The 104,756-nt window shown below is 41.2% G+C and overlaps 5 protein-coding genes across 5 annotated transcripts; 2 read left to right on the top strand and 3 right to left on the bottom strand.

Annotated features, from left to right (window-relative positions):
* Window positions 1–9,534: 9,534 nt before the first annotated feature.
* Window positions 9,535–10,683, top strand: LOC124143632 (acetylcholine receptor subunit beta-type unc-29-like). The gene has a single exon (XM_046512658.2). It carries the CDS (start codon window positions 9,535–9,537, stop codon window positions 10,681–10,683), a length of 1,149 nt encoding a protein of 382 aa, XP_046368614.2.
* A 3,060-nt stretch (window positions 10,684–13,743) lies between these two features.
* On the top strand, window positions 13,744–15,256 carry LOC124143631 (acetylcholine receptor subunit alpha-1-B-like). The gene has a single exon (XM_046512657.2). The coding sequence runs from the start codon at window positions 13,744–13,746 to the stop codon at window positions 14,923–14,925; it is 1,182 nt and encodes a 393-aa protein (XP_046368613.2). The 3' UTR covers window positions 14,926–15,256.
* A 4,672-nt stretch (window positions 15,257–19,928) lies between these two features.
* LOC124143582 (hemicentin-2-like) lies at window positions 19,929–39,997 on the bottom strand. The gene is made up of 15 exons (XM_046512607.2): window positions 39,850–39,997; window positions 37,701–37,845; window positions 37,153–37,319; window positions 36,570–36,732; window positions 31,534–31,706; window positions 30,072–30,344; window positions 27,904–28,179; window positions 26,939–27,223; window positions 25,114–25,590; window positions 24,242–24,520; window positions 23,118–23,396; window positions 21,910–22,074; window positions 21,678–21,696; window positions 21,466–21,497; window positions 19,929–20,522 (listed from the first exon to the last, which is right to left on the bottom strand). Exons 1-15 carry the CDS (start codon window positions 39,896–39,898, stop codon window positions 20,494–20,496), a joined length of 2,811 nt encoding a protein of 936 aa, XP_046368563.2. The 5' UTR covers window positions 39,899–39,997; the 3' UTR covers window positions 19,929–20,493.
* Window positions 39,998–47,763: 7,766 nt separating this feature from the next.
* LOC124143584 (leucine-rich repeats and immunoglobulin-like domains protein 2) lies at window positions 47,764–58,661 on the bottom strand. The gene is made up of 6 exons (XM_046512609.2): window positions 58,593–58,661; window positions 55,574–55,837; window positions 53,755–54,033; window positions 50,699–50,977; window positions 49,017–49,166; window positions 47,764–48,523 (listed from the first exon to the last, which is right to left on the bottom strand). The coding sequence occupies exons 1-6, from the start codon at window positions 58,651–58,653 to the stop codon at window positions 48,204–48,206; spliced, it is 1,353 nt and encodes a 450-aa protein (XP_046368565.1). The 5' UTR covers window positions 58,654–58,661; the 3' UTR covers window positions 47,764–48,203.
* Window positions 58,662–63,304: 4,643 nt separating this feature from the next.
* LOC124143583 lies at window positions 63,305–74,657 on the bottom strand. Its single transcript, XM_046512608.2, has 8 exons — window positions 74,379–74,657; window positions 71,907–72,060; window positions 70,922–71,085; window positions 69,691–69,951; window positions 68,542–68,820; window positions 67,626–67,904; window positions 66,899–67,063; window positions 63,305–65,598 (listed from the first exon to the last, which is right to left on the bottom strand). The coding sequence occupies exons 1-8, from the start codon at window positions 74,437–74,439 to the stop codon at window positions 65,312–65,314; spliced, it is 1,650 nt and encodes a 549-aa protein (XP_046368564.1). The 5' UTR covers window positions 74,440–74,657; the 3' UTR covers window positions 63,305–65,311.
* Window positions 74,658–104,756: the final 30,099 nt, after the last annotated feature.

Here is a 104,756-nt window from a genome sequence, read left to right as displayed (position 1 = left end):
AGTAATTATAAACTCCTTGCGTCCCTGGTCTCCACTGGTGTGACAAAAGCTCTGCAGTTCTTTGCGAAATGTCCTCTCAAGGCCACTAATAGCAGTGTCCCATTTGCTCACAGAGGGTGTGTTTGACCTTGTGGTGATTCCAGTAAGTCGTCCCATACCGGTAGAAGTATTGGTAAGGCATAACCTCTCACCCCTTTCAATTGAACCTGGAGTGTGTCTATGTGGAGATCTGATATCCAACTTACTTTCTTCTCCAGTTCAAAAGGTCTTTCAAGTGAGGGCCCAGTCTCTGATTGCACTGGTTGAAAACCTTGCGATTTAAGAGCCATTCGTTAAAATCTGCAAAATGGCGACTCTCTCCTCGTCTGCACTGAAGGTACTGTGCTTCCAGAGTTGCATTTCTCTGGCGACAACAGTCCCATATTTCTTTTGCTATAATGATTAGAACATGAGGCTGTGTCTCCCTCTGACGATTCACATGACTGCTGTGGGTGTGTTGCTGAAATGGGTTTGCCATTGAAGGCCGACAGATTGTCAACCAACCAGTAAATTTCTGGAACACACTTCCTGGAAAGTTTGATCCCGTGTTCATAGCACTGATGTTCCAATAGTTCCTGTGATGATTAGTAGGAACCTGCAGTGTAACTGGGCTGGAACAATTGCTCTCACTGAGCAGTATTCGAATCTTTACCAGAGGTTGCTTGAGTATATATTGAAAGATATCTGTCACTTTCTTCTGGAGAAGTGTTAGAGTACGATGCTGAGAATCTATCTCAAAATCCAGAAAGCTGAGATTCTGACTAGTAGCAATAACTGATTTTGCTTTGTTGATAACGAAACCTAGGTTCCCCAAAAGATACAAGAGACTCTCTCGGCAACGGATAAGATTTTTCTGGACTGCGGGCAAACCAAATCATATTGTCTAGGTATATGAATATCCGAGTTCCTGCTCTTCGTGCAATGCTTACCACAGGTTTCAGCAATTTGGTAAACGCTCGTGGAGCCGGTGCTAAGTAAAGACACTGAAATAGTCGCCCCTTCCATTGAAAATGGAGGAATTGTCTCTGTTGCCTGGCAGTTGGGACGCTGAAGTACATTTATGCATCCTTCAGGTCCACTTTACACACAAAAAAATTGCAGAACGACATCCTTCAGGAGTGAAAAACCTGTTATCTTAAAAGTGTGTATGTTTGTATGGCATGAAAGCATTCAGGATTTGGGGAACTATGAAAATGGGACTCCAAAACTAAGATTGAGAATCCTCCATATTCACTCCCAGAAGAATATCTTCTGTCGCCCCTTTAATCATAATGTTGCCAATCTCCTTGTCCAGTACAACCTGGTCCACCTAAGAAAGAGTTAGTGGTGGTGTGGAGGTGGTTTTCTCTGGGTAGGATTTTGAATGAATTCTATTTAAGAGCCTGAACAGTCTGAAGAATCCGTGGGTCCAGAGTAATCTTTGGACAATTGGTGTAGAAGGTGCTATCCTGCCCGCCAAAATAATTTCTGGGAAAGAGATGTTTTCTAAATTTGGATCTTCTATTTCTGGTAACATACTGTCTGAATGTTCTGGACCTTTGGCATTCAGATTCACATGACTTGCATAATGACAAGCTTCATGACATCGGTATTTGTTGAAAGAGTGATACAAACCTGGCCTGAGGGCTCACCATGAAAAGGCTGCTGCGAGAAAAATGGGCTGATTTCTGAAGAAATCAATCGCCAACCAAGAATAATCCCTTGCCTATTGCTTACGCTTCATCTCGGCGAATCTGTTTTTTCTCTCAAATGACCTGTCCCGTGCTTCAAAAAGATCATTTAAAAACCTCTCTAGTTGGGGAGCAATGCTTCTCAAATAAAGGAATATCATCACGATTTTTTTTCATTCTGAACATTATCTTTTTAGAAGGTAGAAAACGTTTTGAGTTGTGAGATGATTAGACAGGTTGGTTGGCACGGACCAAGAATCTGATTCTGCCTTGGTGATCAAAAATGGGACTCATCAACTGGTTCAGCTGAACAGGCCACAGTAGCATAACCATTTTCAGAGCGGGATTTATCAAGCTTATTGACATGAACGGAGGAAAATCGACCTCTTGTTTGTGAGGGTTTAATGTAGTCATCCACAGCCAGCCTGAAAACGTGCGAGAACGATGGTAACTATCAGCTGAACTAATGTGATTTATGTGGTGAAATTGCTTATTTGACAGTTATTGCACGATCTATCTGAAGTTTAAGTGATTGCAAATTTAATATGTCAGCCATGTGAAGCCACTTATAATTGATATTGACATTGCTCATATATCGTCCGGGCACTCATGAAGAGCAACCTCCCCATGGTGAAAGCTGGGTAACGCTGGGTAATAGCTCTTCCCCCGTGTGGACCCACGGTAGAATGTGTCCTCAGCACCCCATTGCTTGTCGTATGAGGCGACTAAATTGAGAAACCGTGGGTTGCGCCCCCGTGTCAATGGAGGACGGGATTCTGGTGGTTGAGGGCACTGGAGCCAGGAACCCTTGTTCCTTTTGCCCAACTCACTATCAAAGCTGACTACATGAATATTGGAGTGGAGGTGTATGTCCCCTCTCCACTCCGATGCTTCAAATGCCAAACATTTGGCCACCTCCTTGGCAACTAGTTGACAAACCAATTGGTCTATCAACAAGAATATGCCCAATTGCTGTCAAAATGTGATACCTATCGCTCTATTTTTACCGATGGCTCCAAGGATGGTGGCAAAGTTTCAAGTGCCACTGTCACTGGATCTAAAAGGGTGTCTTCGAGAGTCCCAGGTAATAGTTCTATTTTTACAGCTGATGCCAATGCTATTCTTATAGCATTGGACTACATTCAAAACCAATCATATCAACAGTTCATTATCTTTTCTGATTCCTTGTCATGCCTTCAGGCAATACATAATTGTCCGACCACCCGCTGATTCTTGGTATTTTAGAAATGAATAATGTTCTCGCCACTTCCCAATACGACATCGTCTTTTGCTGGTTGCCCAGCCATGTTGGAATTGCTGGTAACACTATGGCTGGTACTGCTGCAAAAGCAACACTCAACAAATCAGTATGCCACTTCTTTTAACACACAGTGACTACAAGCCAATAATTAGATGCTACATAAAATATCTAATGCAAAAGGAGTGGAACACTCAAGTAGATATAAACAAACTTCATGCTATAAAACCAACCATAGGGTATGCCTGCTTGGGTTGCCATTTGAGTCGTGACGCAGTTGTTTTGCGACGATGCCGTATTGGACACAGTCGATAGGGAATCACAGACATGCATGTTCTGCTTGATTGTGTTGATTTGTCTCTCATAAGGGATTACTATTATCATTCAACAGCTTTAAAGGATCTTTTTTATAATATCAGTGCTCATTTAATTCTCGTTAGTTTTAAAAGAAATACTATTATTTGATAAATTTTGAATTGTTTTAGAATAGTTTGATATTTTTGTCAACTGAGATGTATGAAGGCCCTGCCACTGAGAGGGTTAAAGTAGTGTAAAATTATTGTCCCCCTGACTGGCACGTGAGTCCATCTATATTGAAGTATTAAATACCAACTAGTGTTTGAATTCCTTGATTGTGCTTTGATTTTGTGATATTGGTTAACATTTCGTACGACCACTCGTGACCAAAGCGATGGCATAAATCCTGCTAGGAATCCTGCAGGAAGCAAAAGTCCCCATGGTCCCCAGTAAGGTGGTCTAGCTTTGGTTGCCAGTGGTCTATAGCCTGGTTTTACTTTCTAATAACTAACTGACTGAAAAAGTCTTTGTTTAAATATTGTTCAGGTACGTTTTATGTCTACACTGTGATATTTAAATAACTGTTTTACTGACCTTTGTCGACAGGAACGTTATTATAATAAACTTGTTCTCATCGCGATATGGCTGCAATATTGCCGATGCGATGTAAAATTATAACTCACTCACTCACTCACATATTATTGTGGTAGAAAAAAGAGATTTTGAGGTTTATAAGTAATTTAAGTCATGAAAATATCTTCAATATCGGTTTGTGACGCTTTTACTTTATTCCCTTTTTTCATCTTAACAGAAATCTGTAAAAAACATCTGTTATTTCGACAATCCACCATTAATTTTTTTTAAAACAAACCAAAATAATTGAAAGAAGACGCATGACGTCCATGTGCACACTTTGATTACACATATAAGAAACAAAATACCAGATGTTTAGGAACACAAGTATTATATAAGAATATAATAGAATTGAAAGTGCCCTGATGTTTTGTCAGTGGAACATACACCAGAGACCTCTCTGGTGTTGAATCAGTTACAATGCATGAATTAAAAGTGCTTGAAATTCCAGATGTAGCTAATTTAATCGCATTAACTTTTATTTTATTTCGTTTTATGTTTTATACTATTGTAATATGACCAAATATGTTATATAAAAACTACATAATTTGTCAAATACGATATCTGGCCCCTCGATATTTAATCTAAAGTTTGAGGATGTGCGGGGGACCCCAAGGTATGGCCTTCCGGTATCTGAACCTTTACGATCATAGATAGATATAAATGTTATTAACGGGAGAATGTAACCAAGGTAATGCACAACATTTAGGAAACATGACTTTGTCTGACCCTTACCCATCTGACATAGAGAGTGCACACTGATTCATTGATAGGGGTAGTAATGGTGTGTACGCTTTGAGCATGCGTCAACGGATGGCCAAAAGCACATGACAAATATCCATTTGTTACTGGTCCTTGTTTTAATGCCGATTGCAAGCAAGGTAACAACACGTACTACCGTGAATTCTGTTGGCTATGACGCGGCCGGGGATCGAATACTCGACCTTTCTTTCTTCGGACAGACGCTCTATCCACTAGACCATGGATGCTGTCACCAGTGTTTATATTATTCTAAAGCAACTTAGACCGATGGTGAAATATACTTTCAAACGTTTCCTATTCATGACCTTCCAATAACGCACATCATGTTCAGTAGGTACATATTCAACCACGCCTCTGTGCCCATTGTGCTCACAACCATGGAGGCGTAAATTGTAACAGAAGAGGCTGTTAAAAAGAGAATTTTTTTGTCTGCCACAAAAATACATTGTTGCAAGATGTTTCTTTTTAAAATGGTTTGTACCTTATAGTTTTACCATTACAGTCACGTGCACTGGATTTAAAAGTACTGCTTTAAGCTGAATGTGTAATTCCCCGATGTTTAACACACACTTAATTTACCCTGGACTATAAATATAGTGGTCATTACATGGCTTGGTCTTGATTTTGCCGCTCACTCTTTCACGTATTATTATTGCAACTGCTCCTAAGCCCTACCATGCTCTTCCTTATGTCCACTTGTTAAAGTGCACGGACACTCTCCCCAATACATTTGGACTTTACATGGTTGGGTCTGTCATGCTAGAGTTTGTTATGCTGACAGAACAGAAATACTTAAGGCAAAACAAATACAATTAAAGAACATTCTTGTCAGGTTAATGTGATTCTTTTTGTGTATCTAATTGGCCACACCCGTGTGATAAGTACACACCATTACAGTTGAAGAGCGTGAACGCACACACGGACACATACACCCACCATTGATTGTCCTGCCACAGGATCAACACTCCACGCAGGTTGCTTAAAAAAAAATACTGCATGAAATGTCGTCTGCTGACTAAGCATATTTTCATACATTTATATTCCATTCACTACAGCAGTGGCATTTGGATCATAACTGATGAACACAGTGTAAACTGTTAACAAATATGATATAAATGTTCATCATATTTACCTGACTATCTCGAGTAGGAAGAACGTCATCTCGTCATCAAGGTTCTCTCCTGATATCATGTCACTGTCGCCATTACAGCCGTTGTCGTGGAGACAAGCAATAAATTATAACTTTCCTACTTACTTTTTCCGTATAGAAGTGAAATCTCGTCAGTTCGAAGCCTTGCAGACTGTCGAAAATATAGTTAGGTTGTTGATTTACGCCAGTCAGCGGCCTGTAAATAATCGTGCTTGCACGTGACAAACCCTGAAAACATCAGCAACGGTCCACACCATCGGCACACGATAACTGACCACCCTATCCTCTTAAGTTGGTACTGGGGACATCTCCTCCAGAATTGTTGGGCTTGTTTTATGTTAGACGTCGCACTCAGCAATATTCCAGCTATATGACAGCCGTCTTTAAATAATCGACATGCAGCAACAAAGTTAGCGACCCAGACCACACGATCCTCCAAGCACGGGTTGCTAAATTCTAATCCGGATCTTCACGGGTCCAAAAGTAAGTATGACAGGAACAGGAACTAACCCACTGGAAAATGAGCAGTAATGGTCAGCTACCAGAGGAAAATTGGTCTGAAACAATGATTACGATCATTAAAAAGGTTTTGTCGCTTCTTCATCGACATATACAGCTACTGTCAAGGTTGGTTGCTCAGCTTGGCGAAATCTCCTGGCTCTAGTTGTCTCCCCCTTCCGTCCATGACAGGCGAACTCTCACTACTTCCGGCTGATGCTGATGCTCGTCACGTGACAGGTTTACTGCTGCATATAGATAACAATTCAGATGTAATTAATACGTCCGTGATGAAATGTATGCTGCACTGTCCGCCGTCAATATAGCTGAAATATTGCTCACTGGAGTATAAAACAACAAACAAACATGCAAGGTAGATTATCTTTCAAAAAGAGTTGGTCGTTGACGACAAACAATGTAAAGGAATTGTTAATTTCTGACGTCGGTCAAGCAGGTTCCACGAGTACAGGTGGAATATTGCCGAGGGCTGGGTTAAACATGAAACAAACAAGTACAGGTGCAACATCAAGCGTGTGCCAATTCATACTTCATGGTGCCTACCATGGCCAACTTTTGAGAATCGTATGGTCACAATGTTTGACTTTGGTCTGGACCAATCACGAAAACTTTCTTTTAATATACTTAACAAAGATCATTGGTTCATATCATGAGCACAAATATTTCAGTAATAATTCCTATACATACCTGTTTGTGTGCAAGGGACAAATAACTAATATGTCATGGCCTTTCTACTTAGGATATAAACGACGAGTGGGAGTTGTTTATCGTACAATAAAACCCTGTAGAGAGAATAAACCATGATGGGCGCAGTCAATATTATGTACAGCCGCTTTAAGGGTGTTGCTAAATTTACAAGCTTTAAAAATAATTACCCGTGTTTTAAATAATGAAGGCACTCTGAATAGAATCCAGGGCGCGTTGCTATCCCCGGGTCTGCAACAGCTCGTGGCGCTTACGCACTCTTCCAAAGTGGTGGAGCAACTACCGCTTGTTTGCCTTGCCTTAATGAAGAATGTATGAAAAGAAGCTCGATGACGAACTGTTGAAATTTATTACAACTTTAAAGATGTGGAACAGACTGAGGATGATGGGGCGTTCGCTGCCCTTTTGGTCATTTCCTAGTAGATCCAGTCAAGGATTTCTTGTTCGAACTCAGCCGCTGTTTTCATTTGAGAACGATCGCGAGGCGTCCTGAGTCAGCGAATGGTACATTGCAAGCGGCTGAACGTTAGCGACACGTTGTAAGGGGAATCGCTGTACATCGCTTGCAAGCGATTGGCGCTCGGAACGCACCCCCGACCTCGGCAATGTCGGCCAAGTCCATTTGATGAACAGGTTGGTTACATTTGGTCTTTCCCGGAAATTTTCACAGTCATCGCATCGATTATCTGAAACCTTTTGTCCCAATACCGACTGTCATATCTCGCCCACTTTTGAATGCCACCGTTCAGTCATTGCCATTGCTGGAGAACAACTCACGAGACACTTCCCTCTCAAAGAAGTTGATATCAATATTATGTACAGCCTCTTTAAGGGTGATGCTTAAATTTACAAGCTTTAAAAATAATTACCTGTGTTTAAAAAATGATGGCTCCCTGAATAGAATCCGGGGTGCGTTGCAGGCCACGAATCGCTAAGAGTAAGCAAATTAATCGGTTATCCCGGTGTCTGTAACAGTTCGAAGCACTTGCGCACTCTTCCAAAATGGCGGGGCAAATACCGCTTGGTTGCCTTGCCCTTATGAAGTGCGTTATAGAAGAACAACTCACGAGACACTTCCCTCTAAAAAATAACGACGTCTAATTTACGACATCATGAAGTTGCGAATGCATTTTCGAATCTCCAGAAATGACGTCATGATAGAACAATGTTATATCGTGAAATACACCACGCTTCGGGAGGCGGGAGGTTAGTAGTATTCTCTAACAGCCTAAACGTGTGACGATGTCGGTGTAGGTGACGTTCAAGACTGCTGTCACTGCTGCTACTTCCTCCAGCTTTGTCCTCGAGATTCGTCTCAATTTCTTTCACCGGTGGAAGTCAAGTGTTATTGATGCTCAACATCAGAACACACTTTCTCCTTTCACTCAACAGATATGTTAGACAGATTAGGTGTTAACAACAAGAAAACAAATATTGTTCCTAGTAACTTAAAGTAGGAAAATACCCAAGTCAATAAAAGGATATTTTCACAGCTGATCTTTCAAACACTAATATATACATGGACGGTACATCGCATAGTAAATGTTATATTGATAAATAAAACGGTCATTTTCTGAAACAATAAATCCTCAAAAAGTTGCTGTAAACACCTTTGATCCATAGCGAGATGGGCTTCGTCGTGATTTTGCCGCTCACTCTTTTACTCCTTATTTTTGCAACTACTTCTTACCATGCTCTTCCTATTGTCATCATGTAAAGTGCATGGACACTCTACCCAATACCTTTGCACTTTACATCGTTGGTATCATCATGCTGGAATTTGCTATGCTGTCAGAACAGAAATATCTAAGACAATACAAATACAATTAGAGAACATCCCTGACAGTCAGGTCAATGTGATCCTGTTTGTGTATGTAATTGGCAATGCCCGTGTGATCAGTACACACCATTAAAGTTGTCATCCTCTGTTCCGAGGGTTCGAATGTAGCACAACCGTATGAAGAACGTGAACGTACACACGGACGCATACGCCCACCATTGATTGTCCTACCAAAGGATCAACACTCCACGCAGGTTGCTTGAACAAATGTAATGCAGCAGCTATTGGCATGTTTCTTTTGATCCATTCTCTCAGATGAATATCCCTGTGTGATCCTGTCATCGCCACCACAGTTGAAGGACGTGTAAATCACATGAAGAGAGGCTGTGGTTCTCTTGCCAATATACAGCGGTAGCATTGTTGGATCCAATTCATTTAGTTATATACAGCCCTAAACCTGGGTGTGATTCAAGCGCTGTAAGCCTATCGTGTCGGACAGTGACGTGAAATATTCAATTCGGGAATCCGTTCATCGGTTTTAAAACGTGTTCACTGGGACGTCTTCGATCTCATCCTGTGTTATCCATCTGTGATCTGAACATATGACCTGGATCTGCCACTTGTACTTGTGATATGGACCTGTGATCTGAATCTGTAACCACTGTTACAATTTATTATAAAGCAGCATAACTATAAACAAGAAGTTGACGTCACGACATAAATGATGCACTGTCTTGAATTACTGTGCTTGTTACTGAACATCTCGACGTGCGATGGCCAAAGAGAGTTGTACGATCATTTGTTTAGCAACCACAGCGCCCTTGTCCGACCAGTAGCCAACGTCGTAACCCCAGTGCACGTGGCAGTGGGGTTTGGTCTGATCACTCTTGATAACCATGACGAGATACGACAAGTATTCATCAGCCAAGGCGTTCTGACCGTCACGTGGAGAGATGAAACTCTCGTGTGGTCGCTTTTTGACTTCAACGTGACCAGGATAATCGTTCCAGCTAGTGCATTATGGGTACCAGATCTGATCATCTTAAATGACGTCACTAACAACGGCCACGTTCCCACAGATGTGGTCAATGTCGTGGTACACTACACGGGCGACGTCATGTTGAGCATAGGAGGTAGACGCGAAACATACTGTCGTGTTGACGTCACCAAGTTTCCCTTTGACACTCAAGTGTGTCAGATCCGAGTCCGACAATGGGCGTCTATCGATTCCGAAGTACGAGTCACTCCAAAGTCCAGCAACATAGATCTGAGCGAATACAATGGAAACAATGGCGAGTATACCATAGTGCACACGAACATAACGACTGTGACCCATGAGAAAAACCATCAAACAGAACTGCGGTTTTCCGTGACATTTACCCGAAAGAGTCTGTATTACATTCAACTATGTGTTCTGCCTGTTATCCTCCTGTCGATTCTCAATCTCGCAGTGTTTCTCGTCCCGAGCGAGAGTGGCGAGAAGATGACCCTGGGCATTTCAGTCTTTCTCTCCTACGCAGTATTCCTCACCATCATCCACGGCTTTCTCCCTGAAATCTCAGACACGATCTCCATATTTGGCATCTATCTCAGCGTCATGGTCTGCCTAAAGGTCCTGACCTTGTTACTCTCAGTCGCCGTCCTCAACATACACCACAACAAAAGCCAACAGCCTCCGCCATCTTGGACTTGCAGAACAATGTCTTGGTACCCGACGCCAGAAACAGTAAATAATCCGTTTGTCAATGACACCGCCGTCCACTGTGAGTCCTGGCATGACGCTGCCCGCAATGTGGATCGAATGCTTTTTTTCACATTTTCTATTGTGACATTGACTGTCACAACTGGTTTCTTCTGCAGTTTCACCACATAAAGTTCCACTGTGCTTGATTGTTTTACGCTGCACTCAGCAATGCTCCAACTGTGTCATAGCGGCCTGAAAATGATTGAATGTCGGTTAGATAACCCAAGGGTTGATATTATATGACGTAGTTGGGGTCCGATGATATAAAACCAACGCGGACACCTAGCCCACCACCGATCCATCTTTAATGCAGTTTTGCGGTAAGACATAACATAGCCCGGCTTTATCCAATGTTGTTTTCCCTCAAAGTTGCACTTTGTTCACTGGCAATTATCTTGCCTAAAGAATTCATGTGTTTTTTTAAAATGATTTATGTCTTATTGTTTTTACGACAATCAATTAATAAAGTATCGTGTGGAGACTTATTCTTGCCCGGCTTTATCCAATGTTGTCAAATGATTTGTCTCATTTTTTAAGTTAACGAACTGTCAAGGAGTTGGGGTGGTTGTATGATATTGATGTTACCTTGACATTTGACACACGCAAGACTTACCCGTAAATAAGAGCGACAAAGCGTTTTCACATAATCATGAGATAGTTACTGTTTATGCATGTTTTAATTACTTATAAATGTCAGGGCATATTTGTTGTTCGACTGAGTGATTGAACGTTATGTTACGCCGAGAGCCTTCATAGAGTGAGGGCCAGACTGTATGAACGTCAGAGCTTCAAAACAAACATGGTTATCCTTGAAGTGAGTGAGTGAGTGGGTATGGTTTTACGCCGCTTTTAGCAATATTCCAGCAATATCACGGCCGGGCACACCAGAAATGGGCTTCACACAGGTTATCCTTGAAACCAAAGCATTATGTTTTAGAACACAGCACGTCCAGGGAACGATTTTTTGTGGATAAATGATATTTTCCATAATTTTCGGATTTATCATCGGATGCCGCTTTCATCGTGGTATTAAGAGTATGCGTGTATTTATTTATTTACCCCAATTGCTTGGATCGATGCTCATGATGTCAATCACTGGATTGTCTGGTCCAGACTCGATTATTTAGAGATCGACGTCACATGGATGGAATAGTGTTGAGTGCGGCGTTAAACAACAAACAAAACAAAAAGCATAAACATGAATGCCCTTGTTTAGTCGCCTTTTACGAATAGCATTGGACAATGAAGACCGAAACTCACATGGATCTTCACTGAGGGGCACAATTGGAATCCATGGGACTACATTTTTCCAAACACCTGGTAAGAACACCAGTGCCAACCCTCTCAATAGCACGACCCAATCAACCAGTTATACTTAGCAAGTCATATCAATATAGGGATGAAATGTTTGGATTTAAGGGACCGACCATTTGATATCGAGATTAGATATTTTTCAGCGAATAGAAGTTTTCTTAAAACTATGAGCTTGATTTTTTAAAGAAACACACCTTGTAACAATGGAACTTTTGTGGCAGACAATTCATTTTTTGTGATAAAATCCCACAAAATTAAGGCTAAATATGACTTAGCCTAACCCTTATCTGTCTGACATGTCTGAGTGCACAGATCCATTGATAATAATAATGGCGTTCGCGCTTTGAGCATTCCTCAACGGATGGCCAATAGCGCATGTCAAATATCCATATATTATTTTTTCTTGTTTTATCCCTCGATGCTGAATGCCCAGCAAGGTAACAACACGTACCACCTTTAATTCTATAGGCATGACGCGGCCGTAGATCAAACCACCGACCTTTGGCGCTCCGGGCAGGCGCTCGATCCACTAGGCGATGGATGCGGTCACCTGTCTTTATATTAGACTAAAGCCACTCAGGTACGACCGATGATGGTACTATACTTTCAAGCGTTTTCTGTTCATGAGGTTCCAGGTAAAAACATCGTGTTCAGTAGGTAAATATTCACCCCCGCCTCCGTGGCCGTTGTGATCATTACCAAGAGGTGGCCTCCTGTTTAATGTTTCCTGGGGGTCATCCTGATCTTTCCCCAGCGGAAGTCTAGAGTAAATGATGCTCAACATCAAAACACATTTGCTACATCATCATTTTTACCAAACGGGCGTTAACCACATATACATTGATTCTCCTGAATTTGTAATATGTGAGATAATAACAATTCAAAACGGTTAATTTCCCCCATTTTCTGAAACAATAAATCCTCAAACAGTTGCTGTTAACACGTTCGATCCATAGCGAGGTGGGCTTCGTCGTGATTTGTCCGCTCACTCTTTTACTCACTATTTTTGCAACTACTCTTTACCATGCTCTTCCTATTGTCATCATGTAAAGTGCATGGACACTCTACCCAATGCCTTTGTACTTTACATCGTTGGTTCTGTCATGCTGACATGTACTATGCTGTCAGAACAGAAATATCTAAGACAATACAAATACAATTAGAGAACATCCCTGACAGTCAGGTTAATGTGATCCTGTTTGTGCATCTAATTGGCCATGCCAGTGTGATCAGTACCCACCATTAATGTTGTCATCCTCTGTTCCGAGGGTTCTAACGTACACACGGACGCATACGCCCACCATTGATTGTCCTGCCACAGGATCAACACTCCACGTAGGTTGCTTGAACAAATGGGATGCAGCTGCAATTTGCACGTTTCTTTTTATCCCTTCTCTCAGATGAATATCCCCTTGTGATCCTGTCAACGCCACCACAGTTAAAGGACGTGTAAACCACATGAAGAGAGTCTGTGATTCTATTGCCAATATACAGCGGTAGCATTGTTGGATCCCATTCGTTTCGTTATATACAGCCCTTAACCTGAGTGTGATTCAAGCGCTGTATGCCAATCGTGTGGGACAGTGACGTGTGAAATATTCAATTCGGGAATTCGTTCATCGGTTTCAACACATGTTCGCTAGGCCATCTTCGATCTCATCCTGTGTTATCCATCTGTGATCTGAACAAATGACCTGGATCTGCCACCCGTACTAGTGATATCAACCTGTGATCTGAATCTGTGATACCAATATTTGATTACAATCCGATAACGCGTTACTTGTGATATGGACCTGTGATTTGAACCTGTGCTGAAAACCACTGTTACAATTTATTATAATGCAGTATAAACAAGAAGTTGACGTCACGACAAAAATGATGAACTGTCTTGTATTACTGTGCTTGTTACTGAAAATCTCGACGTGCGATGGCCAAAGAGAGTTGTACGATCATTTGTTTAGCAACCACAGCGCCCTTGTCCGACCAGTGGCCAACGTCTTAACGCCAGTGCACGTGGCTGTGGGGTTTGGTCTGATCACACTTAAAAACCATGACGAGATACGACAAGTATTCATCAGCCAAGGAGTTCTGACCGTCACGTGGAGAGATGAAACTCTCATGTGGTCACTGTTTGACTTCAACGTGACCAGGATAATCGTTCCAGCTAGTGCATTATGGGTACCAGATCTGATCATCTTAAATGACGTCAATAACAACGGCCACGTTTCCGCAGATGTGGTCAGTGTCGTGGTTCACTACACGGGCGACGTCATGTTGAGTGTAGGGGGCAGACGCGAAACATACTGTCGTGTTGACGTCACCAAGTTTCCTTTTGACACTCAAGTGTGTCAGATCCGAGTCCGACAATGGGCGTCTATCGATTCCGAAGTACGAGTCACTCCAAAGTCCAGCAACATAGATCTGAGCGAATACAATGGAAACAATGGCGAGTATACCATAGTGCACACGAACATAACGACTGTGACCCATGAAAAAAGCCATCAAACAGAACTGCGGTTTTCCGTGACATTTACCCGAAAGAGTTTGTATTACATTCAACTTTGTGTTCTGCCTGTTATCCTCCTGTCGATTCTCAATCTCGCAGTGTTTCTCGTTCCGAGCGAGAGTGGCGAGAAGATGACCCTGGGTATTTCAGTCTTTCTCTCCTACGCAGTATTCCTCACCATCATCCACGGCTTTCTCCCTGAAATCTCAGACACGATATCCATATATGGCATCTATCTCAGCGTCATGGTCTGCCTAAAGGTCCTGACCTTGTTACTCTCAGTCGCCGTCCTCAACATACACCACAACAAAAGCCAACAGCCTCCGCCATCTTGGATTTTGAAATCTGGGTTGATCTTCCGGTGCAGAACAATATCTTGGTACCCGACACCAGAAACAGTAAATAATTCAGATGACGACGTCAATGCCACTGCTGTCCACCGCGAGTCCTGGGCTGACACTGCACGCATTGTGGATCGAATGCTGTTCGTCACATTTTCTATTGTGACATGTGTTGTCACCACTGTTTTCTTCTGCAGTTTCACCACGTAACTGTCCACTGTGCTCGTTTGTTTTACGCTACACTCAGCAATGCTCCAACTGTACCATGTCGGTCAAATAAGCCAATGGTGGATATTATGAGCACTGTTTCACATAGTCTGGGTCCGATGACACGAAACCAAAGAGGATATCTAGCCTACCATCGATCCACGTAGTCGCCTCTTACAACAATCATTTAATGCCGAATTGGTTCGTTGACAATTGTCTTAGCTAAAGAATACATGTTGTTTTATCAAATGATTTGTGTTTTATTGTTTTACGACAATCAATTAATGCAGTATCGTGTTGAGACATATTCTAGCCCGACTTTATCCAATGTTGTTTTCCCTCTAAGTTGCTATGAACTTGAAATTGCTTCACTGACAATTGTCTTAGCTGAAGAATACATGTTGTTTTATCAAATTATTTGTGCCTTGTTGTCTTTCCGACAATCAATTAATGCAGTATCGTGTGAAGTCTTATTCTTGCCGAGTTTTATCCAATGTTATCAAATGAGTTGTGTCTTTTGTTTTTCAAGTTGACCAACTGTCAAGGAGTTTGGGTGGTTTGTGATAATGATGTGACCTTGACATACCTGTTTATATGAGCGACAAAGCACTTTTATATATTCGTGAGATTGTTCCTTTTTATGCATGTTTTAATTATTTAAAAATGTCAGGGCATATTTGTTGTACGAGTGAGTGATTGAATATTATTTTTTGCCGTAAAAGTACAGTTATATAACGGCTGTCTGTGAAGAATAGAAAAGGGAGTGGTTGCTGGTGACATTACAATAAGACTCTTTTTAAAACAATAATCATTTTACGATTTCGACTCCGCAAACAGGTGAGCGTACCCTGTCCCACCGTTGGCCTCCAACACACACACATGCAAAGGCAAATCAACCCTCCACCTGAAAAAAAACACGGGAACGTATAGTGCAACTCCAAATAGGGAATTGCACTGAATTGCATTTTTGCCACTGATGCGTTAAATGTAGAAATGTCCTCCAATAGTCTGCCATGAAGCCTTTTGAACGTGCGTGAGTTCAACACGCTTTTAACGTTTGTCTCACATACATGTCGTAGCGGATCCTTGCACGACTTACCCATGCAGATACGGGTTAGAATTGATCACAGCAACCCATGCTTGTCGTAAGAAACGACTAACGGGATCGGGTGGTCAGGGTAGCTGACTCGGTTGATGCATGTCATCGTATCCCAATAGCGTAGATCGATGCCCACGGTGCTTGTCACTGGATTGTCTGGTCCAGACTAGATTATTTTCAGACCGCCATCAAATAGCCGGAGCGTCAAACAACATACAAAATACCCAAAAAAACAAACACTGCACGACTAAGCACCTACTGGACCAAACTGCCCCCAGAACAATGTGACTGAAAGTCACATGATCATTCCATGGGAGTAACTTCTTTAACTTATTGGGTTTCGCGGAGAATATTAACTCACAAAACGATCCGAAACAGAATGGACTGTCAAAATGTAGGAATCCGTTTTAATACTAGAAGATGCTTGTCTTTCCTTTACATTATATTTGCGAAGTATGCAATTCACTCAGTTATGTCTTTCCTAGTGTCAACACAGTAGGGTTGTAGTGCGCATATGCACCGACATGCGTCTTGATTTAATCTATCTGCGTTTTTCAGATATCGGAGGGCGTTTTATCCAATTAGGCACAAAATGTTTAGACCACATGCTTGTGCACTGTTCACTGTTTGTTTAACGGAACGCGCTTATGAATACTGGTACAGCGATATTATGTCCACAATGTCACTGATTGTGACAGATCAGGATGTCTCATTGAATAACAACAATAAAAGCGCGTGTTTGCAAAACGCCGATTCCACCAACTACAGCACGATCACATCCCCTAAATAGTGTTTATGCCAGTGTAATGTAAACTTATTATGTGGTTTGAAGTGAATAAGTTATCAATAGTTTAGTGTATTATAGTTCACAGCGTTTGTTTGTTTGTTTATTTGTTGTTGCACACGACACAGGTCGACACAGGTCAACACAGGTCAACACAGGTCAAAACGTACTGACGGTGCAGCACACGACCCAGGTCAACACGTGTCAAGGTGCAGCACACGACACAGGTCAACTTGGTTAGCCTCAGTTGTTACCAAGAAAACTAATTATAAAATCTGGTATAAAACGTGTGGAACTAAAAATAATGCTGCATTAAATGTAGTCGGCTGACTAAGCAGTTTTTCGTACAGTTATATTCTCATCACTACAACAATGGCATTTTGATCCTAGCTGATGAACACAGTGCAAACTGTTAACAAATAAAATAGTAATATTTTTCATATCTACCTGACTATCTCGAGTTTGAAAAACGTCATCTCGTCAAGTTCCTTTCTGACTACCTGTCACCACAGCAACTGATGGTATGCCCATCACCTGTTGTCATGGAGACAAGGATTAAATGATCATTTTCCGACTTACGTGAGATAACAGTTTCCGTATAGTCAATTTCAGTGAAATCTCGTCAGCTCAAAGCCCTGAGGACCATAATATAGTTAGGTTGCTAATTTACGCCACAGTCAGCGATTCCAGGCTACGTCACAGCGGCCTGTGGATAATCGTGCTTGCACAAAAGAGACCCAGAAAGCATCAGCAACGGTGACACGATGACTGATCATCCGATCCCCTTTTAGGTTTACAGCCCCTTTACTGGTGTTACTAAAATGTACACGCTTTCAAAATATTTACCCTTATTTAAATAATGATGACTCCCTGAAATATCGACCCAAGTCCATTTTATGAACAGGGGGGTAAATTTGGTATTTCCCTGACATCCTCACAATTTTCACCTCGATGATCTCTATCTGTTCGGCTATCTCAATGATCTCGCAGGCTCGGGCTTAGTTAGTGAAGTTTCGTAAAATCCTCCTGCCTTCAATCGGCAACCAAATATTCACAAATGAGAGAAATATGATTGTACATTTGTGTGTTCTTTCCTCAAGCCCACATTTCGTGAGGTGTTATTTTTATCTAAAAAATATGTTGATATTTGTACTACTTTTTCAACCATTCAGAACGCACGACATAGGACGAAGCGAAACGTTTTTTACCTAAATATTTTATCTCTTTTGGGGGAGGGGGATGAGGGCATTTCTGGTGATATTTCCTTTATTCAGAGATTTGAGGAAACTACACATGCAGAATTTGTTGAGGTTTATTCTAAAATGATGTCGAAAAGTTTAAAACGTAAACTTTAATTGTGTTGTTAATGGGGGAGTTTTAACATTAAACAAGCAAATAACTACAGTAACTACTACTACCACCAATGGCGATTCAGGTGGTGGGGCAGGCGGGTGCTTTGTTTGATGGTTAACGCCGTACACAACCATATTCAAGATACATGACGGCGGCCTGTACATAATCGAATCTGGACCAGACAAACCAGAGATTGATATTATGAGCGTCCCAACCGGCCGGGTTCGTGGTGCGATATCGATGGCACGCAGTGAATTTCAGCGTTCGGTTGACACGCTAAAGGCCCGCGTTCGACTTACCAGGGTACCCAAGGGTACAGTCTGTGAAGCCCACTCGGGTGTCACTCAATTACAATTGCGTAAACTGAACATACTTACTCACTACTAGTGAATCAACGATACGTTCATTTGAGTATGTGTTTTACGCTCATAGTTGACGTAAAGGTACATCAGCTCTTACTTATTGAAATGTGATTTCTATTACCGATTGTCCTGCACCATGACTGAGGAATACCTACACATAATTTGATCAAAACCAATGTTAGATTGCATAAACAGGCAAATTGAGCTGTCCGTATTCCACATTAGCCCTAACTTATTGAAATAGTGAGTGAGTGAGTGAGTTGGGTTTAACGCCGCTTTAAACAGCATTACAGTTATATCGCGGCGTGTCAGCTTTATGTGGGAGGGAAGCCCCAAGTGATGCAGGTTTCAGACGTTTACCACTTCGGTTAACCCACGAGCAGGGGCATGGTGCTGACAAGAAGCCACTGTAGTTGAAATGTTTTCGTCATGACGATTGTATTTTCATGCTTGGTTGCTATCTTTTGGAAAAATAACATCCATTGTCTTATGTATTCTACCGATTATCCGATGGCGGAGTTGCCGTGTATCGAATCCGAGAATGTCAGCGCTATACCTAAACACGTGGATTTCAGCCACGTGACTCTGGGTTTGCCTCTCTTAATAATTTGATACATAGGGATGTAGCTGTATAAATTTCAGAGTGAATTTAAGCCCAACTCATGATCACCCATTTATCGACATGTTTGTCGTAGTACTATAAATATTTCAAGTATGGTCAAGAGAGTGACAACGTCGGAAACTTGCATGTATTTAAATGGAATGTACTATATTGGAATGGGAGTACTCAAAATCATTACAAAGTTGACTACTTGATTCAATTGTCACACTCAAGTGTTACACAGCCTACAAAGTAATAAACAGCGTGTTTGCCTGTTTCACTAAGGTTAACAATACATCAGATCTGTTCTATTTCCGTTTCTACGTCATTTGATAAGCTGCTACACTTTGAGCCAGGAAGATGTAAGTGTCACTGTGTATCATCAAACACGTCATTTAACAATGCACGTTCCGGTAAAGCACTTAGAATCTCACATTGTATGAGTATTAACATCAAATTCCTTTAACCCTTCGTGACGCAAATAAAATGAAGCCCAGGACACCGAATTTATGACAATGGTCTGGATTCGTTTGATTAGATGTTCTCGTACAGTGGATCAGCTCCAACCGTAACTTTGGCCAATGTTCTTTAACCCTTTGAAAGCTACCATGGCCGAACCTGAAAGCTAAACCGAATTTCTGATGTCAGACAGTTGTAAGGAAAAGGTTATGATTTTATTTCTCACTGTTTATTCCTCACTGTGGCAGCTATGTATGATGGTCTGGGTAGTAGCAGGTGACAACAAACAGGTTATAGTGGGAATATATAAGTACATATTTATATTTTTATATATACACTAGAACAAAATGACACACAAATGTTTATTTGCTTGATAATCATTAACACAAGATACATTTCTGCATCTACTTCATACATATGAACGCTTCCGGATGCGATTTAGCTAAATATGCAATTGTACACCCAATTTTATTGAGTATGACGTAAATGATTTTAAGGAAAATCATCTAGTCATCTTGTATGTCAGGATTCATTACATTGAATTACAGTACACTACGGTTATAACGAACTCAAAGGGACTACTATTTTTAGTTCGTTATAACCGTAGTTCGTTATACGCATATATACAGCATAACTGCAGCAAATAGTCGGGACTAAAAAGTTAGTTCGTTATATCCGTCACTTCGTTATAAGCGTGTTCGTTATAACCGTAGTTTACTGTATCATCATTTGAAACACAGCATCATGATTCTACAACAGTGTAGTCAGTAGCTCATGACCAAACAAGGAGTCCAGTTGAGTGTTGTCTATCATGGAACTACAGTTGCATGGCACCAAGTGAATAGTGTATGGCACCATAGCCATTTGTAAATGTTGTCAGAAGCTGGATATATAATAGCGATGTCCCAAGCGATCACATCTGTTTGTCGATATGCGTTGACACTGTTGAGAGAAAGAGTGATACTTGTGACAACAATTACCTTTCATTCTCTTCTGTCAATAAATATTAATCAAAAGTTTTAAAAACCTGAGTTTTTTCAAATTACTACAGTTAACCTGTAACGGCATATCAACCATAGTAATATTCGGTGAAAAAAATGAACTACTTTTGAGCAGTGTGTATGATTGATTGACTGACTTTATGACATTATGCTGGAGAGCCTAATCAAAGGCTGATAGTGAAAGAATAGCTTAAACACCATTGTTTGTTGTCAGATCTGAATAAAGTGTGGTCCGCTGACTCCACTGTCATTGTACGCATACGGCACGGGTCGTTGTTGGTTCTGGGAACTACAAGTTTGCCGGGGATAACAGGCTACCGTGACACACTGGAATGTTGCTGACTATATTCTTAATGGCATCAAATAGTGTATTAATCATTCAAAATCTATCCGTATTCATTTACAAAGCAATGAAACTACGTCTTGTGTAAATCACCTACAATTTACCTTTGTATTGTTATGTTTCTCTCTCACTGTGTACTCTGTAATGTATAATGGGCCTGTGGCTTACAATACATAATGAATAAAGATTACACTGACTATATTCTACTAGAGTATGGTTGGACGCCCCTTAACCGTATGTCAGCTTGTTGTAGGACTTAAGGCTGAAGGTCTTAGGTGTTTCCCAACTCTGCACAGCGAAATGACGCCTGGGCCCTCCATGACCCCATTGTCCCGGAAGCTAACCCTAAGTATCTAAGGTATTACAGTATAGACTCACAAACATTTCCATAATGAGTGAGAGAGTATAGACTAACGACGCTTTTAGCAATATTCCAACCAAATCAGGGGTCACCAGAAATGGGCTTCACACATTGTACCTACATTTCAATGCTGTGATTCTATATCTTATATAATATTTAAAGGAAGACACTTATATTTACCTCCCGGAAGTTCCGACAGTGGTATGTCTGTGCTGTAATCATGGAAATAAGTTTGGTCAGTAGGTTAATTTGTGCTATCCGCGTATTTACTGGTTATTGACATTTATGATAAATAGATCGCAATCCCAGATAGAACAAGATTCACAATTATTTATATATCTTGTTACATATTAAAAGATATGTTTCTTGTATGCAATATCTTTCATACTTACTTCTCCTCTACTTTCTCATCTGAAATAAAACAAGATGTTTTGTATGATGTGAAATACCAGAGCTGAGTTTATGTTTGTGATTGCCATTACAATCAGTATACGTTCGACACAGTAAGAAAATGGGCATTTTATTTTATCTGTTTCAACATCAAAATTGCAGTTATTCTTATGAACTGACACTGAATCTATATTTTTAAAACAGATATAAAACGAAATATATTTCTATACAGACCATTGCGGATGCTTCCTTTAAGTTTCCTCCTGAGACGGATGACTAATAACACAAGGATGATGATGGCGACCACAAGAACACCACCGACGATGAAGATGAGGAAGTGCGGTGGTTGAGAGTGATAAGATTCTGGTGCAGGACCTGGATTTCCCGTCGTCACACGTGCTATTTAGAATGTGTAAAGAAAATGGACATCTGTATTTTTCTTCAAAACACGCTCTCGTTCCTATCTGTAACTATCGGTAATGGCGGTGCAAGGTCTATGCCAATTCTAGTTTGTCGTGTTGTATCAATCACCTGCACAAACACCCCACTACTACTCGTGGTAAAGCATTGAAAATGCATTGAGCCGTTTAGATCATGCCCCTGCCGCCAAGTAAGGTGAGATGATGAACAGTATTTCAGTCTCCACAAGGCGTGTCAGCTTGGTGTGGGCGGAAGCCCGGAGTGATTCAGGTCTCGGACGTTTGCCACTTTGACGAAAGCCATGAGCACGGGTATGGTGCTGAGAAACCAAGAAACATAATCAGGCGAAGCACGATTCGAACCCACTGTCGAAGGTTTCTTGCACGCCTTGGCGGCGCAACACTGCACAGCGAACTGCAACGCCTCAGATGACTGGGCCACCCGTGCCCCCACACCACGTAAGGAGACCGGGCCGAGTATCCATACCATAGGCATTAGCCATAGTTTCATTCTACAACTATATATAATTTACTGGTCAGTATTTGTGTTGTATTGAGCATAACTAGCTAGATATTCTAGGCCAGCCAATATCAAGGTGAGAATTATCAGATCATCAATCTTAACATATATACAGGGGCACGGGTGGCCCAGTCGTCTAAGGCGCCGCGATTCGCTGTGCAGAGTGCGTCCCTTGGGCACGCTAGAAACATATGATTGTGGGTTGGATTCCCAGTTCGCCCCGATTATGTTTCTAGGTTTGTCAGCACCATACCCGTGCGCGTGGGTTTCACCGAAGTGGTAAACATCTGAGACCTGCATCACTTCGGGCTTTCCTCCCACAATAAGCTGACACGCCGTGATATAACTGGAATAATGTTAAAAGCGGCGTTAAACCCAACTCACTCACTAACATAAAAACACTATCGAGGGCAGTCGTCTCTCACTAGCTCTCCTTCCCCCACACCAATCACCAACCCATTCACTTACTTTATTCGCTAGTAATGATTAATCATAGTACTTACACACAACTTTAACCCTGACTGTGCATGACCCAGTCCCTTCTCGCATCTGACCATTAGTATCTGTCATGCTGTTCGTAGCCGTGCATATATATACACCACCGTCTATCATTTGGACATCGTCAATAGTGAACTTGTCTCCGGTCATTACAATCTTATTTGATGCTTGCTGTAACCACCGTATGGCACCGGGACCTGGGAAGGCGTCTACAGAACACATGAGGCTGACAGATGAGTTCTGGACGACAACGTACTCTTTCCGGCAAGACACCACAGGAGAATCTGCAGATATTGTAGTGAAGGATTAGTGTTTATGAATAAGTGAACCACACACAATGTTATCAAAACATGGATATGTTTTACAATGAATAGTAAGAAGTTCTCCCCCTTAAAATATGCTTTTTGAAAGGGCGAGTAAAATTAATACGGAGTTCAGGCACGGTTCATTGTATTGGGCTTTGTCCATAGTATCAAGTACAGGGCCCACTTGCACAAAGCGATCTTAGCGCTAAGATGATCGTAACTCCCATACTTTAACACAGGCTTACGACAATCATAGCACTAAGATCGCTTTGTTGAACGGGACCCTGGTCTGGTCCAGGGTCGATTATTTAGAGTCTGTCTTGGTAAATCACGTGTAGTAGTGACCCGTGGCCTTATACACGTGGCATTCACTCACTGCAGTGGGACCCGTGAAGATCCGGGGTAGAATAGGTCTTCAGCAACCCATGCTTGCCGTAAAAGACGACTATGCTTGTCGTAAAAGGCGACTAATGGGATCGGGTGGTCAGGCTCGCTGACTTGGTTGATACATGTCATCGGTCCCAATTGCGTGGATATTAATCACTGGATTGTCTGGTCCAGACTCGATTATTTACAGACCGCCGTCATATAGCTGGAATATTGCTGAGTGCGGCGTAAAACAACAAACCAACCAACCATTCATTGCAGTGGATATCTATATTTTTCATCTAAACTTAGGAACTTACTGGAATGAATCAACATAGACATTGTCTGAATGATGATAAAACTATTTTCTGGAGGATGGGTAAAATAATATACCCACATCAACCTGCATATGTTACAGTCATACACCAGACATCGACCATCACGGGTTACAGACATACATAAAACATTGATGTGCACCAGCTGATTCCCGTGTCCCTCAATCAGGCCACCGTAAGTGAGGTTCATCAAGTTGGTAAGTCTGACGATATACATTCCAGCATCAGATGTCCTGATGTTCGATATCACAGGTGGAGTGTTTGAAGACACCTCCAGCTCATTCCCTTCCCTCTTCCATGTGTAGACGTGTGGTCGGGGGTTGGAACGTTGAGGCAAACTCAGGATGACACTGCCGCCCTCGAACACGTCCTTCGTACCGCTGTTCAAAGGAGACGGGGGATCTAAATGTAAAAGGTAACTCATTGGAAGAATGGAAAATATTCAGCACTAATTCATTTCAAACGCATAAGGTTATCACAACGTTGAAGGAATGCAAGGACGTTGTCCGAAAAACCCTGTTGCATACGATGTTGTTCACAATGGTCACTGACCGCCTCCGTGGTCTAGTGGTAGAGCGTCCGCCCGGAGAGCGGAAGGTACGGGGTTCGATCAAACCAAAAGACGTTAAAAGATGGTACTTGTTGTTACCCTGCCTGGCGCTCGGCATTAAGGGGCTAAAACAAGGACTGGTCGGCTCGGAGTCAGTGTACTGTGTCTGAGTGGGATATTCATGTTAAACTGCGGCATGGTATCTCAGTGTGCTAGCACTATAAATCGGCATCAGTCCGGACTAGTACAAGCAGCTACACACACACACACACACACACACACACACACACACACACACACGTGCATGCACGTCGCTATATAAGTGCAATAATCTTGGGCGCGACGTTAAGCCCCATTTCACCTCACCTCACAATGGTCACTGTCACACGATACCACTAAAACAACGGATGTCTGTATTATATCAGGGTGTACACTCAATACTCACAGAGAACATTTACGCTTGTTAAACATGATCCTGTTCCATTTTCTTTCTTTCCTGTGTGGTCTAACATCGTGTTCACAGCAGTACATTGATAAACCCCAGCATCATTCGTGGAAGAACGTGGGATATGGTATGTTCCAATTTTGCCGTTCATGGTATTCAATCCATATCTCATTTCACACGTAGATTCTGTGATGCCATCCAACCGAGTTCTCAGCCTGGAGGCACGTCCGTCTAGGTCAGACCCTGAACCATCATCTTCTTCTTCAGCATTGCCAATATCAATAATCTCTTTTTCACCAGATCCAAAGAGGGGGGGATATGTGTCTGTAGGTGGAGGAGGGATAGTGGAGGCTGGAATGGATAGCCTTGCCCATGTCACATCATCTGGGAGTGGAGATGCACACGCTTTGCATCTCAGGTCAAAAGATGATTTGAGAAGTACACTTACATCTTCTTGACAGACTACTTCAGGGGGATCTGAAACATGATTATGCAGCTGTAGATTTCTAGATTCCCCATGAAATCTATGAAAACCATGTACCATTTGATCGTCTGTTGGATGGAATATTAATCAATTCTATGTCTTGGATGAGGAAATGCTCCCTCTGACAGGATACATCGAGTGGATCTGTGAAAAACATCTCCATACCTAATTATGCATAGTGTGACTTCTCGTTACAAGTCATAAATCATAATTTGAAACCGAAAGGTTTAACACTTAAAATAGTTTTAAAGGCATAAAGAGCATACCAGCTCGTGTGCTCATGGCGCTTAGATTATTACACAAGTTAATTGATCAGTGAGCACTCGATTTTCATTCTAAGCTCCCTGGGGAGTATACAACTCAAGCTGCCTGTGAGGCGCTAGAAGGTTAACAGCCACATTACCATCTCATCCTACCGGGTACCCACTCACTACTGGGTGAGCATTTCGAACAAAGTCACTTGCCAAAGGAGACACCACGTGTGGGGCAGGGCCGAAGCCCTAGCAACTCTCAGGAGTCAAGCTGCTGAACGTGGTCACCCAACTACTCTCCGAGACCGACGTTGCTTAACCTGATTAGTGATCTGTGCGCTGTGCTTAGGACTACGTGCCACCACGTGAACAGAGCGCCAGATTTTGAAAATCAACCCTTCCCTGTTACATTATTTAATACCACTACCAGATGAGCGAGCGAGTAAGTGACTATGTTTTAACGTTTTCAGCAATATTCCAGCACTATCCAGGCGGGGACCCCCGAAATGAGCTTCACATATTGTACACATGTGGCAATGCAAGATGAATGATAATACCAGACCAAACTGTATAATGGTTAACTGAGGTGTACAACTCATGAAGAGTGAATCTGATGTCTAATCTGATGTCTAAATATGTATATGATAACGTCACGGAGGTAGAGATGATTTCCTAAAGATGTAACCTTTAGAACTTTCAATAGTCATGTTGACAACTGATTATCCTCAGTACAGTTTAAGACCCGTGAAGATCCGGGGTAGAATAGGTCTTCAGCATCCCTTGCCTGCCGTAAAAGGCGACTATGCTTGTCGTAAAAGGCGACTGACGGGATCGGGTGGTCAGGCTCAATGACTTGGTTGATGCATGTCATTGATCCCAATTGCGTGGATCGATGCTCATGATATCGATCACTGGATTGTCTGGTCCAGACTCGATTATGTACAGACCGCCGCCATAGCTGGAATATTGCTGAGTGCGGAGTTAAAGAACAAACAAACAAACAGTACAGTTTAAAGCCAATTTGTTCCGGAGGTGTTACATTATTCACACTCTGCAAAAGAGTGAGTTGTTCAATATGACCAGGACTTACATAACACATCAACATGAACAAACTGCGCCCCCTGGCCGCTGACATGCGTCGATGACTCGTTGCTTCCGATGATGTTGGTCACCTCAATGACATAGTCTCCCGCATCAGCTCTACTGATGTTGTGCAGTCTTGGTGGGGCGGTGGATGCTGTGCTCCACGGGGACCCAACTTTCCTCCACTTGAATGAGGATGGTGGAGGTGAGGCAGCGGAAGGGAGAGAGAGGTCAGCACCATAATCTCCTTCAAATACTGCCACGCTCCCCGACTGGGTGGTTGGAGGGGGTTCTGGACAATAAAACAGTTATGAAAAAGATTTTCAAAGGTGAAGATCGAACTCAAACTGCCATTGGACGTATGACTGATGAGACTGACGCGCTACCTACTGCGCTACCGTGCCCTCGACGGCGGAATTAAGGTTTATATATTTCAAAATCACCAGTGTGCGTCAATAAACGGGCCCCTTGTTCTTTCATGCTTATTATCAGATTAATTCCAACAGTTTTTCTCAAAGGAAAATAGCAATGTTACCGCGTATTTTAAGAATTCGCCATTTTTTCATTTTGATTCTGTTGACAAACTTTCATCTTCTGGCAATATTTTTCAGTATAAATAACCCTAAAATATGTATATCATTGATTAATAAGCGGCCCGTCGAATTATCTCATACGTGGCCGAAGTCGTATAAATCACCCGCATTTTGCTGTAAGGGTTGCTTCCCTTATGCGTGTCAGAATCCTAGGTCAGTAGGTCCGCATCCCAGCTATGTCCTTATTACGATTCGTGTTTTTTCCAGCACTAAATCTGTGCTCGTGGGATCCATTTTATACACCGTGATATGACTATCTCACACCTTTGCCATATCAATATGCTAGATTACTACTAGAACATAACTTACCACAAATGGTATTGACTTATGCAAACCATAATATAAGACATGTACTCAGTAATCACAAGATAATGCTCACTCAAAACTTTGATGGCCATGTGACAGGAACTGTTTCCTGTTTTTGTGACACCATTAGAATCTCTCATTGTGTTGTCGGCAGTGCATGTCAATGTCTGTGACTCGGTGACGTGTTCGAGGATGTATGATGCTGAAGCACCAGAGGACAGCAGCCTGCCTGTAGATGAGGACCAGGAGATGCTGCTGTAGCCTGGGGAGGCATCCACTTCGCAAGACAGTTGCACAGATGCATTGTACAGGATGAAATACTCGGACTGACAGCTGACCACTGGAGCATCTGAATGTGAGCACAGACATGTGACCAGTGTGGTGCCATTAGATAACGAATCCTGTATCAAGTCTTTGAAAGGCATTTAGAAGTGATACATATAAGGAAGAGTGAGTGAGTGAGTATGGTTTTACGCCGCTTTTAGCAATATTCCAGCAATATCACGGCGGGGGACACCAGAAATCGGCTTCACACATTGCACCTATGTCTGGAATCGAACCCGGGTCTTCGGCGTGACGAGCGAACGCTTTAACCACTAGGCTACCCGACCGCCCCACATAAGGCAGAGAATTTATGGATGTCAACTTCTTTGTTAGGAGGAACACAACGTTTCGGAGTATATGCTTACTCCTTCATCAGCTGAAGGAGTGAGCATATACTCCGAAACTTTGTGTTCCTCATAATAAAGAAGTTGACATCCATATATTCTCTTTCCGAATCCTGTATCATCTTGTGGATAAATTGCTGGATGAAAACTTTGTATAATGTTCTGGTCACTTAAGATTCATCTCTCTAGTAATGGCAGTATAGTTAATGTTTGTTTTGTTTGTTTGTTGTTTAACGCCGCACTCAGCAATATTCCAGCTTAAGGATGGCGGTCTGTAAGTGATCAAGTCTGGACCAGACAATCCAGTGATTGACATTATTAGCATCGATCCACGCATTTGGGATACGATGACATGCATCAACCAAGTCAGCGAGCCTGACCACCCGATCCCGTTAGTCGCCTCTAGCGACAAGCATAGTCGCTTTTTACGGCAAGCATTGGTTACTGAAGATCTATTCTACTCCGGATCTTCACGGGTCGTAGAGTAAATGGGACTACGCAGGCTATGATTTAACTACGTGCAATACATATTTATAAATCCTGCGTGAAGTATCCCCCCAGGAGGGACGGAAGAAATAACTCAGATATGATTGTTGAGCACTGGGGACATGAGCACATGTTGTTTAGACATTATTACCTATGAACTATCATGCGTCATCTGTTTCCTTGGGGAAATGAAAGCATTTATCATAAACTGTTGGGAAAAAGAAAGCATACACCCACGTTTGATGATGGCTACGGTTGACACAAACAAGAAATGGTTGTTCGATGATGATGCGTTTGACATGGATATCATAGTTGTGTTTTGGACCTTAAATTTGCTGTTTTCCCAGAAACCTATGATTGTGGTTCCGAATCCCGATTCGCCCTGATTATGTTTCTAGGTTTGTCAGCACCATACCCGTGCTCGTGGGTTTCACCGAAGTGGTAAACGTCTGAGACCTGCATCACTTCGGGCTTTCCTCCCACATTAAGCTGACACGCCGCGATATAACTGGAATACTGTAAAAAGCGGCGTTAAACCCAACTCACTCACTCACTCACTGTTTTCAGCCCAGTAACGTTTTTGTTACGTTTGTGATGTTTTTAGTCAAATCCAGTTTTCAAGGTAAAACTTTCTTCCCCCATGCTGTTTATATAATTTGATGGTAATTCGGACAGGACATAAAATTATACATTCATTTTGATATTATTTATTACTAATACAATACGTGTTCACCTCTCAAACATTAAATTGCACCTCATTAACAACACATCTTAAGGTCCTTACATGCAGGGACATTTAATGGAATGAAAGTAGTATAACCGATAAAATTTCAACAAATGAAGATCCATGACAGTCACGAACGACTTCATCTAAATGAGGGACGAAGGGTGGCCTTATAATTAAAACGCTGGCCCGTCGAACCCAGTGTCCGGGGTTCGATTCCCCACATTCGTCAACGTGTTGTCATTGGTGGTTTCATCCTTTGTGGTGTGTCTGGAATAATGCGAAAGCCAGCATCAACTCTAATTAAATCATTCAATTTTCTGATACATATTTTACCAAAGATTAATCAAGTAATATACTTACACACCACAGTAAGTGCTACAGATGCTCTGCCCAAGTCATTGACACCCAACCGGACACTACACTGGAGTTCCTTATCATTATCAGCGTTGACAAGAACTCTGGTGAATGTGGAAGATGTTCCATTGATGACGCCCCCAACGGTCCACGTATACGTGAGCGGTGAGGTCGGTGGTGTCTTCACGTTACAGGTGACAGTCTGACTAGTTCCAGCGAACACTTGGATTGTATTCACACTTAACGATACTGTTGTGAACCTTACAACCTCAGAAAATGCTGTTTAGAAATATGATAAAAAAACATAATAATTATTATACAATGCTATTAACGTGTAAGAAACATTGACAAAAAGGTATATCACGCTAAAAATCCTCCAACGGATTTCATTAGTATCCTCAGGGAGGTCAGACTACACGGTTAGAGTTACGTTGTTGTTAGGACGCCACAATGTTCCTGGTGTACAATCATTGTGACTTTGGCGTATCAATTGGCATTGTTATAGCTCACAATAGCGGCATTTTACAGTGATCGTTCGAAGTGTTACTTGTAAAGAGAAGGCATTTTAGACATTGTAACATGATGAGTTTGTAGTTAATAAAAAGGAAATATTTGAAAGGTAATGTTCTTCCCATCTTGTAATCTGGTGGGTGCTGAGTGAGAAACCCCTGCTTCTAGAATCGTTTTTTGCTGCTTGTGGACATGAACCCAAAACATTCCGTGTCCCGTACGTTCTTCTCCACAGCCTTGACATGATACAAAAAATAATACCTTTTGCTTATCAGCTAGGGCCTTACTTGATTGTACATATAATTTGATGTATTGTTTATTACCTAAGACAACATTTAATAACTAACAACACATCGAACATTGTGGCGTCTCAATATATTACCAAAAGGTAATTCCATTTGGAAACTGGGGGCACGGGTGGCCCAGTCGTCTAAGGCGCCGCGATTCGCTGTTCAGAGTTGCGTCCCTTGAACACGTCAGAAACCTATGATTGTGGGTTCGAATCCCGGTTCGCCCCGATTATGTTTCTAGGTTTGTCAGCACCATACCCGTGCTCGTGGGTTTCACCGAAGTGGTAAACGTCGGAGACCTGCATCACCCCAGGCTTTCCTCCCACATTAAACAGACACGCCGTGATGGAACTGGCCAACTGTTAAAAGCGGCGTTAAACCCAACTCACTCACCGATTCGGAAAGTATTGTCTAAGGAGATAATACCACAAAACGTCTACAGTTGACGTAATATCGGTGTTCTCAGTTCCACATAATGGTTAACACTATGTATTTCCTTCGAGCTCGGAACATACATAACTACTGATGATTGTCACCACGTCATCTTGCCTGCTACACTCTCCTCTGGTGTTACCTGCCTGGTAATCACGCTTTTAATTTAAGACCGTATCAAACCGTGACCCTATGTTTGCTTGGTGGAACCAATGTTTTGAAATAGAGTTACTTACTTGAAGCGCATACGACTCCTACGTCCTTGTCATGGTTACAGTTGTGTTCGCCCCATGTCGGCCGGGCACACGAATCTATAGACGCCTCACTCCCAGTACACTCGAGGTCATCCACCCATATATCTCCAGTTCCACTTCCGAAGAAGGACGTCGGTACAACATAGGCATGGCTCCTGAAACATCACTTCATACATAGCGGGAAGTCGGCACATCACAGGAGTACGTCCTAGAGTACCACTACATGCATGGACCAACATCAGTAAAAGATAGAAATACGTCATGGTACATAGTTACATGCATGGGTTGGGGTAAGTACAGCATTTATTCACGTCACGGAGCGTCGCTATACACATGGAACGATGTCAGTAAAACATTGGGATACGTCATGGAGTGGTACTACAATTATCGAAAGACGTCAATAAAACGTCGGTACACGTCATGGAACGTCAGAATATACAGAAAGCACGTCCTTTTAAATATAGGTATACGTCAGAGAGCGTCACTACATCCATGGAAGGACGTCAGTAATGCGTGGGTAAACGTTATAGAACGTCACTACATCCATGGAAGGGCGACAGTAAAACATGGGTATACGTTATGGAGCACAACCACATACATGGAAGGAATGTATATACATGGGTATACGTCATGGAGCGTCACTACATACATGGAAGGACGTCAATTAAACATGGGTAAACGTCAGAGAGCGTCACCACATACATGGAAGAGCGTCAGTAAAACATGGGTCTACGTCATGGAGCGTCACAACATACATGGAAGGACGTCAATATAAGATGGGTATACGTCATGGAGCGTCACCACATCCATGGAAGGACGTCAGCAAAACATGGGTATACGTCATGGAGCGTCACTACATACATGAAAGGACGTCAATAAAACATGGGTAAACGTCAGAGAGCGTCACTACATCCATTCAAGGACGTCAATATAAGATGGGTATACGTCATGGAGCGTCACCACATCCATGCAAGGGCATCAGTAAAACATGGGTAAACGTAATATAGCGTCACCACATCCATGGAAGGACGTCAGTAAAACATGGGTATTCGTCATGGATCGTCACCACATACATGGGAGGACTTCAGTAAAACATGGGTATACGTCATGAAGCGTCACTACATACATGGAAGGACGTCAGTAACACATGGGTATACGTCATGGAGCGTCACCACATCCATGGAAGTGCGTCAGTAAAACATGGGTATACGTCATGGAGCGTCACCACATCAATGCAAGGGCATCAGTAAAACATGGGTAAACGTAATATAGCGTCACCACATCCATGGAAGGACGTCAGTAAAACATGGGTATACGTCATGGAGCGTCACCACATCCATGGAAGTGCGTCAGTAAAACATGGGTATTCGTCATGGAGCGTCATTACATACATGGAAGGACGTCAGTAAAACATGGGTATACGTCATGGAGCGTCACCGCATCAATGGAAGGACGTCAGTAAAACATGGGTATACGTCATGGATCGTCACTACATACATGGAAGTGCGTCAGTAAAACATGGGTATACGTCATGGAGCGTCATTACATACATGGAAGGACGTCAGTAAAACATGGGTAAACGTAATATAGCGTCACCACATCCATGCAAGGGCATCAGTAAAACATGGGTAAACGTAATATAGCGTCACCACATCCATGGAAGGACGTCAGCTAAACATGGGTATACGTCATGGAGCGTCACTACATACATGGAAGGACGTCAATAAAACATGGGTAAACGTCAGAGAGCGTCACTACATCCATGCAAGGACGTCAATATAAGATGGGTATACGTCATGGAGCGTCACCACATCCATGCAAGGGCATCAGTAAAACATGGGTAAACGTAATATAGCGTCACCACATCCATGGAAGTGCGTCAGTAAAACATGGGTATACGTCATGGAGCGTCACCACATCCATGCAAGGGCATCAGTAAAACATGGGTAAACGTAATATAGCGTCACCACATCCATGGAAGGACGTCAGTAAAACATGGGTATACGTCATGGAGCGTCACCACATCCATGGAAGTGCGTCAGTAAAACATGGGTATACGTCATGGAGCGTCATTACATACATGAAAGGACGTCAGTAAAACATGGGTATACGTCATGGAGCGTCACCGCATCCATGGAAGGACGTCAGTAACACATGGGTATACGTCATGGAGCGTCACTACATCCATGGAAGGACGTCAGTAAAACATGGGTATACGTCATGGAGCGTTACCAAATCCATGGAAGGACGTCAGTAAAACATGGGTAAACGTCATGGAGCGTCACCACATCCATGGAAGGACGTCAGTAAAACATGGGTATACGTCATGGAGCGTCACCACATCCATGGAAGGTCGTCAGTAAAACATGGGTATACGTCATGGAGCGTCACTACATACATGGAAGTGCGTCAGTAAAACATGGGTATACGTCATGGAGCGTCATTACATACATGGAAGGACGTCAGTAAAACATGGGTATACGTCATGGAGCGTCACCGCATCCATGGAAGGACGTCAGTAACACATGGGTATACGTCATGGAGCGTGACTACATCCATGAAAGGACGTCAGTAAAACATGGGTATACGTCATGGAGCGTTACCAAATCCATGGAAGGACGTCAGTAAAACATGGGTAAACGTAATATAGCGTCACCACATCCATGGAAGGACGTCAGCTAAACATGGGTATACGTCATGGAGCGTCACTACATACATGGAAGGACGTCAATAAAACATGGGTAAACGTCAGAGAGCGTCACTACATCCATGCAAGGACGTCAGTAAAACATGGGTATTCGTTATGGATCGTCACCACATACATGGGAGGACTTCAGTAAAACATGGGTATACGTCATGGAGCGTCACTACATACATGGAAGGACGTCAGTAACACATGGGTATACGTCATGGAGCGTCACCACATCCATGGAAGTGCGTCAGTAAAACATGGGTATACGTCATGGAGCGTCACCACATCCATGCAAGGGCATCAGTAAAACATGGGTAAACGTAATATAGCGTCACCACATCCATGGAAGGACGTCAGTAAAACATGGGTATACGTCATGGAGCGTCACCACATCCATGGAAGTGCGTCAGTAAAACATGGGTATACGTCATGGAGCGTCATTACATACATGAAAGGACGTCAGTAAAACATGGGTATACGTCATGGAGCGTCACCGCATCCATGGAAGGACGTCAGTAACACATGGGTATACGTCATGGATCGTCACTACATACATGGAAGTGCGTCAGTAAAACATGGGTATACGTCATGGAGCGTCATTACATACATGGAAGGACGTCAGTAAAACATGGGTATACGTCATGGAGCGTCACCGCATCCATGGAAGGACGTCAGTAACACATGGGTATACGTTATGGAGCGTGACTACATCCATGGAAGGACGTCAGTAAAACATGGGTATACGTCATGGAGCGTCACCGCATCCATGGAAGGACGTCAGTTACACATGGGTATACGTCATGGAGCGTGACTACATCCATGGAAGGACGTCAGTAAAACATGGGTATACGTCATGGAGCGTTACCAAATCCATGGAAGGACGTCAGTAAAACATGGGTAAACGTAATATAGCGTCACCACATCCATGGAAGGACGTCAGCTAAACATGGGTATACGTCATGGAGCGTCACTACATACATGGAAGGACGTCAATAAAACATGGGTAAACGTCAGAGAGCGTCACTACATCCATGCAAGGACGTCAATATAAGATGGGTATACGTCATGGAGCGTCACCACATCCATGCAAGGGCATCAGTAAAACATGGGTAAACGTAATATAGCGTCACCACATCCATGGAAGGACGTCAGTAAAACATGGGTATTCGTTATGGATCGTCACCACATACATGGGAGGACTTCAGTAAAACATGGGTATACGTCATGGAGCGTCACTACATACATGGAAGGACGTCAGTAACACATGGGTATACGTCATGGAGCGTCACCGCATCCATGGAAGTGCGTCAGTAACACATGGATATACGTCATGGAGCGTCACCACATCCATGCAAGGGCATCAGTAAAACATGGGTAAACGTAATATAGCGTCACCACATCCATGGAAGGACGTCAGTAAAACATGGGTATACGTCATGGAGCGTCACCACATCCATGGAAGTGCGTCAGTAAAACATGGGTATACGTCATGGAGCGTCATTACATACATGAAAGGACGTCAGTAAAACATGGGTATACGTCATGGAGCGTCACCGCATCCATGGAAGGTCGTCAGTAACACATGGGTATACGTCATGGAGCGTCACTACATACACACATGTCTTATTGGAAGGACGTAAGCAAGAATGGGTTTACGTCCTTGAACATCACTAGATGTATCTAGTCGAAAATACATCTGTGGTGATGTTTATCGCTAACGAAGTGGACATTTCTTGAATAGTACATTTTGCAATGTTTGTCATTGCTTTGAGTATTATTGCTTATCACCGGAATAGCCTGTTTTCACTTTATACGTATTAGCACACATGCAGCTTTTTTCGTCAATTAATCATCGCGATATTTCGTGATTCTATTTCAAGTGGCGAGGACAAGAGGATGTCACTGTCCCCGTAGACATGGTTGTAGCAGTAATTATATGTACAACATTAAGAATATATATAAAGGCCACGTCATAATATGGCTCAAATACTGCCGACGTGTCTTTAAACGTTAACTCATCCACACATGAGGTACTTTGATCTGAAAGATAACGGATATCTGCCATTCTGTTTCAACATTGCACTTACGTAGGGAATCAGGGTTATAAGTGGTCACTTGTATCTTTGCGGGTCGTAATAGGCGACTTTATGGATCAGATGGTCGGTCAAAACGACTTGGATGATTGCATGTCAACCCGACTGAGTGGATTGTTGCTCATAATATCCGTCACTGGATTGTCTGGTCCATACTCTATTGTATACAGGTCGCCGCCATAGAGTTGGAATATTGTGGCGTTAAACAACAAACAAACAATCCTAGGACTCACGTGGGTAGACCGAGTCCCCTGCAGGCTGTCTTGGCGTCGTTACGGTCAAACCTGTCACTACACACCGTGCCCCAGCTCTGGACAAACACCTCAAGACGCCCCCCAGCTGATGGGGATACGAGCCGGGTGCGGGCAGGTCCGTACATGAAGGGCTGGCCGGGAACTATAAGCCAAGAATTGAACAACTTTAGATTGGCGAAAAATCAGTACGACGATTGTATTTTGATTCATTCATTTTTTCCAAAATGTAACAAATATTGTTCAAATAGACTAGCAAGAAGACGTTATTGAAGGGAACAATCGCCATGACCTCCGTCTTTGGTCATGCTTCAATCAGGTTTCATCAGGCAAAATATCGTTTATATTTTGAGTTATGGCAGAAAATAAATTATATATTTAATAACAATCAATAAATATCAATATGCCTGTCATATAGCGGGAGGTGACGCCAGAAACGGACATATTGTAACTATGCGGGGGCTTGAAGAGCGAACACTTTAACCACAGGGATCACTGCTACCAATGACATATATACTTAGATCACGTTTGATACCATGTTATAGGTAAATGTCTTAGAATATACCAGAGACACATTCCACACCCACGTCCTCGCCATGGCCGCAGTTATGTGTTTCCCAGCCTGGATGTGAACACCGATCTAAGGACATCTCACTTCCAGTGCAAGCGACATCATCCATCATGATAGAGCCAGTTCCTTGTCCATAGTGAGCAGAAGCCTTGACACTTAAACTAAAACAATCAAATAGTAAGACTGAGAGCACACCGATCTATTATCCGGGTATTGATGTTAACACTGTGTGCATGTTCATGTGTGGAGCTGGCTTTTTACGAAACTCCACATTATTATTATTATTATTAGGGCTCTATGCCTGAAAGGCAAGAGACCTATTGTAATCGTTCGATTTATTATTATTATTATTATTATTCTCTATTATTATTATTATTATTAAATAGGTATATGGAATGAATATTAAATATATAATTATGTAGGTGTTAAAATACAATCGATTAAAATTGCACAATATTATGATCTCATGAAATATCCTACATTCCACATATATTATTAGCTTGACAAATACGATATTTGACAATGTTTATAATGTTTATTACGCGTTTAGGCCAAATCCTCTACAGACAACTTTAGCATCATTCAAATCAAATCCATCATCACAGACAGTGCCCCAGGCTCCTCCATGGTAGATCTCCAGGCGACCCGCAAACGTTCCTGGGACAAGTCGAATCAAGTCAGGGTCGCCTGCAGTGAAAGAGAAATCAAAGATTTTTGTCCAACGAGTCACCCCCTAGAGGATTCCGGGTTACATTTGGTCCTCATAAACCTACGCTTGTCGTTCGAAGCGTCGGTGGTCAGCATCTTCCCTAGACAAGAGATTTAACTGACTATAAAAGTCCAGTTTCCACCCTTGCCGAGCTAGGCTGGTATAATGGAGTTACATTTTGGCTGGGCTAACGAGTCTATGGATAGTCCAATCAAAATCGCGCTCCGATATCGAAATCCGGTTTGAAAATTGTCGTGCTGAATTCGGTCGATTGCAGGATTTGCAAAACATGTGCACCGCCAAGTCATTGTCAACAGATATTTTTCAAATATTTTCATGATTTTTATCAAGGTGCTCACGTGATTTCATGCATTTAAGACCCGCTTTATCACAATATAAATCTTGATTATCGATCAGATCGTCTATACTGGGCGACGCCATTTTGTTTGAATCAAATCCAAGTGATACAAAAGGTGGAATCTGATTGGTCTATAGGAGACGTTTAGAAGGGACATAGCTCGTAATAACCCCTGGTGGCGATACGATCGAGCCCAGGAATTCCAGCCTAGTTCGGCAAGGGTGGAAACTTGACTTTTAAAGTCACTGAACTCTCTTGTGTCGGGAAGATGGTGGTCAGGGTCGATGTCTTGGTGGATTGCGTGTTATCGTACCTCGCGGCATGGATTTTGCTCATAATATCAATCACAAGTCGTCTCTTACGACCAGCATGGGGTGCCGGGAGGATCCACTTGCACAAAGCTATCTCAGCGCTAAGACTATCGTAAGGCTATGTTAAGGTATGGGAGTTACGATCATCTTAGCGTTTTGTGCAAGTGGGCACTGCAGGAATCCCCAAGGGGGGGTGTAGAATCTACTTCTTGGAAACACTTGCACAAAGCTGTCTTAGCGCTAAGACTATCGTAAGGCTATGTTAAAGTATGGGAGTTACGATCATCTTAGCGTTTTGTGCAAGTGGGCCCTGCAGGAATCCCAAAGAGGGATATAGAATCTACTTCTTGGAAACGTTAGTTATCAGTGTCGAAATACCTTAAATGACACAACGCTTACGAATTTAATCTTAGCTATTGACATTTCGAATTGCTTGTATTTAATTTTGGAAGAGGCGAAGTGAGGTGATACGGGGTTTGACGTCACGTTCATGATTATTGCACTGATATATAGTGACGTGAATGCCGAGCTCCAGGCAGTGTAACAACAAGCACCGTCTTAAACTTCTGTTCGTACAACGCGGCTAGGGATCGAACCACGGACTTTTCGCCCTCCGGGGAGATGGTTGGTTGGTTGGTTGGTTGGTTGTTTAACGCCGCACTCAGCAATATTCCAGCTATATGACGGCTGTCTGTAAATAATCCAGTCTGGACCAGACAATCCAGTGATTAATGTCATCAGCATCGATCCACGCAAATGGGATACGATGACATGCATCAACCAAGTCGGCGAGCCTGATAACCCGATCCCGTTAGTCGCCTTTTACGAAAAACATAGTCACATTTTATAGGTCTTCAGCAACCCATGCTTGCCGGAGAGATGGAATATCCACTAGACCACGAAGGTCGTCCTTTTTGGATTAACATGATCGGGGATTCCTGAGTTTACTTGACCAGGCGCCAATGATATACTGAATATATGACCCGTGAAGATCCGGGGTAGAATACGCCTTCAGCAACCAGTGCTTGCCGTAAATGGCGACTGTGCTTGTCGTAAAAGGCGACTAACGGGATCGGGTGGTCAGGCTCGCTGACTTGGTTGATACATGTCATCGTATCCCAGTTGCGTGGATCGATGCTCATGATATCAATCACTGGATTGTCTGGTCCAGACTCGATTATTTAGAGACCGCCGTCATATAGCTGGAATATTGCTGAGTGCGGCGTTAAACAACAAACACACAAAACTGAATAATCATACTCAAATGAGTTGTTAACAAAAAGTGATATCATTTACATGTATATTTGACCTACCTGGACCGATCAACAGGAACAGAGATAGTAGGACGATGAGCCAGCCCATGTGAATGCCTTGTAAAGCAAGTACTGAGAGCGTGTGCCAGCTTGTCTACGAACATGTCAAGTGGCCTGGACCAATAGCCATCAATCTAGATGGACTTTGCCACTTACATGCATTGTCTGAATATTTCCATAACGTCGTCATAGAGATGATGGGAAAGGGAACACAGGCCTCATCATCGGAGGCACCACTTTACAAAGTAGAGAATCTCAATTGTACCACATTCAGATGATCGTGGTTTCGATCTGCTTGTTTGTTTGTTGCTCAAAGCCGCCTCTCAGGAGTGAGTGAGTGAGTATGGTTTTATGCCGCTTTTAGCAATATTCCAGCAATATCACGGCGGGGGACACCAGAAATGGGCTTCACACATTGTACCCATGTCGGGAATCGAACCCTGGTCTTCGGCGTGACGAGCGAACGCTTTGACCACTAGGCTACCAGACCGCCCCCCGCTCTAAGGAATATTCCAGGAATATGACCGCGATGTAAATAATCGAGCCGGGGCCAGACAAACCATAGGTTGATAATATAGCAAACGATCCACTCTGTGCAAGTATCAGAGTCTGACAACCGATCGAATTGTCGCCTCCTACGGTAACCATGGCTTACGGCAGCCCACGCCAACATGGAATCCCAAAGGGTGGTCGCGGGTTCGAATTCTTGATTATCACCGATTATGACAGCCTCATAATCCTGCCTATGGGTTTCACTCATCGTTTCTGACTTGTGCACTTTCGGGCTCTCCTCCCATATTCAACTTCTAGGCCTTATCATAACTGAAATACTGTTTAAAGCGGCCTTAAACCAAGCTCCGAGTCAGCCATGGAAACCAAGACAGGAGAATACAGGGAGGGTTTAGTGCTTTATTTTGTACAGATGCGACACTGGCCGCTCATGTGCGTGGTGCATACAATGAAATGTCAAATTCAAAAGTATTAATTGGCAAGGAACAATCGTTTAACTATCACAAGAGCATGAAGGCGATACAATACATGACATATACCGAAGCATCACACTCAGATACATGGACATCGTTAATTCTTCACTGGAGTGTACAGATGCTATGTTCCTCACCAAGGAATGCACATGGCCAATATTCATTCAAATATCATTTTATTTTCTCAGAATAATACAAAACACAGACAATTGTTGATTGGTAAATAAATAAAGGGAGGAAAACCCTTTCCATATTCATCAGAAATCTCTTCTAAAAGCAGAGTCAATTGTACAATCCGACCATATCATAAAAACACTATAATAAGGAATTTTCCGATTAGCGGACAATAATAAATCGTATGCATGTTTTGTTTCTTTGTTGTTTAACGTCGCATTCAGCAGTATTCCAGCAGTATAAATTGTAGTCTGGGCCAGAAAATCCTGTGATTGACATCATGAGCATCAACCCACGCAGTTGGGATACGATGACATGCATCAAGAAGGTCAGCGAGCCTGATCACCCATCTATTCAGTCGCCTCTTACGACAAGAATGAATTGGCTTGTGGTACTGGTTGGAACGAATTATTAGCAAGAATGCTGTTGCATGAACCTTTCAGTCCATCATATGGTGTTAGGAAACACACACCACTGGTTTGCTCAACAACCCTTCATCGCAAAATAAGTACTGCCATTTCCGTTGATCACATGCTTGTCGTAAGAGGCGACTAACGGGATCGGAGGGTCAGGCTAGGGGACTTGGTTGATGCATGTCATCGTATCCGAATTGCGTGGAGCGATGCTCATGGTGTCAATCACTGGATTGTCTGAAATATAGCCGGAATATTGCTGAGTGCGGACTTAAACAACAAACAAACAACAAAAACAGACATATCTACAGTTCAACCTCGATGTTTCGAAATCGTGGGTACGAGTTATCCGGGGTTCGAGACAGCCAGCAAAGCGAATTTTCGAATACCAAACATTATACTATGAGTGATAATTACAAGTAATCTAGTCACCTGTGGTTTCATACTAAACATACTGGTTTGAACGAAACAAATAATAAAATACATGCATCACGTAATATTGTGTTTTGTTGTAAAAAGTATCATAAATGTAGAAGGAAAGCGCAGGGACCGGAAGGTGAATTCAAGACAACCGGAATTCGACACATCCAAGTTCGACACAAGTTTCGATTGTATTAACATTTAAAATCGTAATTACATGAGTAACACAAGCATGAATCCAAAGCACAAGTGATGCCACAATGACAAGTGGAAATACTCCAAATAAGACATTCGTAGTGGGATGTGTCAAGTATTTCGAATTTCTCTTTCAACTGAAAGCCCAATAGCCTATTTCCGAGTATTGTTCGCCGCTGCGAGATCATATAATGCTGACACCATGAATTGCGTTTCCTTTCAGAGTGGTTGAGCTTCACAAGTAACTATTGTTTGAGAGCTGCCACCTCACTGTGTCCGTACATCGTGTCACTGACAACACGGTACTCTTGTTGGTAAGCTCGCAACGTTCAAGTTTCGATTGGTTTAAGCAGCCTGGTGAAATTATTAATTTTCAAATGGCTCATGTGTGTAAATTAATACCTGGGATCGCCGCGATAAACAGTATTCTGGTCATATCACGGCGAATCAGCTTACTGTAGGAATGCCCAAAGTGATGCAGGTCTTAGATGTTTTCCTCTTAGGTGAGACCTACGAGCACGGGTAAAGTGCTGACAAACCTAGAAACATAATCGGGGCGAAGCGGAATTCGAACCAACGATCATAGGTTTCTGGCGTGCCCAAGGGACGCAACAATGCATAGTGAATTGCGAACCCTCAGACGACTGTTATTCTTGAAGCTGTCTTAAACCCATCTCAACGGTATCTTATTTACGATAGGGATCTTAGCTAAGACAGTAGGCGACGGAATCATTGGTGACGGAGGTAAAACACGCAGGGGTTTTCCATCGATTCAGGGCATTCCCAAGATTGAATTTCATGTACTAGTATACGTTAGATGCATTGTATGTATATTTCCTTGTTATGTGTTGGAGATTTCCTTGTGGTATCTTGTAAGCTAAACTGTCACTATTTATATGATCTCACATCTAACAAAACGGACATCTAACAGGAAAGGGACAACGTGCGTTATATTGATATGGCCACATGTCAAAAATAGATAGATTACATGCAACACAAGGAGGCAACATCATTGAAGATAAAATGATAAAAAGAAATCCTACAGCTTGATGAAGTCATTAAAAGGCATTTAAATGTGATACACATAAGGAAGAGAATTTATGGATGTCGTCTTCTTTGTTATGAAATACACAACGTTTCGGAGTAGATACTAGTACTAGTACTTACTGCTTCATCAATAAATGCTACGAGGCAGAGAACATATACATGTATATATTATACCTGTAAGAACATCAAAAGAATTAAGATAACAAAGGTTGAAACCTTTTTTAACAAGGGAAGCAAGCAAATAATTGGCGCTGATAGGTAATTAGCAATGGAGAAATGGAAGCCAACACTTAACAGTCAATATGCGCTGACTTACGACAACCTTATCGCTTCCTGAATAAGCCGATCGTAAGTACAATCAATTTTAGGGACTGACGTATATTTTAAAATCGCCCCATCCTTTGATCAATTTTACTTTAGAGTTTAGAAACAGCGAAGTTCCATTTCTAGACGTCCTCGTAGTTAAGGAAGATACGAAACTGAAAACCGATATGCACTAACAAACCAACGGACACCCATCTAACAATTCGCTCATGTCACCCCAGGCATACAAGAGCTAACAGTCCTTATTCACTTGCGCGGAGAGTATGCACCATTGTGTGGGAAACGGGTAAAAGAGACTTAAGATTGAAAGAATTGATTGGGCATCTCAAGAAGCTAGGATATCCGCTTCGCGTCATAAATGACGCAGACAAAAGTCGATAAAAATTCCAAGACATGCTCTCTTGAAACCTAATGATAAATCAGTGGGCGATCAAATTATTCCGTTTGTATCCACCTTCAATCCTAATAACTGTGATATCATGCCGGTCATTAGGGACAACCTCCCAATTCTACAGCAATGCGATAAAATGAAACAAGGACTGAAGATAATTAAAATTATAAAAAGTACCAGGCAACCAAAAAATGTCAAGCAAATTCTTTGTCCTTCCAAGTGTTCTTGTACAGAGAGTGTATCATGTGTTATTAGATGTACATGTAACACACCAAGCAGCGGCGCGTGTAACATCATAAGTGAAAGTACAACTTTCCTTTTTAGCAAATGGCAAGAGTTTCAGTCTGAAAGCTGGCATGAACTGCTGCAGCAAAGATGTGGTGTATGTTATGAGATGTTCGGGATGCGGCGAAAACTACATCGGTGAAACCGGCATGGAATTAAAAGATCGAGTCACTGTACACAAACAGCCGATTAGAGGCCCTAATGTTCGATGCAGTGTCTGCAAACACATTGATGATTGCGGAAACGGGAAATTTGGTATTTTTTCCGTTTGATAAATTGTATACCAGTAGCAGAGATTGGAAAAAAGAACAAATGTTTATCCGATTGATGAAACTCAAATCGAATCTAGAATGTATTAATATAGATTTGTCATTTCAATCGTAAATGTTACAATGCTAGTTTACAAATACTGTAGATTTGAATTCAAATGTCTCCCTACACTTGTTAAATCGTCGCTAGAGTGTGTAAATACATTATGACGTCACCGTTGTTATTTATGACGTCAACTCTCTAAAGTTTTGATCGCTTTGTGGACCGAGCGATTCAGCTGGGATCTCAACAAACAATTTAAATCGCGTTCTTAGTGAGTTACTACATGTATAAACTTTGCCCTAATATCCCGTTGTGGAGTCCCAACTTGAGTACAATGTTTAAAGCCTATGTCTGGTGCCTCCCGCCGTATTATAGCTGCTTAGAATCTTGCTTAACCCTCTGGATGCCGAGTTTTTTTTCTGACGCACATTTTCCTAAGATCGGAAAAGTGAAGGTTGTGCGAAAATTGCGCTCACGCGGCACTGGATCTACCTCTGGCTATAAAATTACGCAGAGGTGGAGAATATTAAATTTCCTATTTGATGGTGTTAAGTTAACTGCAAATATCAAACCAGTTTGAAAGAAATACGCTTCTAAGTGTTGTCCTAGAATTTATTCTGCGTTGAAAAACAGTAAATTTCTCCGCTTTTTATCGTACATCGATAAAAGTACTGTGCGACGATTTTTTATATTTCGAAGCTTTACGGAAACTGTCAGCGAACAAAATACTGACTAATATCTGAACGACATAACTATATATCAAATGGAGTTATATGCGTATGTGTAACGACATACATTTAATGCCAAAAATAGCATGCCGTAAATGACGAAAACTGATTTTTCTCTATGACGTCAAAAGGCGACCGAGAGGTTACACGCGTACAAAGAAAAGGGGGCATAACTCCGCTATGCTTAGCACTAGGTTATTGTAACTCAGGTCAATTGGTGAGAATTAGCTGTGGGTAAGGACAATGTATTTTCGTTGTGTTTCGTTCACGAGGAACCAAACTATTCCAACACAAATATCGATATTGAAACTGTATACGTTTTCTTATAAATAAAACCCACAAGAAATGATGAAATCGTACTTCATAAAAAAAGAGGTAATAGAGAAATGGATGGCCCTATCTAACCTATAACTTAGTCCTTATATCCCAACATTCTCCTGAGTGTGTAAGTGTAATTTGACTTATGGTGCACCATTATTAATGGAGCACTAGCTTTATCATCAAATGTAATGAAAAACCCTAAAATAACACCATTCCTTTTGACGTCATGGCTGGTTTTATGTCTTTGATAACGTCGGAGAAAGACGACACTGGTATTTTGATTTATATATATCTCCCATAAATTTCGTTCATGGTTTGGAAAATCTCGATGTGTAAAACGGAATTTGACGCTTTTTCGACACAACATAAAATTACTGCTTTCACCAAGTAAATAATGTCTTGAATATGTAAACAATTAGATAGTTTATCGTGTATCTTAATTGGACAGGACACGCACCTGTTTGGCATCAATTTACGTTATGAAATTCGCAAAAGAATATTTCAAAACAACCAAAATTATATTCAGGACATATATTTGTTCATTATCATGGTTAGTATTTCTCTTCATCTCGTCTCAGAATGAAACAATAAAAGATACCAAGAAAGCACTATCATATTGGTATAGAATTATCAGGATAATCGTATAAGGTTGAACCAACGGGGTACCTGGCATGGATTTTATTTTATACATTTTAAAATATCTGGAGAAATTAAGTAAACAGTTTAATATCCCGTGATCACAATATTGAAAAAAGAATGAACCCATTGATTATATAATGCAAAACGAGAGGAATAATTCGTAAAATGTGTGTGACTAACACGCACCTGGCGAATCGTTAGATATCACTGTTCTGTGTATCAAACGACATCAAAAACAGTTCCAAGACCAAGACAGTTCTTTCAGAAATGTGTGCATTTATTTTACCGATTTTTTGGTTGTAAAAGTAATATATTCAGTTTTAGTTATAAAATAAAATGAAACGGCTATTCATGGACTTTGCTAATATGAACTTAAAATATTGACGATTGCACATCCCAAGAAATGCGTACATGCTGCAGTTACATTTACACTTCTTGTAACACTTGTCCAAAGGAAAGAAATATCGTATGCGACACTAAAAACCTATCAATTGTTATGTAAACAATGTTCAAACAAACAGGAGATTATCAAGGTTCCTTCATACATGTTGTGGCCGATATTTACGTATGATATCATTTTGAACATTGACAAATGTCCAAAGTGAAATTAGAATCTAATTGTGTGAAAAAATGTATAAAAGATATGCAAAATCTACATCATAACTGAAACTGTAAACAGCATGGTACAATGATCGTGTGCACTCTCATTCAAAGACCTTCACCTCAAAGAAATTACCAAATATGTACAACAATGTTGACGTATGACATCACTACCTGTGACCGACTTTTACAAAATGGCGTGTTGACTGTCAACAGTACGCGGGATTTTACGAGGGGACTTTCGTTGATTCAGGGATCGTATTTACATAAATGTGACATGTAAGTAATCAGAAACATTCTGACAATCTATGTACTGTTATTGGTTGTTATAATTTTCATTGAAACAAACCGAAATAGTCTGAAATTCCGATAAATACAGTTGTCGTTGTGCGTGATTTTGCGTCAGTCATGGCGTCACACAGGACGGTAACTTTGCATTGATTTGGCTTTTTCAACAGAAGTTGTCAATGTATCTATTTTAAATTCCCTATTTCTTCCTACGATTCTCTTCCCATGACTATTCTGCAAATGTTGAGCCAATATTTTGAACGAATAGACGAATGGAAAGCTCAAAATAGGAGAAAATGCTACAGTGTGTAAAATCTGTATTTTGCTTTGTTTACACTTCAAACAAGTGCAGTGTTTCGAGCACAGCGTTCGTTTTCACACCTGACTTATATTGCTTGATTTCATCCAGCCACTTCGTATTGGTGACAAAGACCATTGTTCATTCGATTCTAAAATGTATGAGGAATTCAAGGATGTGTGTATCGCAGCAAAGTTTGGAATATACGGGATGTTACAGGCGCCTCATAACCGGTGTACCTGAAACGTGATTTTGTAAACGCTATCCAATATGGCGGAAAGTTCACTTCGGCGTTCGTGTTTGCGTATTTTCCAAAACATTCTAAACGATTCTAGGGTTATCGGAGACGTTTTTGAATGATCATTGGTGATTTCATAAAGGACAGATACCCGTGATCACTAATATGCTATTTTTGAAATTCATTTCTCGGAGTAAATATCCGAAATTTAGATTCCAGAACATGCTGTAAATAACGCGGCGAGTGGTGATTTAGTAATGTGTAAAACATGGCGACATTTACGAAGTACCTAATTTTCAGAGGTCATTTTTTGTACTTTTGCTTGGCCTAAAAAGCCAATGAATTATATCACAGAACAGGGAATCTCCCACCTTATTCAAAATTGTGATGTGTATTAGTGTGCATGATGTATGTTGAATTTTATTCGACTTCAAAGTGAGGGTTGTAGAGGAGGGACATATATATGTCCCTCTGGCATCCAGGGGGTTAAGCGTCGTAAAACCCAACTCACTCACTCACTCACTCACTCAACTGAACCACTGCCAGCAGCAACTCGTTATCTGCCTTGAAATGCCGAGGGGAAATCTGGTGTCGGTATTAAAAGCAACACCAGAGTGACCCTCCCAAACCGAAAATAGAAACGCAGAAACGATCTAGCTTTGTATAACTGAATACAAATCTGATAACGAAATTCCGATTTAAACATTTTGATAAATATCAGTTTCGTCTACGTTGCCATAGTAAAACTCATTTCTGCGTTCCTGTACAGTTACATTACCAGGGTAACTTGCGTCTGTGTGTTCTTCTGGGTGATAATTGACATAATCCTGCGGGTCAGCTGTCTCCACGTTTCCATAGTAACCTTCAGCGTCCCGGTGGACCTGTCTGTAGTAATGCTGGGTCTGGTTGCCAGCGCTGGTGACGTCGTAGTTGTGTGCGTGTGGTTTGCCTCCACCAGTGTACGTGCTGTGCATGTAGGAGCCGTTGTCTCCATCCACTCTCACGGGTTCAGAATTGTCTGAAACACATGCACTCTATAAAGTAACACTCCTACTGAAGCGGTAGGTTGACATTTTCTATTGAGGTTGCCAGCCTCCCTTTGCTACGCCGGAAGCCGAGCCCTGCTAAGCGGTATTCCGCAGTGAATGCAATGAAACGTTAAATTGTCACGCTGATGACAATATTTTAATGTTGAAATATATTTTCCGTCTTTCCTTTCCTTGCAAAGAGTGACAAATCATAAACTATTTATCTCTAAGCTTGTGGACAAGCATGGTCTAATGTTTCCTGTCTAATTTACTCGATACGGTTATTTACACCGCTACGGTAATTTACACTGATACAACTCAAGAGTCCTTCAATTGAAAGCCTGTACAATAAAGTGGTGTAACACCACGCCCTATTCCTGGAGTACCGTATTTTCTTGAGTATAGGCGCACCCGAGCATAATGCGCACCCCCACTCACTCACTCACTCACTCACTCACTCACTCATACTTCACAATGGCAAACCTTGCAATTTTGACCGCCTTCTGACGTATACCACAACGAGGACCACGACCAACGCAAGAACGACAATCCCAACACTTGCAGCTATGAAGTGTGTTTTATAGATAACAAGGACGGAAGGTGCATCTGCGGTCACTGCTTCGGACAAGTTGCCTGTAAAAGGAAGATAGGACACAATGTATACATTATATACACATATACAGCGGTATATTAACGTTTTCGCTAGTAAGCACATGATATTTATTCTGGAGAGAGTGTAGCTTATTTACGTGAATCATGGTATTTCTAAAACTGACAGGCATTTTGCCAAAGTGAGTGAGTGAGTTGGGTTTAACGCCACTTTTTAACAGTATTCCAGTTATATCGCGGCGTGTCAGCTTAATGTGGGAGAAAAGCCCGAAGTGATGCAGGTCTTAGACGTTTACAAGTTCGGTGAAACCCACGAGCACGGGTATGGTGCTGACAAGCCTAGAAACATAATCGGCGCGAACCAGGATTCGCACCCACAATCACAGGTTTCTGGCGTGCCCAAGGGACGCAACTCTGCACAGCGAATCGCGGCGCCTTAGACGACTGGGCCACCCGTGCCCCCTGACAAAGATAGAAGGACAGGTGACTGGCGGATCCAGAGGGGTTGGAATGGGTAGGTGGTTGTAGTGTTCCAAGGGGTGAGACAAGTTATTGAGCGAGCGAACCACACTGCCAGTCACTTGAGACATGTGTTTTGGCCTAATGCGCTGCTGTATCGAGAGACCGAACTTCGTTTTGTTTTTGGTTGTTTGTGTGTTGTTTTAACGCCGCACTCAGCAATATTCCAGCTGTATGATGGCGGTCTGTAAATAATTGAGTTTGGACCTGACCATCCAGTGATAGACATAATCAGCATTGACCCACGCAATTGGGACACGATGACATGCATCAACCAAGTCAATGAGACTGACTACCCGATCCCGTTAGTCGCCTCTTACGACAAGTATAGTCGCCTTTTACGGAAAGAATAACTTGCTGAAGACCTATTTTAACCGGGATCTTAACTGTGTTTTGTGGTACGTCCTCTTAAACTGGGTAAGGATGCTCCGCCCCTTGATAGGGCATCTGCAGTTATTGTACGGTTGACAGCAAAGTTCAGATGAGGTATCCGTGTAACAGTAAATGTTTTCTGCCACAGTCTACCATTCTTCCATTACTGTCTTCTTTATACCGGCCTCGATATCCGGGTATTGCACAAAATCAGTAATTGTAATATAACCCCGTTGTAAGTACAAGATACCCACATTGGCATACGCGACAACGGCCACGCCAATGCGATAAACAATCAACCAGGTAGTGCGTTTCCACCACTCGATAGATTGATGCTAATGTACGTGAAACATGAACTTTTTTTAACGAATAAACACCTCGAATGTGTTTTGTTTATTGGTATCACAATTGGCAATCTTAGGAATGCTTGAACATAGTACTCGCTTCTGACCTAAGGCATGCCAGAAACCCGATCCGTCCTCGCCACTTGACTCACTCGCACGCACACACACGCACGCACGCACGCACGCACGCACGCACACACACACACTCACTCAACAGGTGCGGCGTTAAACAAAATTTATTAAACATATTTAGTTTAACACCCTTGTCAGCGATTTATCAGGTATAACGAACAAACAAACAAACAAACAAACAAATCCTACCTCGGACAATCAGCCGTATCGTACACGAGTCGTTCATGGTGTAGACCCTGCCGGTGTACTCTCGGATGGTGTTGGATGCAGAGCATGTATAGTCGCCTGCATCGGAGACCTGGACACGGGGCATCCTGAGGTAGGAGCCAGTCTGAGGCAGAGCTGCAGGACCTCCTGCTCGAGACCAGGTGATGTGGGCGGCCGGAGAAGCATCTACCTCACATGCTAGCACCGCCGTGGTGTTCACAACCGCTGTGTAGTTACTCGGGCAGATCGCCCGAGCACCATCTGCAACAAAAAACGATTCAAGTTATGAGCCAGAGTTATGTCCAAAATCGATTATAAGGGTAACGCTATTTTTCAGGGCATTATCATTTGCAGAATTTCGAGGTTTTCAATTAACTGCTCGGGGAAGTAGAAACATAAACTGCAATCAACACGAATGTCACCGGCCCTTTTTTACAAATATGGAAACCTCATAGAACAAAACAGATGACGTCACTATTCAACGTGACGTCACCTATCCCAATCCTATGACGTCACCTAACAACAGGCGTGATAATGGCCCGTCGTCAAGCAATATGAGGGCATTATTGACCTTTTTCACACTTCGCTACTTCCGGTTTGAAAGCGAGGCTTGGAGAGCAGAAGTTGAAGGCTAGATAGCACATGAAACAGATGAATTGATGCCTTCAAGATTGTTCTTAAGTAGCATGTAATGTTACACACTGTGATTAAATTTCCTTAAACGTCTCTATTTCAGAAGAATGTTGTTTTCTAAATAAGCAATATTTTGGGAGAAGGTGAATATGCATTGTTTATAAATTTTTTTATTGAAGTAGGAATATTATTACAATATTATTGAATTATTCATTTCAGGCCAGCGAGTCAACACAATGAAGTACTAGTATCTGGTGACGGATGTCTGGAGGAGCTTTCTGCTGACAGTAACACAATGGTTACAATGTGCGTCCTGTCAAAGGACGAGGAAGTCAAAAGCCATAATCTTTAATCAACAAATGTGCTTCCTGTCATATTTCACTTAAATAGGACGAGGAAGTGAAAAGCCTTATTCACTCACAAATCAACATGGCCAATATTTATCGGAACTGAAAAAGCACATTGTACCATTTGTTTACAAGCAAGAAACTTATTTTCTCCTGGAATCTAATTAGGTGCTTTTGACTGACAAAGACAACAGTCCATGTTAAGTTTTGAAAACTTATATTGTGAGAAATAAAGATATGAAAATTTTGGTTTGTTTTTCTTTGTTAAATATGAGAAATCCAGATTGTTCCATCAACAAAATTTGTACCGATACATATATTTTATCTTGGCTTGATTACCAATTGAAGTTGATTCCTTTATATCTTTTATTATTTTATCTGTACTCATATCTGATCAAGACATTTTCAAACTAATCAGGATAAATGTATTAGTAGCTTCCTTTTGATATACAATTACCTATCATCATACAGGATTAGGTGAGGGTGTTCAAGAAGTTGGTAGTTGTATCAATTCTTATATTTCTTCAATTTCATACGGGGCGGTCGGGTAGCCTGGTGGTTAAAGCGTTCGCTCGTCACGCCGAAGACCCGGGTTCGATTCCTGACATGGGTACAATGTGTGAAGCCCATTTCTGGTGTCCCCCGCCGTGATGTTCCTGGAATATTGCTAAAAGCGGCGTAAAACCATACTCACTCACTCACTCACTCAATTTCATACATTATTTATATTTATCAATTTTTAGTTTCCCTTTAACTTATTTTAAACAGTTCACACATTATTACTTTTGTCGTGCACGGTGCAATCTCAATCGGCAATAATCAGTTAAGTAAGTGATGTTTGAAAGTATCATCTGTCATTGTACACACTGAATAGAGTTATCGCCCCTTCTGAATATTTATTTTGACACACAAATTATTTTCATAATTAACATTGTAATATGTTAAAATGAAAATCTTAGCAGAACAAGTGTCTTTTGTCAACTGGACTCATGGCAAAACGATAGTGCGTTGTGCAGCAAACACCACTATGAAACGTGAAATAAACATGATCTTAATCTTGATCTAGAGTTCGCCAAGCCACGCATTGACTGAGCAATTTTGCAAAAGTACACTGACATGTTTCATGTTATGCGGTTTATTTACGATACAAAACTTCTGTCATTGAATGTACTGTCACATTGTATCTATATGCCGACGAGGTTATGATAAAACAATCTATTTCTGAAATACGTATCTCGAAATGCACCTTTCGATTCACTTCCGGGATCCTGACAGCAAAATGCTAATTCCAGTGTATTACAGGCATATTTTAGTTGGACCTCATGATTTAATGTGAAATATCTTCTGTATTAGATACAGAGGATACCATTTTTTGTTTGTTTAAAATGTCCATCAGTGAAATGCACAACATGCTGTCTGTTCCCTATGAGCTGATGCGACTCTCACTGCATGGAGCTATGCTCTCCAAGCCTCGTTTTCGATCCAAGATGGCGAAAGTGTGAAAAAGGTCAATCAAGTTACAGTAGCCCGCTCATTTCTGATGAGCTCTCAAAATACTATCGCTGCCACCAGTCAAAACTCCCCACTGTGATAGGTGGTTCCAGCCATGCTTGGAGTTGAATTCGCAACCGAATGACCGTTTTATTAACAAACAAGTGATGAATGTCTTGACGCCGAATACACTTACGGCTACTATATTACTTTCTTTGTTTGTCAATTTGAATTTCTATTTCATTAAAACTATCATGTAATTCATACAGTAAGAATGTAAGGGAGATGGGAATTGTATGGATTCAGTCGTTAAGCCCGTAACTATCGTTCGGAATATTTCGTGTTAATGTTTTCGAGGATGTATGATTAGAAATCACATTCCGACTGTCACTTTCATGATCTGGTAAGTGACGCTCTGACTGGTCGGATGAAAGGTCGTTCTGACGTGACCCCTAATGGGATGTCCTCAGATCTTTGTTTAGCGGTAGCGAGAACTAGGGTGTTAATTTTAATGGTCAGGACGCGAAGACACATGAACAAGCAAGGTTATGGTACAACTATACTTACACAATACCACCAAGTTGACCAGTTGAACGCCTCTTCCTTTCCTTGTCTCATACCGAATATTGTCAGCCATTGTGTTATTCATGACAAAAAGATACTCTCCAGCATGGGATTCGTTCACTTGACGAATGCGACAGTGTGAGGTGATCCACGGTGACTTCACGCCGACCCTCTTCCACTTCAAGTCATCGGGTGTTGGGTGTCCACTCACGTCCTGGCAGATGCTAGCGTCTTCACCTCTGAAGACAGCATGTCTCCTCTCGCTGAACACCTCGGGGGGATCTTGAACATGAAATCATGACACATAGGTTTATAGTACAGTAAACTGCGGTTATAACGAACTCAAAGGGACCACTAATTTTTTATTCGTTATAACCGTAGTTCGTTATAAGCAAATGTACGGAATATATTACAGCAAATAGGCAGGACCAAAATAAAATATTTCGTTATATCCGTTAGTTCGTTATAAGCGTGTTCGTTATAACCGTAGTTTACTGTAGTCGACAATAACATACACCAGCAAGGGTCATCAGAAGATGACAAATCCCCCGGCCCCTACAAATTCGAAAGAACAAATTATCTGCCTGTAAAGTCTGATCTGTCTGTCAGTATACAAGAGTAGATATTGAGCTATCAAAACAATACCATTGGATCTTTGTATTTCTATGTCAGGTACATACTAACATGAACAGTCAAAGTCAAACTTGTTGCCAGGGAAACGGAAAAAACATAAATTCTAACAATCCCTAAATAGCAAAACGCACCAGTTGACAAAGTGGTCCTATGTGTGCATAGTTTCAAGGACGAATACCTATTAGTTTTAAAGATGTAGTCAAAGTGTAATATAACTTCTTGGCATGGTAACAGGAAAAAAAACTATCTAAGTTCCTAAATAGTAACAGGCACCACTTCAACCCCTGAATAACACATGTTCCAAGTTTAATTCAACACTGTTGAACAGTTTTTTAGTGCTGCTCCAGAAACGACACCTACCTCCATTTCAGCAAAGTCTAACTTGTGTCCATAGATACAAGGAAAAATAAAATTTTGAATCAAAATTTTAAAAATAACAAAACAGCAAAAGGCACCACTTCAGCATGTACCTGATACATCTTTCAAGTTTCGTTCAAATATACAGAATCGTTTTCGAATTCTGCCCCGGAAAAGAACCCCATCCCCAATGGAGTCTATGTCCAACTTCTTTCAATAAACATTTAAAAAAATAAAAATTCTAAAAATCCAAAAATATGAAAAGGCACCACTTCAGTATGCGACTGATAGATTTGCCAAGTTTCGATCAAATACACTGAATGGTTTTCGAGTTCTGCCCGGTAAAGGAAATGATTACGGACAGACACGTCACAGACGGATGGACGGACGGACAGACAGACGGACGGACGGACAGACTGGCTGATCGCTATATACCCCCACATTTTATCCCGGGGGGATAACAATGACAACCATAATTCATTTCACAATAAATAAATAAAAAAATAACACACCCCAGACGCTCCAACAACCCCTAATTACCCATCAAGAATCACGTCTTCCCTCCCTAACGCACCCCCCGAATATCAAATGTTCGGTCCCTAAGAGTGAGTGAGTAAGTTTGATTTTACGCCGCTTTTAGCAATATTCCAGCAATATCACGGCGGGGGACACCAGAAATGGGTTTCACACATTTTACCAATGTCGGGAATCGAACCCCGGTCATTGGAGTGACGAGCGAACGCCTTAACCACCAGGCTACCCGACCATCCCCGGTCCCAAAGAGATCCGGTGCCTGATACAATATGCTTATATGCAGAGGTATTGTACTCACATTGTACACTAACGGCCACAGTTGCACTCCCGTACTTGACATCGGAGGTATCCAGCACAGCACATGTCAGATTTCCTTCGTCGAACATGTGCCTATCAGCTGTCAACAAGATGCTGGATTTTTGGCCGACAATGTGGTTCCCAATAAACCACCTATACTTCAACGACAAACTGCTGTTACCACCCTTAAGCTTACAGGAGACTTCGGCTTGATCTCTCTCTATTATCCTTATAGGGGCACGTGTTGGTGTTATAATGATGTCAACTGAAAATATATAAAAAAACACAAAAAAGTCACGATTGGACAAATCAGTGATTGATATTGAGAGCACCTACCGTTAGGGTATGACGATAACCAATCCACTAAAATGATCAGGTCGGGCCAGCCCATCCATAAGGTCTACCCTTACGGCAATCATTGGTTGCAACCCGGATCTGCACGACTTATCCCGGATCTTAACGACTTAACCCGGCTCTTCACGACTTCATGGATAGAGCGTCAGTGGCGACTTAATGGATAGGATGTCAGGGGCGACTTAATGGATAGAGTGTCAGAGGCGACTTAATGGATAGGGTGTCAGAGGCGACGTAATGGATAGAGTGTCAGTGGCGACGTAATGGATAGGATGGTCAGAGGCGACTTAATGGATAGAGTGTCAGTGGCGACGTAATGGAAAGGATGGTCAGAGGCGACTTAATGGATAGAGTGTCAGAGGCGACTTAGTGGATAGAGCGTCAGAGCCGGTTTTGTGGATAGAGTGTCAGAGCCGACTTAGTGGATAGAGTGTCAGAGCCGACTTAATGGATAGAGCGTCAGAGGCGGCTTAATGGATAGAGGGTCAGAGGTGACTTAATGGAAAGAGCGTCAGAGGCGACTTAATGGATACAGTGTCAGAGGCGACTTAATGGATAGGGTGTCAGAGGCGACTTAGTGGATACAGCGTCAGAGGCGACTTAGTGGATAGAGCGTCAGAGCCGACTTAGTGGATAGAGCGTCAGAGGCGACTTAATGGATAGAGTGTCAGAGGCGACTTAATGGATAGAGCGTCAGAGGCGACTTAATGGATAGAGGGTCAGAGGCGACTTAATGGATAGGGTGTCAGAGGCGACTTAATGGATAGAGTGTCAGAGGCGACTTAATGGATAGAGTGTCAGAGGCGACTTAATGGATAGAGTGTCAGAGGCGACTTAATGGATAGAGTGTCAGAGGCGACTTAATGGATACAGTGTCTGAGTCGACTTAATGGATAGGGTGTCAGAGGCGACTTAATGGATAGGATGGTCAGAGGCGACTTAATGGATAGAGTGTCAGAGGCGACTTAATGGATAGAGCGTCAGAGGCGTCTTAATGGATAGGGTGTCAGAGCCGACTTAGTTGATAGAGTGTCAGAGCCGACTTAATGGATAGGGTGTCAGAGGCGACTTAATGGACAGAGTGTCTGAGGCGACTTAATGGACAGAGCGCCAGAATCGACTTAATGGATAGAGTGTCAGAGGTGACTTAATGGATAGAGCGTCAGAGACGACTTAATGGATAGAGCGTCAGAGACGACTTAATGGACAGAGTGTCTGAGGCGACTTAATGGATAGAGCGTCAGAATCGACTTAATGGATAGAGTGTCAGAGGTGACTTAATGGATAGAGTGTCAGAGGCGACGTAATGGATAGAGCGCAAGAGTCGACTTAATGGATAGAGCGTCAGAATCGACTTAATGGATAGAGCGTCAGAGGTGACTTAATGGATAGAGTGCCAGAGGCGACGTAATGGACAGAGCGCCAGAGCCGACTTAATGGATAGAGCGTCAGAGCCGACTTAATGGATAGAGTGTCAGAGGCGACTTAATGGACAGAGTGTCAGAGCCGACTTAATGGATATGTGGTCAGAGGCAACTCAGTGGATTGGTATTTTTTTCTTGAAATATCCAGAAAATAAGTCGAATTTTCAAGATACATATTATGTTGAAATCTAGAAAATGAGTTGAATTTATAAGATTTTAATTTCAAATTTAAACATAGGTATCTTTGGCAGAAAAAGGCTTCCGTAATATAGATGATGATACGTTAACATTTCCAGGTGTTTAGTTGAAATTTCAAGATACATAAGTTGCAACATTTCAACTAATTATCTTGAAATTTCAAGAAACTTCCTCGGAACAGTGTGCACCTGTTGAAATTTGAACTTTGTATCTTGCAATTTCAACATGGCATCTTGACATTTCAAAATAATATCTTGAAATTTCAAGAAAAAAATAAATAAACAAATGGTCCTAGAAGGCTTCCGTATTAATCAGCAGACGCATGCTTGAAAGAAATGTGAACAATATTGACCTCAATTAATTCCCCGTTTGACATCACACACCATGTTTTGACTACTATTCGATTACCTCCCTTACATACTGAATTTGATAAACACGGTATTTCCACAGTACATGAGCTCAGTAACCTATTCAGGCAACATGGCTGCTGAGCTAACTGTTGTGATGAACCGGCACGTAGGCACTGCCCTAATTGCAGTAAACTGTCTCACAAACGTAATGATTTGGTTTGGTTTGTTGTTTAACGCCGCACTCAGCAATATTCCAGCTATATGACGGCGGTCTGTCAATAATCGAGTCTGGACCAGACAATCCAGTGACTGACACCATGAGCATCGATAAACGCAAATTGGATACGATGACATGCATCAACTAAGTCAGCGAGCCTGACGACCCGATCCCGTTATTCGCCTTCTACGACAAGCATAGTCGCCTCTTACGACAAGCATGGATTGCTGAAGACCTTTTCTCTACCAGGATCTTCACGGGCATAAGATAAAGTAGAACAAATATGACATGCTACAAACATCTGTTAAACAATAGAAATACTTCTATTTTCTGTTCAATTACCCATATTTCCCCTAAACGTTCCAGAAAACTATTACAGATAGACCATGGGAAAACAATGTGTTCAACAGTAAGTTTCAAAAATAGCTACATAGTAAGCACGTTCCAACAATCAGCCAGTACATGATGCGAACTTACGGTGGTCCGAGAGAACAGTTGTGATAAATGCTACTCTGCAGATGAACCTCGCCATGTCCATGGTTAGACTGCAATGAAGACTCATCGTTAAGTGCCGTCATTGTTCTAACTTCCTCCGTAACACAATACGAAACAAGGAACTAGATATACACCCTGATATACATCATAACTGTAAGTAGTAGTAGTGAAACATAAGTACATGGTTGGTTGGTTGGTTTGTTGTTTAACGCCGCACTAAGCAATATTCCATCTATATGAGACCCGTGAAGATTCCGGGATAGAATAGGTCTTCAACAACCCAAGCTTGCCGTAAAAGGTGACTATGTTTGTAGTAAAAGGCGACTAACGGGATCGGGTGGTCAGGCTCGCTGACTTGGTTGATGCATGTCATCGATTTCAATTGCGTGGATCGATGCTCATGATATCAATCACTGGATTGTCTGATCCAGACTCGATTATTTACAGACCGCCGTCATATTGCTGGAATATTACTGAGTGCGGCGTAAAACAGCAAACCAACCAACCATCTATATGACGGCGGTCTGTAAAAAATCGAGTCTGGATATTTTGTCATAGAAATTGCAAGGTGATTCTTCCAGCTTGAGGGGCGGTCGGGTAGCCTAGTGGTTAAAGCGTTCGCTCGTCACGCCGAAGACCCGGGTTCGATTCCCGACATGGGTACAATGTGTGAAGCCCATCTCTGGTGTCCCCCGCCGTGATATTGCTAGAATATTGCTAAAAGCGGCGTAAAACCATACTCACTCACTCTTCCAACTTGAAAACAAGATTAGTCCAGGTTTTCTGTTAGATTTTTCTGACAGTTTACGTATGTATTCATCTGTCTTATAAAACACATTCATCCATATGATTGGTTTGGTTGGTTGGTTGTTTAACGCCGCACTCAGCAGTATTCCAGCTATAAGACGGCGGTCTTTAAATAATCGAGTCTGGACCAGATGTTACAGTGATTGACATCATGAGCATCGATCCACGTAATTGGAATCGATTACATGCATCAACCAAGTCAGCGAGCCTCATTGGAGGGACCCTCTGGATGAAATGTTTGCACGAGCGAGGGTCTATATCCGCCAGGACGCTATTCAACATTTCCGTTTAGTTTGATGTCGTGAAGTTATATTATCTACAAAGTCATGTGGTCACAAGGAAACAATAACAACATACAGATATGGGTCAATTTCACGAAGTGTGTAATTTTCAAGGAAGAAAAACTGAAAATATATTATAAAAGGCGACCAACGGGATCAGCTTGGTTGATGCATGTCATCGATCCCAATTGCGTGGATCGATGCTCATGATATCAATCACTGGATTGTCTGGTCCAGTCTCGATTATTTACAGACCGCCGTCATATAGCTGGAATATAGCTGAGTGCGGCGTAAAACAACACACCAAACCAAACAAAAAACTAACATGAAATCGTCTCATTATTTAAGAGCAATGTAAACATAAGTTCTTTGTTGTTACACATACATACAAAAATGTCTTTAAATTATGTATTTAAAAATAATAACATGTTACACATACATACAAAAATGTCTTTAAATTATGTATTGACAAATAATAACGTGTGTCCTCAGAACAAAACAAAAGACAATACACATTAACTAACAAACTAGTCTTACTCTTAGATGAAAAACATTAGATGATACTACTGGAACATATGTCTCCATCGTTTATAAAGCAATAACCATCATTTAAAGGCTGACTTTGTTATAATTTTCTGAGGTATTGCGGGTGCATTTTTACCTTATAGCAATAGCATTATATAGAAGTACAAACAAGTACCAAATATTCTTACTTGATTATTTACATTTTAATTTTGATGAAATTTGTCCATACTGTTACCGAAAATACAAGTGACATGTTTTAATGTTCAATTTAATTAACATGTACCCTTCATTATTGCGTTGAATGTTTAGTTTTCCAAAAAGTATAATAATACCAAACTGAATAAAATTAAATGTTACTTTTGCTGACTCAAAAAACAAACAAACAATCTGTCAATACTGTTACCCAAGCTGTCAAAACTGTTACCAAAATTTTAGTTTTTAATCTCCATGAATTATTCAATGATCTCTTACTAATGCTAAGTAATGCTGAGAATGTTTAAAAAATTAAAATAATACTCCAGTAAGCTGTGTACAAAACTTCTATGAAGGAATTTTGTAACTTTATCAAAACATGTCTATACTGTGAACCGTGAAGATTCGCGGTAGAATAGGTCTTCAGCAACCCATGCTTGTCGTAAAAGGTGACTATGCTTGTCGTAACAGGCGACTAACGGGATCGGTCGGCCAGGCTCGCTGACTTGGTTAATGCATGTCATCATACCCCAAGTGTGTGGATCAATGACCATGATATTAATCACTTGATTGTTTGGTCCAGACTTGATTATTTACATACCGCCATCATAAAACTTGAATATTGCATTTTGAACAAAATATGTATTTTTGTAAATACTATTTCAAAATTGTAAAGTGTCCAAGTGTCTAAAGCTTCCAGTCAGCACAGGGGGCACGGGTGGCCCAGTCGTCGAAGGCGCCGCGATTCGATGTGCAGAGTTCCGTCCCTTGGGCACGCCAGAAACCTGTGATTGTGGGTTTGAATCCCGGTTCGCCCCGATTATGTTTCTAGGTTTGTCAGCACCATACCCATGCTCGTGGGTTTCACCAAACTAGTAAACGTCTGAGACCTGCATCACTTCGGACTTTCCTCCCACATTAAGCTGACACGCCGCGATATAACTTGAATACTGTTAAGAGCGGCGTTAAACCCAACTCACTCACTCACTCCAGTAAGAACATGACATCAGTAAGGGAACATTTTTCAATTCAATATCACAGATGGAAGTTTAACAGGTTTTTCTTCTTTTCATGAAAAGGAAGTAACAGGCATTCGTATTCTGAACTTTGCACTTACTTGCAATTGAAAAAAATAATAGATTATTGATCGAAGTCAAATAAAGCTGCTGGCCATCTTGAAATCAGTTAGCAGGAGGTCAAAGACAGGAAGACGTTAAATAGGAAGACTTTGTTCCAGTGGAAACAGTATGGACACGTATACTTTGGGCATGCATGTTAACAGTTAATAATTTTAAAAAAACTAGACCCGTGAAGATTCCGGGGTAGAATAGGTCTTCAGCAACCCATGCTTGTGGTAAAAGGCGACTAACGAGATCGGGTGGTCAGGCTCGTTGACTTGGTTGATGCATATCATCGATCCCAATTGCGTTGATCGATATGCTCATGATATTAATTAGACCCGTGAAGATTCCGGGGTAGAATAGGTCTCCAGCAACCCATGCTTGCCGTAAAAGGTGACTATGCTTGTCGTAAAAGGCGACTAACGGGATCGGGTGGTCAGGCTCGCTGACTTGGTTGTTGCATGTCATCGATCCCAATTGCGTTGATCGATATGCACATGATATTAATCACTGGATTGTCTGGTCCAGACTCGATTATTTACAGACCGCCGTCATATAGCTGGAGTATTGCTGAGTGCGGCGTTAAACAGCAAACCAACCAACAAACTAAAATAAACTATATTTTTTTATGATGAATTTTTGTTCTAAGTGTTTATTGTCACAAAATAATTTTAAATATGAATACATCATACATTGATATATCAAAATATTAAGTTGACATTTCAAGATACTAAGATGAAATATTCAAGATACATTCTTTGAAATTTTAAGTTTAAATTTTAAAATTCCAACTTGTTATCAAGATCATTATCATCAATATCAACTTTTATATGTTGACTAATATGTTTATTGAAATTTAAATGTTGTATCTGGGAATGTCAACAAAAAATGGCTTACGTAGTTTTCTGCTGAATATTGGTGATACAACACACAATAAAATAAATATTCTAAATGAATATTAGTAGTATTTATGTGTTCTTATATTTTGATAACACGAGACAGTATGTGAAGATTTAATAACAAGCATTTACTGCCTGACTTTATTGATTTTGCCATCACAAGGGATAAATATTTCAAATCATCACCTTTGAGGATCCCGGTTCGCCCCGATTCAGCAATAGTCCATCTATATGACGGCGGTCTGTAAATAATCGAGTCTGGACCAGACAACCCAGTGATTGATATCACTATGTCTTCAACAACCCATGCTTGCCATAAAAGGCGATTATGCTTGTCGTAAAAGGCGACTAACGGGATCGAGTGGTCAGGCTCGCTGACTTGGTTGATATATGTCATCGATCCCAATTGCACAAGTCGACCAACCAACCAACCAACCATCTTGAGAATCGATCCACGCAATTGGGAAGCTTGGATGAAGCATGTCATCGACCACCCGACCCCGTTAGTCGGGACTCTTACTAACGCGATCGGGTGATCTCGTTGACTTAGTTGATGCATGTTATCGATCCCAATTGCGCGGATCGATGCTCATGATGTCAATCACTGGATTGTCTGGTCCATACTCGATTATTTACAGACCGCCGTCATATAGCTGGACTATTGCTGAGTGCGGCGTTAACAATAAACAACAAACAACAAACAAGCGACCCGTGAAGATTCCGGGGTAGAATAGGTCTTCAGCAACCCATGGTTGCCGTAAATGGTGACTATGCTTGTCGTTAAAGGCGACTTACGGGATCGGGTGGTCAGGATCGATCACTTGGTTGATGCATGTCATCGTTCCCAATTGCGTGGATCGATGCTCATGATATTAATCACTGGATTGTCTGGTCCAGACTTGAGTATTTACAGACCGCCGTCATATAGCTGGAATATTGCTGAGTGCGGCGTTAAACAACAAACGAAAACCCTTGTGATGGAGAAGTCCATAAAATGTGCTGGACTATTTCTCTCATCACAAGGGATGCATATCAGAGTGAGTGAGTGAGTACGGTTTTACGCCGTTTTTAGCAATATTCCAGCAATATCACGGCGGGGGACACCAGAAATGGGCTTCACACATTGTACCCATGTCGGGAATCGAACCCGGGTTTTCGGCATGACGAGCGAACGCTTTAACCACTAGGCTACCTTTCAAAACATGCTCGCGCGTGTACCTAGTATCACCAACACGACGTCGTCGTAAATGACCTCTTCAAATCTGGACTGACAACACAAGTATTTCTAACCGATAGTTGGCTTAACTTGATCTAATTTGTTAATAGTTACTTTGGTGTCTCACTTCATTTGCTTGAGATATCTGATATAGCCTCTAAGTGTGGGTTTGTAATAACTGAAAGGGGTCACAGCCTCGCTATTTACATTTGTCCTCTTATCTCGGATTAAAAAACATGAACAAACACATTAAAATACAGTAAACTACGGTTATAACGAACTCAAAGGGACTACTAATTTTAGTTCGTTATAAGCGTAATTCGTTATAAGCGTATTATACAGCATAACTACAGCATATAGTCGGGACTAAAAAGTTAGTTCGTTATATCCGTTAGTTCGCAATAAGCGTGTTCGTTATAACCGTAGTTTACTGTACATGGAGCTGTCTCGAACACTGGACTTTACTCCATATTCTTTTACCTTTACCACATTCACAGTTTTGAGAAGGATCTATCATATTTCCTTGGGTCTATACTTACTTGATCTGTCTAGATGTTCAAGCCTTGTTATCTCGAATATTCAGATATCTCGAAGTTACATCATGGTCTCGCTAGGTTCGAGAAAACGGGGTTTGACTGTATATTATACGTTTCTAATGAGGTATGATTAACTGATCAGGCAAGGGTCAACTAAGCAAATATCCTAGGCAAGCTGAGTGGCTGTATCAGGCTATATCTTGTAACGTGAATTTAGCCAATACAAAAAGATAAATGCTAGCTTTATACCTGTTCGTACGATACTGTTACCTGAAATAACATTAAGACTTAGTATACCTCAAACTGTTACCATACACGGCGGGTAGATTGCAAGAGTCTATGTATTTAGCAGTGCCACAGTGCAGCACCTTTCCTGTTCTGACAAATGACAAGTTTGTTTGCATTTTAGGCCACATAGTACTACATATACAAAATGCATAAAGTGCGTTCTTTCTAAACATACATATCAATAAAGTGCTTATTTGGATAGGTTTCCTTTTAGAAATATAGATACACTTTTAATAACTGCAGGGTACGCCGATGACAGAAGCTGGGAGAATTTATCAATGGAAGGATTAGTATAATAATTGGGCGGCGAAAGCATTTCTCTACACGACTGAAAATAAGGACATTCCAAGAGAAAATGAAACTACTCATCAATAGAACGTGTATTACAGTTTGTACACAAACACTTTTGGGGCTCATCATTTGCTTTTAACTGCTTATACTGCACTTTCAACTTATGTGATGCACAACGAAATTTACAATATACTATAAATAAATCCAAATGAAAAAAGTACATTTATTTTGCTTACAGTACATTTGTGATCAAATCAAACGGGTTGCTTTTTCGATGTACCACCCATCCAGGAAGTAAATACTCTTAGCTGAGAATTAACGCCAATATAAACCGCAAGTAAAACTCTTCGGACAAATGTTCAGCTTCAGACAACTTAAGTCTATCCAAATATACCTGCTCTACATGTACATGTACATTCCATTTATATTAAACAAGAGGTTCAGTGCTCATCTCATACTAACGCCTCACATCAGCACTGAGTACAGACTGAACCTGCAACCTACACGTAACAGGGAGGTGATCGGATCACTTCTGAAGTCTACAACTAAATCCAATATAGACCCCTGTTCTGTACATTTTCATAGTCATACGCTGCCATGGGTGTTTCTACTTCACTGTAGTGTGGCTTCTCCCTGTGGTCATCTACAGTCTCATTTGGGTGAGACCTTTGGTCGTTCCCACTCATATCCATGTATGGATATTCAACGTTGCCATGAGGGTTGGCGTAGGTCGACAGACAGAGTAGGTTCTGATCAGTGTGTATGCCGTGTAGGTAGTAGGCGCCGTCTGACAGGGTGGTCTTGCCATCAGCTTCCTTTGTGGATATCCTTTCTAAAATGAACCAAGTGATTGGTTTGGTTGGTTTGTTGTTTAACGACGCATTCAGCAATATTCCAGCTATATGACGGCGGTCTGTAAATAATCGAGTCTGGACCAGACAATCCAGTGATTGATATCATGAGCATCGATCCACGCAGTTGGGATCGATGACATGCATCAACCAAGTTAACGAGCCTGACCACCCGATCCCGTTACTCGCCTCTTACGACAAACATAGTCACCTTTTACCGCAAGCTTGGGTTGTTGAAGACCTATTCTACCCCGGAATCTTCACGGGTCTCATATAGATGGAATAGTGCGGCGTTAAACAACAAACCAACAAACAACAGTCGCCTTTTACCACAAGCATGGGTTGCTGAAGAGCTACTCTACCCTGGATCTTCATGAACCAAGTGAAGCTTGGTTATTCATGTTTGCTTGACCTGTAGGGAAATTAGTGAAGACAAATATGATACCCCTATAATCAAGTGGAAATATCTCCCCTGTGCACGATTTTAAAATAATAATATACTATGTAGATATCCGCGATACCCATGAGTCAAAACCCAGGTGAAAACTGATGTGGTCTTGAGTGAGCAAGTGGGTTAAGCCGCCTTAAACAGAATTTCTGTTTTATCCCTCCCTGTCATCGTAATTTGTTTAATGTGGAAGGAAGGGTCAAAGTGAGACATTCAGTACTTTTATGAAACACACATAAATGGGATGACAAGCATAGGATCCTGATGACAACGAATATGGGATTCAAACCCGCGATCATAGTTTTATGGAAGACTTAAGAGAGAATTCTGCCCAAGTCTCAGAGGCCCCATAGACGTATGGGCGTGAGTGAGTGAATGTTTGTCTGTTTTGTTTGTTTGTTGTTTAACGACAACAGCTATATGACAGCGGTCTGTAAATAATCGAGTCTGGACCAGACAATCCAGTGATTGGCATCATGAGAATCGATCCACGCAATCGGGATACGATGACATGTATGAACCAAGTCAGCGAGCCTTACCATCCGATCCCGTTAGGCGCCTAACGACAAGCATGGTCGCTTTTTACGGCAAGCATTGCTTGCTGAAGACCTATTCTACCCCGGATCTTCACGGGTTGAGTGAGTGGATGAATAAGTTGGGTTTTACACCGCTTTTGGCAATGGACTTCATTCAATGTTACCATGCGGTGGATAGAACCCGGGCCTTCGGCGCGACGAGCGAACGCTTTAACCACAAGGCTGCCCTATCACCCCCGTTTTGAAGAATGTGAGATATGATAAGTCTATATCAACATCGTGGTATATGTAGCTTACCTGTAGATAGATTCTGTAGCCTGATTATCATTACAAGGCTGAGGACCATGAAAGCCAGAATGATAGCTCCAAGGCTGCCACCTACAATGTAGGCTTTGTGAATGGGAAAGCATAAGGATGAGGATGTGTCTATCATCAGACTTTGGTTCTTTAATTCTTCGTATGCTGTGTAATGAAAATTGAATGGTTCATTAAAACATTTGATGCCATTAAGTAGACAAGTTATCACAAGAAGTGAATTGTAAATGAACACATATTTTGATACCCTTTTCAGATTAATTCTTCTATTTAATACCGACATAGCAGTGTTATCACACAATATAAAATGTCAGCACCAGGAAGTAACCTGGATTATCGGGCGAAACAGATTCGATTGAGCATAAAAGGTAAAATAGCCATGAAAATTAAATAAACGATGTGAATGGATCAATATATATCAGTGATGACACCAGGGCCCACATGCACAAAGCGATTTTAGTGCTAAGATTATCGTAACTCCCATTCTTTAACATAGGCTTACGATAGTCAACGCTAAGATCGCTTTGTGCAAGTGGGTCCAGGTGTTCCCGAAAAGGGTAAGCATGTCCTGCCAAACATGAAGCACCCGCCACTCACACAATTTGCATAAAACAAACACCATTAACACCTCCATGAAAGTATTGTGTCTGATACTTCAAAATTGAAATTGTATGTTGCTGCAATGCAAACTGTGAAAAGACATACTTACATCTAACAATCAGCTGTATTCTGCATGAATCTGTTTTAATGTGGCTTCTGCCCATGTAGTCTGCCAGGGTGTTGGACGCAGTACAGATGTAGTCACCACGGTGAGACAACTGCACAGTGGGGATCCTGTACTGACACCCGCTGTGCTGTTGGGCAGCAGAGCTTCCTGCTCGGCTCCAGGTGATGGTGGCAGGAGGGTGAGCTTCGACGTGGCATTTCATCAGAGCCGTTGTATTCTCAAACACGGTGTAAGTTTCCTTGCAGGAAAGCTTGGGTCCATCTGGCATCGAAAAGATACACATCTAATTTAGTTAGATTCTAGTGTACGGTGTAAGTATTGTGACAGATATTCTTGGGACAATCTGGCATTAAAAAGATACAAATCTAATATATTTATATTCCAGTATACCACCTTCTCGATTCAGTAAAGTCATATACAGTCAAGTCCCGGTAATCCGTAATGGTCGGTTGGACATTATTATGTCGGATTAACGAATATGTCGGATAAACGAAATTCAGTTGTATCAGCGTACGTGATCGAAAATCGGACAACTTCATGATAGAAAACGATACAAACACGTTGTAATAAAAAAAAATTAAAAAATGCATGTATGCCTTATTTTCTTTCCAATTCCAATACCAACACAACAGTGTAGAAATTTATCGAGAAAAGAGTAAATTGCAAGAAAATCTTTTGTTTAGAGCATAATGTTTTTGTTCAGCTACAGCTTTATCTATTTATCCATACAATGCCAGCACACCTATCCAAACCCCACAGCTACCCACCCGTACCCCAAATATCAAATGGTCAAGACCTGAGACCCGAGGCTTTCCATCCACAGTAAGGGACATGACAGTAATGTTGTTTGAAGTGGCATCTAACTGACAGACTGACTGACTGACTGACTCATACTTACACATGACCATCAGATTCACCACCTGAACACCAGTTCCTGTCTTCGTGCTGTTAATTACATTGTTAACGAGTGTGTTCTCCATGACCACCAGGTAATCTCCGGAATCCGACTCGTCCACTTCATGAATACTGCAGGTAGAATTATGCCACTGTGAGGTCAGTCCCATCTTCCTCCACTTGGCAGGAGTTGGTGAAGGATTACCCACAACATCAACGCAAATGCTTGTGTGGTTGCCCTCGATGACACTAAGAGATGTTTCTATGAAAGCTGGTGGTGGATCTGAAATGCACAATTATCTGTGATAAAATAGGGTTTGGAGTTGAGTGGGTCCCGCAATTTGGCGTCTCAGGTACCACACAGACATGATCAGTGCATACCTTTGTATAACTGAAATTCACATTCACACGTCGTCGCCAAAAGAATAATCAATCTCGATGGTCTGCTGAATCAGACTGCCTTGGGCACAACACACAAGCATGCACACGCACACAAACACAAACACACACAGAAGTCTAAATGTAAGATTCCGTCCAACCTCTGTTTATTATGGGGGCGGTCGGGTAGCCTAGTGGTTAAAGCGTTCGCTCGTCACGCCGAAGACCCGGGTTCGATTCCCGACATGGGTACAATGTGTGAAGCCCATTTCTGGTGTCCCCCGTCGTGATATTGCTGGCATATTGCTAAAAGCGGCGTAAAACCATACTCACTCGCTCTGTTTATTATGATACAACTGTCTACTTTATCTAATAGTTTGCTTCGTTTATAAGATGTAGAAAAATCTCTTAAAGACAAATGCGACCTCTTCCACACATGGATGTCCTTTCAGTGTTGTGACATTGGGATGTGGGGGCACGGGTGGCCCAATCGTCTAAGGCGCCGCGATTCGCTGTGCAGAGTTGCGTCCCTTAGGTACGCCAGAAACCTATGATTGTGGGTTCGAATCCCGGTTCGCCACGATTATGTTTCTAGGTTTGTCAGCACCATATCCGTGCTCGTGGGTTTCATCGAAGCGGTAAACGTCTGAGACCTGCATCACTTCGGGCTTTCCTCCCACATTAAGCTGACACGCCGCGATATAACTTGAATACTGTTAAGAGCGGCGTTAAACCCAACTCACTCACTCACTCACTCACATTGGGATGTACTTACACTGTACATCAATGCTCACTGTTGCACTCTCAAACCTGGACCCAATAACGCTCGTCACAGTACACTTCAGGTTGCCATTGTTGAACATGTGTCTCTCCGCAGTCAGTATAACGCTGGATTGTCTGGACATAGTCCGTGTCCCGATAGACCACAGGTACTCTGATGGTAAACCCCTGTTACCATGTTCAACACATGTGAAATTAACTTGGTCACCTTCAGGCACCGTGATGGGGACATTTGTTGGTGTTATGATCACCTCATCTAAAAATATAAAAATGAAGTTTCGATTTTAGTTATCGTTATGAAATGTATTGCTTTTTTAATGCCCATCTCTGATTAAGACTCATAGTGAGTGAGTGAGTGAGTGAGTATGGTTTTACGCCGCTTTTAGCAATATTCCAGCAATATCACGGCGGGGGACACCAGAAATGGGCTTCACACATTGTACCCATGTCGGGAATCGAACCCGGGTCTTCGGCGTGACGAGCGAACGCTTTAACCACTAGGCTACCCGACCGCCCCCATAGTGAGACTGAGCTACCACTCCGACAAGTCCATCATACTTTTGCGGAATGTACATACGAATAGAAATCAGTATATCGCGTGGTCCTTCCAGATGATACCAGTATGTGAAATTACATCTAGCTCATTGCCTACAGGGGCGGTCGGGTAGTCTAGTGTTTAAAGCGTTCGCTCGTCACGCCGAAGACCCGGGTTCGATTCCCGACATGGGTACAATGTGTGAAGTCCATTTCTGGTGTCCCCAGCCGTGATATTGCTGGAATATTGCTAAACGCGGCGTAAAACCACACTCACTCACTCACTCATTGCCTACACATGAAGCTGGCACGGATTGCATCTGGTCTTGGCTCATCGTAGCCACACGATGTGGGATGTTGCTAATAGCACCAACTGCTTTTTTGTCTGATCCAGGCATAATTATGAACAGGTCTTTTGGCGGAATATTGCTGACTTTCGCGTTTCACGACATTCACTGACTACACTGTGTCTATAGAATATGGGGTTGTGGTACTATTACACATAAATAATACTGAACTATAGTGGAAAACACAATGATTACCCGGGAACATGATAGAATTCCGTATTAGAATAAGGATCGCAATAACAGTATGCATACGAAGTGAAAACTAAAACCGTGTATCAGTATCGAACAGGAAGATCCTACAGTTGTTAATGGTAGAATCTAAAATTGTGGATTCCAATGCCTCACCGTCTGTGCATACGACCCCAGTATCTTCAATGTGTTCACATTCGTGGTTGCCCCAGCCATTGTGAAGGCAGTCATCAAAGCTCGTCTCGCTGCCATCACATCTGAGGTCATCCAGTAGTATTGGCCCAGAACCAGGTCCAAAGTTCCAAGGGACAGCATACTTACTGTTGAATAGTAATTAGAATCATTTGCTTACATTTCCCAGTTTAAAGGCAAACAAAACGTTCACAACATATCCCCCCCTACCCATGCTAGAAACGATGAGCTAACATGTATGGTTAGCTTCAGTGCATTGTTAGTGTTAACGGGCGTTGATATATGACCATTTCTTTAGTTAAAATGATATCGTTTGGCCAATTATACAAACAGCAGTAAGCAAGGAGTGAGTGAGTGAGTTGGGTTTAACGCCGGTTTTAACAGTATTACAGTTATATTACGGCGTGTTAGCTTAATGTGGGAGGAAAGCCCGAAGTGATGCAGGTCTCAGACGTTTACCACTTCGGTGAAACCAACGAGCACGGGTATGGTGCTGACAAACCTAGAAACATAATCGGGGCGAACCGGGATTCGAACCCACTGTCATAGGTTTCTGGCGTGCCAAAGGGACGCAACTCTGCACAGCGAATTGCGGCGCCTTAGACGACTGGGCCACCCGTGCCCCCAGTAAGCCAGGTCCACCACAATCAACACACTATCTGAGATATGGACGGGAAGGGATGACAGATGATTGGTTGCCGTAACAGGCGACTAAACTTGTCGTCAAAGGCGACTAACGGGATCGGGTGGTCAGGCTCGCTGACTTGGTTGATACATGTCATCGATCCCAATTGCGTGGATCGATGCTCATGTTGTCAATCACTGGATTGTCTGGACCAGACTCGATTATTTACAGACCGCCGTCATAAAGCTGGAATATTGCTGAGTGCGGCGTTAAACAACAAACCAAACCAAACCAAACCAAACCATATACAAACTGTACAAACACCTGTCAATTCCTAGAGCCCTGCAGGCGACCCTAGCATCGAAGTTTCCAAAGTTGTCATTACAGACCGTTCCCCAAATTCCATCATTAAACACCTGAAGACGCCCCCTGTTGGTCCCATGACCGGGTTCTATCCTGATCTTGCTCGAGGCAGCTTCTGAAGGAAACATAACGAAATACGTGTAACGTATGGTGTCTACTTTGGGGAATGACTTTGTTCGAAAGATAAAGCAATTTGCCTATTCTATCCCACGGGTGAAGATTATTTCCTTTATTGATAGGAAGACAGGAATGGAATGAACGGATGTGAATATGTGAACAGTTCAGGAGAGGTTGTGGTATGTGTGTGAACATCCACTTAGCTGGCACACTTGTCCATGGAGAAGTTGATCCTAAAATGTGATTGTATGTCGATGCTACTGTGTATATTTATTCGTACAACCCTTTGATTACGTCCCATAAAGCTACCGCACACACATATACTAGTATATAACTAAAATTTGATCAAACTTTATAAATATTATCTCAAGGCAGTTCATGGTCGACATTGAAGGTCAAGATGCTTTTCATTTTATGAAGGAAGCTACAGGTATAGGTCTTTCTTTTCCAAAGTTGTGCTGCACTGGGCATGTGTTATCTGAAACAGGAAGTGATCTAATGAAATCGGAAATGCTTTGTTACTAAGGTAGCTAGAGGCATGGATCGTTTTGTTTCAAAGATGTACGGCACTGAGTATGCAGGATGTCACTTGATGTGGTAGAGCTGATGCGCCATGATACATGTTTCTGGTGGGGAAGCTGGTGGGCATTCATGAAAAGGTGGGGATTTCACATGGTATACAGACACGTTCTAGTTGAATTAAATTTCGGGTGCTACTTGGAGTATATCATAAAATATTCTGTCGGTCCAGAAGATGTAGATGTTTCCCCGTCCTTTGTTTCGGTCAAGAACTCAATAGCCTCTTAAACATTTGACACTACCGATATATTGGTGGTTTTCGGACAAGCGGGTAGAACGGTAACTCTTGTCAGCGAAAGCCAATGGATCGTAACAACGTTTATACGACATAAGCTAATCAAAAAGCGTGTTCTGTATGTCAGATACTGCAAGGAAGCTCCTTACAGCGATACCCGATTCCCTTTGCCACTTTGTGAAACGTGTGTGCAGTGGTAACTTTACGAAGCAAGTAAAGAAGTTTGAAGACTGTTTGCGTGTTAAGGTTATGATAGGGGCGTCCGTCTTGGGATCCGTCCGCCTAAAGTGCACACATGGTTGAAAATTCTTGGGTCATTAGTAAACATATGCGGCAATACCAGAATGATGCGCTCAAGACTAAAGCCAACATCAAAAATGATAAATTCAATGAGAAAATTAAAATTCATATTGAACAGAAATACACTAAATAAAGTATATACAATCTTCATAAGACCCCATTTCGAATATGCGTGTGAAGTGTGGGATGGGTGTAATATAGAATAATCAACTCAGTTAGAAAATCTCCAACTAGAAGCTGCCAGAGTAGTTACTGGGCTCCCAAAGTATACTTCGCACACACATCTGTATTATGAAACAGGATGGGAAACGTTAAAAGAACGAAGAAGGAAACGCAAGCTATGTTTGTTCTACAAAATACAAAGTAATATTGCCCCAACTTACCTTAAAGACAGTGTACCAACCACTGTAGGTTCAAATATATCATATAATTTAAGAAATTCAGACAATATTGAGATTCCATATACTAGATTAAAACACTCAACGTGTTCTTTTATTCCATCAACTGTAAGGTTATGGAACACTATTCCTGCAGCAGGTAGAAATTGTACATCTACATCCCAATTCAAGACATACATACAAAAAGAGCAAGTCATTGCACCTCCATATTTTTCCTATGGTGTTAGAAAGTTGAATATTTATCATACTCGATTAAGATACATGAAAAGCCAGTTAAATTATGATATATACAGAATAGAGGTAAAATGTGATCCAATATGTCAATGTGGTGATCCATGTGAAAACGCATATCATTATTGATTAAAGTGTCCATTGTACGTCCACCAAAGAAAACTATGTTAATAATAATTCGGGACATTTTACAGAACGCCGTGAACAAAAATGCTAAATTAGATTTAAATTTGATGTTAAACGGAAATGAATGTTTGTCCATTATCGAAAATCAACACATCTTTAAAGCAGTGCAAATGTTTATAAGTCATACAAAGAGATTTGGGTAACACTTTAATGTACATATACTAGTATACTCTTTTGTACATTTCTTGTTATCTTTACACTCATCTTCTTTTCTGTTTTCCTTGTATATGATTTACTGTACACGCTTTGTAAATACCATGGAGAGGGAGTCTCCAGTTGGATAACTTGTTCCCAATCCATTTCAATCTGAATAAAATATGTTTAAATCAAGACTAAAGCCAATAAATGTAACACACCTGTTCAAATATTATTTAAGGCATATCTTACCTTGCAGCAAGAAAACCCTGGTCAGGACAGCTACTATGCAGCCAAACGCCGCCTTGTCCATCGTACTATAATGAGTTCATAGTACAGATACGCTTCCTGATATTACTGAACATCCTTTTTCAGAAACAGGAACATTAATAATGTCACGTACAGTTTAGTGAATGTAGTAGTGGGGAATCAGTTCTCACACAAGCATATACTGACGAATACATGTGGAAGGTCTCAGCAACCACTTATTGTAACATCATTGTGAGTGTGCAAGTCTCCAGTATCATGATTCATCCAGAGCAGTCAAGTAATGTTTCAGACTGAATCAGCTACCACAGCATATACTTCCCCACCAAGCATACAGCATGATTAAAACTCTTGGTGATAATGGTAAACATACTTATGTTATACTGATCGTTTTAGTCAAGGTGCTCTAGTGATATGATGCACTTCAAGAAGGAAAACCAGTAGTATTACAATAAAGAACATTATTTTCGATTATTTTGCCTGGACGCCCCCATTTGGTAATATTTAACTATCTCATATTAGAATTATTTTTTTTGATATGGTTTTAGATTTATATGGCCACGTCAAGACATGAGTTGCATCTCATCATTTATGGTAGACCCGTGAAGATCCGGGGTAGAATAGGTCTTCAGCAACCCATGCTTGTCGTAAAAGGCGACCATGCTTGTCGTAAAAGGATACTGACGGGATCGGGTGGTCAGGCTCGCTGACTTGGTTGATGCAGGTCATCTTATCTCAAATTCGTAGATTGATGCTCATGATGTGAATCACTGGATTGTCTGGCCTAGACTCGATTATTTACAGATCGCCGTCATATACATGTAGCTGCAATATCGCGGCGTTAAACAACAAAACAAAACAAAAAACATATATGATAATCGCCAAACAGACATTTTATGACTGCTTCTTTCATAATGTACCACTCTCTCCACGCTTCATTAACGGAATTATGATTTACAGTTTAAATCTTCACTGAGTGTGAAAACCCATTTAAACTGTGACCTTCGCCCTAAATAACGGAAATATGTACCAGTTTTTGGTGTAATAACTTCAGATTGCAGTTGAATGTTGCCGGTATACAAAGACACCGCATAAAGAACGCTTCTGTTAAAACAGCTTCCCGGGGCAAGGGAGATAACTGACTTTAAAAGTTCAGTTTTCACCCTTTCCGAACTAGGCTAGAATTGTGGAGTTACATTTGGCTCGACTGACATGAGTCAATGCAAAGTCCAATCAAAACGATTTCGGCATCCAGTTCATTAATAACATGGCAACTGCCGTCTGAATTCGTTCGATTGCAGGATTTGCAGAACATGTGTATCGTCAACTGGGCGATTTCCAAATCTGTGCATGTTTGTAATCCAGACGCGCAAGTGATATGATGCACTTCAAGAGGGAAAACAGAGGGGGTAGGACATAGAAGGGACCTAATTCATGTACTCATAAGTCAATATTCATTTAAGGTCGGTTAACTTCCTTCCTTGCCTCGGGAAGATGCTGTTTAGTCTGCCCTGTTTGTGATCTTGATTATGGGGAGCCTGTGAGTATGGTTTTACGCCGCTTTTAGCAAGTTCCAGCAATACCACGACGGGGAACACCAGACAAGGGCTTCACACATTGTTCCGGTGTCGGGAAGCATTGTTTCCGTTTCGGGAATCGAACCCGGGTGTTCGGCGTGACGAGTGAACGTTTTAACCACGAGGGTACCCGACCGCCCTTGATTATGTGAAAGATAAACTTCCTGTATTATTTATAAGGGGGAAATATCCCCAGCCGTAAAGAGAATATTCCAATCATCCAATCAATCCACCAACATCTGAATCCTTTGTAAGACTGATGTCAACCAACAAGATCCATAATATGAGATGTTGCAGCGAATTCCTTTGTCAAGTACTAAAGACATGTAGCAAACTATTACTGTAACATCAAGTGTAATGTACACCCGTGTCATAAACAAAGGATGAAGTCAGTAATATAAACAACAGGATTATGGCTGATTTGGGTCTTTGATGAGTTGATGGTACGCCGAGGGTATGTAATAGCCTTGATCACGGTTGATTCACGGTTGAAAGACCGATGATTGTCATCACTACCCTCGTGTGTACATAACAGGCTTCTCTACTCCAGAATAAAATATCTACATTACTGTATAAACATTACCTCCTACTTGAAAGGAAGGATATGAATTTATGGATGAACAACTTCTTTATTACAATTAAGAGGAACGTTTCGGTGTAGGTTCTAACACCGTTATCGAGCACGGCTGTTCATCCATAAATTCTCATCCTTACTTAGTACTCCAACTTCTAAACGCCGAACAAAGAAGTCCTACTTGAAAATAGTCATGTCAACCACACTCTTTGTTTCACTTGCTTGATAACGGTGTTAGAATGTACACCAAAACGTCGCTCTTAATTGTTAAGTTGTTCATCCATAAATTATTATCCTTACTTAGTACTCCATCTTCTAAATGCCTATCAAAGAAGACAAAGCTGTAATGTCATAATCTTTATTGACAATAAACCGACGGTGTTGATCAGAGCATGGACGAGTTTATTACATGCATTCAATAAGAAAAGCTTCAGATATGCAGGAATGCTTAAGAATTGACGCAAGAGACCCCACAAATATACCCAACATCAGGAACACACAGTTCTGTGCGTGTGTCCAGTACCTAAACTGTGAAGCATGTCGCCCACGGTACCACATAAAAACAAATATATATTTTATAAAATGGTTGACAATCTGGTACCGGACTATCTCTCATCCTTAGTTCCAAATAGAGTGTCGGATGCAAGTGATTATAATTTGAGAAACTGCTTACAGCTGCAAACCACAAAGTGTAAATCAAAGAATTATGCCAAATCATTTATTCCAGATACAGTTAATATTTGGAACTCACTACCTATTGAATACACCAGTGCCAGCAGCTTAAGAAGTTTTAAAAGTTTTATAAAAAGCAATGATAGGAATGGTATATACTTTGATACAAATTATAGATCAAGATTCTGTCAGGTTATACACTCCCCTCCCAGGCTTGGCTGCAGTGATCTTAACGCCGACAAATTTGCCAGATTTATATCCGACAGCCCGAGATGTTGTTGTGGCTGTCATACGGAAGATGCACTTCAATTCTTTCTTACGTGTCCCTTAAACAGTACAGTAAGGCAAAACATGTATTATTTCGTAAAATGATATGATTTAAATTCAATTCTAAATGGTAATTCAAATTTAACGACAGTAACAAATCTTGAAATTTTGAAATCGGTGCATAGTTTTATTCCATCTTCTTGCCGATTTAGAGATTTTGTCTGAGATGTTGGCTTTGCCATATGATACTGCGATGTTGTGCTGAATGTAAATAATAATGTAACTGTAGTTATGGAAGATAATCCAGTAATTACACATTTACAGAACAATACTTATCTTTAATGCCAAGTATACAATGTATGCTATTTCTCATGTCACTGTCCATACATTGCTATTTGTACATGTATCATGTTTGAGAGAGGCATTCGGATAAGCAAGATTTGCTTGTTTGCCAATCCCTCCACTTTATGGAAACAAATATGTTTATATCACATTCAACAAATGATGAGACATGGCTTGTTTCAGGTGTCTTTCAATATATATTGATTTGTCATTATTTTTTCAATATCCCCATCATCCTCTCAGTAGAAGTATTAATTATCCACACTTGGAGTACTTTGCACAATGAACTATAAACATTAATTCTCAAATGGCGATTCTCTATTTCATCTAATCATGATGTATTAAAATGTTGTATTCTCTAGCCACCTGAAGCTGGCACATCCTTTAATGATGACAAGTGTTGACGAAGGGACTATTGAGTGTGTTTTTATCTTCTGGTTCGAGTGAAATGTGTTGTATACATATAAGGTATTTATGAAAGAAAATATATTCCCAATGTTAACAGTGTGAATAGTTTATATATGTATTGTCATGTAGATGATGTGATGTTAGGGCCGTTCATATTTCTCTATCACACTCGAAGATTACCAAATTTCAACGGGGGATCTCGCATTTATAAAAGAGAAGGGTCCAAAATATCAAAATCCTCTCTCAGTGGAGGGGTCGGGGTGTTGGAATGTCTACAACATACTACATTTGATTCTCGAAAGGTTTAGTCTTTTAGATATATTAAAGGATTATAGAATCGTATATATTTAATACAGCCCACTGGCGGGGAATACAATGAAACCATTCCCATAATGATAAGGAATCTCAAGTAATTCAAGCATGCCTGTGTGACAACGTTAGCACGTTATCTTATGCCCATCACAAAACTGGGAAACGATATGGTTTTCTTTAGTGTAGGCTATTAGTATATCAAACTACAAGTATGTCTGACTATATCTGGACATTTATTTTATTTTCACAAGGGAACTAATATATACTTGTATCTGTATGGGTACCAGTTCTCCATCGGCATGAGTTGGGGAGCTGGCATTCGCCGTCTCCCATTGACGTTGCAATTGAGAGTCATGTACAGTTTACTTTCTGATACTCAGGGACGCAACCTTTGATAATCGGGAAGGGGTGGAGGTGGGCTTGGATTACATGATTGATAAATCTACTTTGAAGACAGAATGTAATTTGCTCAGTTGGGAATCATATATCATTCCAGCAGGCAGCATGCATCGTCCTGCTATCTCAGCTTTCTTTTAAAGTGTTTGTACCCACCTCTCGTACACACTTTCGTCCTAAAATCCGATTTTTGTATGGCTTATACATATAGTTTGAACCACTATAGTGCCTTTTGTGGCCAATGGAATCTGTTTCAGCGGATAATGGGTTCTGGATAATGTTTTATTCTGTTATCGATATGTTAATAATATTTATAGCTAAAATGGATAGATTTATCATTAAACCGCCCGCATGCCACTGTAACTTGATAATGCCCTCATATTGCTTGACGACGGGCCATTATCACGCCCGTTGTTAGGTGACGTCATAGATAGGGATAGGTGACGTCACGTTCAATAGTGACCTCATCTGGTTTGTTCTATGACTTTTCCATATTTGTAAAAGTTGGTCAGTGACATTGGTGTCGATTGCAGTAAATTGTTGTTTCTATTTCATTTGATAACAAATTCCATCCATTTTAGCTATAATAAAGGTTACGCTAGTTTACAGGGCATTATCATTTGCAGAAGCCCTCGTTTTTTTCAACTGGCCTCCTTCGTCAGGCAGTTAATGACCTCGGGATTCTGCAAATGATAATGCCCTGAAAAATAGCGTTACCCTTATAACATATTCATAGGTGTGCATCGATTCCAATGTGTTGAAAATTTCTCCAGAGACAGTAATCGTGATAATGGCATCCCATGGTGTGTTGGCTTCTTCGATATCGTTTACTCAAAGAGAGTTCATTGAAGAACGTTTCAGAATTGTTTTAATTGTAGATGAAGAAACATGTACAAGACACATCTCCTATTTGCTGTGATGACAGTGACCCTAAAGTACTCCTCTCCTGCAGGGATGGACGAGAATGATGTCCGAGTACCGTTCGGTCCTAAAATGTGTGTCGAGTGGTGTCACAGCCTCAGGAATTGTCACTCTCCCATCTTTGTCATGCGTGACTTGTCATGTCACGTTGGCAAATACAGTGATCGACTTTTGAATTCTGCGGGAACTTACAAGCTCAGCGTCAATAAGGTAAATCTGCGTTATTATTGTCACCACGAAAACATTGATGTGATGCACCAAGAAATGCACCAAAATGATGAATGTTGAAAATAGAATCTTTGTGTTCCCAATGGAGAAATGCTGCTTTAAACGCCGATCGAAACTGCTTCAATCATTTGCAACCATTTGCGATTTGTTATGCGATTAGGAAATCCGCTAATGCTTGATATCGTCAGGTCCTCAGTTCGAATCTCGTTCAGCCAAATACAATATCTCCTCGTTAATGTAACGCCCAAATCTGACATTGACGGTTTAATTCAAGGTGTCTTTAACAATACATTTGATGTCTGAAATGAATCGAGTCCAAATATTACACAAATCTCGAGTAAAAGTCCACTGTATAATTCAAATGAAGCAAGTTTTTTAGAGACATAAATTTGATCCGAAGGAGCAACAAGGCGCGAAGAAAATTTGTGGCATATCTTCCTTTTGATGCAATTACCTTTTCTGTCAGAACGCGCCCATATGTTACTGAGAAGGTAAATACAAATTGCAATTTTCATGTGGTACCTTCAGAATCATGAAAAGAGAACATAACACATTTGAGCTTAAATACATATGTAATATGAAAATAGAAAACAAACATATTATCAAAGCAAAACTAGTTATGTTTTCACTGCAACGACCTCCTGAAACATTTTGTTATTGTTTTCAAGGAACCAGAGGCATGACGTTGACACAATGATTGTGTTATACGTGATAAAATTACAGTATGTTGAATATTTTAACTGAATGGAATTGCATAAATAACTTTTTGTTGGCACATCTTATGTTAATAACATATGTTGTTTGCCTAGAATTGAACGAACAATCATGGCAAAGACACTATGGCAAGAAGATGTTTTGTATATTTTCAGTGGCAAACATACTAATATTTTTTCATACTTATCCTTTTCAAAATAATACTTACATTGTTGTAATATTATTGTATAATGAACTCGATATATAGAGACATGCAGATATTGTTAAAATTGAAAACCACAACGCTGTGAGAATGTAGTTTTTATATAACTATGGACCCTTATTCTCTATGACACTAACCTCACAATGCTTATCGTACTGTATGTTTGACGCGTCAATAACCCACGCTGTACAAAAGTGCTCATACCTCTCTACACTGGAACTGGGTCAACGGTTCCTGCGTGTCCACTTGACTGAGCTTTGACTCCCTTTGATCATTGTGCACGACTAACACAAATGGGTTTTGTTTTGATACTTTACAGTTAGGAATGTTAAAAAAACATTTTCAAAATGATTAATGCATGTTGTATGTTCACATTATACGTGTGTAAAACAAAAAATATTGTTTCTTTCAATAACTTGTATACATCTATCTCACTATTACTCATATGATAGAGTTTGACCTGACCTCCTTTGATCAGTGTGCCTGATTAGCAATAACAAGTTTACAGGAACAATTTACACTTGTATTGTTTATGAATATTTACGTGTTTCGTATCATGAACACATACATGTGTGAGATGAGATAAGGTTTACTTTAAAGGTTCGTTAACATCCTTCCAACTATTACTCATTCCCAAATGTCTCGAACCGAAAACAAATAAAGCACGTGCAATGTTCACACTTTCCTACAAGCCGCCAGGGGTACCGCTGTTTCATTGAGCCACCGAGGGACACAGGACCATAGTCGGCTATGGCACAATGTATTGTGGATACTTCGGTCCCTTAGACGTGCGAGGAACCTATGAATAAGGATTCAAATCCAGGTGCGCCCTGGGTATGTTTTTAGGTTTGTCAGCACCATATTTCTGCCCCAGGGTTACAGAAAAGTGGAAAATGTCTGAGACCTGCATCAGTTCAGACGTTCTTCACACGTTTAGCAAACGCGCCTTGGTATGATTGGAATACGTTTCAAAGGGGCGTTTAACGCAACTCACTCACTCAGAAATCATTAGCACCAAACCAGGAATACAGACTGAATATATTGAGTATTAACTTCAGGGAGGTATGTATATAATAATGCCACAGGACCCTGAAGCTGAAAGACTCATAGAAATTGGCAGATACGTCACTCGCCATCTTGACCGATGTTAAAGCTGTTGAATCGTTTAAATTACACCATGTGTTTGATGTCTCGCATGAACATTATCTACCTGACTGTAAGTCAAGTGAGCAATGCCACAGGGTGTTTGAAACCCATGGACTAGTGAAACTGAAACATACTTTATCCCACGTTTATAACACGTTCAAGAGGTGCAAATCCGCTCTTCAATATGGACGCCACGTCACCTGTTTATAGAAAACCATTTTTGTTCATTTGTTTGTTGGTTCTTGATGATGATCGAGAGCCGTGAAGATCCGAGTTTGAACCCATGCTTGTTGTATGCAATCTGGTACTTGTGTTCTTTGGAACAGGGCGCAACATCATATACACTCTTCCAACTAAAGAAACGCTCATGTAGTATGTAGTTCATTGAAACTGACTACACAAAAAAATCCAGTATATAATTTGGATATATGTTATTGGAAAATGTTGGTGGCCTGATATTCGACAAACGGTCGATTTGCCATGTCTGAAACGTCATTGTTTTCACACTTGTTAAAAAATGTCATGGAGGCAAACAGTAAAGTAAAATGCACGTGCAAATTATTGCATTCGTAACTCGTGGTAGTGGCTATACAAAGGCAAGCATAAGCTAATAATTTATGATTCAATTGTCAACATTTTTCAAAACATCGCAATAGGACGTATCTTCGCAGTCTTCTGTTGTACGTCACTTCAACGTCCACCACAGCACCATTTGCCGCCTTTGTGACCGATACACATTGTTCAATATTACCGCAGACCGTCCGAGAACCGTCTGACCAAGAGTTACCACCCCTGCACAGGATCGCTACATTCGACTGTTCACCTTCGTCATCGCAATGCAACAGCTACCGAGACTGCAGGACACATCCCTGGTCTGAGGGGGATATAGGACCAGACTGCAAAGGAACTATCTTCGTGAGGCTGGAATCCAAATCCAGACGACCAGTTATCGTCCCTGTTTTGCAACAGGTCCATCGACAGCGACGCTTGCGTTGGTGTTATACCTTACAGCCTTTGGAAACAGCCTTACAGCCTTACAGCCAGAAACTGGAGGCGAGTGTGGTTTAGCGATGAATTACGATTTCTTCTTCACCGTCGAGATGGAAGACAACGTGTTGATCGTCATCGAAATGAGCGTTTTGCCCCTCATTGTGTACGTGAATTCAACACATTCGGTGGCGGTAGTGTTATGGTGTGGGGGGCATATCCTAAACCACGAGATCTGACTTGGTTGTGGTTCAGGGAAATTTGACAGCAAATCGCTACATGAATCAAATTCTTTAACCGCACATTCTTCCAACCATTGACCGCACACAGCTCGTGTCACGTGTCACCCCAAAATGCCAGCATCAACGTCTGCCCTGGCCGTCGAGATCTCCAGATCTCAACCTTACCGACCACCTCTGGGATGAACTCGATCGACGTGTACGTCAACGTCAGAACACTCCGCAGACACTCCCACAACTGGCCAACGCGTTACAAGCAGAATGGCGCAGGACAGAATTCGTACACTTATACAGTCAGTGCCGAGGATGTGCAGAGCCGTGATTGCTGCCCGGGACGGTCACGCGAGATACTGAGTGCAGCGCCACCTTGCCTCTTATGTGACATGACAATGAACAGTTTTCAATGCCTTTGTACAACGCCAACACGTGACTATCGAGCACCAACATTTCATATTTGTACCTATGATATCAAATTAAATATGTCGACTTTATTAGGTACATTCGATTTACTAAAAATCCACCTGTGCGTTTGGTTTTCTTTTTGGAGAGTGTATGTTCCGTTTCCTTTTGCGATATTTAAAAAATTGTCTTTTATTTGAACTTTGCTCTTTAAACATTCTCTGAAAATGAATTCCCTTGCACTGTAATCATCTTCTCTGCAGAAGACACTTGACCAATGAAGCTGAATTATATAGGTTTGAATCCCATGTTCATTTGGCTGTTATACGACGGCCTCCATATTTAAATATCTGTTAATGAAAATTATATATAATTACTCATCAATGTTTGTACAAATATATTGACATTTTTCATTTTGTATTTGTTCGATTCGTTGTGGAATTCACCACACATGGCACGTCTTTTGACGAAAATATATGTTGTTTCTTACATCGGTATCCTTATGATTTTGTTCCTTATGATTTTGTTCATTATGAATTCAAGAAACAACTTCATAAATGCCCAACGGAAAAGTTACGTATTATTTTTAGTTGCCTGTTTAAACTTATGTGTCTCATTTTATTTTTTCTCTCTCAGACATTTCGCGGTGACGGTAGTCGGCAAGTGAAGACTATAAGTACCCGACGTTCACGATTCGTTACAGTGCCAGGTAAATGAATTTATTTGCGTTTAGCGCAACGTATGTGCCACCCGTAAACTATTCGAGTTATACGACTTACACTGCAGATTCTCCGAATTCCTTTCTCTCTTATATGATGATGAGGACTTTGCTCTTTTCATACTTTTTTGTCGTTGTAATGTTTATTTGAACCCCCAAGCGCGCGAGTGTGTTTGTGTATGTTATATATGTGTGTGTGTGTGTGTGTGTGTGTGTGTGTGTGTGTGTGTGTGTGTGTGTGTGTGTGTGTGTGTGTGTGTGTGTGTGTGTGTGTGCATGATCAGTCGATTGATGAACCTGTCTGGGTGAAGTTCGTGGCAATATGGTGTGTAAGACAAAGGAACTCTGTTCCTGGCTCCAGTTGCCTGAACCAATAGGTTCCTCATCCGACACACAGACGCAACACAGAGATGTGTTTAGACGCCTCTCACAAGCAATGCGGTGCTGGCCATTGGAAATCTCCTCCGAGAGTCCAACGAGCAAATGCGTCAATGATATTTACAACAACAACGCGTACAGAGATGAAGCATAACAAATAATCAAGGATTATGGTAAAAACAAAGACATGCAATGACCACGAAGTAAGACGAGTTCTATGGATGAACAACTTCTTAATTACAATTAGTGCGACGTTTCGGTGTAGATCCTAACACCTTTATCAAGCAAGTGACCACAACCAACACAAACATGATTAACGACGTTTCACTAAACAAACATTGACATAGTAATGTACCCAAAAGTAATCAATACGAATACGTTTATAATTGAATGAATAAGTTTCGTTTGTACCTTTCAGATGGGACCCAGAGTAACGTAAAGACGTCCATAATTCTGTTGAAGGGCGGTTGGCTAAATGTGTATGAACAAAGTATACATTCAAGGAGTACAATGCCACCTGGGAAATTGTTTCTCCTGATAGCAGGTGGTGGTACTCCTGGGATAGTCTACGGGATTATTACCGATGTTCAGACTTACAACATTAGCTATTATAATGTCAGCAATCCCACGGCGGAAACACCAGTTCTCGGGCATGATAAATTAGGTAATTGATTGTTCAACTTCCAACTGCAAGAGGCGGGAAACATAAACCATTCATTCTGTTTGTACTTTGTACATATTTACGGAAAAGTCGTATGTAATGAATCTATATTACAGTCCTACATTTTTGTATAAAGAAAGCAAATATTGCATCGGTGTCATGTAATACCTCTTTTGCTGTCAGCAAATGCGATTAACTATTTTTTGCAAAGTTACTTTGCCTGATCTAATAATTTAGACAGATATGATGTCATCATAAATTAAGGAGAAACAGTCCAGAGCTCTCAGTCTGGCAAATACAGAGGAAAGGAAGTGTGCAGAGGCAATTATGCCTTTAAAAATAATTTATGAACATGATAACAACAAGTAAATCATTGAAATAAAAAACAACAACACCAAAATACAGAACTGATGTGCTGAATCCCGTAGACAAGCTAGATGAATTCAAAATATAATGAATAAGAATAATATGAGAGAATAAAGGATAATGGGAAAAAGAGAAACGTTCTAATAAAAGTCAAAATGTAAACTATCGCAATGATCGTATAATATGTGAAATCACATTAATGACTACACATGTACAAATACATATTGAACCAACTGTTACGGTTATTAATCAGGTCTGGTTAAAATGTATAAGCAATGGCCCTAAAATAGTTTCTAAATATGGCTAAGATGACAGTTCCTCTTTGAGATCCAGTACTAGCAAGTTGCAACTGAGTCACACAAACAACATGTTATAGTCTGGTGTGTATCTTCATAATCAAGTATTATACCTCCATTCTATGATGATAAATAGCACATCGCGCTAGGGTTCGAATTTAATTAACAGGTATGAAATCTACAAAACTTCTTAATTAAAAACACAAAAGGTTCATCTCTAAGTGAGGTCAACCTATTTGCTGAATTTCTAAATGGTTTATGTGTATTTAAAAAGAAACCTGTTGTATTTGTTTGCAACAGGTTTCTGGGTTTCCCAAAAGGCAGTGTTTGTCCTGGTTTAGTTTGTCATTCACATATACTATTCAAAAGAAGTCTAAAAGCACCCGAATTTGTATACGGTCATGACAGAATACCTATAGTCATATACAAATGGGGTGTAGCTTAGCTTCCTTTGAGGAGTATATATTGAAAACACTAAGTCTTTTAAAGTTGTATTTTGATTGGCACTTCTAGGTTCACGTCCCGAAATGGCTGTCGATGATGGGGCTGGACTTGTATTTGTTGTCACGTCAGTGTCAAACAAGTGTAAACTTTCTGTGTTCAAGAACAAAGAGATCTTGAGAACCTTCCTTCTGTACATGCAGTTGAAGGGGAACGTGGCTCTCAGCAGGGTCCACAGGTAGGTGTGTGCACGGCATGAAGAGACACCATTTGTTGTCGCCTACAAGGGGATAATAAAGGTTTGCTTTTCAGTTTCTTGTGCATTTATTTAATCGTGGAGCATACTAATAATTACAATCGCCCTTTCCACGATTTTAAAAACAATGCGTCGGGAATGTGTTGAGGTCAGATACATGAGCGGCTCTAGGATATATGCTGTTAACTATCAGTTTACGTCCTATCACACTTCGCGTTACTTCGCGTCTCATAAAGAGATACCTTTCACTTAGATGTCAGGGACCTTAATCAAATCAAGGTTGTACTGATAATCAAGTGATTGTATTTTAGTAATGCCTCAAACTAATTATCAAATGACGGGTTTGAAAATGAGGAAGAATCCTGACCTTGTCCCTTAAGCTGCCAAGGTCACTTGCAACACTACCTTTGACAGACGTTAGTATCAGTTCATACCTTGCCGAGGAGATCTTGCTACTGTAGTTTGCTAACCATCAATGGCACATCCTCGCACACGCAACTAGACGGGGCACGGGTGACCCAGTATAAGTCGCTTTAATTCGCTGAGTTGCAGCTCTTCGGCACGCCAGAAACCTATGACCGTGGGTTCGAATCTCGGTTCGCACCGATCATGTTGCTAGGCTTGTCAGCACCATACCCGTGTTTGTGGGTTTCACCAAAGAGGTAAACGTCTGAGACCTGCATCACTTCACTAAGCTAACTCGCCATGATATAACTTGAATACTGTTCAAAGCGGCGTTACACCCGACACACCCACGCAAAAAGATCTTGAAATCACCTGACCAATTAAAGCCCTATAACATGTGCTTTACATTTTGCCTTAAGACCAGTGTTGATATTTTCTAGGAAGTTGTATATCCCCCACGACTATGACTCACATACATTCGTGGGGCAAGTGGGATACGACGGAGTGGTGGAGCTGAAGCTTTTGATGTCTAGCAGTGAACGCATGAGAATTGCATACGACGAGCGAGGTGTGTTTATCTGTTGTATCACCATGCATTTAGACATCAGTGTTTACTGCGATACTATCTTCAATGGCGGTTTGTTACACCACGTTTCTGCAACATCCATGACTACATATGTCAGCTTTGTAATGAAATAATGTGTAAAACTCACGTAAGTCTCAATAGTACATGTTGCACGAGAATTGTAAATGTCGATGTAATCGGTTCGCTCTTTGGTCTGAGATTCGTTGGTTTCACTCTCGATGGAATCAAATCATTTCTTGATTAGAGGTAAGGAGGGAATGGATATATCATATTATGGGATGTGGGTGTTGGGTGTATTCAGTGGAAATCGGGAGAAGGTGTCAAGGATATGCCAATCACAAGGACAGGACCATAAAAATATACTTTTGGAGGAAGGGTCTTATGGTATTAGTTAATACATCAATACAGCTGAGCGTTTAAGGACCGAACCATATTTTTAAATTTATTTCAATATAAATATTTTGGGACACTGTGTCAAATTTGTTTTAAAAACCAATTACTGGTGTGTCATATGGTGCCTATTTCTGGTTTCGTGGGTTTTATTTTATATTGTACAGAAATCTTATGTTAACATCTACCTTGCATGAAGTCTGGTTTCAATGCATTATAAATAGTTAGATTTATACTGTTGGTTATGCAGGTACTTGTATATTAGAAAGTGAATTTATTATCGCTATTGGCCGCCAATTCTTTAAAGTGTGCCTGTCCTTTTTTGACTTAGCGATACGTGTGAAAACACTCTCACTCATCATTGTGGCTAATTGATTGCTATAAACTGCCTCTGTGATAAAGCTGTAGACCCAAATTCCGAAATCTGTCCACTAGAATTGAAAAGATTCAACAGGGAAGCCATCAATACCTGAGCTTATATTTATATTGTTTGTTTGAAGTTACATCGGTTTTTCTAATTTATCAAAGCCGTGGAAAGAATTTCTCTTGTTCCTCTTAGGCGATATCTCTTTGAGTGTTTTTTTCAAAATACTTTGCAAATTATATTATTTAATTTTCCAGTTCACATATTTTTGTTTTCCCCTTTGTATGTTCTGTTTTCTCTTTGTTTGTTCCAATGATGCTTTTTCCGTACCTAGTATGTTTGTTCAGTTGTTTTCCTAAGTAAATTCTCTCTTTCTTTCTTATATTTTAGTTAGTAGGTGTATACGATGTTCGTTTCGGAGCAATAAAGTGTTAAAGTGTTCAGTCTCCAGTAATCTTTACGTCTATTTTTGCTGTTTGCAAAAGAAAATGTGTCCGGATTCAAAACACAGTAGAATTAACGATTCATGAGTTAAATAAAATAAATCATGGGAGACCAAGAAAAACACAGGTCTGACCTATTGTATTGGATAATTTTTCGCATGTGAATTTTGGGGTACTTTCATATATGTTCTTGAATAAAGTATTATATATATACTATTGGTTCCTCACATAGGGAATAATGCTTACTCCTTGTGACATATATATATATACACAAAAATGAGGTAAATGTTCACTCGGTGTACATGTAATATATAATAAAATAATAAAGTCCACGTTAGTCCATCATCTTCTTTATATTAAACTGATATAAAGAAGATGATGGACTAACGTGGACTTTATTATTATATATATATATATATATATATATATATATATATATATATATATATATATATATATATATTATGTATACTCTTTGTAATATATATTACAAAGAGTAAGCCTTACTCCTTATATATACTAGCCACATAAAGAAACTGTGCACGGAGAAAATATATTCTGGATTGAAATACAACACAGCAAGAACAAAATGATGCAGACGCTGTAGCGCTGAATGATCGGACCATAAGAAAATGTCAACGAGACCGGAACAACATCTGTTACGATGACGTCAGAAGATCAAAACGATTCCTCTCCACAAAACAGTTGCGTGCATAACGTTCTCCCAAACGCCGGTAGACACGTTGGCGCCCGTCACTGTGGGAAATGTTGAACCTCGATTCATCTGTAAAGACAACATTTCTCCACCATATTCGAGGTTGGCGAACATGATTTCGACACCATCTTAGACGGTTGACGCGATGACGGTGTGTCAGGATGGGACGTATGGCAGGGCGTCGTGGTCGAATCCCGTACTGACGTAAACGGTTGACAGTGTTGGGATGGATACGGCGCAGCCCAGGAATTGTCTGGGACGTCGTTACTGCCGTTTGGAACCTGTGTCGGAGATGTGTAACTCGAATCCATCTGTCCTGTCTTGGCGTCGTTACTCGGGGACGTCCTGAACGTGGGTGGTCGGCAACGTCATATGTGTTTTGATAACGCCTCAGCAATGCCAAAATCGTGTTACGATGGCATTGGAAATGTGTTGCCACCTGTTGTTGCCTCATTCCCGCTCGGATCATTCCAATGGCTTCATGACGCTGTGCTTGTGTCTGCGCCTGAGAAGATTTGAATTTTTGAATGACCACACATCATGCTTTCCAAAGTGACAGCGAATTTTGAGTTGCACATGCTGTGTACAGCTGCACAGGATGCACGTGCAGTAACACATTGCACGTCCATAGGCCCCCATCAATGTCGTCATATCGTATGGCACGTGCATGAGCGTTTGAATGTCTCCAATAATTGATGTGTTCAAACCTATATTTCATATGTGGACGGTGTGCCCTTATATCTATATTTTCTCCGTGCACAGTTTCTTTATGTGGCTAGTATATTTGTAATGAGATTTACATCAGATTCACTCTAGTGGATTTGTATAGGCAATATTATTATTGCTTTTCAGTCATTTTGTGGACCACCTGTAACTGTTCATATTTGCATGTAAGACAATTATATTCATTTGGAGGCAAAATATTAAACCTTTGATAATCTGACTTTTACAGATGACGTAGTGTACGTGATGGTAACTGACTCCGGCATCAAGTATGTATACACCCTCAACTTTAGGGACGGGTCAAGCCACAAGGAGATGACCATCCCGAGTACATTCCAACCCCAAATCATCTTGATCAGTTGCAACACGCTTGTTCTGATTGGACGAACAAAGTAAGAATCCTAAGATACGAGAGACATATATAATGTTTTAACAAAATTAAATGAAAAGTTTATTTAAATGCTTTGGCACTGCGTATTATGTCCTGCCCAAACGATGTGTTGCTGGGATCTAGAAGCGAACCCTATGCGCCCGTCACGTTTCTGTCCCGGTGCGTAGCTCATACACTGTTCACTTTCCATTCGTGAGACTTTGTCTACACAGACAAGCAGTGACTTGCTTCTTTGATAGGCATTTAGAAGTTGGAGTACTTAGAAAGGATAATAATTTATGGATGAACAACTTCTTTATTACAATTATGAGCGACGTTATTGTTTATATTACTGCTTTATCCTTTGTTTGTTTCATTGCCTTCACCGATTCTTGTCATCACTCCCCTTGTGTGTACATAACAGGCTTCTCTACTTCAGTATAACAATATCCATTCTACTGTATAATCATCCTACGTGTATACATGCTTGGCAACAACACTCTGTATATTACTTGCTCTTGCTTATACTAAGGAGGATGTTCATCCATAAATTCTTACCCTTACTATTTAGTGACTTGGTGCCTTTTGCTATTCAGGCGTTTATGAAATATATAGATTTGGGAACAATTTGTACTTCAGTTGAAAAGCGGGTGGGGATCGTTTTCGAAGTATAACTCAACACCCGTTCAGTATAACGTAACTTGGTTGATGCATGTCATCGATCCCAATTGCGTGGATCAATGCTCATGATATTAATCACTGGATTGTCTGGTCCAGACTCGATTATTTACAGACCGCCGTCATATAGCTGGAATATTGCTGAGTGCGGCGTTAAACAACAAAACAACCAAATCATACAATAACGGAATGTGTACCGGGATACCTACATTTCTATCAGAGCTTATATTATCACAGTTGTGAATGGAGAGTGGGGCGTAAGGCTTATGACACGCCCCACTCCTGATATAATACGTAGGCCACATATTGGTCAACATTGTGGGCCGTCTCTCATCACTGAGAGACGATAGGTGGCGGTAGAATATGTATAATTTCCTTTTAACTTACTAAGAGCTTATATAAATCGATAACAAAGGTTAATAATAAACAACCAATATTACGTCCACAGGGGACTGATGTACGACAGAAACCTTGAAAGTAAGATTACAGAAATCGATGGATGTGATGCTTCGTCTGGTGTAATCTTTGAGCATGCCTGACATTCTGCACCAACACTGGAATAGGGTCACCTCAGAATGTCACCAGCCTCTGTGGTCCTCAAGGTTACGTTGAAGGAATTTAGCAGTTTATTCTAACAGTTACTTGTTTCTTGTTGCACGGCACACAGTCTATTGTCCTCCGTTATCAGTGTTCCACACAGCCTACTATCTGGAATTATTAGTGTGCCACACAGTCTTTTATCTGGAGTTATAAGTGCGACACACACTCTATTATCTGGCGTTATTAGTGCGCCACACAGTCTATTATCTGGAGTTATTAGTGCGCCACACAGTCTATTATCTGCAGTTATTAGTGCTCCACACAGTCTATTACCTGGAGTTATTAATGCGCCACACGGCCTACTATTTGGAGTTATTAGTGCGCCACACAGTCTATTATCTGGAGTTATTAGTGCGCCACACGGCCTACTCTCTGGAGTTGTTGGTGCGCCACACAATTTATTATCGGGCGTTTTTAGTGTTCCACACAGTCTTTTATCGGGCGTTTTTAGTGTTCCACACAGTCTTTTATCGGGCGTTTTTAGTGTTCCACACAGTCTATTATCGGGCGTTTTTAGTGTTCCACACAGTCTTTTATCGGGCGTTTTTAGTGTTCCACACAGTCTATTATCGGGCGTTATTAGTGCGCCACACAGTCTTGTAGACCAGCGTTATTCGTGCGCCACCCAGTCTTTTGGTTCGAGATACGATTACATGATGTGAACGAAGTCGCTGAGCCTGACTAAACGATGATGCAGTCGACAAGCATGTGTTGTTGGGGATCCATGTTAGTACCCGGAATCCCCACGATGCCACAGCTTTAAACAGAACCAGATACACTGTGAGATATGTGTACTGAGAAAAGTATTTTGTGGTGAACCAAGGCGCACCTCCATCATCAAAGAACACATGAGTGAGGACAATGTCAAAGCTGTGGAGTTTGAAGTTGTCAGAACATAGAGGAGCAAATCACCGGATTCCATTCTCGTGAGGTCGCCAGGCGTCATTGGACACTGACATAGCTTTCCGTTTCAAAACACTAGCATGGATTAGATTACAATGTTTGATCTATGTTTGATATGAAAAGAAACCAAGCGGGTGATTGTGAAGCAGATACGCCCACAGAAGGTTATGGTGGATGAAGTTGAAGCTGTCCACGTGATCAAGGATATTGAATCCTTGCTGACATTATGTTGACATTTTGGAGTGAGTGAGTGAGTTTGATTTTACGCCGCTTTTAGCAATATTCCAGCAATATCACGGCGGGGGACACCAGAAATGGGCTTCACACATTGTACCCATATCGGGAATCGAACCCGGGTCTTCAGCGTGACGAGCGAACGCTTTACCCACCAGGCTACCCGACCGCCCCTTGACATTTTGGAACGTTTGTTGAATTTTGCGTTGGTTGTATGTTTGATGAAGAAGGCGGACAAGTTTACACTTGCTTTAACGTGTCTGAACAAGACCAATTCAATCTACTTTAACACGAACATGGCTGAGGTCAATGATGATCACGTGATTGAAAAGTGGATTCAACCTGTTCGAGATAATCCCTCTTTAACACACGTGTCTGCTTCACCTTGTGTCGTAAGAGGCGACTAACGGGACCGGGTGGTCAGGCTAGTTGACTTGGTTGACGCATGTCATCGTATCCCAATTGTGTGGATCTATGAGCATGATGTCAATCACCGGATTGTCTGGTCCATACTCGATTGTTTACAGACCGCCGTCACATAGATGAAATACGAGTATTGCTTAGTGCGGCGTTAAACAACAAACAAAACGAAACAAATCACTTTGTGCCAATATCAGTGCACTGATTATCGTGATGCACACTTTAAGACATCTCGGTTGATCGATGTTATAGAAACGTGTTGTAAACTTGTTGCAATTAGAACGTGTGTTTTAGATATATAAATCACTCTTTTTATCACTTTATGGTTGTGTTGTGATTATTGAATGAAATTTATTGATTGAAGGAATGCGTGACTTAACGACCAACAACAAAAACATATGCGTACTCTCTTATGTTGACAATTTTAATACAAATGTAACTTGTCAAACGATTTTGTTAGTATTTATGACGATGACATATATATAGATTGGTGAACATAGCAAAGGTTGAAAAAATATATTTGAACCTGAATCGTTCTTCGGTGTGAAAACATTTCAGATTGCTTTGAAATCTCGTGGCATAAGAAAGTGAACGAAATTCTACTGGGAACCGATGCCAATTCCTTACATAAGCAGCCTACGCGTTCGCGTGAATAAACTAAAAAATAGATTAAATGTGGGACATTGACCAAGCTGAAGTAAGTCGTTTTGCGAATGCGAAAGGTGGAGTACGTTATTTACAAGTGGTCATTGGTATTCTCTCGCGGTATTTGAGGAAAGGGTTGTGTCGCTATATTTACTATAAAATGTTGTACCTTTATCGTTCGTGTTTCACACAGTCTTTTATCGGGCGTTATTAGACTTTTATCTGGCATTTGCCACATAAACAATTGTGTGAAGCGCAAATAAGCATTCCTTCTTTTAAATGAGACTCTCAATTGTACAGAGAATGGATGAATGAGTTTGAATGTGCAACGGAAAAGACAATGGCATACAGTAATTGTGATCTAGAGGAATAGATTGCAACAACACTTGTGATACTCTTATGGTGAGGCAGAGGTTACAATTCACTTATAAGGACATCTCTCTATTTAAGAATACATGTAGTTCCCCCGGATGTTACCATACACGTGCTAGGATTATGTATTTAAGGATTGACTGTGTATTTTTTTCGGTTCATTGAGGTATGAATCGAAAAAAATACACAGTCAATGCTGATAATTAAATTCGACGACGTAAAACATGTTTTATCTACAATAGTTTAACCCAAAACAGTTGCATGTATCAAAACAGACAAAAATGACGACATTGATAAACATTCCAGGTGTAGGAATACATACAGTGGCGTGACATGAATCAGGTGATCGTTGAATTTATGCACATAACTTGACACGCCTACACAGTCAGTAGCCATCAACGGAGAGTGGGATTAAAACAATGTTCATTAGACCTGTCAAATAAGGAAAGAGGCGAAAAGACTTGCAACAGTCAGACTGTAACGAACCGGAAGAAATATGTCCAAGAGATGGCGCTGTTTCAAATAACATGGTCATTTACTGCGTGATTCAAACATTCCTTCCCTGATTACGGTAAAACACAGTTGGAGAAATGCTAATTAGAAATGAAACCCGAAGACATGAAAGTTGAACCGAGGCGAGCGGGAAAAAAAACAGGCGAGCGAGCCTGCACGTTTGCTGTTTCATTCATTCTCGTCCTTCGGTTTCAAAGGGTAGTTTGGAAAATGAATATGCATGAAAGTCGCTAAATGTCCTGTACATGACGATACACGTGAGCGGAAAGGGAATTCCCTCGACTGTAATATTGGGATTCCCCGACATTCCGCAATAATAAAAGTAGTGCGCCGCGGTGGGCGTGGCTTAATTTTTTACATTCATTGGGAAATGAATACAATAACACATGACCAATTCAGCTAATCAGAATGCAGGAATTTCCATGAACACAACGAAAATTTAATTATATGTTTATGGTGTGACCTGTCGATTCCCGTTTGAAACAATATATCAATTCAGAAATCTTTATGTAAAATGTGTGTGAAACCAACAAGTGGTATACAATCAAAAAAGGTATGACAAAATTTACAAAGTATACAAATCAGCACAATGTACTGCACAGCAAGTATAATGGCAGTAAACAATAGAGTGGTAGTACAGTATTCAATGGCAGTACACAATAGAGTGGTAGTACAGTATTCAATGGCAGTACACAATAGAGTGGTAGTACAGTATTCAATGGCAGTACACAATAGAGTGGTAGTACAGTATTCAATGGCAGTACACAATAGAGTGGTAGTACAGTATTCAATGGCAGTACACAATAGAGTGGTAGTACAGTATTCAATGGCAGTAAACAATAGAGTGGTAGTACAGTATTCAATGGCAGTACACAATAGAGTGGTAGTACAGTATTCAATGGCAGTAAACAATAGAGTGGTAGTACAGTATTCAATGGCAGTAAACAATAGAGTGGTAGTACAGTATTCAATGGCAGTAAACAACAGAGTGGTAGTACAGTATTCAATGGCAGTAAACAACAGAGTGGTAGTACAGTATTCAATGGCAGTAAACAACAGAGTGGTAGTACAGTATTCAATGGCAGTAAACAACAGAGTGGTAGTACAGTATTCAATGGCAGTAAACAACAGAGTGGTAGTACAGTATTCAATGGCAGTAAACAACAGAGTGGTAGTACAGTATTCAATGGCAGTAAACAACAGAGTGGTAGTACAGTATTCAATGGCAGTAAACAACAGAGTGGTAGTACAGTATTCAATGGTAGTACACAATAGAGTGGTAGTACAGTATTCAATGGCAGTACACAATAGAGTGGTAGTACAGTATTCAATGGCAGTAAACAATAGAGTGGTAGTACAGTATTCAATGGCAGTAAACAATAGAGTGGTAGTACAGTATTCAATGGCAGTACACAACAGAGTGGTAGTACAGTATTCAATGGCAGTAAACAATAGAGTGGTAGTACAGTATTCAATGGCAGTAAACAACAGAGTGGTAGTACAGTATTCAATGGCAGTACACAATAGAGTGGTAGTACAGTATTCAATGGCAGTACACAATAGAGTGGTAGTACAGTATTCAATGGCAGTACACAATAGAGTGGTTGTACAGTATTCAATGGCAGTACACAATAGAGTGGTAGTACAGTATTCAATGGCAGTACACAATAGAGTGGTTGTACAGTATTCAATGGCAGTACACAATAGAGTGGTAGTACAGTATTCAATGGCAGTACACAATAGAGTGGTAGTACAGTATTCAATGGCAGTACACAATAGAGTGGTAGTACAGTATTCAATGGCAGTACACAATAGAGTGGTAGTACAGTATTCAATGGCAGTACACAATAGAGTGGTAGTACAGTATTCAATGGCAGTACACAATAGAGTGGTAGTACAGTATTCAATGGCAGTACACAATAGAGTGGTTGTACAGTATTCAATGGCAGTACACAATAGAGTGGTAGTACAGTATTCAATGGCAGTACACAATAGAGTGGTTGTACAGTATTCAATGGCAGTACACAATAGAGTGGTAGTACGGTATTCAATGGCAGTACACAATAGAGTGGTAGTACAGTATTCAATGGCAGTACACAATAGAGTGGTTGTACAGTATTCAATGGCAGTAAACAATAGAGTGGTTGTACAGTATTCAATGGCAGTACACAATAGAGTGGTTGTACAGTATTCAATGGCAGTAAACAATAGAGTGGTAGTACAGTATTCAATGGCAGTAAACAATAGAGTGGTAGTACAGTATTCAATGGCAGTACACAATAGAGTGGTAGTACAGTATTCAATGGCAGTACACAATAGAGTGGTTGTACAGTATTCAATGGCAGTACACAATAGAGTGGTAGTACAGTATTCAATGGCAGTACACAATAGAGTGGTTGTACAGTATTCAATGGCAGTACACAATAGAGTGGTAGTACAGTATTCAATGGCAGTACACAATAGAGTGGTAGTACAGTATTCAATGGCAGTACACAATAGAGTGGTTGTACAGTATTCAATGGCAGTAAACAATAGAGTGGTTGTACAGTATTCAATGGCAGTACACAATAGAGTGGTTGTACAGTATTCAATGGCAGTAAACAATAGAGTGGTAGTACAGTATTCAATGGCAGTACACAATAGAGTGGTAGTACAGTATTCAATGGCAGTAAACAATAGAGTGGTAGTAAACAATAGAGTGGTAGTACAGTATTCAATGGCAGTAAACAATAGAGTGGTAGTAAACAATAGAGTGGTAGTAAACAATAGAGTGGTAGTACAGTATTCAATGGCAGTACACAATAGAGTGGTAGTACAGTATTCAATGGCAGTAAACAATAGAGTGGTAGTACAGTATTCAATGGCAGTACACAATAGAGTGGTAGTACAGTATTCAATGGCAGTACACAATAGAGTGGTAGTACAGTATTCAATGGCAGTACACAATAGAGTGGTAGTACAGTATTCAATGGCAGTACACAATAGAGTGGTAGTACAGTATTCAATGGCAGTACACAATAGAGTGGTAGTACAGTATTCAATGGCAGTGTATATTATGATGGCAGTGGGCAGTATCAACTACAAAAACAAAGTGGTGATAGCTGAAGTCAGTGATATGATTGTATATATACCAAGCCTCGACTGTGGTCAAGGTTCCGAGATGGGCTAGGCAGGGAATCAGGAATGATGAGCGATCCTCACATGAAAGCTGGTTCAAAAGCGATGAAAATGCGTGGGGATGAGAGATCAAACGTGCGAGAGATGCGTAAACACGCTGCTCGCCCCTTATATACATTCGAACTCGCTTCCAGAACACCACGGAATATTCCATACCATTCCACGGTATACCGGATGTCTACACACCACACTAGATTCTAAACGGAGTAACTTCCTGACGACTGCTTATGTTAAATAGAACTACATTCCTGACGACTAATCACCGTCCAAACACAATGCAATGAGCGTCTACCGAATCTCAATTGAAACATTATAACACTTTTACGTTCATTGTTAAACAATAACATACACTGTCATATAACAATGAAAACATACACAAATAAATCATGTCCTGAAAACAAACATATCTGTTTATTATGCAACAGTATAGCCATTAGGCTATATAAAACGGTTCAAAACAATCCCCAGGCACATAAACGTGTGGGGGATTGTACCCACATGTTTAGCATTTTTAAAGTGTTCACGTCATACTCACAACCTTTACATTATACTCCCTATAGCCATTGTTAGGTTAAAACCCGATAGCAATTCAATGCAGTGAGTCGATGAAATATGTGGCAAAGTAGATCCCCAAGCCAAATGTTGCTAATTACCTCATTACGTCACTGACGTGGTGGTTCCCTCCCATCAGTCAAACAGGCCATTTGTCATACACCTTGCTATTGCCAATCGTCATACAGTTGAGTTGGGGGGTAATTAGAGCACTCACCTTAAGCTGTAATGGTCTGACCCTACACTCTGAGTTAAGATCTGTGTTACAACAACAATGTTAAAGTCATAAAGGGTGAGTTGTTGTGAGGTGGTTTTCTTGTGAGAAGAGGGTATTAAAACGATTAAAGTCACTGTAAGTTCTTTTACTAACAAATAATTAATATGTTGTTTTAATAAATACTTTGCCCTTTGAGGTTAATAAATGTAATTCATGTAATCTTATGAAAGGAGACTAGAGATGTTTGAGATGAGAAACTGTTTAACTGGTGAGATGTATTTTGTGATCATATGTACACACATATGTATAAATATCGATCAATTGCTTTTACATCATACAGTATTTATACATACAGTGTATGTGTGTACATATGATCACAAAATACAATTAAATTGCTTTTACATCATAACCCTCTTGTCATTTTTCCAAATCTCAAAATTTCCACAATTCTATATAAGCAGCCACTACAACACCTCTACTGGAATGCCAAACAACTTTTTCCCCTTTTCGGAAACACATTAAATGGCTTGGCCGGGCCCGTGTGCGAAATACGCTGCAGTCGGAAAGCGCACGTAAAATCTCCTATATAAGTAAGTAAGTAAGTTTTACATCATTCACAATCATGGCTCTGCGACTTGTAGAATACCCAGCAGGTTCTCTTTGAAGGATTCTTGTTCAACAACAATGCAACAAGACAGACAGCACAACACTGGCGTTGCGCAATTAAATCTTGCTCCGGCAAGTGCACTACTGTTGGGGATTTTGTGAGGAATGTGTCAGAGCACAACCAACCCCCAGAGAATTCAAACCGAGTTCGTTTTGTCAGCAACAAGAGGAAGAGAGCAAGAGAGGAAACAACCCCGATACAGCAGTTCTACAACCAACAGATCGCTGAAGAAGATGATGACCAAGCCCAAGCCCTCCCTGCCTTCTCCAGCATGAGCAGTGCCCTTTACCGCCACAGAAGGAAGACCACACCCGTCCTGCCCCAAACCAGAGCCCAAGTGGACCGAGATGATACCTTGAGCCATACATCAGATGGGGATGGCTTCCTCCTATTCAGCTATGGAGGAGAAAATAAGATCCTTGCCTTTGCCACAGATGAGCAGCTACAGATCCTACAAGGTGCTGAGACGATATACATGGATGGTACCTTTACCGCCTGCCCTGCCCTTTGGGATCAAGTGTACATACTTCACGTCAGAGGTGGATCTGCCAGCTATCCTGTAGTTTACCCGGCCGCCAGATGACAATGTACAGAAGACTGTGCAGCCTTTTGAAGACCCATGTTGCAGACACCCTGAAAAGAGAACCTGACCCCACTCGCCTGCAGACCAAGCAGCAATCCGTGTCATCCAGTTGAAGTTCCCCAACGCTGAAGTCAAGGGCTGCTTCTTCCACGACGCCTGGCTAGAAGCGATGCAGCACATACCTGATCTACCCAGAGCTGAGACCTTCAACGACTAAATGGTATTGACTTGGGTAGATTATGATGCTCGCTTTCCGATCCTCCTATGGTATCACCATGACACCACTGGCCCGTGGACCAACAACAACGTGGAAGGCTTCCACAACAAGCTGAATAGAAGTCTTCCTCACCAAGAGCCCAACATCTACCATCTTCCGAATGATTGAGAAAGCTGACATGGTGAAATTGGCGCAGATCAACCTCGGTGCACCTGAACCAAGTAGAAAGCGGGTCTACCGTGAGGTTGACAATAGACTCCAGAGACTGAAAGATCAACTGACCCAAGGAAGGAAAAGTCCAATCCAGTTCCTTGATGGTGCAGGTCACCTATTGAAGCTTGGGTAGCCATTATCCACCATTATGATCCTTTGAATGTTGAATTATGTTATTAATTCTTGTTAAACATGGTTCATATTTATAATAGTATGTTGAATAAACCATTCTAATTTATTAATTACTTTTCTGCTTTACAATTTGTTTTCTTACAATCTGCAAATGAATTAGCACAAGATCATTCATAATTATAATCCTGGTGTTCCCTATAATTCAAACTTAAACATAAACACAGTAATGATCTGTGTGGAACAGTCCATATTGATAGGTAGAAGGCAGGGGATTAGTGGTCCAGTCATGCATATCCTATGTTGTTATATAATTATAAGCTGTATGACAAATGGCCTGTATGACTGATTGGAGGATACCGACGTGGTTGCTGCACGCTAATGAGCCCATGCTGGCAATATAATACAGTTATATCTCCGAACCATTGACAAAATTTGCTAATTTCTGTCAATATGGTAATCCTCCATATACCAATGACCGAACATTTACAGCTGTACTGTCTTGGCATTTGTTTTCGTAAACCGGAAGTGATGCCATGAAATCGAAAGTGCTTACGACTTTGAGTAGCAAGATTCATGGGACTTTCTGTTTTACAGATGTACAGCATTGAGTATGTGTGAGGGGCTCAAGCCTTGGGGCATTAATGAAAGGTGGGGATGGGGCTGCTTCTGTTTAAGCATGTAAAACACCTTTCTTGTTGAATTTTATTACTTGTGCCGAATGGAATATTTCATGAAATAAGCGGTCGGTCCAGAAGATGTGGCCGAGTCTCCATGTTGTGTTTGTTTGTTGTTTAACGTCGCACTCAGCAATATTCAAACTGTATGACGAAGGTCTGTAAAAAGCGAGTCTGGACGTGATTGGCATCATGAGCACCGATCCACGTAATTGGGACACGATGACATTCATCAACCAAGTCAGCGAGCCTGACCATCCGATCCCGTTAGTCGCCCCTTACGACAAGCATAGTCGCCTTTTACGGCGAGCATGGGTTGCTGAAGACCTATTCTACCCCGCATCTTTATGTGTCCAGAGTCTCCATGCAGAATCGTTGTACATCCAGAGCAGTCTAGTACTGGTGCAGACTGAATCAGCTACCACAGCATAGACGTCCACACCAAGCATACAACATGATTAAAACTCTTGATGTTAATGGTTTAAATACATGGGCATGTAATATTTGAAATATGTTATTCAAATATGGTTTGGATATATTTGGCTGTGTCAAGACATGGGTTGCATCTCATCATTTATGGTAATCGAGAACCGCCTCCGTGGTCTAGTGGTAGAGCGGCCGCCCGGAGAGCGGAAGGTAAAAGATGGTACTTGTTCTTACCCTGCCTGGCGCCCGGCAGAAAGGGGCTAAAATAAACTGGTCGGCTCGGAGTCGGTATACTGTGTCTGAGTGGGTTATTCACTGCGGCATGGTATCTCAGTTGGCTAGCAACATAAAATCGGCATTACTCAGGATGTATAGATGCGGCGACACGCACACACACGTGCATGCACGTCACTATATAAGTGCAATCATCTTGGACGCGACGTTAATCGTCAACCAGAGATTGTATGACTACTTCTTTCAATATTGACATCACTACCTCGACGCTTCATACAATTGCAATGATAATACATGTACTCAGTTTAATTCTTTACCCATCGTCCCTTATCAACGGAAAATAATAACCATGTTTCGCTGTAATAACTTCAGACTTGCAGTTGAATGTGGCCGGCATACAAAGACTCAATATGAAGAAAGTTTCTGTTTATGCCTTTCTGGAGGCCTTGATTATCTGAAAGATGAACTACAATAAAATATGTTTGGTATTTGACAGATATTTCCAACAGACAAGAATTATTTCGCCAATCATCTCATCAAGCAACCAACAACTGAAACCTTTGTAATCTGACAAGATCCATATCAATAAAAGTTGGAGTAACCTTCTTTGCCGAGCACTAAAGATGACAAGTAAAATATATATGGCTGCAACATAAAGTGTAAGCGTGTATTATATGTCCTCATTGAGTTGATCGATGCTATGATGTTAATCACAGCATTTTGTGGCCCAGGAACGCTTATTTACACACCGTCGTCATCTACCTGGAATATAGCGGTGTTACACAAGACGCAAACAGTACAACTGTGATGTCCTAATTCATAGACATTGAACTGACAGAGTTTCGATAAGATAAAGCTGACATTCACCTGAGACAACTGAGATGACTACAATCACCAAGTGTTCTTTCCACAACATTTTTGCTCAATACCTTGTTCGGTTCCTCGTATAAATGTGTTACAATGTGTTCGTACCTCTCTTACCCGTAAAGATGTGGGGTAGAATGGGTCTTCAGCAACCCATGTTTGCCGTAAAAGGCGACTATGCTTGTCGCAAGAGGCGACTAACGGGATCGGGTGGTCAGGCTCGCTGACTTGGTTGATGAATGTCATCGTGTCCCAATTACGTGGATCGATGTTCATGATGCCAATCATTGTTCAAGACTCGATTTTTACAGACCGTCGTCATACAGTTTGAATATTGCTGAGTGCGACGTTAAACAACAAACAAACAAAACATGGAGACTCGGCCATATCTTCTGGACCGACCGCTTATTTCATGAAATATTCCATTCGGTACAAGTAATAAAATTCAACAAGAAAGGTGTTTTACATGCTAAAACAGAAGCAGCTTCACCCCCCAAGGTAAGCAATGGTGGGGTAAGAAATTTTATTTTCAAAAGTTGTCTGAAATGACACAGTTGCCTTCATTGACGTGTATGACCTCCATCTGCATCAATGTATGCTGTGATACGCCGCCTCATCGATGACGCCAATCGTCTGATGACGTGGACTGTAATCCGTTGCCACTCGTCTCTCAGTGCCAGCTGCAATTCTTGTCTGTTTCACGGGAGGCTGATGGCGTGCTCTAAACTGTCTCTCAAGATGGTCCCACAGATGTTCAATAGGAATAATATCGGGTGAGTGGGCAGGGCAGGGCAAAACGTCAACGTTCTGCTGGTTTAGAGAAGTTCCGAGTCAGTCTTGCAGTCTTCCAGCAGCACGAAGTCGTCGGGATTACCCAACCAAAGCTAGGTCTCCTCACTGGGGATCATGGAGTCTTACGGTGCCTCAGCTTCCTGCACGATAGCCATGCAGGATTTCCGTCACCACTTTGGCCATTGGTGGTTATGCTCAATATTAGCCAATATTAAAAATACTCAGCAATGAGTAAAACAGCTTAAAACACTGGTTGGTGATAGCTACATCAATAATGCTGGGAATACGTGTCAGACATGGGGATGATCAGTGAGTAAAATCATCACACCAAATTAAAAAACAAGCAATTAATTATTCACATTGATATTTAAAATGTATACTGAACCGCAAAAGAAACGTCACCTTGGATAGATATATGTGAGACATTATTTGACAAACACTGTAAACATTACCAAATGAGGTATGGCGCGTGGTCTCAAGACTTCATCAATGTACCGAGCTGCTGTGGCACCATTGCCTCTCCCTGGACCGATGTTATGAAAGACCCAAGGGCCGATCCCCTGTGTAAGACCAATTCAACCCTACTGCATGACGCTCGGACCACCCCACGAGTCTCTTTCAACAACACAAGCATCCGAATGACGTTCCCCACGGCGTCGCCAGACTCTTCCACTACGTGGTCGGTCATCTGTACTGTTGGGGGTCTGGTACCGTTGCTGGAGCCTGTATATGGTCCTTACGTGGACTTGAATTG

This window comes from Haliotis rufescens, unplaced genomic scaffold (genome assembly GCF_023055435.1).
Source record: "Haliotis rufescens isolate VD_foot unplaced genomic scaffold, xgHalRufe1.0.p SCAF_8, whole genome shotgun sequence".
Lineage (NCBI taxonomy): Eukaryota > Metazoa > Mollusca > Gastropoda > Lepetellida > Haliotidae > Haliotis > Haliotis rufescens.
This window is presented reverse-complemented; position numbering and strand designations above follow the sequence as displayed.

Excerpts from the sequence above, each read along its gene's own strand:
- LOC124143632 (XM_046512658.2), top strand. The coding sequence starts at position 9,535 with ATGCACTGTCTTGAATTACTGTGCTTGTTACTGAACATCTCGACGTGC.
- LOC124143631 (XM_046512657.2), top strand. The coding sequence starts at position 13,744 with ATGATGAACTGTCTTGTATTACTGTGCTTGTTACTGAAAATCTCGACG.
- LOC124143582 (XM_046512607.2), bottom strand. The coding sequence starts at position 39,898 with ATGGGCTGGCTCATCGTCCTACTATCTCTGTTCCTGTTGATCGGTCCA. Across the intron at positions 37,846-39,849 it reads GTTCCTGTTGATCGGTCCAG|GCGACCCTGACTTGATTCGA; the intron begins GTAGGTCAAATA and ends CTTTCACTGCAG. Across the intron at positions 36,733-37,152 it reads GGGTGTGGAATGTGTCTCTG|TTCCCGGCCAGCCCTTCATG; the intron begins GTATATTCTAAG and ends CTTGGCTTATAG.
- LOC124143584 (XM_046512609.2), bottom strand. The coding sequence starts at position 58,653 with ATGGACATGGCGAGGTTCATCTGCAGAGTAGCATTTATCACAACTGTT. Across the intron at positions 55,838-58,592 it reads AACTGTTCTCTCGGACCACC|TTGACATCATTATAACACCA; the intron begins GTAAGTTCGCAT and ends ATATATTTTCAG. Across the intron at positions 54,034-55,573 it reads TGTGGCCGTTAGTGTACAAT|ATCCCCCCGAGGTGTTCAGC; the intron begins GTGAGTACAATA and ends TTCATGTTCAAG.
- LOC124143583 (XM_046512608.2), bottom strand. The coding sequence starts at position 74,439 with ATGGACAAGGCGGCGTTTGGCTGCATAGTAGCTGTCCTGACCAGGGTT. Across the intron at positions 69,952-70,921 it reads TGGGGTCGTATGCACAGACG|ATGAGGTGATCATAACACCA; the intron begins GTGAGGCATTGG and ends TTATATTTTTAG. Across the intron at positions 65,599-66,898 it reads GCTACAGAATCTATCTACAG|AAAGGATATCCACAAAGGAA; the intron begins GTAAGCTACATA and ends GGTTCATTTTAG.